The sequence below is a fragment of the Stegostoma tigrinum genome, chromosome 5 (genome assembly GCF_030684315.1).
Source record: "Stegostoma tigrinum isolate sSteTig4 chromosome 5, sSteTig4.hap1, whole genome shotgun sequence".
Classification (NCBI taxonomy): Eukaryota; Metazoa; Chordata; class Chondrichthyes; order Orectolobiformes; family Stegostomatidae; genus Stegostoma; species Stegostoma tigrinum.
The window spans coordinates 99428061-99572239 of record NC_081358.1 but is presented as its reverse complement, the minus strand read 5'-3'; the positions used below and the strand labels follow the sequence as shown (position 1 = coordinate 99572239).

At 41.4% G+C, this 144179-nt stretch overlaps 1 protein-coding gene and 1 long non-coding RNA gene across 3 annotated transcripts; both read left to right on the top strand.

Annotated features, from left to right (window-relative positions):
- The first annotated feature begins 57937 nt into the window (after positions 1 to 57937).
- Positions 57938 to 106372, top strand: LOC125451408 (uncharacterized). Of its 2 annotated transcripts, none has more exons than XR_009445807.1 (3): positions 57938 to 58143; positions 89473 to 89603; positions 105557 to 106372. It is a non-coding gene; the product is annotated as an uncharacterized LOC125451408 (long non-coding RNA). The 2 variants fall into 2 exon arrangements; XR_007247291.2 differs by lacking the exon at positions 89473 to 89603 and adding an exon at positions 73516 to 73730.
- A 16688-nt stretch (positions 106373 to 123060) lies between these two features.
- Positions 123061 to 124302, top strand: LOC132209623 (putative protein CRIPAK). Its single transcript, XM_059646354.1, has one exon. It carries the CDS (start codon positions 123061 to 123063, stop codon positions 124300 to 124302), a length of 1242 nt encoding a protein of 413 aa, XP_059502337.1.
- Positions 124303 to 144179: the final 19877 nt, after the last annotated feature.

Sequence of the window (144179 nt, the reverse complement as noted above, 5' to 3'; positions counted from 1 at the left end):
ACTAGGAGGTCTGAATTCAAGTCACTCTTCCCTAGGAGATGTGTTATGACATATCTGAACAGATTATTCAACACTGAATACAGTTGTTGCATTTACACGGTCACCAATGATGATTAGCTGTCCAGTGTGTGCAAGGTGTTAGATGTGGATTTGAGTCTTACAACGGTGTTTAACTGTGAGAGGGTGGGGTGTATCATGTCATGACTAGACATGAGAACTGATTGATGTATTATTTGCAGTTGAATCAATTTCCGAGCCCAGTGTTGCAGCTTCTAGGATAAGGCATTTAAAGATTTATTCGCTGACTTTAACGCTGTGAGATTGTTAAACTTCTTCTGGCATGATGCCCGGGTCTCTGCCGCTACCCACCTGGCATTGACCTCCATGGCAATCTGTTGCCATTACCTTTTCCAAACCATTCCCCCCTGCATGAGGATACAGATGTCTCTCCTCTAGCGTGACATCCAACAGCTTGGGAGTCCACTATATCCCATGGTCAACTAATGATCTCCCTTTCTCATTTCAGATTCAGTGGCAGAAAGGTCCCCCATACTTCCTCATTCAGGTATGCACGCTCACATTAAGAAGTATAATTACCTGATAACGTTCGGCCTCAAATTGTTGCAACCAAGAAACAGAACAGCAAGCAGTAAATATATGGAAAGATCATCATAATTTGTGGGAGTTAACCAACTTTTAACCATTAGAATCTCACACTATATTCAGTCCGACATGTCTGTAATAGTTTTTTGAATGAGCTGTCCAATTTAGCATCTGATGTGGTTTGCCTATAACAATTCTGTGACAAGTTTCTTAAATTGATACAAAAGCAAAATACTGCAGATCCAGGAACTTATAAATAAAACATGGAAATTCTCAGCATTTCAGGCAGCACTTGTGAAGAGAAACATAATTAACTTCTCAGAAGTGATTTTAATTTATTTCAGTAAATGTTGCTTCTCCAAATAGCCCTTTATAATGGTCTTTGACAGTTTGCCACTTCTGACATTAAAAAATAAACCATGGTGCACCTTGTAAAATTTCGGTCTTCATACTTACCAATAAGTAGAATTTTCAAAAGACCCCTACTGCCTACTTCTTACTTAATGCATAGGAACAGATGTCTGTTCAAGTCTGGAATATCAGATGTACCTCACTTTCATTCTTGTGATTTTTGCTCCATATCCCTTGATACTCTAGCCTAACAAAAACATGCTGCTTCCATTTTTAAAATTTCAATGGATGCATCATTCACAACTGTAGGCCCAAAGCTCACTCAGGTCTCATTAATATGAGACCAACGAACTGCAGCCACCATCTGAGCATTTTAGTCCAAGCTGCCAGTGCAGAAGATTTTATGAGTGCTGGGTAGCCACTTGTAAGCCATGTTATTTAGAATATCAGACTAAGGCTGTCCAATTTACAAAGAGAAACTCTTTATTACTAACACAAGAAAAGGCCCTGACACTTCAGTTAGGAGCCTTGGTTGTCTCATTTTCTGACTGGTCCAATATGATGCTGTTTGCAGAGCAGTCTGTGATAAGCACCAAGTCCCACTTGCATTCAGGTTTCTCGATACGTTTCTTTTGTATCTCCCTTATGACCAGATTCAGTTTTAATATTAAGACTGCCAGCAGTGCAGTAGATTTAGATTGATATGAATCTCAGGGCTTTAGGGTTTTAGAGAGAATGAATGAATATGTGAGCAACAACATGGCTGAGAAATGATGCATAGAGGAATGGATTGTGTGGGTTTGAGTGGCTCACTGAGTGGGTCTAGATGATGTTGTGAAAACCAGAATAGCTAACTGCCTGGGAGTATCAATGGGTAGATATGTTTAACTCCAAATAGCTACAAAAGTGAATGCAGGGGTAATTAAATATCTAAGGCTATTTGTGCAAGTTCCATTGTGTCAATAAACTGATTGAAAAGTTTCTATCTTGATTATTTAACTGCAATTGATAATCTGTTCATTTTAAATATTGAACAGAGGAATTAAAGTAAATGTGTGAACGACTTCATGTATATAGGTGATTACTGGGCTGGTTATCAAACTGACTATATGAGCAACCAGCTGCGTGATTTTCTGATGAAGGGTCTAGACGAAACGTCAGCTTTCCTGCTCCTGAGATGCTGCTTGGCCTGCTGTGTTCATCCAGCTCCTCACTTGTTATCTCAGCTGTGTGATGCTATGGGTAATTTCAAAAATGACAATTTAGATGTATATAGCACCCTTTAACTCAATAAAATGTCTAAAAGCACTTCACCGAAAGAGAATAAAACTGGGTATGATGTCGAACAACTTCACATAATTATTACTGCACAGAGAGAGGCCATTCGGTACATCATGGCTGAAACCGCTCACAATGACCATCTGACCTAGTTCCATTCTTGCCTTCTCTCCATAACCTGCAAATTTTAACCCTGGACATTATTTATTTTCAAATAACCCTTCTGAATTCCTTAATTGAACCTGCCCCACCACATAGAGTCATGCAGCATCGAATCAGACCCTCTGCTCCAAATAGCCCATGCTGACCCTGTTCACAAACTAAACTAGTCTCCATGTGGCCCAAATACCTCCCAACCTTTCCTCTTCATGGGCTTATCCAAATGTATTTTAAATTCCCAGGTAGAGAGGAATAGTTCTTGTTTCTCCAGTAATCACCTTAAATCCGTGCCCTCTAGTTTTCAATCCTTTCAAGTGTTTGAACATTTTCTTCCTGCTTACTTTGTCCATACCTCTCATGAGTTTGTATACTTTCATCAAATCTCCTCTCAGCCTTCACTTCTTGAAGGAAAATAATTCCAGCTTTTGAGCCATTCTTGTAAACCACTTCTCCGTGCTGTCCAATGCATTCACAACCATTGTAAAATGAGACACCCAAAACTAGATGCAATATTCCAGCTGAAGCCAAACTCGTGCCTTATATAAATTGAACATAATCCTTCAACTCTTATACCCTATGCCCTTACAAATAACACCTAGGGTTCTATGTATTGAATTAACTGCTTGTTCCAGATATCCTGTCACCCTTAATGACTTATGAGCATACACATCTAGGTGCCTCTACAATCCCCTTTAGATTTTATATTATCTCTCCATGTTCTTTCTACTAAAGTATGTCAACTCACACTTCAGAAAATAAAATCTTATGCTTAACATGGATATCAGCATGGATAGAAGATTAGTGAGCTGGTATGTAACACAGAGCATGAATAAATGGGTGTTTATCTGACTGACACGAGTGCAGTTCCATGGGAGTTTTGCTGGCCCTGATTTTTTACATTTACCTCTGTGACTCAGCTGAATGGAGTGAAGGCATGCCGGCTAAATTCGCAACGACACCAAGATACCTAGTAAAGTGTGTTATGACGAAACCTTAAAGAAGTTGCAGGTGGATATGGATAGTTCATGTGAGTGGGCAAAAAAATCTGGCAGATGGGTGATAATGTGGGAAAATGCAAAGCTGTTCACTTTGATGAGGAGCAAACAAAAAGCAATGTTTTAATTAAATGGAGAATGACTGTAAAATTTCATGGTACAGTGGGATTTGGCTGTTCTGGTGCTTGTGTCACAAAAAGTCGGTGTGTAAACATAGCTCATAATTAAGAAGGCTAATAAGATTCTGTCGTTTATTATATAAGGAATTGAGTGTAAAAGAAAGGTTATTTTACTTCAATTATGCAGGGCATTGGTGAGACTACATTGTGCAAACTCTGAGCAGTTTTGGTGTCCTTATTTTAAGATACAAGTAAATGTATTAGAAGCAAATTAGATGAGGTTTAACAGAAAAATATATGGCATGAGCATGTTGTACTTTGAGGATGGGTTTCCTTGTTGCCACTAAAATTTAGGAAGTGTGTGGTGGCTTTAATGAATTGTATAAGATCCTGAATGGCCTTGACAAGGTGGACATGAAAAATATTTCCTCTTGGGGATAAATACAGAACTAGGGAGCACTGTTTTAACATTAGGGATTGTCCATTCAGGAGGTTGCATGTGTTGTGACAGATAAGGCATGGACAGTATGTGGGGATGAAGGGAAGTTTAGGTGGGGGCTAGTGGGCCTTAGTGCTCGTATTGTAACTAGGGCAAAAGCCTGGAGCACTGACACCAACCTTTTAAGCAGTACGCAGCAGCCCCTGCGGTTGCCTCCATCCTATTTTCAGGTGCAGCAGGCTCATATCCAGTTAGCAGCAACCCTCCCCCAAAACCAACAGTAGCACCAATCCAACATTTTGGGAAAGTTTAGTTTTGATTTAATCTTGGCCGTCTGGAATTTTCCCAATTCTGCATGCTTAGTACCAAGAATTCAGCACTCGGCTTTTAACACAGCATTTAGAGTGTTCAAAGCCATTAAAGTGTTTTCTGGTCAATTTAACAAGATATTGAAGACCTGAAGATATCTATGGGCTATTTTCACTTCAAAAGCCAAAATAAAGCACCTGTCTTTTGGTAGATGGATCACTCAGTCAAATAGAAATGATCCAAAGCAGGAACAATATGATCTGTTAAAATCAAATAGAAAAGCAAAGAAGAAAAATGTCATTAATGCCCTTTCCATTTGCCTATGTTTACTCAAAATAATTTAATGTCTCTGACTAACACAGTCTCAGCTTCAAGCTTTCCAAAGGACCTGGTTTCAACAGCTTTTCGGACAAGAGAGCTCCTGATTTCTACCATTTTCTTTAATTAGGAACACTTCCTTATGAATGCCTGCAAATCAACCTGTTCAAGAATTGTTATTACACACCTCTAAAACAGGTGGGATTTGAACCGAGACCTCTGAAGTAGGGATACTACTACTACACCACAAGATCCCAAACACTTCCTTGTATTATCACTATAGGGCCAAGCTTTAATTCTAAAACTAAACTTTTAAGGGCCTTCTTGATACAGATTCTCCCACCAGCAATTATAGTTTCCTCTATATACCCTATGTAATCCTTTAAGCATTTACCTTCATTGTTAAATACCGTCATTGGATGACCCCTAAATCTTCTATACTCAAGGAAATACAAACGTTATCTACACGATCTGTCCTCATAATTTAACTTTTTACCCCGGCATCATCCTAGTCAACATGTACTGCATTACTTCCAAGGCCAATATGCCCCTTCTGAGATACCGTGCCCCAAGCTAATCACAATATAGTCTGATCAAAGCTTTATACATTTGTTACATGATTTCCACCCCTTTCTGTTCTAGTCCCATTGAGATAAGTTACAGTATGTACATGGATCCCCAAATCTTCCTGACTCTCCACAGACTCTAACTTATCAATTTCTAACCTGTATTATATCTTTCATTGAATGCTTTCAACTTATCTAATATTCCTTTAACAGTTTTCCATGTTATTGAGAATATTTCAGTTCTGGTGGCATCATGATCATTGGATCATGGGACCCTAGATAGAAAATCTTTTGACCTGAAGATAAAACAGAGATTGGGAGAAATGAGGAATATGTTAACAATGACAAGTGAGTAATGACTGCTCTATATTAAGAGTGAAGGACAAATAAGCTACAAACTTTAACTGATTTGACCAACAATATTATAGAATAAATTCCAGTGCCGAATTTTGCCGTAAGAGTAAAATCCTTACTCCCTGTGTTAAAACCAGGGGTTACATCATCTCCATTTAGCTGCTTGATATGCTGATATTTAATAATTATCGACCTATTAGTAGGCTTGAAGCGGATGGGTTGCCAACCTCCAACATCGGGTTTAGAGCTCTACGTAAATGGATAGGAGTGAGAGGAACAGTTGAAGAGGATATAACTTGGGGCATGGTACAAAGTGCCTTAAAAAGAGACAATTGTTTTTTCCTCTGCTACAGAAGCCCAAACATGGGCTGACATTGCTGGTATTGTGCCCAGTTTTACTCTTCCCTGCCGCTTCCTCCAGCCTATCACCCCTGTGGAGACGTTAAATTCCAACCCGACATAATTCTTCTTATGTAAATGTTCCACTGATTTCTTTTTGTGTGAGAGCCAGCTTCAGCTTACGATCTACATAATATGGCAAAGCTCTGGAATGTACTTGATGGTATTCCACATTGTGACTTCAGAAAAGATGGAAATGCAGGTAGTGAAGTGTCCCTTCTAAATGAAGTTAGGTCATAGAGTCATATAACACAGAAACAGACCTTCTGCCCAACTCGTCCATGCTGACCAAGTTTCCCAAACTAAACTACTCCTATTTATGTTAACAAGGTGTAGAGCTGGATGAACACAGCAGGCCAAGCAGCATCAGAGGAACAGGAAAGCTGACGTTTCGGGCCTAGACCCTTCTTCAGAATTTGCCTCCACTTGGCCCATATCCTCCTAAACATTTCCCAATCTTGTGCTTGTCCAAATGTCTTTTAAATAGTGTAACTATATCTGCATCCAACACTACCTCTGGCAGTTTATTCTATATTTAAACCAACTTCTGTTTGAAAACGTTGTCCCCCACATCCCTTTTAAATCATTCACCACTCACCTTAAAATTATGCCTTCTAGTTTTGAACTCCCCCTACCTAGTGAAAAAAATCTTTGTTATTCGCCTTATATATGGCCCTCATAAGCTCTGTAATGTCATCCCTCGACCTCCAACACTCCAGTAAAAATAGTCCCAGCCTATCCAGCCTCTCCTTACAACCCCAACCCTCCAGTCCTAGTATCATCCTGGTGAATATTTCCTGCATTCTTTCCAGCCTAATAATATCCTTCCTATAGTAGGGTGACTAGAAATGTACACAGTGCTCCAAAAGCAGCCTCACCAATATCCTGTGCAACCATAACATGACATCCCAACTCCCGTACTCAAAGCTCTTTTTGAATACTAAAAGCAACATTGGCCAACTGAATGGCATGCTGGGAAGGGAATCGAGATAGTAAGCCAGGAAGCTAAGAATTCACTGTCAAATTGGATCAGCCCAGACAGATAAGCAAGCAATTTAACTTGAGTGACTATACTAAATAAGTGCTGCTGAGACAATGCTGAAAAGTTTCGAACAGATCAATAGATTGGAGCTTCAGTAGAACTAGCCTGACTCCTACGGTTGGCTCAATCAATCGGGAAATTACAATATTCAATACTGCCTTTTGTAACAACATTTCCTGGGACAGAAACTCATTTACATGGGGGAACTGAATTATACTAATTCTATTGTTGTATTAAACTGCTTTAAAAACATAGGATGAAACTGCATGTCACTTTCGCACTGACATTGTGAGTCACACACTTGGAGATGACTGGAGAACTATATTTAAAAAGGCCATTCAAATCAGAGGCTGACACTTCAGAGACAAAGCTAACACAAGGGGCAGGAACTTGGGGAGTGAGAAGAACAACTTTAACCCAGTTTGCCAGGTGTAACCAGGGTAGTACAAACTTCTTTACCATCCTTCGCTTCCAAAGCAAATTTTAAACCAGTGTGGGAATATAGCCATTAAAGAATTGGAAGATTACTCAGAAAATTGGAGAGCAAGATCAGTTTCATAGAAATGCATGTACATATCTTATGTTTCAATGCTAAAAAACTATGTCTTACATCTCATTATTAGTGTAAAACAAGTGCAAGTAAGTAAGATGGGTCTCCTTCAGTGCCACAACGATGCCACCCGAAAGTTGCAGGAATAGCAACTCATATGCCGCTTGAGAACCCTGCAGCCCAATGGTATCAATGTAGATTTCACAAGCTTCAGGATATCCTCTCCTCCCACTGCATCCCAAAACCAGCCTAGCTCACCTCCGCCTCCCTAGCCTGTTCTTCCTCTCACCTATCCCCTCCTCCCACCTCAAGCCACACCCCCATTTCCTTCCTACTAACCTCATCATGCCCCTGGACAGTCTGTCCTCCCTGGACTGACCTATCCCCTCCCTATCTCCCCACCTACACTCACCTCTACAGGCTCCATCCCCGCCTCTTTAACTTGTCAGTCTCCTCGCCACCTATCTTCTCCTCTATCCATCTGTGATCCGCCTCCCCCTCTCTCCCTATTTATTTCAGAACCCTCTTCCCCTCCCCCATTTCTGATGAAGGGTCTAGGCCCGAAACGTCAGCTTTTGTGCTCCTAAGATGCTGCTTGGCCTGCTGTGTTCATCCAGCCCTACACCTTGTTTCTCGGATTCTCCAGCATCTGCAGTTTCTATTATCTCAGATTAGGATGGCTGGTCAGATCGATCGAGTTGGACTAAAGGGGCTGTTTCCACGTTATATGTCTGTATGACTCTAAGTCTGATATAAAAATATGACTATCACTGTCTGTCAAGTAACTAGCCAAATGGAAAAAACTACAGAATATTACAGAACTGAAGGAGGCCATTTGTGGCATCAATTAAAGTTGTTAATACTTGAACTGTAAGCGAAAAGTTCTAACTACTGATCTTTGTTGTAAAGTTTGTGGTTTGTGGTTCTTTGAAGCATATTATCACTGTTCAATTTATCCATTCACTTAGGAAGTCTGTAATCCTTGAATACTATCTCCCCTAAGCCATCTCTCTTCTGAATTAAACAGTCCCAGTCTCTTAAATCTTCTCATAACTAAGAAATCCTTATTGAACTGACCAGAAATGTGCACAGCGCTGCAGGTGTGGTGTGAGGAAAGGACGAATCAGATTCATTTGAGGTCTGCTAATGTTATAAACCTATTGATCTATTGGTATTTTGTCACAGAGATTTTGCCTATTAAATGAAGATGTATAAGCCATATATGTTGCAGTGAACAGTAAGCTATTGAATGAAGCTTAAAACAATCGGCATTTTATCAATTAGAAGATTTTGAGTGCATATATTTCAGAAGGATTTAATTAATTAATACATTAATTAATGCAGGTTCTGCAGAAGGCAATCTTTGCAAGAACATTTTCAGAGGTAGGAGATCAGATGGAATGTCACAGCGCTACACTTTGATCTTTTGTGTGCTAGATTGGTAACAAGAAAAGAATGACCAATCATGCATACATGCATATATGTTGAAACAGGAGCGTACAACTCAGCCTGCTCCACTAAAAGTTAAACTGTGTCCCCTGGGATTGGAACACGTTGGTTTACCATTTGTCCATACATTAGACCGGTACAAATCCATAACCATCCAAAATTATCTCTAATTACCCATGCAATACTAAGGCAGGGTGTCACAGAATCAGAGAGGAGGTACATAGAAGGAGACCATTCAGCCCATCATGTATGCGCAGTCTCTCCAAATGAAAATCACGATTTATTGCCTTTTCTCCATATGCTTGCACATGATTAATAGAATAGAAACAATCTAATGCCTCAGGAGAACCTGCTTTCACCACACTTCCAGACAGTGCATTCCAGACTTGAACTACTTGTTTTGTAAAATCAGTTCCCAAATCACATTTACTACTTTTGTAAATCACTTTAAAACTATGCCCTGCCTTGATTGATCATTGTATAGTGGCAATAGTTTCTCCTTCTCTACCCCATCCGGCTCCCTCATGATTTTGAAAATTTAGATCGGATCTTCTCTTAACTTAGTCTCCAAAGACAACAGTCCCAACCTCTCCAGTCTATCCTCACACCTGTAGTTTCTCATCTCTGGTATCATTCTTGTAAATCCCTTCTGCATTCTCTCCAGTGCACTCACACCCTTCCTATAATGTGGTGTCCAGAAATGTGCTCATTTAACTGCAATTTAACAGGTGTCTTACTCCAGTTCATATTACTTTTTTGCTATTGTACTCTGTTGCCCTGTTACTAAACCTAAATTTTGTGCTTTATTAACGACTCCCTCTACCTGTTCTACCACTTCCAATTACTTGAACCCATACACACCCAGGTCCCTCTGCTCTTGTGCTACTTCCTGAAATGTAAAGCAGAGAAATGATAGCAATCAGCACATAAAGAATTTGTTAGTACTACAGCTATTCATAAAGGTCAAGTGAAAAATTTGATTAAAATCAACACTATATAGAATATGAAATAGCAAACAAAATTTGACACAAGTAAATATAAGAAAGTACTTTTTGATAGGAAGAATGGAGATGAATAAAATATTACTTGGAAGATGTAAGTCTTCTCGGTGGGGCACAGGAATAAAGAGAGCATAAGTGCACAGGTAACAAACAAGATAAAGCAAACTAATTGGTAGGAGTACAATTGAGATGTAGAGGCAGCCTAGCCTAAGAGCTGAACTGAACACATTCACAGAAAATTAATTTGCTGCGCTATAATTCACAAACTAAAATTAATTAATCAGCAAGTGATTCATTTAAACTCTCATACTAGTGTTTTTGACTATGATTTTTGCACTTGGAGCTCATTAGATTTTAGTACTATCCAATTGCAAACAAAAATTACTTACTTTAATGTAACAGCTTCTGTAAGGGTGTTGATTTAGCTCAGCTGGAAGGATAGCTGGTTTAAGAAATAGAGTGACACTAATGGCGTGAGTTTAGTTCCCACACTGGCTGAGTTTACCATGAAGGACTCTTCTTTGCAACTTCTCCCTTTACCTGAGGTGTGCTTACCCTCTGGTTATACCACTAATAGTTGTCTCTCTCTGATGAGAGAGAAATGCTATGGTCTTCCAGCATCTGCAGTCCTTACTATCTCCAAGCCCTTGTGAGATCTATGGTGCCTTTACATTACTAAGGTACTTTGCAGGATAATACTCAGAACAACTTTGATGCTGAGACAAAAAAGGGGCATTAGAAAAGATGATTGAAAATCTCAAAGAGTTAAAGCTGAATTTGGCTAACCAGTTATCTTGACTTATTGTCCTACTCCTATCGAACTGTCTCATAAAAAGGATGCTGTTTTAGACAAGCTTTTCTTTGGAATGCAGTTGGGCCCATCAAACCTGGAACCAGAGCATCAACTGCCACATGGTTGGATGGGTGCTGAGGTGGACTGGCTGGAAGGCTCATTTCGGTTTTGCTGCAATTTCATCCCTGTTATGTTAGAAGATTTTGCTTCTGTATCTGAGGAGTCATGAATGGTGTTGAACACTAGAATCATCAGTGAACATCTTGAATTCTACCCTAATGTTAAAGGGAGATTCATTGTTGAAGCAGATGAAGATGGTTGGGCTTGAGGCACTGTTCTGAGAAACTGCTGAAATTTTATCCTGGGCATGAGATGATTGACTTTCAGCAACTTGCCACCATTTTGCCAGTTTGTGCCAGTTATGATGCCAACCAGTGGAGAGCTTTCTCCTGATTCCCATTGACTCTAGGTTTGCTGGAGTTCCTTGATTTCAATCCTGATCAACTGAAGTCTTGATTTTAAGATATCTTGTAGTTTTATAATCATAATACCAACAGTACAATAAAGTGAAAGCAAATGATGGAAATTTGAAACAAAATGACAACTCTTTTCTGGATGGATGCAGCTGAAAGCTGACAAAGCGGTGGTTGATCCTAATAAGGGAATGGCATGGATAATGTGGAAAATTGGCAAGTGACAGGCGAAAGTAGAAAATCTTTTGGAAGATTTTCAACACTCTGTAGTGCGAGTGAAATTCCTCATTAATAGTGAACTGTATGATAGGAATGAACGTCATTGCAAATGGAAGGAGTTGCTGCCATACCCGTGGGCCAACTAAAGATGAACCAGTCAAACGCATGACAATGATCTTCAGCGTGTTCTCCTCTCCACAGGTCAACACATTTGCTCCAAGACTCAGGGATGGAGGAAGAACTGCCAAGAAAATACTAACCTGAGCAATCCCTACCTTTAGTTCATATCATCTCACATGTACTGAGGGTAGGACAAGCAAATCCTTTGATTCTACTCATTATTGTGCAGCAAGGCATTGCTAAAATGTACAATCAAATTCACTCATGTTTGAGACATCTCTCAGGGAGGGGGATGCATGTGACCAGATTTCACTGATGCTCTCAGATGATCATATGAGTGTCTGGCGACCCTTTAAATATAGTGCCAGGATATTAAACCCCATGAAGTAATGGCATGGGTAAGGTTTGCCAAGCTACCAGTGCATGCTTATGTAATAAGCTCAGAAATGCATTGAAATCGATGACATTACATTTGGGATAAATAAACAGGCGACTGGCTCTATCATACATTTTATACTCTGGTGAAATTAAGACCTACGTAACAAAAGAATAAAAAGAATGCACAGAACTGAGTATAAAGAGGAAACACTGGGAAAAATGATCAGAAAAGAATGAAAATATTCTTGCAAAGTTCCTTTTAATTCAGCTAGTTTCTAACATTTCATGGCTCAACACCACAGGGCTACGATGTCCATCATGTTTAGGTTGGCAGCATGCTTGTGCACGCAACTAGCAAATCTTTGGCACAGCTAATATATTTCAAGAGCTGCAGTAACCATTTAAGGAGCTTCAGTAGGAAGCTTAAGGGTGTGAAAGTGCAAAGCCAATGCATACAAATAGTTTTAATCTTCCAGACATACTGATGCAAGCCACAGTATGGAAACATAGTCATATTGAACACACATTGAGTGTACAGTATGAAAATTGAGAATAGCAAGTGAGGATTTAAAGATGGATTTTGGGATATTTATTGACTTTTTTAATATTAAAGGCTTTACTTTTGATGTATAATATCCTTGCAGTTCTTCTGAGATTGGAATGCGAGCAAATATTTCTGGTAACTTTTCTACTTGCATACATTGAGTATTTCTTTACATGTCTTGTGCATATTTTTATAAATTATATATGTTACAAGCAAATCAAAACATGCAGAGGGAGCAATAATGTATTTCTCATTTCACATTTCTAACTGGCTTCAACCTGCTGCCACCACCAGCACCACTATCTTTCTTATAGCTAAGTGGTGAAATTGTTTTGCTAATAACCTTGAGTAATATTCAAGATTTGCTTAAACTCTTTATGCTAAATCAGAGAAGGCTCACTTTGCATGTAGTTGGATAAATAAGAATGTAGGCCATTCAGCCCCTTAAACTAATCCACTATTTCGGTGTTGGGTGAAACATGTCATCTCTGGCTCCTGGCAGTGCCTGTAAAGGTGCCTAACTAACCAATGTAACCTGTACATATTGCTGTATGAAACAGACTATCTCCTGTTGTTGAGATAAATGCCTCTTTATGTTAAGACTCATGACTTTTGACTAATGACTAAGGACCAAGACTTCTATCCTGTTAAACAGCCAGGCTCTTAGACTCAGTGCAGAAAGCAAAATTCGTGGAAGCACTCATCTCTAACCACAAACCACTAGTGGTTGAATTCATAGACATGTGATAAATGTAGGAATTCAGAACTGGATGATGGGCTCTAGCCTGTCAAGCTTGCTCCACCTTTGAATATCCAAAATAGAACATAGAACATAGAACATAGGACAGTACAGCACAGAACAGGCCCTTCAGCCCACAATGTTGTGCCGACCATTGATCCTCATGTATGCACCCTCAAATTTCTGTGACCATATACATGTCCAGCAGTCTCTTAAATGACCCCAATGACCTTGCTTCCACAACTGCTGCTGGCAACGCATTCCATGCTCTCACAACTCTCTGCGTAAAGAACCTGCCTCTGACATCCCCTCGATACTTTCCACCAACCAGCTTAAAACTATGACCCCTCGTGCTAGCCATTTCTGCCCTGGGAAATAGTCTCTGGCTATCAACTCTATCTATGCCTCTCATTATCTTGTATACCTCAATTAGGTCCCCTCTCCTCCTCCTTTTCTCCAATGAAAAGAGACTGAGCTCAGTCAACCTCTCTTCATAAGATAAGCCCTCCAGTCCAGGCAGCATCCTGGTAAACCTCCTCTGAACCCTCTCCAAAGCATCCACATCTTTCCTATAATAGGGCGCCCAGAACTGGACGCAGTATTCCAAGTGCGGTCTAACCAAAGTTTTATAGAGCTGCAACAAGATCTCACGACTCTTAAACTCAATCCCCCTGTTAATGAAAGCCAAAACACCATATGCTTTCTTAACAACCCTGTCCACTTGGGTGGCCATTTTAAGAGATCTATGTATCTGCACACCAAGATCCCTCTGTTCCTCCACGCTGCCAAGAATCCTATCCTTAATCCTGTACTCAGCTTTCAAATTCGACCTTCCAAAATGCATCACCTCGCATTTATCCAGGTTGAACTCCATCTGCCACCTCTCAGCCCATCTCTGCATCCTGTCAATGTCCCGCTGCAGCCTACAACAGCCCTCTACACTGTCAACGACACCTCCGACCTTTGTGTCGTCTGCAAACTTGCTGACCCATCCTTCAATTCCCTCGTCCAAGTCATTAATAAAAATTACGAACAGTAGAGGCCCAAGGACAGAGCCCTGTGGAACTCCACTCACCACTGACTTCCAGGCAGAATATTTTCCTTCTACTACCACTCGCTGTCTTCTGTTGGCCAGCCAATTCTGTATCCAAGCAGCTAAGTTCCCCTGTATCCCATTCCTCCTGACCTTCTGAATGAGCCTACCATGGGGAACCTTATCAAATGCCTTACTGAAGTCCATATACACCACATCCACAGCTCGACCCTCATCAACTTTTCTAGTCACATCCTCAAAAAACTCGATAAGGTTTGTAAGGCATGACCTACCCCTCACAAAGCCGTGTTGACTGTATTTGATCAAGCCCTGCACTTCCAGATGGTCATAAATCTTATCCCTCAGAATCCTTTCTAACACCTTGCAGACGTGAGACTTACCGGTCTATAATTGCCGGGGATTTCCCTATTTCCTTTCTTGAAGAGAGGAATTACATTTGCCTCTCTCCAGTCCTCAGGTACGACTCCAGTGGAGAGCGAGGATGCAAAGATCTTCGCAAGTGGCGAAGCAATTGCATTTCTCGCTTCCCAAAGCAGCCGAGGACAAATCTGATCCGGGCCTGGCGACTTGTCCTACTTTTCCACATTCTCTCTTTATCCTACCATTCCCTTCAAGCCATAAAGTCCATTAATCGCAGTCTCGAATGTGTATATTATCTGAGCATTCATATAATCCTTGGATAGAGATTACAAAGATCTACAGCTATTTGAGTGAAGAAATTTTGGTCCCAAATAGCTAACCTCTTAACTGGGGATGGTTTAGCCAGGAGAGAATAGTTATGCAGCATGGATTGTGTTGATATTAAATTTTATAAATTTCAACTAACCTTTTTCATGGCTTCAAGTCCTAATTATTATTTAGTTCAGTGTAATGGTCAGTAATATATTAAATTACGAAAGTGGAGGACTATTTTCAGCTCTGTGAAGATTTGACACTTTCAAAAAAATGTGCCAAGAAATCATTGATAATGGGAACTGCAGATGCTGGAGAATCCAAGATAATGAAATGTGAGGCTGGATGAACACAGCAGGCCCAGCAGCATCTCAGGAGCACAAAAGCTGACGTTTCGGGCCTAGACCCTTCATCAGAGCGGGGGATGGGGTGGGGGTTCTGGAATAAATAGGGAGAGAGGGAGAGGCGGACCGAAGATGGAGAGAAAAGAAGATAGGTGGAGAGAGTATAGGTGGGGAGGTAGGGAGGGGATAGGTCAGTCCAGGGAAGACGGACAGGTCAAGGAGGTGGGAGGCCTCACCCCTATCCCAGGCCCCACGATGACTTTCCACATTAAGCAGAGGTTCATCTGCACATCTGCCAATGTGGTATACTGCATCCACTGTACCCGGTGTGGCTTCCTCTACATTGGGGAAACCAAGCGGAGGCTTGGGGACCGTTTTGCAGAACACCTCCGCTCAGTTCGCAATAAACAACTGCACCTCCCAGTCGCAAACCATTTCCACTCCCCCCTCCCATTCTTTAGATGACATTTCCATCATGGGCCTCCTGCAGTGCCACAATGATGCCACCCGAAGGTTGCAGGAACAGCAACTCATATTCCTCTTGGGAACCCTGCAGCCCAATGGTATCAATGTGGACTTCACCAGCTTCAAAATCTCCCCTTCCCCCACCGCATCCCAAAACCAGCCCAGCTCGTCCCCTCCCCCCACTGCACCGCACAACCAGCCCAGCTCTTCCCCTCCACCCACTGCATCCCAAAACCAGTCCAACCTGTCTCTGCCTCCCTAACCTGTTCTTCCTCTCACCCATCCCTTCCTCCCACCTCAAGCCACACCTCCATCTCCTACCTACTAACCTCATCCCACCTCCTTGACCTGTCCGTCTTCCCTGGACTGATCTATCCCCTCCCTACCTCCCCACCTATACTCTCCTCTCCACCTATTTTCTTTTCTCTCCATCTTTGGCCCGCATCCCCCTCTCTCCCTATTTATTCCAGAACCCCCACCCCATCCCCCTCTCTGATGAAGGGTCTAGGCCTGAAACGTCAGCTTTTGTGCTCCTGAGATGCTGATGGGCCTGCTGTGTTCATCCAGCCTCACATTTCATTGCCAAGAAATCATTTTCAGCTTTAAGCTCAAACTGCATTTAAAAAAAATTACATGATTTCAGCTCACTAACCAGGAAACTACCTGGGGAGATAATTGTAAAGGTAAGACTAAATGAAAAAGAAATGCGAATAAGCTATTCAACATCTTGAGCCTGCTCCACCATTCAGTAGGATTATGTGTTTGCTAACTTGGGTTTCGTGACACCCAGAAAAAGAGAGGAAGATGAAAAAACAGGTTGGTGCTAGAGGAGAGGTCCATAATAGCAGAGGTTCTCTATTTTGAGAAGTCTCCAAGCTATCAGATTTGAAGTCTTGATTTACTTAGAAGGCAGTAAGAACAAATTTACAGAGGCAGAGGAAGCAGAGATTTGAGAGACGAAGACATTCCATAAAACGATTGAACATGAGAATTTAAGGAATCCATGGTAAGTAATAAATGAGCTGAGTTAGCAACTTATTTTAAGGGCCCCGGTGAGGAGGCATTAACTGAAGAAAATAACATCAGTCAAATGAGTAGACATTTGTTCAATTAAAACTTGAATACAGCAATGCCAGCTGATCAAGAAGCTTTAGGTTGGACCATGGGTGACTGGTCTCTGAATTTAATGTCTTTAATGGTATTACTTAGTGAAAGAGATGACTCTTTCTGATGTTTGTAATGAGAATGTTCAAATAATTCCTGTATAGTGTTATATAGTTTGCATTTTGTCTTTTGTGTGATAAACTTTTATATTCTTGCATTAAAAGTATCTTGATAGCCTCTTGTTTCTTGGTTAAGTCCGAGTTGCATCAAGAACTTGAGGAATTTCTGCTGAGAAGCCTAGTGAGTTTTCTTGCCATATCTTATCAAACCTGCCTCATAAGTTACCTACGCTTGCACTATGAAGTCTGTCTTGTATGATTTCTGCCCAATCTTACCACGTGCTGCTCCCAGAACAACACAGCCATTCAATGGGTATCCCATGTTTCGCCACATCTCTTGAGTCATCGTTAAAAACCCACGCAGCCAATGAATGTCCACACAGAGCTGCATGGTTCTTTTATGACAGACAGGGGAAATGTGTATGTAGCTTTGAGGGCAGTGCCTGCTTTTGGTCAGAGAAATGAATGGGTTTCATTTACAGAATAGGAACTCTAAAATGAAAAACACATCAATAAAATTCCTCCCAGTGGTTGCTTTGCATGATATTTTGAAGCTGACTTTGTTAAGAAATTGAAGCAACATGATAGGTGGAGGAATTGGCTCTGTATTTGTGATTACTAAGCTTTTTATCCTTTACCATCTCCACCGAGCTCCTTCTCATCAATGATACCATCTGCACCCCATTGTCAAGAATGACATATGTAGCTCAAGAGACTGAATTGAGTTCTCTAAAGTGCTGGATTAAGATCTCTGGGGCTCTTGTGGCAGAGGTAGTGTCTCTGCTTTTGGGTCTAAAGACCCAGGTAAGACCCAGGTTCAAATATATCATAAAGCATTTGAGCATATTGTTCAAAAATATCTACTAGCACTGCCAATTTGTAAAGCTTCTAGTGCTGTTAGGGTGGCATTACTTTGATTTCCTCCACACTCTGAAACCCAGTTGAATTGAATTTATGTCTGAGGATAGGGGAGACTCTGACTGTAGGCTACCCAATCACTGGGAGCACTTTGTAACGGCAGCTTTCATGCAACTGTCAGGCACCCCCATTTCAAAACCCCAAGAGGTCTCTTAACATTTCATGGCCAATTAGGACAAGTTCAGCCATTGTTATCATGTAGGGAGCCAATGTGAACAAAGCAAGGTCCCACAAAAAATGAAAAAAAAATCAGATGAACAGTTTCTACTGAAAATGAGAAGGGGTAAACATTAATTAGCACAGTAAACTCGTATGTTCTTCTATATAGTGGGGTGGAATCTTAAATGGAAAGATATTTTAACATCTTATCAAAAAGACAGCACCTCCAGCAGTGTTGTAATCATTCAGAACTATATTAAATCGTCAGTCCAAATTACATGTTTCATTTCTGGAATGGGGTTTGAGCTCATATATTGCTGATCCAGAACTTAGAGTGCCAGTTCAGATTAAAACCTAAATGGCATAGAATCATATAAACATCAGTTAGACATAACTGATTGTCCTTGGTTGTCTTTGGATCACAATTAGCCATTTCAGATTTAACACAGGCTGACATTCCAGTGTAATTCTTAGTGACAGCTTTGCTGCCAGGCAACATGTCCCCCGAAGAGACGTTGAAATGAGTTGACATCTATTTGTTATAACAGCAAAAATTGATAAAAGATGGCATGAGTGATATCCCAAAAAAAGGAAAGCATTTCGTCAATGTGCTGGCTAAAGCTCCCCCTCAACCTACACATCACCAGAGACAAATTAACTGGTCATTCATTCCATAACCATCTGTGCAATGTTATATCCTGTCAGAGTATTTGTCTGCATGACAGTAATTGATGCATTTGCTGAACTTATTTTACACATCATTGTGACGAACGCAAGTACAGATACATGATCCCAAACTTAACTTTGTTAAAATTTAACCTTAATGCTGCAATAAAATATTAGAAGAAAATTATGAACTTAAGATGTTTTTTTTCTATATCAGAGCTTGGTGGTACTATTGAAATGGGCAGCTACTCGCTGATTGACCTGATTTGAAACAAATAATAATGATATCTGTACCAGCAACGTGTGTGACAATAACTGGCAATAGTGTCAGACAGACATTTGGTCAGGCTAACAAAAAAATACTATATGACCTGTAAATGCACTCTAAAATCATAATAGCCACAATCTGTGACTGAAGTGTCAGGAAAGGTCCTTAACAAGCATTAAAAGGGAACTAGTTTTATCAGGTAACATCTGAATAAATTATATCAGTTGTGAAGAGCTGCCAGTGGTGTATACAGTGGGCTTCTCTTGAAAATATTCTATTATCATTGTCTTACCTCTGCTTATAATGAAGTTCTGCAGGCATTGAAAACATCTGTTTCCACAGAAACACAATAGTAGTTCATTGTTCATGAAAGCAATACAAATTGAATCAATAGTCCAAGGATTTTTGCATTAGAATTGCCATGTATTTACATTAATGACATGAATGTAGTTATGATACAATTTTTTTTGTAAAACTGATTTAAAGGCTTTTGTTTTAGACAAACTCTGGAAAGACCACTGCTTTGAAATGGTTCCAGGTGTAGAGGTAATTGTGGATCTTAGACTGGATACCTATTTCAGAAAACCCGAAAGATCACCCTCAATTTAATCATATTCCATGCTAATCTCATCAGTAGCTAATCAACTTTTATAGATGACTCATTGTAACATATAAGTTAGGCATTGACCAGCACAAAACGAGGTGGAAGAAGGACTGCATGTGAAGTGCCAATGGAATATTGCTTAGCTTTTTGCGTAGGTCATAGGTCATAAGGTAACAGTAACCGTATAAGCTAGCAGCTAAAAATGATACCAAAAAGTTTATCAAGCTGCCCAGATAGGGTGTTTCTATCTCAAATTACCTGGAAGAAACTTCTCTGCAGGGAGAAAGAGATTTGAAAAGAGCGAACAGTCTTCAGAAGAGCAATTGGGTAGCTATAAGTACCAAAAGAGTCAGAACCTAGGAACCTACTCTCTCTCCCAAAACCTGCTGTGTGCTTATTCAACCCTCCAACTATTCAACTACAGAAACCATTGCAGCTGCTGAATTCTGACTTCAGATTTACTACCACTTCACTTCAAAAAGGTTTTTTTAAGCAAGTAATAGACCTCCAAAGCTTTGTATTTTATATCAGATTTATATGGAGTCACCTCCAACAAAAGTTCTACAAATACCAATCTTTCATGTCATTTTAAACGTAATATTTACTCTTGGTTATTTTTAAGTTGGATTATTACACAAAAATCTAAAAGGCGGGCAAACAAACTACATATTAATTCAGGTTCACCAACACATGCTGCAATACATCCAATGGTTAATAACTGAGTTGTTTCCATTCTGTCACCAGCTCAAGAGACAAATTTGATGTGGATTTGGGATATATTCAAAATTACTAGGGATTTAGGATGAGTAACTGACAATAAATTGTTTCCAATGATTAGTAGATAGATAACCAGAGGTCAAGGTTTATGATGAATGACAACAGACACAGAGAAGAAATGGTGGAACATCATTAATGCAGTGAATCACTATGATCTTGGCTGGATAGCCTGAAAGGTTAGTGGAAGTGAATTTGATAGTAATTTTCAAAAAGTATACATGTGTGGAAATACATACAGGCAGCTGTCGGATTGCAAACAGGTTCCATTCAAGCCCGTTCGTAAATTGATTTGAATGCAAGTTGGAACACACACAATACAATGTATAATAGCTATTGTTTAAGAACGAAGAACCATTCATATATCAGATCTTTAAAATTATACCCCTCTATAGGATTGTGTTTGCAAGTGTGAATGTTTGTAATTGGGACCTTTGTACATGTGGACCTTTCCACCTGTATAAAGAACGTCACTTCACAACCTCTGAAACAGTTCACTGGACATGAGTGATGTTTTAGATATACTCATTGCTGTAATGTTGAAATATTGCAGACTATGGCCTGAGAAAAATAGTCATTATGTGTCCCTGTTCTTTAGTTACATTCCAATAGTGCAGCCAGCTTCCTGATTGCTTACAGAATGAGGTGTTAATGAACTAGGACAGTCTGATAAGTGATGCATTCCCAAGGTATCACCAGGACATTGTCAACCAGTGTTGTCACTACAGGGAAGTCTGCATTTTTTTTTCTTTACTCATTCAGAGAATAAAGGCATCACTGGCTAGGCAGCATTTATTGCCCATGCCTAATTACCCAGAGGGCAGTTAGGAGTGAAACACATTGCTGCTGGTCTGGAGTCACATGTAGGCCAGACCAGGTAAGGACAGCAGTTTCCTTTCCTAAAGGACATCAGTGAACCAGATGGGTTTTTCCAACAATCAACAATGAATTCATGGTCATCATTAGACTCTTTTAATTCCAGATATTTATTGAATTCAAATTCCACCATTTGTCAGGGCGGGATTCAAACTGGTTCTCTGGATTAACAGTCCAACAATAATACCACCAGGCCATTGTCTCCCCTCCATCATCATATTATGTTGCTGCTTCATGACTGGGATTGTTCTCACATTGCTAAAATAGCTGCTACTAGTCCTTAAAAGTGCAATTGCTGTCAAAAGGAGGCCTTAATAAATGGGCAACCACCTAGTTACTAATATGTATTGAGGTGCACCTGTGAGGAAGATAGGAACATGGCCTTCAGTTCCTTGTGTCTATGTCTCCACTCAACAACAGTATGGTTAATTTGCATCTCCTAACCACTTATTCATCTTTCTATTACCTTCTGTGAAGAAATGGTCACTAATTTCCCATCTAAATAATTTCACTCTAACTTTTAAGATTATGTCCTCCTGAACTGTAGGGCAAGGCAATATGTCAGTCTTGAGCAATGTTTCCTCTAAGCTGCACAGTTGAACAGCAGCTCAAGGTTCTGTGCATGCCAAACAGAGTGCTGGCATGTTAGCTTCTAGTTTTGGAAGGCAGTGCCACACGTGGACCTTGGAAGTTCTTACACCAAAAAAAAATTAGTGAGAGAGGCCAGTCACTTATCAGTTGAGGCTGTGGGCCATAGTCAGTCATGAACAATGGCTAGATGTTATGCTATGTGAGGTATTAGGGAAAGAGTAGCAATCTCCTTGACAAGGCTTTACCATGAGATGGCCAAGGATAGGAGCTGATGTAGCTTGATTTTTGTAGCTGCATTTACAATGACAGTTGATCAATCAGATGATGATGTAACAATAGAATCCCTACAGTTTGGAAGCAGACTATTCAGCCCATGGAGTCCACACTAACCCTCCAAAAGGCATCCCACCCAGACCTAGCCCCTACCCTATATTTCCCACCTGAGACACCATGGGAAATTTGGCATGGTCAATCCACCTAGCGTGCACATCTTTGAACTGTGGGACAAAACCAGGCCACCCAGAGGAAACCCACACAGACCCGGGGAGAATGTGCAAACTCCACGCAGTCACCCAAAGCTGGAATTCAACCGAGGTCCCTGGTATTGGGAGGCAACAGTGCTAACTACCGAGCCATTTGTGAATGCTCGTACTTCCAATGCAGTGACACTTGTGTGCCTCAGGAGCTTTTCTTTTTAGCTTTGTTGCTTCCCTCCTATTACATGTGGTGTGAAAAGCTACTTGTGGCTGGCAGTGATGGAGCTGGTGCCCTAAAGAGGATACCATTGATGGAAATTCCAAAAAGCCCAGGCACTGAGCAGTATTGTTGATACTGGTGAGTGTACAATGGTGGAGAGCAGTTTACTGCAGATCTGGTGCATACATAATGAGGTGAGCAGCATTTCTCTGTGGATATCCTGGAAGTTGACATTTAGCCAATTTCTGATCAAATTCAGACATCAGTTTCTAATCTATTAACATTTAACATTTTAAGCACCTCAAACAGATTATATGCAAATGCTTATATTTGACTTAATACAAACCAAGTTTCTGCAACCTCCTTTCTTAGGGTAGCCTTGTAGCAACACCCCTCAACTCCCGATCCACCCAATATTGATGGTGGATTGGAAAAAAATGAAGCATTAGGAAGAGAAATTTAAGTAATATAACATTATAACTCTTGGGGCACAAGCTTAAGTAGGGCTACATACTTGCACTGATTGTAAGGTTTCCTTCACCGCAAACTGTAACTGAGCAGTGTAACACCAGCAACAATAACATGCACAGTGCACGGTACCTGGCCTTGGCTAGTATCCCTGCATACCTCCAAAAGAGAGAGACTTACACAGGTTAAGAAAGTGACAAGTGCCTTACTACCCTATTAGACGAGCCAAGAGATCAGTCTGTTTGTAAATGGTACAAAGTATAAATCTTGAGATCACATGACATAAAAGCCAATGGCATTTTTCACCACCACTTTGTTTCTGGGCATGAAAGGATATCTAATAACATAGTAGACGTCTGTTCTCCAGAGAAAATCTGATGTAGCATACACATAAAGAGTAAACAAATTAAAAGAGCTCAATTTTTGTATCATTTTCAAATAAAAACACATTTGCTAGACAATTTTTCCTCTTCATCCATCAAGGGAAATCTTCCAAATAAAACCACTTAACAATCTCGACCACTGTTAATCTGTACAGCAGTTTTAGAAAATACGCTTTATTCTATCTTTCTTCTTCTTCCTGAAAAAAAACATGCAGCCCTTGGGACATTTTTAGACTAAATAGGTTGGAGAGCTTGTGTGGAAATATCTGCTTCAGCCTCAGTTTTTCAATTCCTTTCTCTCTGCCTCTGGTCTCCATTGCCTTTCTCTCCATCCCTGTAGTTTCTGGTTGCCCACTCACTATCCTTCTTATAACCTAGTTCATTTTTCCTCTCCTCCTGTTCATCAACTCATCTCCTTCCATTCACTTATTGTCAAGCTACCATCCTCCAGTTGCTTTCTCTTCAGCCTCAATTTCCTTGTCCCTCTCTTTTGAGATCTGGGATGTTCTCTTAAGTCCCTGCTCTCCACAGCTTCCTTCTGTTCTGCCAATGTTCTGCAGTCATCTCTCTTTGGTCACTGGTCTTCATCCTGCTTTGGTCATGTCTGTGTTCATCAGTTCCACTCTTTCCAGTCCGTGTGTCCTCGCTGTTTTGCTGAGTCTCCAGTTGTCTTTGCTTGAGTTTCTACTCTCCAACTCTGCAGCTCTCTCTTTCCTGTGTGACATCTCCAGTTCACATTTTTAGTTCATTTTCCTACAGATTCTGTCTCTCACTTACTGCTGATGTTTGCTGTCACTGGACATGTGTAGTTGTTGTGAGACTTTGAACAACATACATTAAAGTAAATGATGTTGGTGCCTAGGAGCCATGACAATGCATCCCAATGCTGCAGACATTTCATCTTCAATCCATTCCTTTTTTGACTGTAAAGAATGGAATAACATGACATATGTTGGAAAGGAACTAAGTGAAAAATAAGTTAGAAAAGGCTGTATGTTATGAAAACACTGTCAGTAAATTGAATAATAAAATTCCATGGCATAAAAGGGACACACTCATATATGCCACCTTCCTAAATCTTTCCCTTCAAAGACATTGCTTTTGCTATTTTCATTTTATAATATATTTGGAAAGGTTTGTTTCGATCCTTTTTAAAAAGTATTATGGCTGAAACATTTTCACTTTTTGACAAGTGTTTCCCTCCATCAGGTCCATGGTGAGTACTCTGCTGTGGCCTACATCAACCTTTCTCATACAATTGTTCCCTTTCCAGCTCATTAATTATGCAACTGGCCCCTCCAGTGTTCAGCTGGTGAAACGGTGCATGAAGAGTGGCAGAAATGCTTATCACTGCTAGGATTTTGCAACATTTACACCACTGGAACATCATCAAACTGCAAATACATAGCACTTCAGCTGCAGCAAGCCAGGAATTGCTTTCACAGTGCACTGTTCAACTGTTATTGTTGAGGACACAGCACAGAGAGACAAGTTAGCCCCTCGATTTGTTGATAGCGACCTGCAGATGCTGCTGAAAGAGGGGTGAAAAGAAGGCATCACAGTGCTCCCAATATGCTGCCTGTCATGAAAGACTTCACTGCACAACCCTTACAAATGGCCTAACCTCAGCACCTGCTACTGCCCTGTCTCACTGAATACTGTCTTGTCTCTAACAGTGAGTAATGTGCAGATACTTGAAGCCTGACTGCCTGAGATGACATGCTACTCAATCTGCTTATTTCTACTTAAAAGTCTCTTTTTTTTTGTTTGGCTGCTTTACCACTTAGCTGCTTTGCTATGAATAAATGCAGTGACAGTGTCTTAAATCTCTGCAACTGTTCCTGACTACACTTGTGCTGTCCCTACATGTGATACAAAAGTTCAAGAAGTCAAAATGCTCACTCAGAAATATTCACATTCCATTGCACAACATCACTTAAAACTCCCAACACAGATTCTCAGATAAAACTCCCAGTACATATCCTCAGATAAAACAAAATCTTTTCCTCTTATTTCTAGATTTTGAGGTCTCATCAGAAACCTTTGATTTCTCATGCTGCCCTGATTTTGATTCTGCAAAGGGTGATCTGTGACAACTGGAGGTTGTATGTAAACAGCAATACACACACCTTTTAAAGTTATTCGCTTCATGTTGTCTCCGTCTCCCTTGGAAGTTTCAACTTTTATTTTCTCTCATATTTTTTCAACCTTCAACTTTTGATACATATGAAGGGAATTCTCACATATTCACAGGTAACCAAATGGGAAAAAAAATCTTGGGGCTTTAACTACCCTAAAAAGCAAAACCAGGCTAAGTTTCTTTATTAGCTGAAATTTATCTTGTCTTGTCTTGTCTGAGACATATTAACTGACGCCCCATTTGTCCTTAATTGGAATAAAATATCTCATGGTGCTTCTTCACAGTTCTCTCATTGGCATGGCTAGCACTTATCCTTCAATTAACATCAGAACATTTGGTTATTTCTGTCATTGCCTGTTCATGGGACCCAGCTGGGTACAACTTTCATCTCCTGTTCCCTCCCTTTCAGCAGTGACCACACTTCGATAACATCTCTCAAAAGTTACTTGTTGGCTGTGGCATGCTTCATCTATTGTTAGAAGGTGAATCTAATTATGTCTTTTTTTTATAAGGTCCCTGCTCAGCTTGATTCAGCTTCCTCTGCGAATGTTCTCTTTTCTATTTTTTTGAATTAAGGTGGTATATTAAAATGCTGAATATCTGGTATTACAAATCATTTTCTGAGTGAAATTAACTTTACACAGATCACTGTGCACTATAAAACAGTGCTACAGTCATTTGTAAAATTAATATTAAAAGACTCTGATATTTACTTGGAAAAGTCAGCTTTACCCAAAGTTATTATTAAAGATGAAATTAAATGAATTCTTTTGATAAATTTCTGGCTTTGTGATGGAACATCCAGCACAAGCTTGTTTGGCTTTTGAATAGAAACTAATGGGTGAATGTCAGCAATTAGAAGAAAAAAGATGTGACAGGAATGGTAATAGAGAGTCAGAAGACCCGCCTGGGCTCAGAGGAGTCACAAATAATTAAAAGTAAAAAGAAGACCAGTCATATAAAAAAGACTAGTCAGTCCATCTTATTTCGTACTTCTATAAAGATCTTACAAACATTATTAATCTTCTTTGAAGATTCCAAGATCTCTACACCCTTAGAAAATACCTATTCCCTGTGGTGAATATTGCTTGGGTAAAGTCTTCCTGACATCAATACTAAATCTACCTTTTCATGGCTTTAACATTGTATCTTTTTGTGCCCTATTCCTTCAGTGAGTTTAATTTTCAACAGTGTGGAAGCATACACAGTCCTGGATCTGTACTCTCTTGCCAAGATAAACAACATGTTGCCTGCAATGTTATGTCCCTTGGTGTCATTGACAGCTGTGCTCAATGCTTTGAGACTAGTTTGTCCACACCATCTTTCAATCTTGCGTATCATTTTGAGACTGTTACCTCCTCCATTCGTTTTAAGTCACAGGTCTAATCATAGGGATGAGCCTTGTCATCTGAGGGAAATGAGGAGAAATTTATTCACCCACAGTGTGGTGGTCCTGTGGAATTCTCAGCCACAGGAAACTGCTGAGGCCAAAATATTGAAGATTTTCAAGAAAAAAGTAAACATAGTTCTTAGGACTGAAGGGATCAAAGGAAATTGGGCGAATGCAAGAACAGCGCAATAAATTGGATGACCAGTCATGATTGTATTAAATGGCAAAACTGGCTTGTAGGGCTAAATGGCCTAGTCCTGCTTCCATAGTCTATGTTTCTCTCTTATGCCTTGATCACTGAAAGGCCTGTCTTGCGCCTCAGTGCTCAAGATGCTGTGCTTAAGAAATTGAAGATTGATCTCTTGGGCCAACTCTGGCTGCAGCCAATCAAGGCAGGATGCATGAGCTTTAAAATCACAGAAACAAGGCCCTTTGATCTATTGAGTGTTTATCAAGAAAACTGCACTAAAACTAGATGAGTCCCACCTTCCAGAAATTGACCCATAGCCTTGAGTTTTATGACATTTCAAGTGCTCATCCAAGTACTTGTTAAATGTTGTGAGGTTTCCTGTCTCAGCTAATATCCCAAGCAGTGCAATCCAGATTTGCACCACTGAGGGAGCTTATAGGTTTCCTGCCTTTCACTTTAAAATTAGGCCCCTTCGCTATTGATGCTTCAATTGTGGGAAACATCTAATTTCTATACATCTTGTCCATGATGCTCATTATGTTACACACCCCCAATCAGGTCCTCTTTCAACCTTTTCTGCTCCAACAGAAACAGCTTGAGCTTATCCAGCCCCTTCATAGCTAAAATGCCCCAACTCAGACAACATTGTGATAAATTTACTCTGCACTGTCTCTTATGTAATCAGATCTCACATGTAGTGCAGTGACCAGGGGTGCACACAGTACTCCAGCTGTGGCCAAACCAACATTTTGTACAGCTCCAACATAATCTTCCTTCTCTTATAATCTATGCCAAGCCTGATAAAGTGGCCCATATACCTTCGTAACCACTAAATTAACCTGTTCTGCCATCTTCAGGGATCCATGGACAAGCACCCCAAGGTCCCTCTGTTCCTCCAAGCATCCTAGGTCCCACCTTTCATTGAACTCCCTTGTGTTGTTACTTCTTCCACCTCACACATTCCAAGGTTAACTTCCAGCTGCTACTGTTCAGCCCTCCTGAACCTAAGATTCCTCGCTGTCAACTATCTAGCTAACCTTTGTGTAATCTTTGAACTTACTTATCATTTCCATACATTTTCTTCCATAGCATATATCACAAGCAATTGTATATTTTAATTATTTAGATGTTGCAATTAAATGCAATATCTCTTTGTTGAGAGGGTGAATAGTGAAGAGTGTGCAGAGAATGATTTGGCCAAGTTAAGTGAGTGGATAAATGCAAGGCAGATGAAATATAAGGTGGAAAAAAGTGAGGCTATTCACTTTGGTAGCAAAAACAGGAAGGCAGGTTGCTATTTGAATGGCAATGGATTGGGAAAGGGATAGACGTGCAATAAGACCTGGATGCCTTTGTACACCAAAAACTGAAAGCATGCATTCATTTGATGAAAAAGGCTAATGGTTTGTTGGCTTTCACAGTGACAGGATTCAGCTACAGGAGCAAGGGTGTCTTGTTGCAATTGTAAAGGGTCTTAGTGAGGCCACAGCTGGAGTTTTGAGTGCAGTTTTGGTCTCCTTATCTGAGGAAGGATATCCCGGCAATGGATGGAGTGCAGTGAAGGTTTTCATTTGCTGTGATAGCAGGAGTGATATATGAAGAGACTGGACTTATTAGGACTATAATCACCAAAGCATAGAAAAATGAGAGGCATTTCATAGAAACCTATCAAATTCTAATAGGGCTGCACAGGATGTACACAGGAAGGATATTTCTAGTGACCAGACAGTCCAGAACCAGGGGTCACAGTCGAAGGATACAGGATAATCTGTTTACGATCGTGCTGTGGAAAATTTCTTCACCCAGAGGGTGGTGAACCATGGAAAGCAGCTGAATATTTTGAAATATTGAATGCTTCCAAGAAAGAATTAAATATTGTTCTGCAGCCTAAAGGGGTCAAAGGGTATGGGGAAAAAGCATAAACAGGGTTCTCAATTGGATGATCAGCTTTGATTATATTGAATGGTGTAGCAGGCTTGTGGACCAAATGGCCTAGTCGTGCTTCTATTTTCAACACCTCTATGTTTTGTCAAAGCCATATGCTGGCCATTGCAAATTTGTACATTCCTCAGGATTAGCATGTAATAAAATTGCTGTTTCCTTCACTCAGACATCTTGAAATTGGTTCCTCATTGTTTCTACTGAGAAAACAAATTTAACTGGGGTGAGACACAGATGCATGATAACAAGAACTTAAATTCCTGTTGCAATCAACTGTGGAGGTTAAAAAGAGGGCAGCCGATTCACTCTTCATCTAGTCATACTAATAAACAGAGAATAAAATAGCTTTAAATGCATGAAATAAGTTGTCTTTATTCCTACAAGTTGTGTTTCCATAGTGAAATAGTTGAGCCAGTTGTGCGACAATGGGGAGATGAGACAAGATACACAAAACCATTACATATTCAGACGATAGATGCAACAGATCTATTAGTGTAAAAAGATTGTGTTGGGAACTATTGTGGCAAATAGATGAAAGGGCTATTTAAATATATTTATTTATATTCTCTGAGTATTACAAATGTTTTATAAATGAATGATTTGGCTACACAATATGACAGTACAAAGGTGCTAAATTGTCAAATTTTCTACTATGAATAAAAGCAGCTTGAACCAAATGATGGGGTAGAAGCTGAAGCTTCTTGTGCAACCATGAAGTGTGCACAGAAAGACAGTTTCAGGGGAAATGCTGCTCTTCAAAAACCAAAGCTAAATAGCTCCTTCCAAATAAGTTTCATTGAAGGATCGTTGATACTGCCCATCTCATTCCTCGGGAACACAACTATCCCTCTACTCTCTGCTCAAGTCCAGTGTGGGCTCCCTGCTTTAGAACTGTAATGCTGAACTTTTACCTTTCGTTTTTTAACTTTATTTTCTCATGTTTCTAATCTATACCTAAGACTTTGTACCTAAGCATCTTTTTACATAAGATGGTGCTGGAAATGTCGACATTGTACACTTTGCTGAACTCATGTATCTAAATCCTTGAGTATATATGACAATAAATCTAATGCTATTTCCAATTCAGACCTTGTTTTTCCCTGGCCTTAACATTTCTAAGCAACTCAGATCAGACCACTGTTGAGGTAATGATTCCCTGTGAGCTATCAGAGCACTAACAGTGACCTGAACTTTGAGCAGTTCGAAAGAATAGTGTGACTCTTGCTAATTTTTTTTATTGAATGGACTTTTTCTAATCAGCTTCGTCTGACATATTATAACACATCTCTGGAGCAGATGTGACTTGAACCTTGGCTCCCTGGCCCAGAGGCAAGGGCACTTTGAGTGTGCCAAAGGAGCCTTTGAGCTGAGCTTTCAGTACTCAGCTGTATGCAGTCTATTTGCATTGCTTTCTATCTGTAAATACAGTCAGAATTATAACTGCCTTGATTTCTCATCTTTCACAGTTTGTGGGGGCTGAGAGTCCCAAAATTGGATGCTCTCAAGCCTCTAGCACTGTGTCATCAAGCTCCACATAAATCTGAAAAGGCTGACAAATCAGTTCTGCTCTCTGAAATGTTCAGGTAGTTCAGTTTGTCTATGATTAGGCTCAATAATTAACCATGGCAAAGGCTGTAGCACTAAGCTAAAGAATCTGTGCACTTGCAAGTGGTGCCATGTCTATTTTTTGTCCTTTGTCATTCTCTCAGATGCAGAAGCGGTCATCGCACTAGCAGCCTATTGTTTTTGAAATAAATTAGCACGACAATTTAGTATGAGATTGGATTCGAGAATAATGAGCCCCCTACTGCCACCAAAATACTCCCACTAGCATTTCTCTGGTACTCTCATTTGAAGCTTTAGCATTGTGCACATTACTGCACTGGAGGTACATTTAAATCGAATATAAAATTCTAACAAACCATCTGCTTATTCACAACGAAGGTGCAAACTCTGAAATCTATGATTAAGATTTCCATTGAAATTTGAATTTAGAAAAATATATAAAGTGTGCAATCTTTCCAGCCCTAAATAATATGGGCACTGGTGAGTCAGTTGGGAAAATAGGCTGTGATTGTCAAAACTTAGATTCTCAATGTTGAGAAAAAAAAATCTCCAATTCTCCAGCCAGGCTTTGAAGAGCAAGATGAGAATCTCACTAGTCAATGGCAAGAAGTCTGTTTGCATGAATTAGCATATTATTATAATAGGTAGAATGTCAAAATTTATTGCTACTTGTATTTGTGAAAATACAGTAAAGTGGGTATAAGCCACCACAAAAACAGTACCATTTAATTCCACAAATTATATACACATAAAAAAAATGGTATAAGCTACTGTTGCCTCATTAATATCCAATCCTCTGGATAGAAACTAGACAGCAATCTCCAAAATGAAAGACAGAATGGTTACCTAGCAACTCCAGCTCATTGCTTGCTCCTAAGGGGCTCCATCTTGGACAGCAGTCTCTGACATCTCAGGGTGCACTCTATGCGCAGCCTGCACCCACCATCTATCAGCATTGGCATTAGACACATACCAGCTTTATCATATCCTCATGGCATATCTCCGAAGCAGTTACAGTACAAATTCATTCTTTAATGCTGGAATTTGGAGCGCACAGTGACCTTACATTGTGGTGCTGCTGCTAGGACACTTTGCTCACAGGGACGAGCTCCCATCTCATGTGCTCACCAAAAGTGTATCTCAGGGCTGTTCACTTATTATCAAGGCCCTCACTCATTTTGCTCACTTGGATGCTCACAGCCGTTCTTTGCATGTTTGTGCTTCACCCCTCAGTCAGAGCACAAAGTATTTTTGTCTCGCCTTGCAAAGCCAGGAAGCTTACCAGGGTTGTTAGCAGTAATTAGTCAAGAGGATGGACAGAGTTGGCACAGAGTTACGTCAATGTCACACCTGTACTGTGTGTCAGCATCTTACTTAGCAAACACAATGGATGAGCTTCAACCAAATGGCCATGTCTCAAAGTCTAAGCAGAATAGATCTCAGTCAGGCTGAAGGCAAACCACATTCAGCCTTGGGGTACAGGCACAGCAAAGCAAAAGCAATGTCCAATATCAGCCCAGGGGCTTGGATATGGTTACTCAGCCATTTGGAACAATATGTATTGGAGGCTCCAGGTCAGTCCTGAAGACCTTGTGCAACCAGTTTTGGGATGTGTGGTAGATAAGTCAGAAATCAGTCAGGAGTCTGGGCAATCATCAGCCAGGGGTATCTATTCAAGTCAGCTAGAGGGTAGGCCACAATCAGCATTGGGTTTCTTCTCCACAGAAATTCAAATTGGAGCGGTGTTATTAGGGGTCACTGCTGTGGGACGGAAGTTGGCAAAGTCAACTGCGGGGTTGAAGACAGCATTCTGGGATGCAGTTGGGATAGTGAAAGGGGTGGCAATTCAACAAGTAAGAGGAGAGGAAGAAAAGGGGGTAATACAAGACAACACGGTATCGACAGCCAACACCACTTCAAAGGTGGCGGTGCAGCACTTTGGCTGACATGCTGAGGAGGTTACGCCTGAGATTCAGGGGTCAAGTGAGGAGATGGATAGTTGAAAAAATGGGCTAGGTGAGAGGAGAAAGTTTTACAAAAGGCCTGAGGGGCAACTTTTTTTTTACACAGAGTGTTTCGTATGTGGAACGATCTGCCAGAAGAACATAGAACATAGAACATAGAACAGAGAACATAGAACATAGAACATAGAACAGTACAGCACAGAACAGGCCCTTCAGCCCACGATGTTGTGCCGACCATTGATTCTCGTGTATGCACCCTCAAATTTCTGTGACCATATGCATGTCCAGCAGTCTCTTAAATGACCCCAATGACCTTGCTTCCACAACTGCTGCTGGCAACGCATTCCATGCTCTCACAACTCTCTGTGTAAAGAACCCGCCTCTGACATCCCCTCTATACTTTCCTCCAACCAGCTTAAAACTATGACCCCTCATGTGGTAGATGTACGGGGTTGAGGAGATGAATGTTGGATGCCCTGCTCATCTTGGCTTATTCTGATCTATTGTGGACAGGTTTCTCCTGGAAGGAGACAAAGGGAGCTCTTGAAGAGATGAAACACCATATGGAATGTAGCGAGAGGTTGTGAACAAATACAGGGAGGCATATGGCCTAGTGGTATATCGCTGGACTGTTAATCCAGAGACCCAGATAATGTCCTGGGGACCAGAAATGTGCCCAGACCATTTAAAACCATTATAGACCCTTCCAGTGGTGGTACCACCAGTTTGCTATCTGGCTTAACGGATAATGTAAATCACTTTTTTGGACCAGTAATGTTGGGGAGGCAATGGCCTAGTGGTATTATCACTGGGCTGTTAATCCAGAGACCCAGATAACATTCTTGGTTTGAATCTCACCATGGCAGATGATGGAATTGGAATTCAATAAATACCATAATCTAATGATGACCATGATTCCATTGTCGATTATTGGAAAAACCTATCTGGCTCATTAATGCCCTTTAAGGAAGGAAACTGCCATCCTTACCTGGCCTGGCCTACATGTGACTCCAGACCCGCAGCAATGTGGTTGACTCTTAACTGCCCTCTAGGCAATTAGGGATGGGCAATAAATGCTGCCCAGCCAGTGATGCCCTTATCCTGTGAATGAATTTTAAAAAGTAAGCAACACAATAGGCATGGAGTGTTAATTATTTGGGAGTCAGGGGTGAGTGAGGGAAGATGCTGTATGCAAGGTAGACCATGAGTCTTGGTGGAAGGTGGATGCAGTAGCAAAGATAAAGTGAGTGAGTTATCAGAGAGAAGGTAATGGCAGTTACCCTCAAAGAGTGCAAAAGATCATTGACTTTCTTGCAGTATTGCTGAATGCTTCCCTGCATCGTGGACACCACACAGACCTTTGTGGCACCGTGACAGCAACTTCAGACCAGGCATGCAGACTCTGTGGGTGTGGTCACCTCTGGCAGCCTTGTATAAAGTGGATGGCCCTCCTCTCCAATTCCCTTTTGACCAAGGGTGGAGTTAGCTTGCCCCTGTCCACCATCAATGTAGCAATTCTTGAGAAACAGAAACTACAGATGGTGTTTTAAATATGTCACCTTTGCTAAAATTCCTGAAGGGAATTCCTGACTATCTCTTCCTCTGGCAGAGATGAACAATTGGATGAGTGGGGCATGGTGCAGAGAACAACATGATAAAACCTGTCAGTGTTTACAGAGAGAAATCCTGAATGAAACTTATCAAAACTAACATTTAGCTGACATTTGGTAAACTCAATCCTAAGTGACTTTGAATGACAAGTCACAAGAAAACATGATGCTAAGCAACACACTCAGCATTCTTCACAAAATATTAAAATGTCAAGTTGGTTTCAGATCTGGTTTGGCAAAGCAGTATACCTGCTCTGGACTGTCATCTTGGGAGATAGTAATAAAAATGTGCTCTATTATCTTCATGAAAAGGTAACCTTTGTACATAATTACTTGCTGATGCATCTTCATTATTTGCTCTTGAAAAATTTGGAACAAATTGTACTTATCATTCTAATGAGTTATATTCCCTCGCTGCATCATTCTTTGTCAGTCAGCCTAATGTTTGATGACACTCACCCATCAGGTGACTACTTGCATTCCATCCTTTTCTCCCTCTGATTTTCAGCCATTCTTTCTTGGTGAGGTCAAGATAAGGACAGGCACCAATTTGTCCCAATACCTTACTCATGGTTCAATGCATATACCGAGAAAAAACTGGTTGATACTACCAAATTAATCAGGGACACTGAAACTGTTTACAGGGCTCCACCACTACCAAGCTAATGATTTTAAAAAATCTGCACAATTGGTTTAATTTTCTAACAACGAGGTATAGAAGACAAAAGTAAATTAGCCTCAGCCTACTTCCACAAATGACAATCCTGACTAAGTGATGCTCATCTGTTAAGAGAAAACTGGAAACTATTCGGTTCCAAACATTAAGGCAAGAGAACTTGAGGAAAACCTGCAAGCTGATTGGTCGAAATAAGATTGTTGATCAACCAACTGAACCAACCAGTAATTTCCGTTTACAATGGAAAATATTCCCCAAAAGTTTGCCAGAAATTCTATTAGTCACTAGTAAATGAAAGGAAAGAGATTAGGAATAAAAATTATTGGTCAAGATGTGGATTTTAAGCCGGGGCTGAAAATACAATTGAAGGAGATCCAGAAGATACAGATAAGAAATACATAGTTAAAAATTCAAAAACAGGCAATTCTGTTCAACTTCTTCTATTGGCTTAGCAAGGGCTTAAATGTTACTGAGCTACCTTAGATCATTTTGTTACCTATTCTGTATCCCATATGATACCACTGTTATTCTCAGTGCTTTTACTTACTTTACAATGGCAAAGTAAGATGACATCTCTTAACTCCATAATGACTATTCTGAGTCTAAGGCAGAATATCATATTAGAATCATAGAATCACTACAGTGTGGAAACAGGCCCTTTGGCCCAACAAGTCCACATTTATCCTCAGAGTATCCCACCCAGACCCATCCCTATAACCCATCTAATCTACACATCGTTCAACACTATGGGCAATTTAGCATGGCCAATCCATGCACCCTGCACATCTTTGGACTTGTTCTTAACAAAGAGCCACATGACTGATTGGAAAGCATTGGAAACTCTGCTATTGCTCTTTTTCAAGAAGCCCACTCTATATTATGGCAATCAAGCAATCAACTTGCCCCAAACAAGGTGAAGGTTTCCCCTTTGAGAGTTGTCAACTAACCAGAAACTTTCCTCAACCATTAGAGCATGCTGTTATTCCTTGAGCAATCTTCACCCAAGTTTTTCTTGTTCTCTCCCAAATAGGGATCACCTCTTGTAGCATCTTCTTTCTATGCCTTGCCCAGTCTAATTCCTTTCTTTCTTAATACCTCACCTCTGACTGTCAACTGTGCCTTTTCTAAAATACAGTCATAAATACACTTTTAGCTATTTGGTTGAGTGGGTAATGTGGAACACAACTTTTTCAAGGGTCCAACTTCTATCTTCTATTATTCCCGGAGACTGAGGATGATGGAAGATATTTGTGTTCGCATTATAAAATCATAAAATATCTACACCATTGTAAAGCTGCCTTAGTGGGAGGTGGAGATGAGAGGACGAGTTCTCATTTTTCCTGCCACAGTTACTATCTCCTAAAGAATGCCAAGTAGTTTGAATGAGAAGTGAACTTCTTGAGAATGTGATGGATGCAGGTACAGCTACAACATTTAACAGGTATTTGATAATTGCATGAGCAAGAAATGTTTGGAGGGATATGAGCCAAGCACAGACAGATAGGATTAGTTTAGTTTGGGGTTATAGTCAGCGTAGACTGGTTGGACTGAAGATTCTGTTTCCGTGCAGTATGACTCTCTGACTCTATGATTCCAGGCATAAACATACATTGTGTTCACTAGTTCTTCATTTTAGATTTTACTTTGCCACTCAAAGTAATCTATTAAAATGCGCCAGAATTCATTTTCATTTCAATGTTAATCCAAATTTAAATTGCAGTGCTTAGTGACTGACTTTCTTAGTCTTCAATATAAAACAAATTTCCTTTACTTGTTGACTTGACAGTACCTAGATATTTTTAGTTTAGAATTTTACAGAAAAAAATCCGTTTATTACCTTAAGATGCAAGCAAATTTACATTTGAGTGCTTGGAACAGTAGCTCATATTAATTTATTTCATCAATTCAATTTTCAGAATTATGTGAAAGCTTGCTGATTTTAAATGGTAGTTTTGCATCAGACACAAGGACTTTGGTACATCATATTGAAGTTAACCGTAAATTAATTAAGAAATTTGTCTCAAAATGTAAGAATCAGCCTGAATATATTAAGGCCAAATCTTTCCAAGCCTTAGTTCACATAATGACTATGTGTTGAGATTTACGATGTGCAAATAAGTTAATCAAATTCTTAAGACTACTAGATCTCTTGCTATAGTATTAGCATTCATTTGTGTTTGGAATTAATGTTACCTCTCTCAAAAGAAACGTTAAACAATGATCCATTGTTACTCTGGTTAGGGGCATGGCATTAATTTGTTCAATTATATCTCTCAATGTTAGAAATTTAACATCTAGTGATAGTCAATATATGCAAATTCAGTGATCTCAAAATTTTGTGGCATATTTTAAAAGTCAGCAAAAAGGTTAATTTGACGTCTTGACTTTGGAAGGAGAAGCAGGTATGTACAATCGCATCATTGAACATTTTAAAATTCATTCATAAATGAGGGCATCGCTGGCAAGGCCAGCATTTATTGCCCATCCCAAAAGGCAGATAGCAGCAAACACAGTGCTCTGGATCTGGAGACAAAGTCCAGACATAGTCCAGACCAGGTTAGATGGCAATTTCCTTCCTCAAAATCCATTAATGAAAGAGATGGGTTTTTCCCAGTAATTGACAATGGAGTCATGGTCATTGTGAGACTCTTCATTTCAGATTTTTATTGAATCCAAATTCCACCATCTGCCATGGCAAGATTCAGACCTGGGTCTCCAGAACATTAACGGGGTTGGCACTTTAACAGGACAGCAATAATACCACTAGGCCATCATATCCCCAAATAATCTTTCACAAAAATGTTTTCACTCAGAAAAGAAGCAAATCCCATTTTAAATTTTTTTTTCAATTCTTTGTGATCTTTCTTCAAATTTCCCACAAGTGTCATTCTTAAGGATAGAAAATAATATAAATCATTTAGCAATGTTATCAACTTTGAAAGAAAAGATTTAATGGCAGTAGCCATTTAAGCATTTTGTAAGAGATTTTTCAATAAGATTCCTATCTCTGGTACAACTAAGATAATTAAGTAATGAGTATCTTTTCCCAAAATTAGTTATCAAACATTTATAATTCAAAACTGTCAAGCTTTAGATGTAAAATCCTTAGTATTCAAAATTAAAGATTACCATATACATTTTGATTTAATAGCTACAATTTGCAATGATGAAATCTTAATTTTGAGTCAACTGCTGAACTTCTTCAAGACTTCAAAGTTGAAGCTTATTTCTCACAATTGCTTCTGCAAAAAAAAATGCCTTAAACGGTTGTATTTTACATCAAAATTACACTCATGTAATTTAGCTCTGAGACATTAAGCAACTCACCCATCAAATTCATATGATTTTCCACAAAGATATGAGCCCATGTAGATACAAAGACAATACCACTGACAAATTTATGCTTTCAGTATTAAAGATGATTGACTTTAATGACGTTAGCTTTTGCAGCCCAGAACACAAGCGTTCTTGTATTTGGACAGATTCTCTCACAGGAATGTAAAAATTTTACCATCGAGCGAATAAATTATTTCTTTTCTTCATCATTACTTTTCCTTCTACTCTTACTTCATATATACCTAACATCTCAGCAATTCACACAATCAAGATAAATAAATTTGATGAAGATGCAGAGAATCATGTCACCTTTGTCATCACTAAACAAAACAAATTCGAGGAAACCTTCAAGACCATCAATAATACCCTTTACTGGCATAACATTCACAAAAGAGGAGGAAAACAACAACAAACTGCCATTCCTAGATGTCACAGTAGAGCGAACAGTCAATGGGGAACTTCAAACCAGCGTCTACAGGAAAACACCACATACGGACCAAATACTGAACTACAGGAGCAACCATCCCAACACCCACAAACGAAGCTGCATTAGAACATTATTCCAATGAGCCACCACACACTGCAGCACAGAGGAACTACGCAGAGCAGAGGAAAATCACCTATACAGCGTATTCAAAAAGAACGGGTACCCAATGAACACAGTCCGCCGATTCCTCAGCAATAAACCCAAACAAACAGACAAAACGGGCTCAGAAACCATAACCACTCTCCCCTACAGCAAAGACATTTCCGAAATGACTACCAGGCTACTCGGACCTCTTGGCATCAGGGCAGCGCACAAACCCACCAACACACTAAAACAGCAGCTAATGAACTTAAAAGACTCTATACAGACAACAAGCAAAATGAACGTCATCTACAAAATATCTTGCAAGAACTGTGACAAACACTACATTGGACGAACAGGCAGAAAGCTAGCCACCAGGATACATGAACATCAACGAGCCACAAAACAACATGACCCACTATCACTCGTATCCTTACATACAGATGAGGAAGGACACCACTTTGATTGGGACAACACATCCATCCTAGGATAAGCCAAACAGAGACACACATGAGAATTCCTAGAAGCATGGCATTCCAGCCGGAACTCCATCAACAAACACATTGATTTGGAGCCAATCCACCATCCTCTGAGAAAAAAGAACAGGAAATGGCATGACCAACCCAAGGAAACCTAAACAGATAAATAGAAAGCGGGACATAACACCAGCGCTTCATCGGAGACTCACTGATGATGTTACCTAGAATGGTGACGAAATGTCTGAAAACTAACCTTCCAGCTCAGTGAGCAAACTCACATCGAGAAACTCAACCTGAGCTACAAATCTTCTCAAAACTCGCTGGAGAATCATGCATCTATATTTGCTATGATACAGCATTAGGTGGTGGTAAGCCAGGGGAATGAGACAAAGAATCTACAAAGAGATGGCAGATGGACTGTAACATGGGGACATAAGAAGTTATTCAGTTCAGTTTTAAGACTTGAAAAGAAAAATATATTTTAAGCTTATAAATGTTGATAGTCAGATGAATTTTAATGAACTCATTCAGGAAATACAAAAAGTTAGTGTGAGGCATAGAAAGTAATTAGAAGGCAAATGGCAAGATGGTCTTTAATTGTAAAGGGATAACAGAACAGGGATAAAGAAACTTTGAAACAACTGTACAGTGAATTGTTAAAACTATATCTAGAATGCTGTGTATAGTTTTCATCTCTGTTAGTGAATTCAGGAGTGGATGACTGAGTGAGTGGGTAGTGTGGTAATCACAGGACTATGACAGTGGAGAAGAATGCCATTTGGCCCATATTATCTGCATTGGCCCGTTATGTCTGCGTTGGCCCATCACGTCTGCATTGGGCCTCCAAATGAGCAGTTCACTTTCTGCCACTCTCCAGGCTTTTTCCCATAAATGTGCTCAATTTTTCTTTTCAGATAAACATTTAATTTACTTTTGAATGCTCCAATCAAGACTGTTGCATCATACTTTCAGCCAGTGCATTCCAGACTTAAACACTGGAAAGGATTTTCCCACACTGCAAAACACAGAAATGTGGATGCTAGAAATCTGAAAGAAAAACAGAAATTGTTGGAGAAACTCAGCATGTTAGGAAACATCTGTGAGAAGAAAGCAAACATAACATTTAGAGTCCTGTAACCCTTTTCACAGATACTACCAGACCTGCTGAGTTTCTCCAGCAATTTCTGTTTTTATTTTCTCCTATTGCTTTTACTTCTTTTGCCAATTATTCCAGATCTGAAGCCGCTCATGAATGGGAATAATTTCTGCCTATCTAAACTCTCCAAATTGATCATAACTTTAAATGCCTCTATCAAATCTCCCAATCTTCTTTTCTCCAAGGAAATGGCATCAACTTTTCCAATCTATCTTCATAGCAAAAGTTCTTCATCCTTGGAATCATCCTTGCGAAACATTTCTACATATATTGCACTATTAGAAAGGGGAAAGGAGTGGAGGCAGAAGAAAAGAAGAAGGCAAACATAGCTTGAGAGAATAAATGACAAAGACATCATGGAATGAAAGACAAAGGGATGGATAAACCTTGGAGCATAAACAAAGCATTTGGCCAGAGTGCGTGCAAATGGCAAAGTAATGAATAACTCTGTCCACAAGTGCAAACATGAAAAACAATTCCGGAACTGGGCAGAAAACAGAATCAACATGGGGGCAGAGTTCATGGGCTGAAGTTGTCAAACTCATGGTTGTGTTTAGAAGATTGTAAAGTACCTAAATGAAAAATGAAGTACAGTTCCTCGAGCTTGCTTTGAGCTTGTCTGTAAAGCTGCAGTGTGTCAAGAACAGAATGTGCATGTGAGAACACGAGCTGGCAATGTACAGGCTTGCTTGCAACCGATAGAGGTATTTGGCAATGTAGTCACTCAGTCTACTCCCCAGAGAGTTGTCAGCAGCAAGTACAAAATTGGAAGAAATACAAGTAGACTGCTGCTTCAAGTGGATAGAAAGCTTGGAACTTTGAATGATGAGAGAGAGGAGGGAGCGTCACACTGCTAAATCAGTTTACAAGTCTGATCACAAGCTTCGAATTACTTATTTGTCACAGGCTTGATGGACACATTGATACACTGCGGAGGTCCCAACATGCTACTAAACATCCAGTTCTGCATTATTTACCGGGATACCTTGAAATATTAGAGAGTAAAACTTAGTTTAACTCCAGGGTAACTCCAGCACAGACCACTCATTTACTCATAAAGACCCCTGACTCCCTCAAATACCCAACTACTTCTCCAACCCCAAACTGATCCAGTTTAGGTGGGGGTATGGGGCGATGGCTCTGGGTGGGATGCTCTGAGGGTCGATGTGGGCTTGTTGGGCTATAGGGTCTGTTTCTACACTGTAGGGATTCTATGATGATGATGATGATTCAATGAAAAGATTTACAAGGATGGTGCCAGAGTTGGTGGGTTTGAGTGAGAGGAGGAGGCTTAATAGGCTGGGGCTATTTTCCATGGACCATCAGATGCTGAAAGATGCTGATCCTTAAAGAGGCTTAAAAAATTCTTGAGAATCATGGATGGGGTGAATAGCCAAGGTTTTGTCCCCAGGGTGGGGGGCATCCAAAACTAGAGGGCATAGGTTTAAGCTGAGAAGGGCAAGATACAAAACGGACCTAGGGGGCAATGATTTCACACAGAGTGTGACGCATGTAAAAAAGAGCTGCCAGAGGAAATGGTAGAGGAGAGTAAAATTACAACATTTTAAAAGTATCGGGATCGGTATATGAATAGGAGGGGTTTAGAGATATATAGACCAAATGCCGGCAAATGGGACTAGATTTATATAGGAGTCTGGTCAGCATGGACGAGTTGGATCAAAGGGCTTATTTCAGTGCTCTATATCTCTATGACTCTACAACTCTACAAATACACTCAATTACTTGGTCTCCACAGTCCTCCGTGGCAGTGAATTCCACAGATTGACCACCATCTGGTTGAAGAAATTCCTCCTTATTTGAGGCTGTACCCTTGGCTGCACTCTCCTCCTAGTGTAAACATCTTCTCCACATCCACTCTATGCAGGCCTCTCATTGTTCGATAAACATTAATCAAACCCCCTCCTCACCCTTTGAAGCCACATTGAAAACAGACTCAGAATCATCAGCTGCTTCTCATATGACAAGTCCTTCAATTGTAGCAGTTTCCCTGTATACACTTTAAATGTTTGCCATTGCCCATCCACCACCATCCTTTCAATAATGTTCCCTAATTTACCATAGCCAGTTCATGTCTCAAATTGCTGTAGTTTCCTTTACTTAGATTCAGACTCTTGTCTCAGAATCAGCTAGATCACTGTCTATCCTGACGAAGAATTTTGTTGTACTGCAGTTACAATTCTCAAAGGTGTCTCGCACAGATAGAATGTTGATTATTCCTTTCTCATTATGCAATAGTCAGTCTTGGATGACCTTGTCTATGGTTGGTTCCTTAATATCTTGTTCCAGAAAGCCATCTCATATATACTTCCGGAATTCATCCTCTACAGTGTTGTTACTAATTTGATATACCCAATTGATATGTGGATGAAAGTTGCCCATAGTAAAGCTGTAGCTTTTCTTGCATACATTAATTAATTTTCTATTGAATCCCTTCCTCAGTATTGCCATTAGAGTTTGGGCCTCTATATACAACCTCCACTACTGTTTTGTGCCTCTTGGTGCGTCCATACAGATTTCATTTCACTGGAGCTAATATCCTTCTTCACTGTCGCATTAATTTCTTTTCATTCAGCTGCTCTACCCCAGCTCTGTTTCCTTTTAGTCTGTCGTTCCTAAGAACTGAATACCCATGGATATTCACTTCCCATCCATGGTCACCTCAAGTTTTTAAATTATTAGTCCAGAGACAATACCACTACTGCACCATTTCTCTCTATACTGGGATCATACTGTCCGTTTGCAGGAGTCACTTTTGGCGAATGTGAATGCATCTAGACAGTGCATGCATGACTGCTGTGATGCTAACTGCTTATACAACAGGAAACTAAGTGTCTCCTGAACTCTGCATTCTGACTTTAAACCCTTGCAAACTTATTTCCCTGGCTGTGAACAACTCGCCAAGGGCAAGCAGGTACAGGCAGACGTGCTCCGGTCATGTCCCGATGACAGGCTGGTACTGACTGCATGCCGGAGAGGCCACCTGTCCTGTATTTTGCTCACCATCAACTGCATTTCCTCACTGTCAGGTTTCACCACCTCTAGGAAACAGCTTCTGCAGCTCTTACTTTGCTGTGATGAGGAACAATAGAAGGAACACCACCAAAGCCAAAAGCACCAGGTAGCTCTGGCTGCCTTCTGCTCAGCTTCATGCCCTCCACAATGTTGGGATTGGAGGTTTGCCCATCAAAATCCAACTTGAAGTAGGTGGGACACCCAACACAAGGTCTGTGACAAAGGGTTGACCGTCTGGACATGTCTGAGCATCAATGCCTCAGGAAGCTTAGGATTCCATGGAAGGATGCTGCTAATGCCTGCAGCCTCCAAGAACAAAATCTCTTTCTCAGTGAGCCAGATAGCCATGCCTCATCTGTGGTCATCACTCACATCCCACCATCAGCAGCGGTGTCAGCCTTGCCACCTGCCCCAACAAAGCCACTTGCCCTCACCCTGAGGTTGTGTGACTCCTATTTCTTCCACCCAGAGAGTGTTAAAAATGACATTTGGTTAGGAGGGAAGGGCAACATAGTGAAGAGTGAGTGGGAAGGGGGAAGTGACAGTGAGTGTTGACTGTTCTGATCAGGATACACAGACAGAGAGGAACAAAAATTTATGCTGTGTGGAGAAGTGTTGGTACACGAGAATGCAGAGAAAGTCAGAATGCGAGGGCTTGGTATTTAAAAGTGTTCTGCCAGTCACCTTTCCCACTCTCCTGAGGCTGATTGGACAAAATACTTTGGAGATGCTGACAAACAACTGCCACGGCCATCCACATTAGCTCAATTTGAGCGGCTGGCCATTTTCCCACAACCCATAGGAAGATCACCTCACTATAATCTCTCAGATGTTGCAGCCAGATTTATCAAGGAGAGTTCTGGATCTGGATGAAGCGTCCTCTCTGTTCCTATGGTTCTTGCAGCTTCAAAAATCCATCTGCAGTGGAAACTTTTTGAACTTTGCTGGGGAGGGGTCTATTGAATAGACATTCGACAGCTGCTTGCATTTGAATAAAGTATGCATGGAAACGTCTCAAGCACTTCACCCGGAGCACTAGAAAAACATTAGACCACTCAGGTATTTCAGCACCTGACCCCAACCCTCATCCAAACCACCCAGGAGTATGTCTGCATTAACTGGTAGTTAAATGGGTACAGGGAAGCCAGTGCTCCCTCACCAGTAACCTTTACAGCACGGTGGCTCAGTGGTTAGCACTGCAGCCTCACAGCACCAGGGACCTGGGTTCAATGCCAGTCTCAGGTGACTGTCTGTGTGGAGTTTGCACAATCTCCGTGTGCCTGCGTGGGTTTCCTCCCACAGTCCAAGGATGTGGAGGCTAGGTTGATTGGCCAGGCTAAAAAGCCTGTAGTGTTCAGGGGTGTGTGGGTTATAGGGGTCTGGGTGGGATATATCAAGGGGCAGTGTGGACTTGTTGGGCTGAAGGGCCTGTTTCCACACTGTAGGGAATCCAATCTAATCTTTACCTGAGAGACAGGAAATTTGGTGCTTTGTATAATTCAGCTGTTTGAGAAAAGCAGGGGTATTTTCTCCAGTGTCCTAGACAATATTTATTCCTCAGCTAGCCTCAATCAAAAACAGTTTATCCAGGTTGCTGCTCGTATACGTCCGAATTTACGACAGTCTCTGTATTGCCGGAAACACATCATTGGCTACCAAGTGCTATGGGACATGCAGTCATGAAAAGGACGAGAGTAATACCAATCTTTCTTTGCTTTAATGTCAGAAGATTACATCATTGGCCAAATGCCAGTTGATGAGACTGCTCATCCATACGTTTGGAAAATACTACCCTCCACCAGGCCTTCAACCAGATGTTAATTTTACTGAATTTAATTTCCCATGTCTTATTTTGTAAGGAAGCAAATCTTCAAACTGACACAGTTTCACAGGTCAAAGTTTTTTAAGTTATAACAGATTCACTTATATATTTGAGCACTAGTTGTTACATGTTTCACTGTGCTATTTCTTTAGCTCCTACTGGACAATGTCCAGTTTCTAAAGATTCACAATAGTTTTTGCTTTGGAATGACACAAAAATCATAGAGTAACTCAAGTAGAAACATCTCCCGAAACAAATTTGCACAAAGTTGAGAAACACTTTCAGAAGGTATTTGAATATTAGTTGTAGGAACTCATTGGTATGGGATATCTAAGCATTGTTTTACAACTCTTGAAAATAAGTGAAAGTGAGTACGGATCAATAAATAGCAGGTTTGTTTTTAGATTAATTAGGGCATCATGGTTAGCACAGGCTTGAAGGGCCAAAGGGCCAGTTCCTGTACTGTACTTTTTCATTTGTTCAATATTATCAGTTTGAGTTCTGTGCTGGTTTTGACCTTTGGTTGATATTCGGATCATGATCATAGGCAGTAGATTAAATTTTACCATGATTCTGAGCAAGTGAAAATCTTCAGTTAATAGCTGTTCTATAACTTTAATAATACATTGGTTTCAGACTGAATATTTTGAAATGTTTCCTCAATTATGTTACAATTGATTAAAGTTCATCTGGAAGAGAAAATGTAGAATCCAGTGGAGACCTGTTCGTACAACTTTTATTAAAATTATTAAAAATTTCAAAAGGTAATTCTAATCTTAATCACTTTACAAACTTGCAGAAGATTCCAGAATATTAGGACAATCTGTGTCCTTTAATTTGCAGGCTAACCTTCTAATTACACCGCATTTAAAAAAAGCTGTTTCTAAGTACTGGACAGCAAAAGTATTTTGGAAGAAGATAGTGTACATAAAGTTGAATTACAGATCAGTTTTGAACCAGTTGAATGGGGGAACAGATATGAAATTCTTACATTAAAACATTCCCACTTAAATTTGTAACAGAGTGACGAGGAGACTTTGAGATGCCGAACTGAAACTGATTTGATTTAACAATGCTAATAGGAGCATTAATTTACATTGATCAACTGCCTACTGCAGGCAATTACCTATTAACCTATTTTACGCTTATTCAGTGCAAAGAATTACCTTTCTAAACTTTATAAAGGCACTAGACTTATTACATATGAGTCTTCGATGCTTCAATTAGTCTGAAAATAGAGAGGACATTTAAACAGTCAGTGAAGAGCTTTCTGATGCATGAGCCTGTCAGTTCTATATAAATGCACAAGTGGCAGTTGAAAAAATGCATGGTTATGTTCCTATTTGATTAATTTGAACTAAAAGAAAACATTTGGAAAGGTGATTGGGGATATAACTTTGTAATCTCCCCATGTAGATTGTGGGGATAATAAAACCAAATTAATAAGGTGAACATTGTTGTTCATTGAAGTATTGGTTCTGAAAGAGTTAATGCTGAAGTTGCATTATGCTCCACTCAATCTGATAATGTCACAAAGACTTAGGGTAGAGAGTCAGGTAGTCTTACCTAAGATCCTGATTGGGTCAGAAGTGTCATTTTGGTTCTTGATTGTCTTAAGTAATAACATCTGATTGGTCAATGAAGCTTTTACTTTAAGTAATCATACAATAAACTACTTGTTATGATGTAAGACAAATGCCTCTTCTTGTTCAAACTAACCAGTGGTCTATTCTCCAACACTGATCATTAGATAAGCACTCAGACTTAGCATAGAACTGAGAATTTATGGTTCAATGGCAGTGTCCCTACCTTTGAGTCAGAAGATCTAGGTTCAAGTTTCTACCTGCTCCTCAGGTATGTAATAACATTTCTGAACATCCTTAATTTGGAAATATCTGGAGAGGAGAACTGGCCCAATCAGAACCTCCTGAACCTGTTAAAATTAGTTTCAGGAAAAATTGGCAGATTGGTGGTAGCACTGTAGCTCAATACCCAGAGGCCAATATGACAGACAGCTTGCACAATTCCTGTGATAACAAAGCTATATCTGCCAACACCTTTTCAAATGTTTACTTTTAGTTCACATTAATCAAACAGGAGCTTAATCAGACATAACTGCAATTTATCGAGCTATAGAGCTATATAGGACAGAACAGACACTTTGGTCCAAATCATCGACGCCATCCAAGTTTTCCAAATTAGTCCTGCTTGCCTGCATTTAGTCCATATCTCTTTAAGCCTTTCCTATTCAAGTACCTATCCAAATATTGTAACTGTACTCACATTTGCCACTTCCTCTGACAGTTGATTTCATGCAAGAACGACCCTCATGTCGCCCCTCATGCCCCTTTTAAATCACCTCAAAATTATGTCCTCCAGTTTTAAAATCCCCTACCCTAGAGAAAAGACCTTTACCTCTTATGATTCTATAATGGTCACTCCTCAACCTCCTATGTTCCGGGGGAAAAAAATCCTAGCCTATTCAGCCTTTTCTTATAACTCAGACTCTTCAATCCTGGTAATAGCCTTGTAAATCTTTTCTGAACACTCTCCAATTTAATAATAACCTTCCTACAGCAGTGTGATCAGAACTGTGTCCAACAACTCATTAAGGCTTCATAGACAGCAATTTGAAAACCCGTGACTTCTACCATCTAGAAGGACAAAGGCAGCAGATATACAGGGGACCACAAACAAATGCAAATTCCTCTCCAAGCCATTCACCATCCTGACTTGGAAATACATCACCATTTCTGCACTGCCACTCAGTCAAAATCCTAGAACTCCCTCCCTAACAGCATTGTTGGTGTATCTAGACCGCATGTACTGTAGTGATTCATGAAGAAAACTCACCACCACATTTTCCAAGGAAATTAGGAACAGGCAACAATCAAAGGCAAAGCCAGCAATGCTCACATCCAGAACATGAGCATGAAAAAGTGCCACTATGATCACTTCAATGCACACTCGTGGCATTGGAAGATCTAACACATTGTGGAAATGACTAACTTGCCTCTACAAAAAAAATGAAATCTATAGTAGCATCTCTTTCATGTGGTGAAGTATTTTTCCACCATTTATTGTTTGCAAGATTATTCCAGGAACTAAAGCCAAAAATATTCCCAAAGATCCACCCTCACTTTCACAGTTCTGTTAAAGAATTGGAGAATTAGGGCCCATCTGGATGAACTATGGTCATTTCCGGGCACCACGCCTCAGCAAGGATAGAATGAAGTACATTGCAGATTCACTTGAACAGACTCGAAAGGTAATTATCATAAGCAGCAATTTGAATTAGGTCTCATTAAATGGATGACATCCCTTAAATCCCACATAACTAATTAATATAAACAAAAATGCACACTGAAAACGGATAGTAGAAATATTAATTCTAAACTTGGAATACTGTGTTCAGTTCTCGACTTGAAATATTCTGTTCAGTTCCGGTCACCTCATTATAGAAATGATGTGGAAGCTTTAGAGAGGGTGCAGAGGAAATTTACCAGGATGCTGCCTGGAATAGAGGGCAGATCTTATGAGAAAAGGTTGAGGGAGCTAGGGCTTTTCTCATTGGAGTGAAAAAGGATGAACGGTGACTTGATAGAGGTGTACAAGATGATGAGAGGCACAGATAGAGTGGATAGCCAGAGACTTTCCCAGGGCGAAAATAACTATCACAAGGGGGCATAATTTTAAGGTGATTAGAGGGAGGTATAGGGGAGATGCCAGAGGTGGGTTCTTTACACAGAGAGTGGTGGGTGCGTGGAATGTGCTGCTGGCAATGGTAGTGGAGTCAGATGCATTGGGACATTTAAGCGACTCATGAATAGGCACATGGATGATAGTAAAATGTAGGGTATGCAGAGTAGTTTGATCTTAGAGTAGGATAATAGGCCAGCACAACATTGTGGGCTGAAGGGCCTGTACTGTGCTGTATTGTTCTGTGTTCTAAACTATCCTATCACGCACAGTTCAGAGCACACTGCTAATATATTTCAGCGTGTAGAATCTTCTAGTAGCCCTGAATATGGAATATCCTGATTTGAAATATTGGGGAGTATCTTGTAGACGTTCGACTGACATGCTCTATGGGAGATTTGTGGCAGAATAAGTCCAGCAAGGCCTGTCCCAATATTGGGAGCATCTCACTGCATCTTTGATACATTTACCGAGCAGTGAGTTGAGCTTCTCACGAGGCAGTGGCTAATTGCCCAGTGTGCAAAGTGTCCTTGCAGTAGCCTTTTAATGTGATGTGATAATGGGAACTGCAGATGCTGGAGAATCCAAGATAACAAAGTGTGGAGCTGGATGAACACAGCAGGCCAAGCAGCATCTCAGGAGCACAAAAGCTGACATTTCAGACCTAGACCTGGGGGGATTATAGTTTATTAAACATCTTATTTATGGTCTCAGGGCATGATCTACAGGCACCAGTTGCAGACACCCCTCATCCATGGCATCTGACATTTGCCAACCTGTCATGACAATGATGGCACCTCTTGATCCACTTGCAGCTGTTTAGGATCTGCATTACAAGGCACAGGGCCAACTCACATTAAAAGGCAAGATAACAAAGTGTGGAGCTGGATGAACACAGCAGGCCAAGCAGCATCTCAGGAGCACAAAAGCTGACGTTTCAGGTCTAGACCCTTCACCCTCTCTGATGCAGGGTCTAGGCCCGAAACGTCAGCTTTTGTGCTCCTGAGATGCTGCTTGGCCTGCTGTGTTCATCCAGCTTCACATTTTGTTATCTCGGATTCTCCAGCATCTGCAGTTCCCATTATCACATCACATTAAAAGGCTACTGCAAGGACACTTTGCACACAGGGCCAGGCAGCCAGCACACAGAATGGACCAAGCCTACATCCTGGGGCTGTTCACTGGCTCTCTAGTCACTTGTTCAGCCGGATGCTCAGAGTATCCGCTGCTTACCTTACCTTGCCTTACCTTGCCAGCCAACAAAGCCACACACCGGGAGCTAACCTTGCCCGGCTGCATTCTGATTCCTTGGTCAAAGGGGTTGCACGGCAGTGTGCTGTTTCTATATCACACCTGCAGTTTATGTGGCAAATGCGCTGCATGGCAGCAAACAAGCGACCACTCTCAATGACTTAGGCGAATAGTTCTCACTGAAGACCATGGAGGCACCCATCTGTTGGTGGTCCCAGCACAATGCCTCAAGTGTAACTTTTCAAACATAGGGATTGGCTGCAGTCTGTTCCCAGTCAGGGAATCCTTGCTTTTGAGGTGTGGAGAGTGGATCATGACCAGTACTGTGGCTTCATAGTGGCCAGTCCTGGGGGTACAGCGCTAACCCCATAGGGGAAATGTTCAGTCATCAGTCAGGGTCTGGTCACTTCCCTTCCATGTTGCCCATTTAGGTCACTCAAGAGGGCGGGTCACAGTCAGTCTGTCAGGTCCATCCACAGAAACTATAGGGAAAGGGGGATTTCAGGGGGAGAATGAAGGAGAAGGGTCTACTGCCATGAGAAGGAAACTCGAGGAAACTTTGCTTCAAGATTAAAAGGTGTAGATTTGTGGGAAGGGGGATGACAGGCGTGAAGTGAGGCAACAATAAAATATGGGAAGGATGTAGGTGTTTGTCAAGGTTGGGAAAACCTGGTTTCAAAGGAGAGAATTGTTTCAACAATGTGTATAACCACAGTAGCATTGTCACTTCACACGCTAAAGCGGTAAAGGTAGTCAGCTACAGGATCATGTGGATCGGCTGAGAGGAGACCTGTTGGGGAGCGGAACCTATGTGGTTCACAGGAGGAAAGAGTGGGGTGCATTAAGGACCATGTAGTAATTTGCCCATGGAGCCAGGGAATGCTGCTCAGTTTGCAAATGAACATCTAGTGTTCTCTAATGAATGAGGTGATATAGGTATAGAAATCCGAGAGAAGGACTGTGACAAAATTAAACAAATGAGCAAAAAGAGACAAAATTCTGAGTAGTCTGGCCGGCTTAAAAGTAGATAAATCTGCAAGCCTGGATGAAATGCATTCCAGGCTGTTGAGTGAAGCAAGGGACGAAATAATGAGCACTGGCAATAATTTTCAATTTCTCCCTGGCTACAGGAGAGTTGCCAAAGGACTGGAGGACAGCCAATGTGGTACCGTTATTCAAGAAGGGCGCAAGGGGTAAACTACAGGTCAGTCAGTATAACTTCAGTGATGGAGAAACTATTAGAAGCAATTCTGAGAGGCAGAACCACCTGGCATCAACCTAGGCATTGAAAAAGGTAATGGCGGAAACAGTCCTGATAAACCTGCAAAGACGTCTTTACTAATATGTGGGGGTTAGTGCCCATAATTGGGAGAGCTGTCTCACAGACTAGCCAAGCAACAGCCTGAACATAGTCATAATCACAGAATCATACCTTACAGACAGCCTCCCAGAGACCACCATCCCTGGGTGTGTCCCGTCCCACCAACAGGACAGACCCAGCAGAGGGGGCAGCACAGTGGTACACAGGCGGGAGGGAATTGCTCTAGAATTCCTCACCATTGACTCTGGGTCCCATGAAGTCTCATGGCTTCAAGTCAAACATTGAAACTTCCTGCTGATTACCACACACTGTCCTCCCTCAGCCGATGAATCAGTATTCCTCAATGTTGAACAGCACTTGGAGGAAACACCAAGGATGACAAGGGCACAAATGTACTCTGGGTGGGGGATTTCAATGTCCACCACCAAGAGTGGCTCAGCAGCCGTACTACTGATTGAGCTGGTTGGGTCTTAAAGGACATAGCTACTAGACTGGGTCTGCGGCAGGTGGTGAGGGAACCAACAAGAGCGAAAAACATACTTGACTTCATCCTTACCAACCTCCCAGATGCAGATACATCTGTCCATGACAGGATCAGTAAGAGTGACCATTGCACAGTCCTTGTGGAGACATAGTCCCACCTTCACATTGAAAACAATCCCTCTCGTGCTGTGTGGCACTATCACCATGCAAAATGGGACAGACTTCACACAGACCGAGCAACTCAAGACTGGGCATCCATGAGGTACTGTTGGCCATCAACAACATCAAAATCATACTCCAGTACAATCTCTAGCCTCATGGCCTGCATATCCCCTACTCAAGCATTACCATCAAGCCAGGGGATCAAACCTGGTTCAATGGAGAGTGCAGGAGGGCATGCCAGGAGCAGCACCAGGCATACCAGAAGATGAGGTATCAACCTGGTGAAGTCACCAAACAGGACTACTGGCACGCCAAACAGCAAAAGCAGCAAGTGATAGACAGAGCTGAGCGATTCCACAACCAACTGATCAGATCTAAGCTCTGCAGTCCTACCACATCCAGTAGTGAATGGTGGTGGACAATTAAACAACTCACTGGAGGAGGAGGCTCCGTAAACATTTCCATCCTCGATGATGGAAGAGACCAGCAGATCAGTACAAAAGGTAAGGCTGAAGCAGTCACAGCAGTCTTTAGCTAGAAGTGCCGAGTTGATGATCCATCTTGGCCTGCTCCAGTGGTTCCCAGCGTTACAGATACCAGTCTTCAGCCAATTCAATTCACTCCACGTGATATTAAGAAACTATTGGAGACACTGAATACTGCAAAGGCTGTGGGAACTAGCAACATCCTGGCAACAGTACTGAAGACTTGTGCTCCAGAACTTGCTGCTCTCCCAGCCAAGCTGTTCCAGTACAGTTACAGCACTAGCTTCTACCCGACAATGTGGAAAATTGTCCAAATATGTCCGGTACACAAAGAGCAGGACAAATCTAACCCGGCCAATTACTGTCCCATCAGTCTCCTCTCAATCATAGTAAAGCGACAGAAGGTGTCATCAGCAGTGCTATCAAGCAGCACCTGCTCAGCAATAACCTGCACATTGATGCCCAGTTTGGGTTCCGCCAGGGCCATTCAACTCCTGATCTCATTACAGCCTTGGGTCAAACATGGACAAAAGAGCTGAATTCCAGAGGTGAGGTGAGAATGACAGCCCTTGACATTAAGGATGCATTCGACCAAATGAGGCGTCAAGGAGCCCCAGCAAAACTGGAACCAATGGGTATCAGGGTGCAAACTGTCCAGTGGCTGGAATCATACCTGACACATAGGAAAATGGTCATGGTTGTTGGCGGTCAATCATCTCAGTTCCAGGGCTTCTCTGCAAAAGTTCCTCAGGGTAACGTCCTAGGCCCAAACATCTTCAGTTGCTTCATCAATGACCTTCCCTCCATCATGAGGTCAGAAGTGGGGATGTTCGCTGTTGATTGCACAATATTCAGCACCATCGTCAGACACTAATGCAGTCCATGTTCATATGCAACAAGATCTGGACATTATCCAGACTTGAGCTGACAAGTGGCAAGTGACGTTCATGCCATACAAATGCCAGACTATGATCATCACCAATAAGAGACAATCTAAACACCACCCCTTGACATTCAATGGCGTTACCATCTCTGAATCACCCACTATCAACACCTTGGAGTTACCATTGACTAGAAACTAAACTGGACTCACCACATTTGGCTAAAAGAACAGGCTGGGAATACTTCAGCAAGTAACTCACCTCCTGACTCCCCAAAGCCTGTCCACCATCTACGATGCACAAGTCAGGAGTGTGATGGAATACTCCCCACTTGCTTGGATGAGTGTAGCTCCAAAAACACTCAAGAAGCTTGACACCATCCAGGACAAAGCAGCTGCTTTAACTGGCACTTCATCTACAAGCATGCACTCCCTCTATCACTGATGCTCAGTAGCAGCAGTGTGTACTATCTACAAGATGCATTTACCAAAGGTCTTCGGGTAGCACTTTCCAAGCCCACAGCCACTACCATCAAGAAGGACAGGAGCATCAACACAGGGAACACCACCATTTCCAATCTCCCCTCCAAGTCACTCGCCATCCTTACATTTTGAAATATATCACTGTTCCTTCTCTGTTGCTGAGTCAAAATCCTGGAATTCCCTCCCTCATGGCATTGTGAGTCAACCCACAGCAGGAGGACTGCCACAGTTCAAAAGGCAGCTCACCATCACCTTCTCAAGGGCAACTCAGGATGGGCAATAAATGCTGGCCTAGCCAGTGACATCCATACCCCACAAATGAATAGAGAAAAATAAATTAATCTGCACGTGGAGAGACAAGGATTAATCAAGAACAGTCAGCATTGTTTTGTTAAGTGGAGACCCATGTCTGATCAACATGGTTAAACTGATCAAAGAAGTGGCCAACTCTGAAAATGAGGGCAATATATTTGATGTAGTCTACTTGGGCTTCAACAAGGCTTTTATTAAGGTCCCTCACGGGAATCTGACATTAAAGGTAAGAGTCCATGCAGTCCAAGGAAATTTGAATAATTAGATCCAGAATTGGTCAAGTGACACGTTGGAGAGGGTGATGTAAGAGTCCAGTGGGGAATCACAGTGATCAGTGTTGGGGCCCTTGCTGCTCGTGGTACATATAAACGATTTAGACTTGAGCGTAGAGGTTGATCAGTAGGTTCACAGATGATACAAGAATTGTTGGGTGAGTACCATTGGTGAGCCCAGCTGGCCAGAACATTTTCTTTGTCCTCTTCACTATTGTGTTGGTCAGATGGACTGATCAGTGGTACATAGAGTTCAATCCGTACAAGTGTGAGCTGAAACATGTTGGATAAGACTGAAGATAACAGGAACTGATAAAAAAAAACTTAACAGTGGACAGCGAGATAGCAAGAACTGCAGATGCTGGAGTCAGAGATGACACAGTGTGGAGCTGGAGGAACCACAGCTGGCCACACCTTGCTCATCCACACTAGCACTTTTCAGGGAGGTCAGGGAGAGAATAAGGATATTTTAGAATGAGGAACAAAGGTGGTAGCAGGACCCACTGCCACTCATTCATCTTAATCCCACATGATACAGCAGGCATGTGAACAAACTCATTGATGCATGGTGAAGACTGGCTTTCTGCCAGAAAACAGAGCATATGCATAAATGGGTCTTTTCTAATTGCAAGATGCGGAGTGGAGTTCCTCGGGGCTCTGTGTTGGATCTTCACTCTTTAAATTACAATGTTATATCAATAACATGGACATGGGTAGCAAAGTCAAAGTACCCAAGTTTGCAGATTTCACCAAGATCAGTAGGAAAGTATGTGGTGAAGAAGAATACTGAGGTTCCAGATTAATATAGGTGGAATGTGTAGAAATCTGGCAGATTGTGTTTAACGTGGGAAAATATGAAGTAGTTTGCTGTGCAGGAACAATGAAAAGATGGGGTATTATTTACATGGAGGACTGCTGCAGAATTCTGAGAAGCAGAGGGATCAACGCCTTCTGGTGCATGTGTCATAAAGTGTTAATATCCAAGTACAGTAAGTAATTAAGAAGGATAACAGAGTACTATCATTTATTGCAGTAGAATTGAACATAAAAGTATAGAAGGTATACTTCAGTTATACAGTTATATCTCTTCAGAGATCATGTCTGGAGTACTGTGTGCGGTTTTGGTCTCCTTTTTTCAGAAATGTAAATGAGGGGGAGGTGGTTCAAAGAATGATTACTAGATACCTGAAATAAGTGTATTGTTTTATGAGGAAAGTTGAATAAACTGTGCTTGTTTCCACTGGAATCTACAAGAGTGGGAAATGGCTTGATTAAAGTGCATAGGGCCCTGGGCAGTTTTAACATAGATTTAGATTTTATTGTCACATGTACTCAAATACAGGAGTGCAGGAGTACAGTGAAAGGTGTATTATTGCCACACGCGGTGCCATCTCTGGTAAAAAGGTACCTAGGTACAAAAAATTTATGTACAAAGTAGTAAGAAGAATAGAGTTAAAACATTGAGCATTACCTTCAGAGAAAAAGTGTTTAAATAAAGAAATAAGGTAATAGTTAACATTAAAGCTCTTATTAATTTAAACTAGAAAAATAGAGAACTATATTAAGTGTTCAGAGCTTATCCTCTGCTTATCTCATTCTCCAGAAGACCTCACCTACCTGTTCGCAATGCTGAGGGACATCCGTTACCGCCCACTCTTCCTGTATTGGGCCATGATGGCATCCACACTGCTGAAACTACAATCTCCCTGATTTTCCTCTAGAACACGCTGGACAGGACCCAATCGCATGCCAAGATATTGCCACAAACCATTGAGAGATTGGGCTGGGAGAGCATCACAATATGCAGAGAGACTGGGCCAAGACCTAACATGAGCTGCTGAGAGACCGAATTGAGACACTGCCACGAGCACCTCATCAGGTTTGGGAGGTCGTGGGGTTGTGTCATGGAATAGATATTGGAAGGGGAATATGCAACAATTCTAGTTAGGTGAGTGATTTAAAACATATGGGGTGTGATTGTGGAGTTCAATACACAAATAGATCAGCCATAATCTTATTAATTCACTGGGAAGGGTCAAGGTTGAATGACATACTTCTGCCCCTAATTCTTACATGTGAAAAGAGAAAGAAGGTACTGAAGATATGAACTAGGAGAAAGCATGAGGCAAAGACTAACGGAAGAGTGTGATGGCCTTTCCAGCAGAAATTTCAGCCATGAGGCTGCCTCACTGATTTGTTTGTCTTGTGAGACATTCAGCAAGCCAACTCCAATCTAAAAACCTATAAGATGAGTTTTGATATTCCTTTGCTCCAACTCAGTAAAGGGTTTCTCTAATTTTAAGACAGGGATTAGCATTTCCTTTTCTGACTTGCAATGGAATGATTACACTTTCCTGGTCCTGGAACAGATGGGAAATGAAAGCCCCACTCAGGGACAAGAAGCTAGTCTACTATACAACATTAATAACATATGATGCAAGACCCTAAATAAGAGAATTCTAAAGTAGTGAGCTAAACTAACATTGACTAATAATGCTGGCTGCCTAAATCCTCCCTCAAACAATCGCAAGCAGTGAAGCTTTGGCTTTGTGAGACTCATGGTCTGAGGAACTTGGCAAATGCGGAACAGTGAGCCTTGACTGTGAATTCTGGGTTGCTAATGAATAAGGGATTCTCTTTCATTCCAGTGAAAACAGGAGCACATTAAAGCACATATGAGGACAAGTAAAGGAAGTAGATAAATCCCTATTCCTCCACAGTTGTGCTCACAGTTTCTCTGTAGGTTGTGATCAAAGAAAACCTTCATGAAAATATATAGCCCAACATTCCAACGTTAAGAAATTTATACCTCCATGTTGAGGAGTTTTACAATTTACATTGTAGGATTTAAATTTGATCAAAGAAGTAATTGTTTAGGAGACATAAAGTTGAAGGTGGAGGTTGGTGGTGAGAAGTACAGAAATTTGTTTCCTTCCAATTATCTCAAAACTGAAAGCACTCATTTTTGAAAGAGATTTGGAACTTATGCTTATGCTTGCTATGTTGCCGATAGAAACTGTTTGAAAGCTTCAACAATTGATATCTCTGTGGAAATCAATGGTTTCATAGAATCCTCGAGTGCAAGAGGAGGTCTATTGGCCCACTGTGCCTTTGTGGAATCTTTGAAAGAGCTATTCCATTAGTCCCATTACTACTCTGCTTCCCTGCGGTTTAGAAAAATTTCCTTTTCAAATAGATATTCAACTTTGTCTTACAAAGTGCTGCTATTTTGTTGTCCCCATGTTTGTAAGCAGTGTGTCCCAGGTCGTAAGACAAAAAGGAGTTTAAATGGTTTAAATTTGAGATTTCTGGTAGGCAGATTGCAGCTTGGAAATTTCAGAACAACTACTTAAAAAGTACAGGGTTGTGCAGTTCAAAACTCTATGGAAAGCAGGTCTCAGAGAGTAGTAACAGCTGGCTTATCTGCAAAGTGCAGGCTTTCAGTCCATATTGTAACAGAAGACATTAGGATAATCCTGTTAAACAAAAGCTTCTCATTTTTCTCCAAATGCAGCATGATGTTTGACAGAGCAGAGATTTTCAATGTTGCATCAAGAGGCTGTTGGTAAGATTATATTGATTATATATGTTTAGCACAGTTAAGATGTCAGTTCTCTAAAATACTGCAGTCGTGGCTTATGCATTGTAGTGAGTCAACAGTTTATGTCATTCTTGAGCAGCTGTGTTATAATAATGCTTGCAGTGCCCTATCGTAGCAAAATGTATCAGACTTCCTAATGCATTGAATTACCTTATGTAGGCAAATGGCAGATACTTTAATCCCAATAACAACCGAGCGGAATGGTGCGTAAATCAGCTTTCTGCGCTAACAGATGAATAAGGAACGTTGGTTTAGAGTAACTCTATTTCTCTTTGAACATTGATGTGAGACTTTAAACAAACAACTTCAAGCCAGATGGAATATTGGCTACTTCAAGAGGACAAGCAACCCTAAAACCCAACAGCCTCTTCCCACCAGTGCTGAGAGTGTACCTGCAGTGATAAACTGCAGTGATTCACAAAGTTAGCTCACCAGCCCAGCTCAAGTGTGATTAGGGAAGGCAACCAATGCAAACCATACTCACATCTTGTCAACAAAAGTAAATAGAAAATGCCAATCAAAATGAAAACCTTATACTTGTAAGTGTCAACCCTAAGACATCCCTTTCTGGCTGCAAATATCTCAAAGCAGAAAAGCAATGAAGTCCTGTTAGTCTGCTAGTTAACCAACATCACTAAAAAGAATTGTGTAATTATTATTTCAGACATGTTTATTAAATGTTGCTGAGTGCAAATTTGCTGTTTATTCTTCCCAACACGGAATATATTTCAAAAGTATTTTGCTAGTTTTGCAATACTGGGGATGTTCTGAACTCATGAAAGACACTATAAAAACATTGGACTTTTTATTCATGTCTTCCTTTCATGTCACGTGGCTTCCCATTACCTTGGTTTTGTTTTGCCATGAGCTATTCCTAATATTAACTTTTCTTCTGTATGCCAGTTGTTGCCAAGGTAACGCATTTAGCAAAATATAGCGTTATGAGCTTGGGGCATTACTTTTCTATTGGTGTAATGTGATTGACAACCTCAGAGGAAAACTGTGTTGGTACATGAAAAGCTTAGATTTTATCCTCTGCCAGGCTATCAATCCTGCCCTTTAAATCTCCACATTCTCTGTCACTGCTGTCACAGACTATGAAGGTTTTTAAACTGAGATTCTACTTCACATAGGAGGATGTGTACATATATCAACTTTACCAGTCTGTTGTTTCAGTAATGTGTCTTGTCAAAATAAAAGATCGGTACCACATACAAAATTGAGGTATTTATTTGATTCAAGTTACCACTGTTAATATTTGAACGTGAAGGTCTCTCCAAGTCCGAAGCAATTATAAAAACTTGTTACTTGGGATAAGAGCGTGGTTTCTCATCCCTAATTGCCCTTGAGTATGATAAAACAGTATTTCTCATAATGAACAAATTATAATGTAAAATTGATTTTCATTCAAAGCAATACTCAATACCCCGGTTTTTCTAAACTGTTGAATCTCCCTCAGCCTTTGTTTCCTATGAAAACACACATACACTTTACCATCATTATACAGACAATCTTGAAATAAGATGATCTTTTCTCATACCTTTTTCAAGCTTTCATTTGTACTACAATTTTGATGCATGTTTTCTCAATTTTAAAATATGGCTTGTGAAGCCACTGGCCAGATGGACTGGGATCTAGGTCGGCTGAACATGTTTCAAAGTTTGCAAATGAAACAATATTTAGAAAAACAGCAATGTGAGGAGGATTGTAGCAGCCTTCAGGAGGACATATACTGCTGAAATGGGAAGGAGATTGCAGACAAAAGTTTACATACACAAACGTAAATTGATTAATTTTTGAGTTAAAGAATGGGAGAAGTAATAGAGCTAAATTATACAACTTTAAAAACAGGCAGAAACAGAGAGACCTGGAGGCTTATAATGCACAACTCTTTGTGGTAGAGGACAAGGTAATAAAGCCTTTGGGAGCTTTGGCTTTACAAATAAAGAATGAAAAGGGTGGAGCACTCAGAAAAGGAAGCTCTGCTGAATCGATATAAATAACCGTTTACATTTCAGCAGAACTTTTGTACTAAGTTCTGGTCACAAAGTTTAGGAAGGATGTTGAGACCTTGGAGAGGTAGCAAAGCAGATTTACTACAATGATATGCGGGGAAGAACCTTCAGTTATATAGTGAGACATGGGGATTTGTGACCAAAGTAGAAAAGATTACGGACAGATTTAGCAGAGGTGTCCAAAACCATGAGGAGTTTTTGTAAAGTGAATAAGCATTAATTGTTTCCACTATCAGGACCAGTGGACACACATTTAGAAAGAGCCAAAGGAAACATCAGGAGATTTCTTTTTTGCACACACTGCCACTGCCCAAAAGGAAACTACAAAATTATTTTGTTCCAAAAGAGAACCAAAGATAGATTAAGGGCCAAACATTTCCAGAACAGTGGGGAAAGAATGAAAACTGGGACTAATGAAATAGCTCTCACAATGTACCACCTAATGTACTATAGCCTTCTTTTGGTCATATAAGATTCTATGATTATATTGAGAGAATTGTCAACACTTAGTCCTACTAAAGTGGCAGAACCATTACTGATGTGATTTTGCCTCCAGCAGGGCATTTTACACGTTGCAATAATGTATATGGTATCTACAAAATATAGGAAACAAGGCACCGAAATCATGATATTGGAGTTTAGAAGAAAGAGAGTGGGTCTCATAGATACCTATAAAGTTTGAACAGGACTAGGCAGCATAATCAGAGGAAGGATGTTCCCAATGACCAAGGAGTCTAGAACTAGGGGTCACAGTCTTAGGATGCGGGATAGGCCATTTACGACAGCAGTGAGGAGAAATTTCTTCATCCAGAGAGTTGTGAGGCTGTGGAATTCTCTGGCACTGAAAGCAGTTAAGGCTAAAATATTGGGGGGAGGGGACGAGCTGGGCTGGCTTTGGGATGCAGTGGGGGAAGGGGAGATTTTGAAGCTTGTGAAGTCCTCATTGATACCATTGGGCTGCGGGGTTCCCAAGCGGAATATGAGTTGCTGTTCCTGCAACCTTCGGGTGGCATCATTGTGGCACTGCAGGAGGCCCCTGATGGACAAGTTGTCTAAGGAATGGGAGGGGGAGTTAAAATGGTTGGCAACTGGGAGGTGCAGTTGTTTGTTGTGAACCGAGCGGAGGTGTTCTGCAAAGCGGTCCAAACCAGCCCAGCTCATCCCCTCCCCCCACTGCATCCCAAAACCAGCCCAGCTTGTCCCCACCACCCTAACCTGTTCTTCCTCTCACCCATCCCCTCCTCCCACCTCAAGCCGCACCTCCATTCCCTCCCTACAAACCTCATTCCGCCTCCTTGACCTGTCCGTCCTCCCTGGACTGACCTATCCCCTCCCTACCTCCCCACCTATACTCTCCTCTCCACCTATCTTCTTTTCTCTCCATCTTCAGTCCGCCTCCCCCTCTCTCCCTATTTATTCCAGAACCCTCACCCCATCCCCCTCTCTGATGAAGGGTCTAGGCCCGAAACGTCAGCTTTTGTGCTCCTGAGATGCTGCTTGGCCTGTTGTGTTCATCCAGCATCACACTTTGTTACCTTGGATTCTCCAGCATCTGTAGTTCCCATTATCTCTAAGCTAAAATATTGAATGTTTCTGAGAAGGAATTAGATACAGTTCTTAGGGCTATGGGGAGAAAGCAAAGCATCAGGGTATTGAGTTGGATAATCAGTTCTGATCATACAGTATGAAGGAGCAGGCTCAAAGGGTTAATAGCCTACTCCTCTTCCTACTTTCTCGTGGGTTTTTGTTTAATCCAACAGACTTTTTATTTCTGCTAATTATTATAAGCCAACATTTGAATACACAGAAAGCATTGAGCAGCTTGCTTCTCATAGCATGTCACGCTTCTTGTGATCCCTGGAGTAAGATGGGGAATGGAAACCTTTAAACTCACAGCGCATGACATTGTGACTCTTAAAGGTATACTGACATACTGACTGTGAGGCATGACATGATAATTAGAATGTCCGGAACCCCATAAAATCTCCACTGGGCATCGCTATAACTTTTTTTTAATTGAGCAACAGTTTCAATGCCCTGCTTCACATGATACCTGACCAATCAGAGATGTCACCCAGAATCATCTTAGAATCATAGAATCATGTAGTATGGAAAAGACACTTTGGTCCATTGAACCTGTACCGCTAAAAATATACTACTACCTACACTCGTCGCACTTTCCCGCACTTGACTCATCACATGGAATGCTATAATGCTTTAAGTGCTTATCCAAATACTTTTTAAATACTTTCCTTCCCTTCGGACAAGGGAAAGATTACTAACTAAAGAATGTGTGGAATAGATTCATGAGAATGGTTGTAGCAATGAGGAACATTACTATTTAGATAGATTGGAGAGATTGAGGCTAAAAGACAGGGTTGAGAGGGAGTTTAATATAATACTCTATAAAATAGATCGGGAAAAGAACTGTTCCTACTGTGGAAGGATTGACAGCAAGATGACACAGGTTTAAAATAAGTGGCTGGTGAAATGCAATAAAAATATGTTTAAGGGTATAGGAAGAAGGTAGGGGAACAGGCAAGTCACTAGTGAATTCCTTTTTTCAGGCAGCCAACACAAATACAATTGGTCAAATAATCTCGCTCTGTGTTGTAACGCTTCAGTGATTCAGCAATTAATGGGATCTCCGCATGGATCAGTGAGGACCAACTGGGCAAGGATTCTGAGGATGGAACAACTGTATGAATGACAGAGACTTGGAAACACTGCTCCACATATATCTCATGCTTACCTGGAGATCCTGCCACACAATCTGAGGGGGCTGCAGTGATTTGATCTTTCCCAGGGAGGGGAAAGAGAGGGCATTCTCTCTAAACAAAGCTGGTGGAGTTTGATTCTGGACATGGTTAAGGAGGTAGAGGTGAGACTCTTCCAACCTGGAGACAGTGCACCAATAGAAAACAGGATCCCAGGACTCCCTGCCAACTGGCTAACAGGACACTGTTAAGTAATAATCCTTACATTTTGATTTACTTTGTATTGTCCTGCACGCACTGCTCACACCAAGTCTAGTCATTCCCTCTCTCCATGTACCTTTCAGTGTCTCCATTCAAACAATTCCTTTCCTACTGTCCTCTCACAGTCAATCTCCACTAATAAAAACCGAAAGAACTGTGGATGCTGTAAATCAGGAACAAAAACAAGGTTGCTGGAAAAGATCAGCAGGTCTGGCAGCATCTGTAGAGGAGAAAACAAAGTTAATGTTTCCTCTGAGGAAGGGTCACTGGACCCGAAACGTTAACTCTGTTTTCTCCTTCACGGATGCTGCCAGACCTGCTGAGCTTTCCCAGCAACTTTGTTTTTGCAACCTCCACTAATGTTGTTCTTCCCATTAACATCCATAACTTTCTCATTTTGTAGAAAAGAGTATACAACTTCAGCCAATAAAAGAGACCTTGTGCTTCTGGGCTGCACCCCTCAAATGATAGACACCTTGGTGGCCACTCACAATACACGCTTACCTGGTCCAGTGGGAAAGAGGTCTTGCTCCAGGAGGCTGCAGATGTTAGCAATGACTTTGCTGTGGGATCCTGATGTATTGGCACTCAGACATGTCTATACATTCTAATTTGGGGCCTTGCCTCCTTGGAGCTCGATCTGCATCTGTTCCTTCAGTCCTGTGGAGCACCTTGTAGCTGAAGGGAATTCTGCTGCCACTGGTGTTATTCCTGTTGTTGCTGTTGGTCTTGCTGTTTCATTTGTTCCTCTTCAATCCGGAAGGTACAGCTGCATGTGCTGTTCCCATGCCACTGTGAATTTCTAGTTCCATCCTCTTCAGAGCTGCTGCCAAACTGTGGGATTAAAAGGTTTAGTTCTATATCTTGTTTCCTGCTAAATGCCTAAATTAATACTGAACCCCAAAGGCCAAAGACTGCTAATGCTTTCAATCCATATAAGACTGCAGTTCGTTCTGGACTTTATTTTCACCCCTTTACTGATGTCTCTCATAACCATTTGATTATAGGAAGACATGATTGATTTGGATGAAAAAGACAATTCAGTTCACCCCCTTTAACGCCTTTCTCCCGGTATAAAAACCTGGTTGTTTCAATGTTGGGCTTTTCCTTAAGGCACCCTGCTTCTCAGATTGCAACCAGTATACCAGGCAGCTCATTCCAGATCTTCATAACTCCTAGTGTAGATCATTTTACATAGGCATCTATCCTTCTCAACCCTGACTCACTTGTCCTGTTGTCGCACAGTATAAATATTCTGAATATATTGCACAATGTTCACATTTTCTCCCTGTGAAAGTGGGACTAACGCTGGGGAGGTGATGGCCTAGTGGTATTATCACTAGATCACCCAGGTAATGCTCAAAACCCACTGTGGCAGATGGTGGGATTTGAATGTAATAAAAATGTGGAATTAGGAATTCAATAATAACCATGAAAACATTGTTGATTGTTGGGGTAAAACCTTATCTGGATCACTAATGTCCTTTAGGCAAGGAAGCTGCCATCCTTTCCTTGTCTGATCTACACGTGACTGAGGTAATCAGGATGACTTCCAATGGCCTCTGGGCAACTGGGTTGGGTTTGGGCCATTGGAGTTTAGAAAAATGAGGAACAGTTTTGTTGAAACTTAAGAAGCTGAGGAGGATTGACAGGACTAAAAACTGGAAGGATGTCTTCCCCACGAGGGATTCAAAATAAAGAAGGGCAGTTTAGACAAGGGTGCTTTGTTTAAGATGAAGTGAGAAGAATTATTTTTTCTGTCAGGGATTCTTAACAGAATTTTCTTTGCCAGAGAGCTGCTAATGGGCCTAGCTCATGAAATATATTTTTTAAGGTTGTGTTAAACTGATTTTAAATCACCAAGGGAAGTGTAAAAGTCAGGCAGGTGAAGTTGCCATCATCATGAAATCAGCCATGACCTTATTGGATGGCACATCAGGCTTGAGGAGCTGAATCACCTACTCCTAATACTATTCCTTACGGCATTCCTTTTCTCACACAAAGTCTTCAAATCATTATCATCTGACCACTGTGAGGACATAAATTCTCAAGAATTTTACTTCACACGGGTTGTTCAATTTCTAAAATGTTGATTGCCTTAAAAAACAGACTGTAAGTTCTCCCTTTTCCCCTTGATGTGATGGTGATGATCAATTGTCCTATTTGTATAGGGTACTGAGACTTTTCTGCCAAATAACCATCCTGAAATGACATTGAAAATATTCACTACTTGCATCATTGCATATAATTCACTTTGTCAGCATTAGCATTTACACATTGGCACTGGTCAAGGATTATCACTCCTATTGCACATATTTATTTATTGCACATTTGGCTCTGATTATATTGAAGTGTCTCACTTCTGGCGAAGCATTTGTTGATATCCCTCCCATTTAAATGGCTTCATTATCAGGTTCTTCAATTTAGCCTTCCATCTGAAGGAGAAACGTATAAGTCACAATTGTTCCTTCAAAGAATTTGCTGAAATTTCTGCCTCTCCAGGTAGATCATCAGTGTCTCCACCCTTTCATGATCATCATTCTCATATAAATGCAGTCCATTTCACAAGACACATGTCTCAACTGACTCTGTGATGATTTTCAGTTTGAAATATTTCCTTCTTATTTCTCATCCTCCAGCATTAACCATTTGTATTTAAGGTACTTGTGAAAATTCCTTCTTTTTGAGCTGTAACTTTCGTCATCTGTGTAACATGGTACTTGAGCAGAAAATATAGATCATTACCAGATAAAGTAGTTGTGAATGAAACTTAAACCTAAACCTGGGTAATGCTGCTTGGCCTGCTGTGTTCATCCAGCTTCACACTTTGTTATCTTAAATGGATAGTTTGCTGAGAGATATAACATGGGAACATGAAGTGTCACCTCATTTGGAATATAGTGGCCAAGGTATTGACAGGAGTTCACACAGTATTAAATTCAGTTGCTTTGAAAAGCCTTTCCATACTTTTAATTTCTTTCTATGTGGGTGCCCCTGGCAGGGATTCTAGCAGAGAAGCTGTAATTGGTTTTGGGTCATCGGGAACAGCATGTTGGGTGTTGGTTTTGATGTACGCATGAGGCTTATTGAAATATTATAATGAAGTTTTCCACCTTTCCAAGATGGGGCCCACACATGCCATGCAGGCTGTTTTATTGAATTGATTTTTAATTTGTAATCATATTTTAATTTCATGTCTCAGGGAGGATATTAATATTGACCCCTATGATTCTATGACCTGCTCTACAGAAATGCATGCTAGGTTTAGATTTATTTTCAATAATTAATCTGTAAGTTTAAGTAAATATGGTATTAATATTGTATATCACACAATTCTGGTCAATGAAACACACTGGTGTCATGTGGCCCTTTGTCTTTGAAAAGCCTTTCTATGCTTTTAATTTCTTTCTTTGTCTGCATGTTGAGTTTCATATTGCTTCTGGTCAAAATACCTGAAAGCAGGAATTTGTTCTTATTGTAGACTATAGCTAACAGATATAGAGATGCTTCAAATTTAAAAAAAGCTTTAGTTAAAAGACACAGCTTCATGTTTTAGGTTGGCTTAATTTTGTCACTATATCCCATTGGACTTAATTTCTGTAAACAGTTTTGTAGTTATTGTTATCGTGAACATTTTTGTTGTATTAAGGGTGTATATTTTGCTATGACTTGCAATGGTACTCATTTCAGACCAGTAATAAGTTTTGATCTGGCACAATTTCACAAGAATAATTGTAAACCATATGATCCCTATATCTCTGGTGAATAAAGATCTCACAAAGACAGGCCTGATGCTTCCAAGTGATTGATATTTTACAGAAACAGCCAGTATATCAGTAGTGATAGTCGGAAGATGATCATCACTCTTAAGGATTCAAAATTGGTCATACACTGCCAAAGCAATCTACATGCTAGTTATTCATTGGCAAGTCAAATATAATTCAGGATGCCGCTGAGCATGATTAGGAGAATTGTTTAAAACTAATGGCTAATAATCAGCCGATCTTAGCAGCTAGGTATGGAGAAACAAAGAAAACAGGCAGAAAAAGAACTTTAAATCAAGTCGCAAGAGAAATGTGTCCAAAAAAACAAATTGTGAATTACTGCTATGATGTGAACTAACTGAAAACCACTTCCTTACAATTAAGTATCACTTTTCTCTCATCAAGCAAAGAACAGTAGAATCAGTTTGAAGTGTCACTGGACTCAAAATATGAACAGTGTTTTCTTTCCACAGGTGCTACCGAGTTTTCCCAGTGATTTCTGTTCTTATCACTTTTGTTATACTTATTGTGAGAAATGTACCTAAGAAATTCTGGTAAACTTGTGAAAACACAATTGTGTTTGAATGGTCATGTAACAAGTCAGGACTGAAGGAACTTTTAGATTGGCTGTTCTAAAACTAACATTTTATAACATTAAATTGAACACTTCATACATTATAGATTCTCTCGATCTGCTCAAACGTTTCAAGTGAGCTTCCATTCTATGTCTGACGATAAATTCTAATAAGTTCCCTTGCAACTAATATTAAATGATTAACTGCTAGTTATTTGGCTCTTGTCTGCCTTTCTTTATAATGAACGGACATTTGCAGTTTTCTAATCCAAAGTTATAATTTATGAATCTAGAGAGATTTTGAAAAGAGTACTGAAGCATCTAGAGATAGTAGGAACTACAGATGTTGGAGAATCTGAGATAACAAGGTGTAGAGCTGGATGAACACAGCAGGCCAAGCAGCATCAGAGCAGCAGGAAGGCTGACCTTTTGGGCAGAAGGGTCTAGGCTTGAAACATCAGCCTTCCTGCTCCTCTGATGTTGCTTGGCCTGCTGTGTTCATCCAGCTCTACACCTTTTTATCTCTGAAGTATCTAGAGTTTTCTTTGACAATATTGTCAGGGTATCCATTAAATTCCACAGACTTCAATGTCTTAAGTCCTGTTATGTCTCCATACCTCTTTCTTTCCTTAAATTAAATCATTATGTTCCTCCCTGGGTCCTGCTTCCCTTACCCCCTTTTTAGCAATTTCAAGAAAAGATACAAAACACTAATTCAGAAGTATTCCATTTATTTATTGTCCATTTCTGTCTCACCCACGGCAATCTTTGATTGGCCACGTTCCCCTTTACTATTTTCACTTAATAATATGTTAAAAACCTTTCTCTGTAAGCTTTGACATCCCTGAAAAAATTTTCATTGTTCATTTTACCACACATTGAGTTGAACCTGAAGTTTTTTTTTGGCTAAGTACCAGCTTTTTGGAGGATTTTTCAACACAAAATATTCTCACCAAATCTTATGAAATAAGTCATTAACTATCTACCCCACCCCCGTGGGATCCCTCTAATCCAAATCTATTCCTGACTTACCACCATTTCCAGAACAACATACCACTCAAGGGATATTCACCAGAACACTGGCATCCTTAGAGCTTGTACCATGTTTAAAAGGTCGTTATACACTTAGACAAGTGTTTGACTCTGCACATGTTGCAAATGGTGAAGAAATAATTACAATTGACATGTAGCTGGAATTTGCACATTCATGCTTCATCTATTTACCTCTTCAGTGCCACATTGAACAGTTAATGTGGATCCAATTCATTTGCCCATCAAAGTGACATTGAGTCCTCCCATCCTGGGCATCCTCCCAGTCATTTTCCATTTGCAATTTTTTTTTAAAATGATTAAATAACGGTGTCACTGGCTAGGCAGCCGTTATTGCCCATCCCTAACTACCCAGAGGCTGAACATTTCTATTAGTCCAGACCAAGTAAGGATGGCAGTTTCCTTCCCTAAAGGACATTAGTGTGCCAGATGGGTTTTTGACAATGGATTCATGGTCATCATTAGATTCATAACTCCAGATATTTTATTGAATTCAAATTCAACTATCTACCATGGCAGGATTCAAACCCAGGTCTCCAGAACATTTTCTAGGTCCCTGGGTTGACAGTCCAGTGATAATACCATGAGGCCATCGCCTTTCCCTTGCTGCTAGAGAGTGGCAAGTGATGGCAAAGAATGTAGATCACGGTGGACATTGTCAGCATGAAGTTCTCCTGGCTACCAGGTTCCACCCCCAATGGCCTTCCAAGCTTCCGTGTTTCCTTTCACATTACACTACCCTGGCAACCATCTTCACACATTTCCCTCTTATGGAGACTCATCATATTGTACTTTGGTCCAACTGTCCTCCCTGTTGTTGCAGCTTTCTGGTATCATGATGCTCCTCTATGGCGTCTTTGTGGAGGCCAAGGTAATGGTCACTTCCAGGGCCCCACTCCGATAGTTTACCATGCCCCCCAATGCTATTCTGCCCACCTCTCATACAGTCTCTGTTACCATGCTGTATGTCTCAGTGATTCTATAAACTACTTTGGCATCTTTCAACTTGCCAACTATTGCCTTCACAAAATCAAATGATCCCTTATAAATTAAGATTAGTGATGGTGCAGTCGTATTATTGTGAGATTATTAATCCAGAGACCCAGGTAATGGTGGAGAGGAAGCAGAGTTAATGTTTCGATTCCAATGTCCTTCCTTCAGTATCCTCTCCTTCAAGAGTGGGCAGAGTTCTGAAGAAGGCTCATCGGCCTTGGAAAGTTAACTTTGCTTTCTTTCAAAAGGATGCTGCCAGACCTGAGTTTCTCCAGCAATTTCTGTTCTTGCGCCAGATTTCCAACATCCACAGCTCATTGATTTATTTTAATATTCAGGGGACTTGGGTTTGAAACCTGCCACAACAGATGATGGAATTTGAATTCAATTTTAAAATCTGGAACTAAGAATCTAATCACTAGCATGAAAAGATTGTTCAGCAGGCAGGCAGCATCTGTGAAGGATAAAACAGAGTTAACTGTCCCCACCCACCAGCATCCTCCTCCACTTGGCCGAGCTCAGCCTCACCCTCAGCTACTTCTCTTTGAACTCCTCATTTTCTTCAAGTAAGAGGGGTGGCCATGGACACCCGCAAGGGCCCTAATTATGCCTGCACTTCCCAGAATCCAGTCCTACTGCACTTGCAGCTCACAATCTGGTCACCTCTACATTGGGGGAATGAAGCATAGACTGGGTGACCACTTCGCAGAACATCTACATTCTGCTCACAACAATGACCCTGAACTACTTGTTGCCTTTCACTTTAATGCACCATCCTGTTCCCTGGCCAACTGACTTGTTACAGTGTTCCAGTGAAACTCCATGCAACCTGGAGGAACAACACCTCACTTTCCACTTGGGGACCTTACAGTCCTCCGGGCTCAATGTCAAGTTCAATAATTTTAGGGCCTAAACTCTTCCATGTCCCAGCCCCCTATCCAACACATTAGGCTTTGTTATCACATAGTCTGCCATTACACAGCCCTGTTGTTAGTCACTAACAGTCCCCATTAACAACTATTCAATCTCCCAACCTGATCGTTAGCAACTCCTTTGTCTGTCCAACTGTCTTTCTCTTTCTCTTTAGGCTCTATCTTATTGTTTACTCCCTACCCCACCCACCTCCCTATTTTCTGCATATAATCTGATGTTTTCCCAGCCACCAGCAGTTCTAAGGAAGGGTCACCAAACAAGAAACATTAACTGTTTTTTCCTTCACAGATGCTGCCAGACCCACTGAGGTTTTCCAGCAACTTTGTTTTTGTTCCTGATTTACAGCATCTGCAGTTCTTTCGTTTTTTTTAATGAAAACATTGTTTATTGTCATGAAAAGTAATCTGACTCACTCATGTTCTTAAGGGAAGGAAACTGCTGTGCTTACTTGCTCTGGCCAACATGTAACTCCAGACCCACAGTAATGTGGTTAACATTTAACTGCCCTAAGGGCAATAGTGCTGGCTGTAAATGCTGCAGTAACCAGCAACATTCCAGGAATGAATTAAAAAGAACATTTGGAGATGCAGTGTAGTCGGAAACCGTGCGGAATCCGCGTTGCATTTATTTTACTTTTCAACTTGAGGTGCTCTATTTCTCTCATTATGTGTGGAAATTAAAACCTCATATTATACCCATATTTTTCCTTTCACATTTCAATAATTACTGCATTTAGCTATTGATCCCTGCACCTGGCCCACTGTTATAGTATTTTATTACTATCAGGATCATTTCATTTAGAGACTTGTAGAATTTGTTCTTCCATAACATTATAAATAGACTTGAATTTTACCATACAAAATTGAGCAGTGATGGAAGTGAAAGGATAAGGTTGAGGGGAATGTCATAAAATTGTAGGAGACAGTGTTGTTTTGGCCTCCTGTTGTCATGATGCTGAAACATGATGAACCCAGGATGAATGGCTATTGGAGTGAAGACTCAGCTCACAATCTATTAACGTGCAATTAGAAACCAATTAAGATAATTGAGAAATCAAATTATAGTGATTTTTTTGAGCTCTTCAGAACCCTGTGAGCAATACTTGGGCAATACAAAAGAGTCAAGATCTCTGCAACTTTCATAGGGCAGCTTGGGGGTGCTGAGCTGTTTGATGTCACTGCATTCAGCAACCATTCACTGAAACCTTTTCAATTAATTGAAGGGAAGGGGGTGGGCAATGATTGTTTTGGCTCATGTCAGCCTTGGCCATCCATGGCCAGTGGAAACATTGGAGAGGGATCCAACAGATGATTTGGAACAGTGACATTTTTCCAACCAAAGGAAAAGTGTCCCAATCTAGCAGCGGTGGCCATGTGGATAAAGGTTTTGTACATCCTGAAGAAGCTTCCTCCAGTGAGGAAGATAACCTGCCAGTGGCAGAGCAGAGGACAGATAGAAATGGAGACGTGTTACTTCCTGGTCACCTTCAGGGTACAAAAACCAAAAGAACTGCGGATGCTGTAAATCAGGAACAAAAACAAAGTGGCTGGAAAAGCTCAGTAGGTCTGGCAGCATCTGTGGAGGAGGAAACAGAGTTACTGTTTAGGGTCCGGTGACCAGTCCTGGGGAAGAGTCGCAGGACCCGAAACATTAACGTTATTTTCACCTCCACAGATGCTGCCAGACCTATTGAGCTTTTCCACCAACTTTGTTTTAGTTCCACATTCAGGGTATGGTCATAATGTCCAAATGTCACTCAAAGGAGCAAACACAGAGAATGGCATGGTGACAAGGCTGTATACAGGTAATGGATGAGTTATCTCAAGATGAAAGGACAACACGGTGGATCAGAGGTTGTCACTGCTCCCTTACAACACCAGGTTTAATTCCACCCTTGAGCCTGTGTAGAGTTTGTACATTCTCCTTATGTCAGCGTGGGTTTCCTCCAGGCGCTCTGGATTCATCCCAGAGCCCAAAGATGAGCAGGCTAGGCGGATTGGCTGTGCTAAATTGCCCATAATGTTGAGGAATGTGAGGGTTAGGTGGTTTATAAGGGGATGGGTCTGGGCGGTGTGCTCTGAGGATCAGTGAGGACTTGTTGGGCCAAAGGGACACTTTCCACACTGTAGGGATTCTAAGATGATCTCAGATTGACAGTACTACTGAAGATTGCTGGATGGATGTAATGGTCTGTGAGCCGTGAAGGATGTAAACTCATTTGTATTGGCATCAGATGCCAATGATTCACGTGGATGATTGTAGCCCTCATGCACGTGCAGTTTCTAGGAGCAGTCAGCGACATGTGTGCCATCTCACCATTACTTCAAGAGAGTGTCAAATGGCTTCTTCAAAAGGACTTGCCAGCCTATCATGTTCAGAGTCAAAGTAGAAGGTCCAGCTAGAGGCTTCAGTGCTGGTTTGGTTATTCCAGATACAAGCTCTTTTTGATTGCATGTATTGTGGTCACCAAGGCTCATGTGGACATCAGTGATCTTCATTATCCTCAAGGAATTTAATTCCTTCACTATCCAATTGGCTTGCAGTCACCACCAGTGGATCCTACAGGTCTCTGCTCATTACCAAATGAGCAGCAATGACAGACACATCTGCAGGCACTTCTAGAGTGTCACTTGGATATGGACACAGAACAGTCAGGAGTTAAGTAACAACCCAGTAGATTTTGTCTTTGCGACTCTTACCACTTTTGCCATCCAGATAAATTAGGATCCACATTCAAAGTACTCAGAAGTCGAAGTCACAAACCCCTTGCCCACAGGCATCTGGTGCTTCTGAAATATGTAACTCCTGATCGGCAAGCGCACACACACACACACACACACACACACACACACACACACACACACACACACACACACACACACACACACACGCAGACAAACGTGGTTCACCCCAATCAACTTCCTGTTTGATATGTACTTGCAGTGCTGATGACAACCAAAACTGTATCACACCAATTCTGAGGAAGGGTCTCCAGGCCTGAAACATTATCTCTGTTTTCTCCTTCACAGATGCTGCCAGACCCTTTGGCCCAAATGCATCCATATTCAAATTTATGAGATGTGCCCTTGTGTGGTGTTCCCTCTTTGCTGCTAACAGATGGAGAAGGAAGCTGCTGACCTCATCGCTCCATGGTCAGGGATGACTTTGGCGGATTCTCCTTTATCATCACAACAACTTGAGGAGCTATAGAGTCTCTGTCCACATTGGAAGCTTCCAAATGCAGGTGATAGGTACACCTCCTCCCCTATAGGGTACATTGGTAGCCTCCTGCTAGCCCAAGGAGCAAGAGGACCTGTTAGAGGTGCCAGGGGATTTGTACACATCTTGACGTGTCACTGTTTCCTGGTTCTCAGAGACAAAATGTTAGCAGACAGAGCAGCTCACATCTGAGGCAGCTACTGACTAGTTTGCTGGCCATGGCTCTTCATGAGATTTGCAATCCAGCCATTGGAAAGTTCAGGCACATAGAGGGTGATGGAAGTGCTCATGGTCTGGATGGACCCCCCCCCCCCCCCCCCCCCCAATGTCTGAGCCAGGGCGTGGATACCTTCTGGAAGATCCACCTGCCATATCTTCATGCACCTCACACTGAGCTCTTCAGCCTGTGACTCAGTTGGGTCTGGCCTCACATAATTCTCTCAGCATCTTCAGGCCGAACAGTCACAGACTCTAACAGCAGGTCAGGTACCTATTGATGTTTGAACCAGGATGCAGTTTTGAGTGTGTTTGAGTATAAATATTAGTTTTAAGAATTAAAGGTTAACTGAAGAAATTGAAATAAATACAACTGAAGCACATGGATGCGCACAGCATTTAAAAAGGTTGAGGTCATGGTGCTTTTAAGAGTTTAACAGCTCGAAAGGTAGGATTAGAAGCAGCAGGTGGACATGTTGAGCTAGAGATATGGCTCCTACACTGAAAATCTGGTCAGATTGTTCATTTTGGAAGTTAAAGTTAGTTAAAAGCATTCAGTGAATTCTGAAAGGCTCGTAAACTCCCCGGTAGCAAATTGTAAATGAAGGGTACTTAATAAAAGAAGTAGATTATGGATAGTTTGGATCAGGCTTTGTTTCATGGAGATGGGTGGAGTTTCAAAAGGTTCTCTAGTTTCATTGTATATATGTTGGAAGAGGAGTTAGTTGCAGCTTGAAGTTGGGCAACTGCTGAATTTGAAGAAGTGACTAGACAGCACAATGCTGCTCTTCGGCAGTTAGAGCTTGGGAGAAGGCCCAGGGAGTGGTGGCTCTCTGTTATGTGAAAAGGTTCGGGCTAAAACAATGCTCAAAGGGTTATAGGTAATTCAGTGCAGCTGAGGGTGGAGTGACAAAATCACACAAGTGTATTTACTTGATGTAGTTGAAGAAGACTGAAGATTAAGAGATTCAACAGCAGCTCAGTGAAGCTAAATGGTTGATAAAAGCTGAAATTATGGCAATAATTACTCAGATGGGAGCAGTTCTGGGGAATTTGGTCTTGGAAGAAATTAAAGACTGTCAGCCTGACAGTCCAAGTTAGGAAGGCTTTGAGCAGATTTCCAAGGCTGGATCATCAATAGTGAAGAATTGGAATATCTCACAAAGGAGACAGTGTTAATGAGATTTGGTAACCTACAATGTCATGCAGATCTGTATGGAATCTGGCCTGATTGCATTAACGATTTAAAGTGCAGTTTATAGAATATTAAACCATAGTTGTTTCTTAATTCATGGATCCCAAGCCAATTTTGAGTCTTAGCATCTTGGCTGCATAAATAATGTAACAGTTTAGAATATTTATCTTGCCTGTTCACAATACCTATTTGGTCATCACAATTCTTGTTTTGTTCAATTTATACAATTTTTTTTTGCTATTTTAATTCAATCATGGACTGTGCTGTTTATTTTCTTGCCCTTGGTTCTTCCATTCTTCTAGATCTAGCAAGACAGATTATAACAAAAATTTGGATAATCCTGTATTCTCATAACTGGAATCATAACAATTTGCCAATATACAACATATTGTAAAATATTTGGACCCTATGCTTCTAAAACTTTGAATCCTGTTTTTCACTAGAGCCATTACGAATCGTCAAATTAATCTTGAGAAAGAGTTGAGAAGCTGAAAAGTAAAGTAGGATAAAGACAAATGTAGGGATTGAGGCCAGACTGGGAATAACACAGGAAGGCAAATGGATGATTACTAGATAATTAATAGATTGTAATACAATAGACTGGAACAGTTTCATATGCAATATATCCTCCAAGGAAGTTCAGAGAGAAAAATTCCTTAGCTAGTTGTACAATTCAATGAAATCCTGACCTTTTCTACATTTATTCTCTGCTCGAGTGAGCTGCAATTTCCTCCATTTAAACATCAGAAGGATCAAAGCTATTGTCTTGGTCTCTGTAAAAAAAATCTGTGCTTTTATTAATTTCACCTTCCTTCCTGATTATTGAGCCACATCAGGCCACTGTTTCTGAATTTTAATTCTGAACTGACTGTCTGATTTCATATCCTTGGAGGCCCTAAATCCACCTGTACAACTTTACTCTGCTGTGCTATCCCTCCAGGCCTCATTATTTCAATCATTTCCCGATTGGTCTCTTGACTCTATACTTCATAAACTTTTTGGCCTATATTCTACCACAGACCTCATGCCCAGTTACCAAGTATCTTTGATGAAAATTGGCTGCTTCTTCCTAACCCTTCAGATTCATATTTCTCATCCTAATTCCCAAGTTTATACATGCCTCTTCCTACATCTTTAACTCTCTTTATGTTGGAGCTATCCATAACCCCGCAAAACTGGTCACTTTACCATACAATTGGTAACCTCAACTATCTACTCATCCTCTGGAGCTTGGAGCAGTTTGGCTGCTTGTTTGCATTCTAAAACAATGTCTTTGAGTAAAACAAATTATGGGTAGAAGGAATCTTATTAGCAAAAGCATATATCCACTTCCATTCTAATTATACAGAACAAAACCTACCATACAAGTTGTGACATAATCCGCGGAATTATTTATACATTGGTTCACTGATTTATGAATGTCTGGCTTACAAGCAGTTGTATTTACAAACAGTATACCATGCAAGGGTGTAATTGTAAGGACCTGAAATATGAACATTTCCTGTACTTATGAATGAGTTTTTTTCTCTGAAGAAGGGCCTAGGCCCGAAACATTAGCTTTCCTGCTCCTCTGATGCTGCTTGACCTGCTGTGTTCATCCAGCTCAACACATTGTTATCTTTGTACTTATGAATAGCTGCTTTACATTATCTTGTATTGTGTTCCAACTTGGATAGCAATCAACTTGCTCTGTACTGCTGACACTTGGCCTGGTGCAAAACACCATCTTAAATATGGTGTAAGCCTACCCTGGGATGTCTGGTCAGTGGAAATTAGTTCCGGCTATGACAATTGGGCTAGGACAGTTGGGGAATTGGGCTAGCATCAAATGGGAAGGACAACAGAGGGGCAATGTGGGTGATTAATGATGTGAGCTTGGGATGCTTGCATGAAAAGACTCACTCAGCCTCGCAGAGAGAAACCGTTCATGAAACGCGAACAAGGTGACACTTAAACAGAAACATATAAGATCCAGCTATTTATTGAGCAATTTTTTTTTCAAAGTAAACCATTAAAGCAGCACCAGGTTTGTCTAACATGGGCTTTGACAGAGTAAATAAAGAAAAAGTGTTTCCAGTGGCACAAGGGTTGATAATCAAAAGGCACTAAAATAAGGCAATTAAAAACATAAGAACCAGAGGTGATATGAAGAAAACAACATTATGCAGTGAGTTGTTACAATTTGAAATGCATTAACTGACAGGGTGACGTAAGGAAAATTAAATTATAATCTTCAAAATGAAGTTGGTGAAGTATTCGATGGGAGAAAATGTTCATTGGACAGGGAATGTGGGGATTGCTTCTTCAAAGAGATGGCACAGACATGATGGACCAAGTGGTTTTCTTTACTTTATTATTTTACAGTTCTCTGGTTCTCTAAATCATTTTACCAAAATATGTAGAGGCTATAGCTCATGAATTATATAACTATGATTAATAGGGTTTATTCATTTAAAATAGCGGAACAATAAATACTCAAAGTGTGCCTTACACACCATTGCTTATCATAAGCAGAAAGATCAATATGCATTTCAGCCCTTGTGAAATATAAAATTAAAGCTATTCTTCAATGTTTCAGATAAAACCCACATTGTGCTGTGATTTATGCAGACAAGAGGGCAAGAAACGTGCTAATGCATTAAACGCACTTGAGTGGTTTAATCAGCATAAAATGTTTAACGTCATTATGACTCACTTTGGCCTGATTTCCTGTAATAGTTATGGTTGGGCTGTATGCACTCCCTGTTTTTGCTCCACGAAATCAGACAGGCAGGTTTTGTAGACCTGTAAAAGAGACAGAAATTGTTGTATAACTCTAACCTGAGAGAAGATAGTGGCAGCAAATCCACCAGCTGAGTCTAATACAATGATGAGCTATGGTGAGGATTCATCTTACAACATGTACCAACAACGAGATGTTCTCTATCACTAAGGCTTCTTCAGTTCACAACTTCTAAAGTACAGAAAGCCATATGGACAGTACTGCTACAAATTCCCCTTGATGTCACAAACCACCCTGACTTAGAACTATTTAATCACTGCAAAGTCAAAATGCTGGGCTTATCTATGTAACAGTAATGTGGAAGAAATATTTGCACATGCACTTCAACAATTCCAGGAAACAGTTCCTTGTCACCTTCTGAAGAGCAATTAGAGGTGGGTAATAGATGCTGACCATGCCTGTGGGATCCATATGTTCAGAATTAAGAATTTAAAAACCAAACAGAACCAAGCAGAGCTGCCATAGAAAGTGTTACCTAGAAGGGGCAGCATGGTGGCTCAGTGGTTAGCACGGCTGCCTCACAGCACCAGGGACCTGAGTTCAATTCCACCCTCGGGTGACTGTTTGTGTGGGGTTTGCACATTCTCCCCGTGTCTGCATGGGTTTCCTTCAGGTGTTCCGGTTTCCTCCACAGCCCAAAGATGTGCAGATTAGGAGGATTGGCCATGCTAAATTGCTTGCAGTGTTCAGGGGTGTATAGCTTAGGTGGGCTATAGGAGGATGGGTCTGGGTAGGATGCTCCAGGATCAGGGTGGATTAGTTGGGCCAAAGGCCCTGTCCCCACACTGTAGGGATTCTAAGATTGTGATGAAGGTGGGTTCTGTGACTTCACTGAATTGCTCACATAACCCACATGAAGTAATTCTTGAACCAGAAAACTTAAGGACATTACCACATGACAGCTAATGCATATAAACATCTGAAAATGATTTGCTATTCCCCAAGAAAGATGCTCACTTGGAAACTACTTAAGGTCATTCTGAATGATAATTTATGTTCATCAAATAGCAAATGAAGCTACGTGGCAGAGATTGGATACTTGGCAGGTGAGGCAACTAAATGAGTGACCAAGTTAATAAGATTTGAATCTATCCCTCTGTTCCTCCAACACTTCAGTTTGATGAATTCTTCTGAATTTAGAATGATTTAGCGTAGAGGTGAAGCCCTTTTTCCCATTTTGCCCCTGCTAGTACATTGAATGAGCTCTTTAATAAGTTCCACTCCCCCTCCTTTATCTTCATACTGCTATAATATTCAAGTATGCATCTGATTCCCTTTTGAAATTTACCATCAAATCATGAGTCAGAGACTCATACAATAAAGAGGAGGTCCTTCAGCTCATCGAGCCTGTACCGCCATTGGCCTCCATTACTCTTTAATTAGTCAATTCCAAATCATAACAAATCACTTCATTAATTAAAACATCTAAAACAGCCTCATGTTCTAATGTTCTTGAGTAGATCTGTAGCTCAGTTTGTGGATGCTGTGCTTGGTTCATTTGTCAAGCTGGTTTGTTAGTTCGAAGGCTTTCTTTTAATTTTAGGGGCAGCACAGTGGCTCAGTGGGTAGCACTGTTGCCTCACAGCGGCAGGGACCCGGGTTCGATTCCACCCTGTCTGTGTGAGATTCACACATTCTCCCCATGTCTGTGTGGGTTTCCTCCAGGTGCTCTGGTTTCCTCCCACAGTCCAAAGATGTGCAGGCCAGGTGGATTAGCCGTGCTAAATTGTCCATTGTGTTCAGGGATGCATAGATTAGGTGGGTTATGGGGGATGGGTCTGGTTCTGGGTGGGATGCTATGAAGGTCAGTGCGGACTAGTTGGGCCAAAAGGCCTGTCCCCATACTGTAGGGATTCTGTGATTACCCTGCTGGGTAACATCATCAGTGTAACGTCAGCTGAAGTGCTGTTGTGTTTTCCTGCCTGGTATCTAAACCCTGGGGTCCATCAGTGTTGATTGCCTCATTTCCGGTTTTTCCTAATTCTACACGTCTATCGATGGCCTTCTTGGTGAAGAACCAAGCCTCTAGAAATTCCTGTGCTTGTCTCTGTTTGGCCTGTCCTAGGGTCTTGAAGTTACCTCAATCAAACTGGTGGTTCTCCTTATTCGTGTGAATAGAGACAAGTGAGTACTGGTGTGGAGCTGGAGGAACACAGCAGACCAGGAAGCACCAGAGGAGCTGGAAAGCTGACATTCCAGGTCAGGAATAATGGGAACTGCAGACGCTGGAGAATCCAAGATAACAAAGTGTGAAGCTGGATGAACACAGCAGGCCAAGCAGCATCTCAGGAGCACAAAAGCTGACATTTCGGGCCTAGACCGCTCTCTGATGAAGGGTCTAGACCCGAAACATCAGCTTTTGTGCTCCTGAGATGCTGCTTGACCTGCTGTGTTCATCCAGCTTCACACTTTGTTATTCCAGGTCAGGACCGTTCTTCAGAAATGGGGGAGGGGAAGGGGAGCAACAAAAAGACATGACAGTGGGGTGGGGGTGTCTGCTTTAAAGCAAAGTTCACTCAACTCATTTTTAGTTTTTAAAAGTGTTAAGATTTAAAAATTACCCAGCAGCTAAGTTTTGTTTCTAAATTATATCAAATGTTAGTTTAATTCAGAAATATTGCTGGAAATTACCAAATACAAAGCAATATGGCTATTAGATGAAACAGAGATACAAAGATTAAAAGTACACACGGATAGAAGATACTTATAAAGATGAATGTAGAATCAGTCCATTATTGTTGCACACCTGTTACTGGTGTGTAGATTTTCTTTGCAAAAATTCTAAAATTTGAAGTCAGAAAACAACAGCTATGATGGCTTCTGCATTTGAAAAGTTGGTTGTGATATGGAGATGCCAGCGTTGGACTGGGGTGGACAAAGTCAGAGTTCACATAACATCAGGTTATAGTCCAAGAGTTTTATTTGAAATCACAGGCTTTTAGAGCACTGCTCCTTGGTCAGGTACAGAGAGATTTCAGAGAGTGGGAGAGAGAGGTTTCTTCTTCCTTAATAGTTTTGCGGCCGCAGCACAGCACTGTGGACTGTTTTGGCAGAATTATGTTTCATTTCTTGAAAGACTTTCTCTTTAAGCTAAGAACTCTCTCCCTGATGTTGCCCTCCTGGAAGTACTGTTTAAAATAGTGTCTCACAGCCTTATATGGATCAAATGTGAGATGGTTGCTATGGTAACTTTCAATTAATCATTATCCCACAAAGCAAAGTCAATTATGTTGAATTTCCTCGCTTGAATCCTTCCAGTCTCAAAAGTTTGTCTCAAAAGCTTTGAATTCCCAAACATTTAAGGGCCCATTGTGCTGTCCAGGGGTTAATTAAATTCTAAATGGCACTCACTGTGATTTATATTGAGAAAAGTCATCAATTTTGACCTCTGATGAAGGGTCTAGGCCCGAAACGTCAGCTTTCGTGAGCTCTGATGAAGGGTCTAGGCCCGAAACGTCAGCTTTTGTGCTCCTGAGATGCTGCTTGGCCTGCTGTGTTCATCCAGCCTCACATTTTATTATCTTGGAATTCTCCAGCATCTGCAATTCCCATTATCTCAGCTTCTGGAAACATCTGTGGTGAGAAAGAAACCAGTTCTGAAGAAGTGTCGCTGGACCTAAAACATTTAACTCTGCTTTCTCTTCAGAGATGTTGCTAGGCCTGCTGAGTTTCTCTGGCAATTTCTGTTTCTGTTTCAGATTTCCAAGTCATTGTTCTGTGTTTTACTTATGTCATCAGCCTGTCTGTTTTTTTGTCTGGCTGAGGTGAATCAACAAGAATTGGCTATGTAACTTCTTGCAGCCATTTTTTGGATGCAGTGTCTATCTTTGAAAGGTCAAGCCAGACTTCTTTTTTTTAAAATATATAATATTAAAATTATCTATTCTTGACAATACTACTTACTGTTTGAATTCTTTACTATTTTATATGCCTATGGACACCTGTTAATAATCTGAATATTTCCTCTAGTCCCTTATAATTAAATCCTGATTGTAAATATATTATATACGCTGATCCCAGTTTGACTGTTTCTTAGTGTATCTCAGTGATCAATACTGGACACGCCACTCATCATATTCAGTATTATTCTCAAATAGTGTCGCCCCTCATCTCTGGCACAGACTACAATACTGAAGATTTTAAGTACCAGCTTATTACAGTTCTCGGTAAGCAAAGAGAATTAATAGGAAAAATGATTAATGTGGGATAATAGCAGAATTTGCATTGAAAATTATAATAGCATAAAACATGCAATCTACTAAAATAATTTTTAATTCCAGGTCCTCATGAGTCATTTCTGCCTTTGTTGGTGTAATTGGATGTGTTGCCTACACATAATATTCACAGCTTTCCCCCTTAACTGGCCTTTCCATGTTGCATGAACATGAGCCATTCTTTGAACTCTGATATGTAGAGTATTTCAATTAAATACCCTTTTATTTTCCTGTTAACTATTTTTAGCATGGCTGTAATACAGACAGATGATCTGTCCAAATAATAAAGGAATGACATTTCTATTTGCAAAAAGAACTATCGATCTACAGTTCAATAAAACACCAGAAACTGCAATAAGTGGTAGTGTAATTGAATAGACTTTTCAGTAAGCCACAGCAGGAAAAATGGGCTGTCTCCTCTGTGTGCTACTGTCCACAATTCCACATCCCCCAAACATCAAGATACACCTCTGAGTTATAGTGCTATAAATTGTTCACCGTTCCCCAAATAAATGCCATTGACTGTATTTCACAATCTAGCAACTTGAATCAACACTGGCCCGAGAATCTAATGATGGAGAGTCACAATTCCAAGTATGGCTCACTTCCTGCATAAAATGCACCTCAAGGAATCATATAAGTTGTGCTGGAAGAGGGCTCAATTAATTTCATTGTCCCAGTGTGGGTTCCTTGCCAGGCCTGCCTATTCTAATTCCATTTACCCCAGAGTTTTCCTTCTATGTTTATTTAGTTACACATTTATCTTTGTTGATTCATGAAATGAAAACACTTATCACTGATGAGATAGATATTCAGTGCCCATCACTACCTGACATGAAAATGTTGTGGTATGTCCTTATTAAAGTCAGTGGGGCCTTGCCATTCTTTGCAGAATTCTGAAGAGGCTGAATAGTCACACTTGAGACAGTTAAAAATCAATGAGATTACTGTGTGACTGTAATCATATAGGTCAGAAGAAAGAGCGGTATATGATCTCCTGCCCTCTGGAACATAAATGAAAAATAAATCGTAAAGAAAATATTGCATTTGTATAAAGTGTTTTCCAACTCCCAGACATCCCAAAAGTTTACAGCCAAGAATTTTGAAATGCTGGTTATGAGACAATCTGGCATTTTCACACACAGTTTTTATAATATCTGAAACAAAAACAGAAATTACTGGAAAAGCTCAGCAGGTCTGGCAGCATCTGTGGGGAGAAATCAGAGTTAATGTTTCAGGTTGAATGATCCTTCCTCAGTGACTCTCCTTATCAATATCTGCTCTTTATTTTTCAATTTTTTAGAAAAAGAAATACCAAACTCCAAGATTACCAAGGCAGGATTTAATGATTTCTGGATCTTTACTTTAGCAACTGAAAACGTTGCATAACTGTATCTCTGCTTGACATGGAATGTTTGAGGTAGGATTATTGGGGTGCAATGGGGGAGAGTTGACAGTGGGCAGCACACAAATGATATAAGTTCATTAGAATCACCTCATCCTGAGAACATCTTCTTGAAGGTAAAATTGAGGAGGCAGCTGTGTTACTCACCAGCTCATGGCAGGTAATGAATTAGGAACAAAGAATATGTAAAAGCCACCAATATCTCCTCTCATATGTATACTGTGAACTTTACAGTTGGCCTAATGGGCATCTCCATCCCTCTATCATCCTGTGTCCCCAACCACAGGAGGCCAGACCACTTCCCAGGAGCATACCAGAGGGTCAGAAACACAGACAAACTTTCTACAGCTATGATCACCTTGGGACTTGCCTCCACAATGGTGAGCTCGCTCTAGATTCCATATTCTAATTCAAATGTTCAGAAAGTAGGGGATAGGGCACCTCAAAATAGAGTCTTCTTTATTTGTTTTCTCTCTCTCACTTTTTACCTTCTGCTGGTCCTGCCCACCTTCTTCAATTGGAGAGCAAGTCTCCAGGCAGTAATTTTCATTTTTTTTCTGTAAAACCCTGTTCTGTGACTGTTCCCTTAGCCTCTGGGATGACAAGCTCCACATGACTCTTATGCTGGGGTCACAATCTGAAACCAAAATTCCACCAATACTTTCAGTCATAATCTCTGGAAGGGATTTCTGAGAGAAATATTGACATTGAGGTTTTAGCTCCCTTGTTGAAAAGGAGTGATAAAATCAGTTTTTCTTCACTACAAAAGCTTTCAACTAGAATATTTTATGATACTTCCCCCCTCCCCCACCCAGTGTTTACCCTCTTTGGTAAAAACAGTAATTGAACAATGAGTCAGTCATCCATAAAACTGGAATATAAACACATTTAAACCTGAGACAAGCAAATACTTCCCATCTTGCTATTGTTAGTAACTCATTGATTTTATATTGATTTAGTGTGTGTTATTCATGAGGAAGGAGGGGCTGTCATTATTAAACTCACTTGCACTTCTATCCTGTAAACTGCACATATAAAGCCATTGCACTAAATTAATAAACGATTACTACCATCAGCAAGTACGGCCAATAATTCATTTATTAATGACTCACATAATAAGCAACTACAAGCAATGGGGAAGGATTGAAGACAGCGATTCTTATACTCAGTGTTTGCAGCCCTTTGGCTTGAACTTTGACTAAGCGGTATTGGTAACGGTTGCTATGAAATTATCCTTCACCATAGTACTCCGATAGGGCAATTTCATTTAAAATCAACAACTGACCCAATCTTGAAAGGCAAAGAGACTAAATTACATTGGGGTGTTTTTCCAAACAGCTCAAACTGATATCAGCTGATGTTTGGGGAGACTGGTTGGTACAGGAATAAACCTAGCCAGAAAAGGACTGAAATATGAAAGAACTGTTAATCCATTATAGCAAAAACTTATACGTGGACAGTGCCTTTAATATGAGAATCTGTCCAAAGGTGTTTTACAAGAGCATTTTAAATCAAAATGTGACACTGAAGCACGTAGCAGATTTTAAGTTACATGACAAAAAGCTTGGCTAAAGTGATATTTTAAGAGCTGTCTTATGGAGGAAGGTGAGCCAGACAGTCAGAGAACTTTAGGGATGCTATTCCAGAGCTTAAGGCCTAGGCAACTCAAGGTGTGGCAGAAAATAGTGGAGTGATCAAAATTAAGAAGCTAAAATTAGAGGTGCACAGATATCTCAGAGGGCGGTGAGGCTGGAGAAGATTTCAGAGCAAGGAGGGGATGAGGCCATGGGAAGGATTTGAAAGTAAGGATGAGAAAACTTAGCAAACTATGGAAAACTTTCAGGTAAACAGGAAAGCAGGAATATTTTAAAGCTTTTGAAAGAGAGCCGATATTGTAATATAGTCTATACTATACTATAATCACTGTATATACAACATGAAACTGCACACAGCAATGAAGTAAATGAGAACTATTGGTCAGACCACTGGAAAAATCCTTCTAGATCCAGGGGATCACTTATGTCCACGTGAAAGAGGAAGTACAGCCTGGATTTAATATCCCCTCTAAAAGAAAGTGTAGCCCTTCCTGAGAGTTGCATGACAGCATATGTTACATGCTCAAGACTCTGAAATAGATTCTGACTTAGAGAGGAATGTGTAGCCACATTCTGATTCACGGCTGACACATTATATGTTAACTTTTGTTTGTGTGTGAATTAGAATTTTAAACATTTGATTTTAAAATCCATGACAAAAGGGCCAGAAATAGCAGCTGTTTGGCTCTGGTGTGCATTGTTTAAACGCATAGTCTTGTTTCTGCCTTTGTACCTTAATTTGGGAATGACACTGTGGATCATTGAGATGGAATGGATCAGAAAAAATGTGTTATCAAGCCTACATCAATGGGTAACCCAGGATATGCTGTAAATTCTAGCCAAGAGATTATTCAGTGTGGGATGGATAAAAGGATTGAAATATTTTTACAGAGCGTGTGATTATATTCCTAGACTAGAAATCCTGAGGTCTGCATCAATGTTCTGTAGAATATGAAACCCAATTCCACATTTGATGGTTTTATTTTTAATTCAATAAATATTCTGGAAATATTTAACAGACATCTAAGGAAGTAAACCTGCCTTCCCCCAAATGGGCAAAGTGACTGCAATTACATTCCAAAATGGTTAATTCTTAATGGCTTATCAAGCTACTTATGATTAAATGAATATGACTAGCCTTTTCAGAGTAACCACGGACTGTCAATTAATGCTGGCTCTGGACAGAAAATACAGAACGGTTTCTGAGTAGAACAGATATGTGCGCATGGTAGTTCCTCAGAGTGAGGATGACAATATGCCAGTATGATTTATTTGCTGAATTTGTTTATTGATTTAATGCCGTCACATATTTCGAGACACAGTCTGCCCTACAGGCAGATCGTACCATACAAAATGCATCAAAGCAGCAGAACAGAGTGCAGAATTTAGTGTTACAGTTACAGAGAAGGTGACAGAGAGAGAGATCAGAATTAACATTTGAGAGCAAAGTGTGGAGCCGGAGGAACACAGCAGGCCAAGTAGCATCTTAGGAGCACAAAAGCTGACGTTTCAGGCCTAGACCCTTCATCAGATGATGAAGGTGCTAGGCCTGAAATGTCAGCTTTTGTGCTCCTAAAATGTTGCTTGGCCTGCTGTGCTCATCCGGCTCCACACTTTGTTATCTAGGATTCTCCAGCCTCTGCAGTTCCCATTATCTCTAACATTTGAGAGAACTTTCTATTTGTTCCTTATTTACAGCATCCGCAGTTCTTTCGTTTTTTTTATTTAACATTTGAGAGTCCGTTCAGAAGTCAGATAACAGCTAGGAAGAAACTGCTCTTGAATCTATTCATACGTGTATTCAAACTTTTATATCTTCTGCCCAACGGAAGAGGGTATGACTGGGGTAGGAAGGCTCTTTGACTACGTTGGCTCCTTTCCTGAGGCAGCGGAAAGTATAGATGAACTGTATGATTCCCATATGTTGGTCCTTGAAACATAAGACTCTTAGGAGGCTTAACAAGGTACATGCTTACTCAAATGCTGTAAATTCTGGACAAAAGGTTGTTTTCACTTCTGGGAAAGTCTCGGATAAAGAAGCATAATCTCAGAATAAAGAGAATCTCATATAATAAGATGAAGAGGATTTTATTCTGTCAGAGGTTGGTGAATCTGCGGAATTTTTTACTGCAGAGTACTATCAAAGGTGATTGAGTATATGCAAGGCTGAGATAGATAGATTGTTAATTAGTAAGGGAATTGAGAGCTCTGGGGTAGAAACAGGAAAGTTGTGGATTATCAGATTAGTCATGATTTCATTCAATGGCAGAGCAGGCTTGATGGGCCAAATGGCCTTCTTCTGCTCCCAAAGGTTTTGGTCTTATGATAATAAATAGTGTCCTTGTTGAGACAGATATCTTGAAGTTTTGAACCAGTCTATCTATTTACATTGCTAGAAGACCTCAGACTTGCACATAGCTTGGATTCTGCACACAGACTACATAGAGTAAGCATTTGAAAGAAGACACCTCTGAGACAAAGATTACCAATTAATAGCATGAGAGAGGGAGTGGATACCAAATAAAACTGTGAGGAGAAGAGAAAATATCTATGAGTGATATAACAACAAAGTTATGTGTTGATTACTTATTGAGCAGCTACTGTTAGGAACTGAATCAACTCCAGTTTTTTTTTGCCAATCATAATTTCTAATCTCTCATAGGAAGGAAAGAATTTATAAGTATAGGAGAAGGAGCTAATGTTTTGAGTGATGGTGAGAAATTTTGATCTTCTCCAGTTGAATTTCTCATTTTAGTTAATAGTATGCATGTAAGATTAAAATAACTTAAAGTAATTAATGTGACATACAGTAAAATAACTAAAAACGTGAGTAAAAGCTAAGGTGTGGCAGAGCAGCTTGACCAAATGGAATTCCATTCCTATGGCATATGGAGAGGAGTGGAAACTTCTCATGATCTTAATGAACTCAAATGCAGGAAGTATCGCCAGCTTCATGAGCTTGAGCTCCAGCTTTCAAAACTCAACCAACTGCTAGACTCACTGAGTTTTATCTATAACACAGAGAACCACATGGAAAACATTTAGTTTGTTTCAGGAGCTCATCATCAATTTTTCAAATCACCCAAATAACCAAATTACAAATACTTCCCACCAGGGGCAGTATAACAATAAGAAAAATGTCAAGGAGTTGAGAAACAAAGGAAGGAACAAAATCAAAACATTCTTAATGGGGCAGATAATGCTTATGGTTCCCACCTCTCTCTAAAAGCTTTGAAGCTACTGGTGGATGTCATTTGCCCCCTCTCCAAGGACAACCAGGTGTGAATATAGCCAAATAAGAGAAGCAGAAGAACTCAGCTCTTTTTTTAATGCATCATAAACCTACCACCTCATCATTCAATCACCCAAATAAACAAGTAACCAACTCTGAAAAACCACCAAATCACTTGAGCAATCAACCAAACAAACAAATTATAACTTCTGCCAACTATCAGCAGTGCAACAACACAAAAATAAAGAAAGAATAGGAAGAGAGGAAGGGATTAAATCAAAATTAAATTGGAGAGAGTGATTTTGCACACTACCCCCTGTGGTGCTCATCTCTCCAAGATCTGAGCTTTTTTTTAAAATCCATTGTACATAAGCTAATGATGTACTATCGCAGTGAAAGCCTCTGTACAGTTTAGAGTTCTCCCTTTAACTCTTACTTCATTTGATTAATGCCAGCTTCCTCTTCATCTCTCAAAATATTAAATTGCCCTTTACCATTTCAGATACAAGATGGCTTGCTGTGAAATTTTCTTCATTTCAACATTTCCATTAATCATCCATTTCCACTTTTGCAGTGTAGAAAGGAACAATGTTGAGCTGCGTGCAAAACATTACTCACCCTGAGGGGAACAGAATTAATTTCTTAGAAGTGCTTTTACTGCTAGTTTAATTCAGAAGTTAAGCATATGGAATGCACACAAGTTCCAGCAGTGATCCTTTATTCTACAGGTATTAAACCTGAAAGCATATTCATGAGAGAATTTAGCCTAAGTAAATTAACTTTTTACAATTGATAACCATGACCTGATATACCCGACGCACAAGAAAAATAGTGAGATCTCAACTGATGATCTCAAATTTGATAAGTTGATTGTGGAAATATGGAAGCAGGCATGCCTTATGTTTAACTAGATGATGGTGATCACAGCAAAGAAACAAGACTGGAATCTCCTGTGCTTGTGGAACTGTCATTGCTAATTCCCCTTGACTGTGTGAAGCAGATTACTTTGCCATCCAAGGTACCCAAGATGGCAACCAAGAAGGAGGCTTCAGGCAGAGCTTGTCTGCTCCATCCATTTTCCTTTCTTTTCTCTCTCTTTTGTGTTTCTATGTCTTGTTTCTTCTGCAGGCCACAGACTCCCAGCCTCGGACTAAGCGCAGACCTGGTGAGGTGACTTCCCTGCCCAGTATGGCAGCCTCCCAACATGGCAGCCTCTCGCCCTGGCGTGGTGGTCCTTTTCTCAAAAGCCTGCTGTCTTGGTAAATGTGCTGCTTTGCCTACTCACAGTACAGTCTTTTGATACAAATGCTCTGTGCACCTGCAAACCCACAGACATCCATTTTTAACATCAAAGCATAGAAAAAAAGCACATTATCTTCTAAAGGGACCACACACTGCTTCATGGCATTTTACAAACACCAACATTTCACAAATACCAATAGTTTACAAACACCAAATTCTAATGTCTTGCCTCCTAATCCACAAATAGAATAGCCACCTTCGCAACAACTGCCATGTGTGCATGATGAAAAGAAATTGAAAGCATCTGAACCTTCTAATTGGCCAGGGTAGATGGAGAGTTGGAACCCGGGTTAGTATAGGGAAATGTTAATTATCATAAAATTTTCTCACTGAAGCATTGGCTCTTTTCAAACAAGTGATACTTCAACTCTGGTCTTATAGGTTAGAGGTTTTCAGCCAGACTCACCTCCCAAGAGCTGGCCAATCACATGAAAATTAGAAAATTTCAGAAGGTGAGCTCTTGATGAGTTGAAAATCAGCTAAATGGACTGAATTTATGATAGGGGAGATTTCAGTTTGGTAATGTCTGCCAAAACCACCCCCCTACCCTTGTGAAAATTGTCAGGTTTGGGAATGAAGGCAGGAAATCCTGACACATGTTGTTACCATTTCCTTGGGTCAGTCACCTCTGCCAATCCAATTTGAACCATATGTGTTGCTGAACAGAGGACTGTAGAATGTAAGAAATACTCCCATTATCTGGACTACACTGTAGGAGCCCCAAAATATTCTTCTGAGCTCGATGGTTTGTTGCATCCTACATAATCTCATGATCATGAGATCATGAAGGAACATCCCTTGCTTGGCTTATAATAAGTAACTGAGGACGAAGAAGATAAGACCCCCTCTCCCCAGAGTGTCTGCAGTAAGCCTTTTTGACAGTAAACCCAATCTTAACATCCCATTTAATACCAGTCTAGCATCTTAATTTAATCTTTTTAAACACAATCCTAAAACATTCTGATGAAAGACATTTTGAAAAAAGCCATCCAATATTTTACACAAAAGTCAAACTATTCACCTCACTTAAACCTACATTGCCTCCCTGCTCCTATGCATTGGCTGCAGAATGATTAATGGGGAAGAGTGAAGATGGTTTGATTGGACACCCTTGAGCAGGCCCAGCTTCAGGGAAGGTGAAGGTATAGTGCTAATTTCACTGGGTTAGTAATCTGGAACCTCAGGCTGATAATGTGGAGACAGAGTTTTAAAACCAGCCATGGGCAACGTGAAATTTAAGTTTATAAAAAGTCTGGCTGATGGCAGCTATGTAACTATTGTCGATTGCTGTATGAAATAAAGCTGCTTTGCTAATGTCCTCTAGGGAAGGAAATCTACCGCCATTACTTGGTCTGCTCTACAGATGAGTCCTGATGTACATCAATGTGGCTTACTCAGAACTGCCCCCATGGGCAATTTGGGTTTTGCAATAAATGTTGGCCTACCAGCTCTGTCCATACTCCATAAGAAATATGTTAAAAAAACTCTCTCATATTATTCTGTTGCAGTCGGGCAGCAGCAGGGCCAGCTGCCTGGCAGATGGGTGTAGGGGTGGGTAGCAGTTGGAGGATGAGTATTTTCACCTTGAGAAAGTACTTAACTTTTGGGTCCCGTGTTCTCTTGAAACAGCACCTCAACCATTATGGAGATCTGTTGGAGCCCAAATTTCTGGACTGCTGCTATAGCCATCTAGCACCTTCACTTTTTTCAACCTGCAACTGGTCATGGCCTCAGCCAATGATGGTGAGCACTGCCAGTGAATGCAGTGCAATTGTTTTGAGTAATTAGCTCATTTTGACAGAATAACTGGCACTATGTACAAGTGGTGATGGATGTGTGAGCTTTACAACAGTGTGTAAGGGTGAGATTTAGCTTTGATTGTGAGCTGTAAGTTGTTGTTGCTGGAGATTGTTGATAACGAAGCAATGTGGACATGAGGCACATAGTGCTGGGGGTGTGTCGGAAGGTCATCACCATTGGGGCCTCCATTGAATCACACATAATCCTGACTTTGAGCTATTTTACTATGTATTCATCATCATTCAGTCAAATTCCTCATGTGCCCTACTTTACAATATTGCGAGAGCACCTTCATGTCATGCACTGCAGCAGCTTAAGACAAATGCCCATCACTTTATCAGAGTAACCAGAATGGACAGTACATTCTCAGCTTGTCAATGATATATACAACAAGAGAATGAATAACAAAAATGATCTAGGAAGATGCTGCAGTTTTCCAGTTATTCTACATAACTGGCTCTTATATGACACGGCATTTTCACACTTCAAATTATTTTCATTATCTGTGTGAAGCCAAATGTCCCGATATCCACCTTTTAACAATTAATTACCTCGTGTCCTATTCCCACAGTTAACTGCTTTGTTGCTAAAATCCTCCAAATTCCAATACCCTCCTGGCCAATTGCTCTTGTCAACTAGTTCATTCAAAATTCTGCTTCTTGTATCCTGCATATGATATTCTATTATAAGATAACGAAATGTGAGGCTGGATGAACACAGCAGGCCCAGCAGCATCTTAGGAGCACAAAAGCCAATGTTTTGGGCCTAGACCCTTCATCAGAGAGGGGGATGGGGTGAGGGTTCTGGAATAGATAGGGAGAGAGGGGGAGGCGGACCAAAGATGGAGAGAAAAGAAGATAGGTGGAGAGGAGAGTATAGGTGGGGAGGTGGGGAGGGGATAGGTCAGTCCAGGGAAAACGGACAGGTCAAGGAGGTGGGATGAGGTTAGTAGGTAGGAGATGGAGGTGCGGCTTGGGGTGGGAGGAAGGGATGGGTGAGAGGAAGAACAGGTTAGGGAGGCAGAGACAGGTTGGACTGATTTTGGGATGCAGTGGGTGGAGGGGATGAGCTGGGCTGGTTGTGTGGTGCAGTGGGGGGAGGGGACGAACTGGGCTGGTTTTGGGATGCGGTGGGGGAAGGGGAGATTTTGAAGCTGGTGAAGTCCACATTGATACCATTGGGCTGCAGAGAATCCCAAGCGGAATATGAGTAGCTGTTACTGCAACCTTCGGGTGGCATCATTGTGGCACTGCAGGAGGCCCATAGTGGACATGTCATCTGAAGAATGGGAGTGGAAATGGTTTGCGATTGGAAGGTGCAGTTGTTTATTGCGAATTGAGCGGAGGTGTTCTGCAAAGCGGTCCCCAAGCCTCCGCTGGGTTTCCCCAATGTAGAGGAAGCCACACCGGGTACAGTGGATGCAGTATACCAAATTGGCAGATGTGCAGGTGAACCTCTGTGGAGCAGTGCTACAATGATGCCACCCGACGGTTGCAGGAACAGCAACTCATATTCTGCTTGGGATCCCTGCAACCCAATGGTATCAATGTGGACTTCACCAGCTTCAAAATCTCCCCTTCCCCCAGCGCATCCCAAAACCAGCCCAGTTCATCGCCTCCCCCCACTGCACCACAAAACCAGCCCAGCTCTTCCCCTCCACCCACTGCATCCCAAAACCAGTCCAACCTGTCTCTGCCTCCCTAACCTGTTCTTCCTCTCACCCATCCCTTCCTCCCACCCCAAGCCGCACCCCCATCTACCTACTAACCTCATCCCACCTCCTTGACCTGTCCGTCTTCCCTGGACTGACCTATCCCCTCCCTACCTCCCCACCTATACTCTCTCCACCTATCTTCTTTTCTCTCCATCTTCGGTCCACCTCACCCTCTCTCCCTATTTATTCCAGAACCCTCACCCCATCCCCCGCTCTGATGAAGGGTCTAGGCCCGAAACGTCGGCTTTTGTGCTCCTGAGATGCTGCTTGGCCTGCTGTGTTCATCCAGCCTCACATTTCGTTATCTTGGATTCTCCAGCATCTGCAGTTCCCATTATCACATCTATGATATTCTATTCATCAGTCACCCTGTGCTCACTGAACAACTTCAACTCCCAATACAGCAATGCTTCTCAGCATGGCATTCTAATTTCTCCAAAACTTTGCCCCTCTCTTTTCTGTGATCCTAAGAGCTCATCCCTAAAACATTCTGTGATCTCTATAGTCTTTTAATTCTATGATTTTCCAATTTCCATTATTTCCATTGGTGGCTGTGTCTTTAACAACAAGGATCCTAGGCTGGAATTCACTCTCAAAACCTCTCAGTCTTTCTACATTCCCCTCTGCTTCTTTGATGGTCTTTTAAACCCTGTATTTTTGACCAGACGTTTGGTTGCATATACCATTATGTGACAAATTTTGTTCCTTAAGGCTCCTATGAGTTGACTTTGAACATTTTGTGACATCAATGTTGTTATTAAAAAGCAAGGTGTTGCTGTTGTTCAATAGTATTGTAGATTAATCATGGTTACTTGCCCAGCTTAAACATTCTGTATTTGAGCAATTACAAATAAAGAAATAGACCATTCAGCACACCAGGACAATGTCAATGTTTATGCTTTTCAAGAACATCCCCTGACCTTAATGTTCTCACCCTATCAATGTATCAGATGTCTTCCTGTTGAGGTTACATATCCAACTTACCCTTTGTGTTCCTTACCTCAAACACTCATTATGACAGCAGATTTCTTATTCTCTGAATTTTATGAATAACACACTTAGTGCTTAACACACTGCTGGTGCCAAATGATAACTGAACATTGCAACGGGCCTGGGTTATACAATAGGATTGTTCCAAATTCATGTTGATAGCTGGTGGAAGCGAGAACATTTCCATTTCCACCAGCATGTTTGGAGTCAGGCCCTTTCCAGACATCAATGGGCAGAATGCAAAGTTATCGATCCTCACATTCTCTACAAAGTACAGATCCTTTCAAAAACAAATTGAGGGATTGTTTGTACATTTATAGGAAAGTATAGGACAGAGCATATGGCTTGGTTTTCTCCTTTGAAGACAGCTTATATAAATGTCTATGATTTGCCACATGAGAAGCAAATGCCAGAAAGTTAGAAAGCATTTTTTAATTAAATTTGGAAAGCTGACATATTGAAAAGTGAAAAAAAGAACTCTTTGATATGGATTATATTAATTCTCACTTTTTTCTTCTTATAATTATTTAGTTTTCCTAAGCAAGCATCTCATCAAAGCCTAGAACCCAAGACAAATTAAATCACTTTGCTTCTACCATGAGATTTCACTTAAATCAAATTTAGATCCTTCGTGAAGTTCATTTTTTTATGGCAAGCTTTTTCAGCATCCAATCTTGCACTGATTTGTAGCTTTGGAAGAAAAATATGCGACTGACTTTTTTTTTACACATTCACGCAATAATTTTGTTAAATATTCAATGGATTTCATCACAACCAGAGTGCTTTTGCAATGGCTTCTCTACATATCACTGAGAACAAATAACACTAGAACATTTTGAGAATCGATATCTGATGTTAAAAAAATATCTTGACCAGTTTTTGAAGGCTTTCAGATACATGAGGACTGTGTAAACTATTGAATATTTGTTTACACTATTTACAGAGGCATGGTTCAAAATGATGCCATTTGAACCTACATTCCTCAGATCTCTATTCCATGTGAACTGACATCACGGTAACTCTCGCTATTGGCATAACAGCTATTAATTCCCTATGCTACACCTTCATCCAAAGCTTTCATCCTACCCATAAACTATTTATCTTGATATTCCATTCCTACTACCACCTTCATCTGCTGAAGTCACTGTCAGGCCCTTTGAGTCAGACAGTAAGATGTCATGGTGGTTCAACTAATCTGCCTTTGTCCTCATCCCTTTAGAACGTGAATAGGAACACAAACATTGGGTGAGGAGAATGTAAACAGTCCACTGAGGTGGTTAGCATATTTCCATGGTTATGAGCACTCAAATGAGGTCTGCAAAGGTGACACCAACACCAATCTCTTGCAGTTGAAGATTCCATGGTCAATATTGACAAAGTAAGAATGTCGGTGAACCAATAGACTCAGAACTAGGCCAGATCATTCCTGGACCAGAATCTAGAGAGATTTCCTTGGGCCAGTTACTGGCAATTTCTGTACCTTACAGCACTTGTCGAAAGCAACAGCTTGGCTTGTGTAATTCTGCTTCTGTTTGGCCCTATCCAAGTCAGCCTCTGTCACCTGGCCAAAGGGTATGCCAGAGACACGGAACTTGAGAGTGCAATGTTCTATCAATTCAGAACTCTGGAGGAATCATAACCTTGTGTAAAGGTACAGTCCAGTAAATAAAAACATTGGGTCAGATTGGTGTCTTCATTTAGCTTTAACATGACCTTGACCATACGGCCCTCCCCCTCTCCTCCATTAGGCCTTACCGGGATCGAGGTGAACCTATAACATGCGCAAAACCATACCATCAATTGACTATTGGTGAACTGTAGGCTGTTGTATGAGATGACTATCTCAGGGATACATATGTGATGAAAGTCACTTTGAACAAAGAGCTAACCACTATAGAAGTGGGGGAACTGTAACATCACTAGACCACTATTAGTAATAACTCGGAAAATTACATGACAAGAAAAAATTCAAGGAAAGTCAAAAGTTGAAAAAAACTTAAGCAAGGTGTCAGGACAGCTATAAGAAGTCATTAAAAGCCACTGGCCAACAGGATTAGGGAAAATCCCAAGGCTTTTTATACATATATAAAGAGTAAGAGGGTAGCCAGGCAGAGGGTTGGCCTGCTCAAAGACAAAGTGAAGGGAATTTACGTTTGGAGCCAGAGAAAATGGACAAGATATTAAATGAGTACTTTGCATCAGTATTCACCATAGAGAAGGACTTGGTGATAATGAGTTTGGGGAAGGGTGTGTAGATGGTTGGGGTCATATTGAGATCAAAAGGGAGGAGGTATTAGGGTCTTCAAGACCATTAAGGGAGACAAATCCCCAGGGCCTGGCGGGATATACCCCAGAAAACTGAGAGAGGTAAGGGAGGAAATTGTTAGGGTCTTGAGAGTATCTTTGCATCCTCACTGGCTAGAGGGGCAGTCCCAGAGGATTGGAGAATAGCCAATGTTGTTCCTTTGTTTAAGAAAGGTGGCAAGGATAATCCAGCTAATTACAGACCATTGAGCCTTACATCAGTGATAGGGAAATTATTGGAGAGGATTTTTTGAGACAGGATGTACTGCTACCTGGAAATCAATGGGTGTGTTAGCAAGATGTAACATGGTTTTGTGAAGGGGAGGACCTGTCTCACTAACTAGGTTGGGTTTTTTGAGGAAGGGATGAAGATGAGCAATGAGGGTAGGGCAGTGGATGTTGTCTACATTGACTTCAGTGAGGCCTTTGACAAGGTCCTTCATGGCAGGCTGAGGTAGAAGGTAAAGTCGCACAGGATCAGAGGTGAGCTTGCAAAATTGATTTTAAAAAACTGGCTCGGCCATTGAAGATAGAGGCTAGCAATGGAAGGGTGTGCTTATGAATGGAGGGCTGTGATTTGTGACGCTCCTCAGGGATCAGTGTTGGGACCTTTGCTATTTGTAATATATATAAATGATTTGGAGGAGAATGTAACTGGTATAATTAATAAGTTTGCCGATGACACAAAGGCTAGTGGAATTGCGAATAGTTTTGGGGACCATCAAAGGATACAGCAGGATATGGATCGGTTGATGACTTGGGCAGAGAGATGGCAGATGGAGTTTAATCCAGAAAAATGTGAGGTAATGCATTTTGGAAGATCTAATCCAGTTGGAAAATATACAGTAAATGGCAGAACCCTTAAGAATACTGACGGGCAGAGTGATCTGGGTATATAGGTACACAGGCCACGAAGTGCCAACACAGGTGAAAAAGGTAGTCAACAAGGCATATGGCATGCTTGTCTTCATCGGCCGAGGCATTGAGTTTTAAACATCGGCAGGTAATGTTGCAGCTTTCTAGAACCTTAGTTAGGCCGCATTTGGAATATTGTGTTCAATTCTGGTTGCCACACTACCAGAACAATGTAGTGACTTTGGAGAAGGTACAGAAAAGATTTACGAGGATGTTGCCTGGTATGGAGGGCATTAGCTATGAGGAGTAATTGGAGAAACTTGAATTGCTCTCACTAGAATGACAAAGGTTGCAAAGGGACCTGATAGAGGTCTGCAAGATTATGAAGGGCATGGACAATCTGGACAGTCAGAAACTTTCTCGTAATGTGGAAGAGTCAGTTACTAGGGGCCATAGGTTTAAGGTGTGAGGGTCAAGCTTTAAAGGTGATGTACGGGGCAAGCCTTTTACACAGAGGGAGGTGGGTGTCTAGAATTCACTGCCGGGGGAGGTAGTGGAAGCAGAAATGATAGTGACTTTTAAAGGGTGTCTTGACAAATACATGAATAGAATGGGAACAGAGGAATATGGTCCTCGGAAGGGTAAGGGGTTTTAGTCTGTGACGGACAGGATTTCAGTGCATGCTTGGAGGGCCGAAGGGCCTGTTCCTGTACTGAAATTTTCTTTGTCCTAATAATCAAAGACAATGAGAAGGTTTTACAGACAAGATAAATAAATTCAACCTGAGGCATTTCCATAGTGATGTCTCGTTGTGGAAAAAGTATTCAGAACCATGGTATTTGGGGTGGTATATTTGCCAGCTGGTTGGTTTTAAGGAAGGTTGCCAATGGTTTGTGATATGTCTGGATTGAGATTTTGAGGCCCAGGGTGTAGTCTGAGAACCTTTTTCTAGGTTAAATGCACGTTTAGGGCATCTTTTTTAATGACCGTATATTTCTGCTGTGGAGCTCCAACTGCCCAGGAGATATTAGGCCAGTCATTGGGAGCTATTACTTTGGATCTGGAACAAATAGCTCCTAAGATATTGAAGGATGTGTTGACTGCAACAATAGTAGGCAAATTTGAGTAGGCAAACTAGGGCTTTGGTGGATGTGAGCATTTTCTTTATTCTTTAAGAAATATTTTCTTATAAAAGCCATGTTGTTGGTGCCTGGCCCGATACCAAGCTTGGTCCTGCCAGTAATAGCTCACAGATGTGTTCCTGGCTGAGTAGAAACTTGCTAAAGTGTTGAATGATACTCATAAAGAACTAGAGTTCATTGATTGTCCAGGGCAGGGGAAAATTCTTGATTACCAGTCTTTTGTTTGGCATTCTCCTCGACGCCAAATACAATGTTGTCCAGGGAATTGACGTTTTCGGAAGAAGGGTCCCGAACTGAAACATCAGCTTTCCTGCTCCTCTGATGCTGCCTGGCCTGTTGTGTTCATCCAGCTCCACATTGTGATATCACTGACTCTAGCATCAGCAGTTCTTACTATCGCTCAAGGAATTGATAGCTGTTTTGGGGAACTTGTGGTTAATTATGAGATCCACAAATTGCAAATATCTAAATAACTTCCATCATGGTAGAGACATGATTAAGAATATCATCCATGTGACATATCATTCCATTGGGGCCCTTTAGGATTCCATTCTTGGTGCATTGCAAGACTTTGGCTGCTGAGATGATCCCAAACAATAGACAATTAGGGACATAACTCATAGAACGTAGAACATAGAACATAGAATAATACAGCACAGTAAATGCCCTTTGGCTCACGATCTTGTGGCGACCTATTATCCTACTAAGATCAAACTACCCTCCATACCCTACATTTTACTATCCTCCATGTGATTATCCAAGAGGTGCTGAAAAGTCTCTAAAGTATCTAACTCCACTGCCGGCAGCACATTCCACACGCCCACCACTCTCTGTGTAAAGAACCTGCCTCTGGCTCCCCCTCTATACCTTCCTCCCATCACCTAAAAGTTATGCCTGCCCGTAATAGTTATTTCCGCTCTGGGAAAATGTCTGTCACCATCCACTCTATGTATGCATCTCATCATCTTGTACACCTCTATCAACTCACCTCTCATCCTTCTTTGCACAAATGAGAAAGCTCCCTCAACCTTTCCTCATAAGATCTCCGCTCCATTCCAGGCAGCATCCTGGTAAATCTCCTCTAGAACCTCTCTAAAGCTTCCACATCTTTCCTACAATGAGGCAACCGGAACTGAACACAATATTCCAAGTGTAGTCTAAACAGAGTTTTATAGAGCTGCAGCATAACTTGCTACTCTTAAAAGCAGAAAAGCAGATTAAAGCAGAATATTCTGAAAGAAGTAATAATGATCATTGATAGCTTATATTTTTCATCTCAGAGGTGCTACCAAAAACCATTGTTTACATTAAATTTTGTAAAGACTGAATTATCTGTGAGCTTTGCTGAGTTTCACTGGGTGAGTTTTAAATTCAGTGGGCTTGTTGAATAGCCTGAAGTCTAGCTAAAAGCATAAAGAAGGTAAGTTAGGGTACTGAAAATGTGCTGGAGCACAAAGAAGGGTTGAGTTACAGTGGGTTATCATCACTCTCCTGATGCAACTGGTATCAATCTCCTTTCCGACCTTATTTAAGAGAGAGTGTGGAACCTTGCTTGAGATGAATAGCTCACTGACTTGGCAGTAGGTTTCAGGGTGATATGGTAAGTTGATTGAAGCTTCCCAAGTCATGTGAATAGTTTCCAAACCTTCCTCTTGAACTTGTTTGTTTATCTTGATTGCTCAGTTCATCCATCTTACAAATAAGGAATAAATCGGTGCAGGTTCTGCAGCTTAGGCAGGATGACATCTGATTGTGGATGACAGGAAGGGTTTCAATCATTTCTCATCCTGAATAATGAACTGTGGCAATCATCTGGTTTTGTACCTTCGGAGAACCTTCTGTGTCTTAAAGAGATGACAGCTGAAGAAACTAGGCTTCAAGCAAAGTGGGATGTCTGCAAGAATGGAGATCACCTCCCCTGTGTCCAATTTGAAATGCCTATGACCAAAATTGGAAGCTGGATTCCAAGCTTCATATAAAAATAAGGAAGAATTTCTGAAGAAGGGTCCTCACCCGAAACATCAACTTTCTTGCTCCTCTGATGCTGCCTGGCCGGCTGCATTCCTCCAGCTCTGCACTGTATTGTCTCAGACTCCAGCATCAGCAGTTCTTACTATCTCTAATAAAAAATAATAATTGGGACTCAAGTGTTCAGTAGCACATCAGCAACTGTGGTTGGCAGCTGCATGTTTAAGTTTCTGAATTGGAGCTGAAAACTACCTCACGCAGCAGACTATTTGAAAGTGGTCTATCCTGGGACAGAAGCGTCATTGTACATCAATGACTAAACAGACTTGATGGCGATTTGCTGATTCCTTGCCTTTTGTCTTACAGCTCTGCTTCATTCAGGCATTCAGGGGCCTTCTCATGTCTGCTCTGAAGTGGTGAACATTGAAAAATTACCAAAGTAATAAGAACAGAGCTCTGAGTGACAATGTTGAAATTCCTAGGGCGCATGTGAGATTCCTGTTGAAGTAAGAATTAAAGGCTTTGATGACCATTCCATATTTAGCACGTCTTCATCAAACCCATAATGGGTGCAGCTGCTGAGTGTGTGCAGGAATACACTGACCCTATCCTTTCGTGGCTTTTGTGCGAATCCAGATGTGGTCTGAATTGGCGACATCATTTTTTCTAGTGCACAGTTTAGTTGAAGCCTCCTACAAAGTCAAGGGGCATGATAGAGCTAAGATACTCTCCACAGCTTTGTTTGTGAGTCAATGATTATCTGTTCTGAATATCATTGTGAATATTTTCTTGAGGGTTCTCTGCCAACCACTGGCTCATCACTTTCCACCCTTATCAGCTAGAATTGTTGGTAAAGGGCAATCATGAATCACAACTGGGTTCTGGATGTTTTTTGACAAATAAGGACAGGAAACCAAACGTGTAAATTAAGGAGCATTCACACTTACACTATTTATAGAGATATGTTTCAGCTCGGGGTCCACTGAAATCTTCGGGGCCACATTTTCTGGTTTCCCCACTGACCTTTTTGCAGGCAGGAAGGGAGCATTAAAATCCGCAGGAGATCTTCCAGCCTCGCTTTCACCCACCCCAACCCCTCCTCAACTTTGTACCACTGGTACATGCCCCACCTGAGGTCCTTAAGTAGACAGCTGATCATTTAAACAACGCTTCCAAGCCTGCCTCAAGTAGAAGGCTGGCAGGAAGAGTTCAGGAGAAGGGCAGGGGCAAGTGTGGCCGCTCAGTCAGTTTACATTCCAGGCTGAAAGGAGAAAGGAGCATCTCCCTCAAAGGCATCCTTTCCACAGCAGTCTCCACTCCCTGCTCCACCAAGATCTACACCTCGTAATCCCTCCCATCTCAGCTTCTCGTTTGAGATCCCCAGCCCCTAGCTTCACCTTCCCGCCTCACCATGAGCCCCCACTTCCCACCCACCATGTGCTGGTGTCCTGAATATTGCTGCTGCTGGGGTCGACAGTGCTGTCAGCCAATTAGACTACCTGGCTTTCCAAGGAAGGTTTCTTAATCAATAGTTGCAGATTTGAGTAACTGATATTAAAAAAAATGACATAACATCCACTAAACTGATAGTACATGTAACCGCAAGCCAATGGCATGCTTAAGGCATCACATTATCGCAAAGCTGTATAGAACTCATCAATACCAAACATTGACATCATTCATCATTACTTCTTGAGGAAATAAGGAAAGACAAGATTCAGAGGTGATATTTGTTGCAACAGCACAATAACATGCAAAAATTGCCTTATCAGCAGCCAGTCATACTGAAATCAATAGCTGTTAATACTCATGAACTTCTATTAAACATTCGTTAACATCAAGTACACAATAACTGCAGCTTGTTGATAGAGGTCATACATGTCAGCCAGCACTGGCACAAAGCTTTGTTTGATAATGTTGATTTCGATAGTTGCCTAGCACAGCTGGGCTATCAGAAATTGATTCAACAAAAACACAATAAAACTGTTTTGCCCGTAATACTTACTTACTGAAAGGATAGGCACGCATGCCTTCAAATCTCTTCAGTATTTATGACCAGAAAATGAATTTGATGCCTAATCAGCATCTCAGGAGCACAAAAGCTGACGTTTTGGGCCTAAGGTTCTAGGCCCGAAACATCAGCTTTTGTAATCCTGAGATGCTGCTTGGCCTGCTGTCTTCATCCAGCTTCACATTTTGTTATCTTGGATTCTCCAGCATCTGCAGTTCCCATTATCTTTGATGTCTAATCACTAGCTCATAGACTTCCCTCATTTAGCCTTTGTGTTGTTACTTTCCCCATTTTCTTACATTGAAGACAAAAATTGCTCCTGGCGATTCTCGATTCACTATATTCCCAGAATATGAATATCCGACGTTTATGACGCATGAAGACAAACTTAGCCACTTTAAGATGAGTTGACCAGGTGCATGGGTTTGGAATCACTTGTCAACCAGACCAGAAAAGATGGTAGTTTTCTGTAGCACCATACTGACTCAGTTGGGCTTTTAGACAAATGCCACAGGGTCAAGATTGCTATTCTGGGATGAGTAAGAAAACCTTGGGTCTTCCTCTCTCTTATCCTGCTGGCATTCAACTCTGGACCCTTCCTTCTCCTCATCCTTTACTTGATTTCTTGCAACATTCCTCCCTGATCCCAGGATTCCTCTCTCCAGGGCCCGAGAGAGTGATTTCTACTCTGTTGGGACAGGAGTTCAATGTTAAATATGGAAATAAGTCCCAGGAGTTAAAATTGCTGTACGCCTAAACATATGAGTTTGTCATTGTTCCTGTTCTGTCCCTTGTAAAGATAAAATTGAAGCCTATGTGTGATTGGTACTTTACTGCCCAAGCTGTGTATCCCATTGTGTTATCTCCAAAAGAAATGACTGCTATCACAATATTAATTATTCAAGGAAGATAAAGCCCAATTGAATGGAAAGCTGTCCTCTTGAATTGAAATAAATTACAGTACATAGGCCTCCGCTAAGTGTTTGAAAGGCTCACTTGTGGAATTAGAATGATCGGGGACAGACTTTTAACATTTTTATACATCATCTGATTAATTACTACAATTATGCTAAAGAGTAATAAGGAAATTACTCTGGGGGAGGAAAGCCCAGGGTGTATGGTTTTCGAAGTTTGTGCTATAGATGTTAATAGAGTTATATTCAGAATCAGTTTAGCTGTGACTAACATTGGGGAGCAAGAATACAGGCAAGATGCTTATTGTTTAATAGGTGTAATAAAGCTCTATGGTACAAATAGCATCATGTCTCATTAAAACAGATTGTGATGTTTGCACAAATTCGCTGCAGTCATTTTCATAGAATTGGCAACTTGACCTCAGCCTGTCTCCAACCTGACATTTCCAGTTTTAACAAAGGGGATGTGAGATATTAGGATTGTGGGGGTGGGGTTTGTGGACTGATGGTTTGGGAGGGCTAATTGACTAGTACTTGGGAAGTAGGTGTGCTGCTAATTTAGTTTAGCTTTTAATTTTAACAGTAAAGGCCTGGTTTCCTCAGACCTATGGAAACATGGCAGCCACTGTAATGTGAGAATGGCTCTTAACTTATGAACCAGGAGGTCCATAAAGTACTTCCCCAGCCCTCCAAGCTTACCATTACGCCACCCCTGGCCTCTGTGATCACAGCCATACATTATACAGGTAACAGCTCTCTAATTTGACAGCCACTGGAAGAGGTCTTTGCTAGCAAGAGAACTTTCTGAACCATGGGAAGTCAAATCCCAGGGTTAGCACAGGAGTTTTTAAAGCATTCATTTCATCCCCATATGACTTCATGGTAGGCTGCTATTTATATGCATGTGTATCTATATTTTTGACAACAAAAGGAATAACCAAGAGTAGAAAAGTTAAATATATTTGATGAAGATCGATGCAACGCACTTGGAATTTCTACAAATCCTCTAAACTACACCTTCCTCATCTCACTTCCTTTCTACTATTCTGAAGACACTGGCTCGTACAAAGGTGGTTTCCTTGGTTAAACTACTGATGGGGGCACTCGATGGGCTGTTCACCAATGGGGTTATTACACTTGTCCAGGCGCTTTCATAGGGATGGTGACCACTTTTCTTGCCTATCTTCTGAAACTAATCTTGTTGGTTTGTCCAATAAAGTTAGGTCATAATTTGACAAGATTTTCTTGTCTCATGTAGACAGACAAGAACAGGTGCTCTGAATGAAACTTCTTTGCTCTAATCCAGCAATCAAATCCATGACAAACTGATTTATCGATGGAAACTTTTTTCCACGACTACAATCTCAACCTCCATTTCATCACTGGTGGCTTCATTCACTGCTGAGAAACACTTTTGCAATCTCTTCGATCTGAGCAGTGATTAATGGAACACTGTGAGCTCAGTACTTGGACCCCAGATATTCATGTTATATATTCATGATTTAGTCGAGGAAATGAAATGTAATATCTCCAAGCTGCACAGGACACATAGTTAGGTGGGAGAGTGAGCTATGAGGAGGATGCAGAGATACTTCAGCGTGATTTGGACAAGTTTAGTGAGTGAGCAAATGCATGACAGATGTAGTATTATGTGGACAAATGTGAGCTTATCTAGTTTCATAGAAAAACGGGTAAGCAGATTGTTAAAAAAAAAAATCAGAATTTCCTGGAGAAACTCAGCAGATCTGGAAGCATCTGTGGGAAGAAAGCAGAGTCAATGTTTAAAGCCCGCTGACTTTTCATCAGAACTGTTAGCAGCTGGGAAAAATTGATATTTATGTTGAAACCATAGTGGAGGGAGTTGGGGTGGGAGTGGTAGTGGGTGGTGAAACAGCAATGTGAGCAGATGGGTGGACATAGAGCCCAGAGGCAGAGAGATATTAAAGGGATAGGTAAATAACAAGTGCATAGATAGCAGGTGAAGACAGAAGAAAAGCTTAATAAGTGACAATAAGAGCTAAGAGTAGGAGAAAACGGGTTAGCTATACTGAATGCAATCCATATCATGTGATAATGAGCCTAAGTGAGAAAGGGTGACTGTACTAAAAGCAGCCCATGTCGTAAGAGGCAACACAGTGTGGAGCTGGATGAACACAGCAGGCCAAACGTTTCGGGCCTAGAATCTTATTCCATTTTACCATTTATTTTACAGACATCACACCCGGTCCTCTTATGATATGGAGATAGCCAGACCTGCTGATGCTGGAGTCAGCGACAACACTGTATGGAGCTGGAGGAACACAGGACTCAGCATTATTATTGCAAATAACCTTCCTACCCATCCCTCGATTCCCTTCCAGCCCCGCCTCCTCCCTTCCACTCCACCTTCTGACCCTCCCTTCCAGCCACCAACTGCATTCAACTCTCCCATTGACCAACCAGGCTGTACCTACCACCAGTGCCCACCTATCCCCACCATTCCACCCCCACCCCTTTTCCCCACACCCTCTTTATCTGCAGCTCCCCCTATTCCCACATCCAGTCCTGAAGAAGGGTAATACCGAAAGGTTGACTTCTCCTTTCCTCCAGATGCTGCCTGACCTACTGTGTTATTCCAGCCTCCGGTCTATCTATCTTTCATTATTCTACCTATTCTACTTCCATTCTTCTAAACAACATTCATATCTGTTCCCATTCTTAAACAGCTAAGTATTACTTGTGTAAAATTGTTTTCAGATACTAGTTTCATAATTGACAGCAGAAAGTTACATAATATGACCAATCTCTGAATACGGCAAAATTTTCTAAGGCATCCTTTTAATATTCTTAATGATTACTTTAAATTTTAAAGATAAATCTCACTGATGGTAGCAATTGGAAATCATTTATTACACTTGCAGTTATCATAACACATCAAATTCTTTACCTCAATTCTAACTACACTTCTCATGTTTTTGAGACGCTGCTTGTACTCGGTTTTCAACTGATAACAATAATTATTTCTGGCGTGTAAAGAATCCTTTTGATTAAACCTTGCAGCTGCTAAGTTGGTCTGTTCTTTTAGTATAACAGTTAATTACAGTTTAACCTCAAGCAGTGACACTTCCTAATGGAGGAAATGATCAGCTTCAATAATTATATTCTTCACAATACTACACGTCCTCAAGCTGTCACTACTCCATTTTAATCAAATAGAAATGCCAATACAACTCAAATGTCCCCAGATGACCAGAATTTAAATTTGATTTGTGTTATGTGGGCTGCAAATTCAAGAAAGGTCAGTCCAAATTTGCTTTTCAAGCTCTATGCAGCTTAGAATGGCACAGAGGCAAGTATCAATTTAGTATGTCTATGGATTCTAAAATACATGTACATAAAGACATGGGAAACCATGATGAAACTTATGAATGTAAAACTTTCAGGATGCTGTGGTTCACCAGATCCATGTGACTAATCAATAGTGTTAGATTGCAAATACAAGACATTGCAGATATTCTGTATCGTGAATACTACTGACAAGCAATTCCATGTATACCAGCACGTTAGTGGCCACACTACCCACAATCCATTGGATTAGTCAGATATCAGAGGCACATTAGAAATTCCAACAGTCTGTTCAAAAACCACTTGCAGAAGTGGCTATGAAAGAAGAATGGAACACTTCACTTTCTTCTGAATTAGTGGAGCTAAAATCTCAAACCTTTGATCCAATGAAGAAAGCTCAATTGAGAAAAGCTGAATAAATAGGGTAAATCGGGGTAAATCCAAACTTGCAAATACTGTCTCTCAGATGCAGAAATTTTTAGAGCATATCTCTGCCCAGCTGAAAAGGATGACTGCAGTGGAGTTAGGGCTGGATAATGGGACTAGTTGGGTAGCCTTTTTTGGAATCAGTGCAGGCATGATTGATTGAATGGCCTCATTCTGTACTGTAAAACTCTACGATTCTAAGGTTCAAAGAGTTGGAGGGGAAATAATTCGATAAAGGAATCTACAGACTCTCTATCAATAATTGAATGCAAAGATCTTTGGTTTTCAAGAAAAACAAAGTACTCCAAAATGGTGGATGGGAGATCGTGGCTCTTGACTTCGAGGTTTCATTCGTGCTCAGCTGGATTTTCTCACTTCCCTGGGGCAATAATTGCAGCCTTTTTTTTAGCAAATTGTTACATTGTTTTTGGAATGTTTTATAAAATATGTTTTATAAAACAAAGATATCTGAAGAGGGAGGAAAGAGCAAGAGTTTTGGGAGACCGACCATGTAGCTAAGTCGGAGTCTGAGGGATAGCATAAGGCTGGCAGGCAGTTTTTTTATGAAGGAGCTAACAAATGTCATTTCATAACTGTCAGACTGAGAAATAGCACAAGGTTTTCACTAAAACAATAAGCATGAAGTGAAGTTTCATTGTTGATGTGTGAGGTCTCAGATGCTGCAGAGCTTTCATTGATTTAAAAAAATTCACTGCTTGAAAGTACAGAAAAACTATTGGTTTTTGGGCCAGATCATCTAAGTCGTTGATTTTCAACATTTATAAAGCTTTGAAATCTTAGTCTTTTTTTAATAAATCTATAATAGGGAATAAGGTGAGGCACTTTTATTTTCTTGTGCATATACTGTGATCTATATTAAGGATTGTACGAAGGTATCCCAGAGCCATATGTTTGAGCAGTAAGACTGAACTAAAACTGCTTTTTTGAGCAATGTGTATTATGTTTATGTAACTTCTGGATTTTGAATGTTCCGAGAGACTATGTCTGCAGGAAGTGTGTTTGATTGCAAATCCTGTTGAGCCATGTGTCAGTTGGTGTGCAAGTTAGAGGCAAGGAGGAGTTTGCAAGAGCAAGGATGTGTGATGGATGGCAGTTTCAAGAAGTTACTGTTTGTCAATTAGTGCCACATTCCGAATGAGTGCACAAGATTGGGTCCTCTTAAACTTAGACATGAGGTGAGTAATCACTTCAACTAATTAAAGAAAAGTTGATTGACCAAATCTTAGGAGCTAGGTTCCCAACCAAGTTTCAACTTTCAGAGAAAATTTCACCAATGCTTGTGAGTTGTCTATGATCCATTTGAAGGATGCTTGAAAGACAATGAAAACTAGGGCAGAAAAAAAGGCTAAAGTTCAAAATGTCGTTGTTGAAGACAAGATGTTAGTGTTGTTCTGGGGATAGACTGGCCACTAATATCCAGTACAAACCCATTGACTCTCACAGCTACCTGGACTATCCATTCTCACACCCAACTTCCCATAACGACTCCATTCCATTCTCTCAGTTCCTCTGTATCCAACACGTATGTTCAGATGACGCCATCTTTGACAAGGGAGCCTCCGAAATGTCCACCTTCTTCCTCAACCGAGGATTCCCCATCTCCGTGGTCGACAGGGGTCTCAACCGGGTCCGATCCATCTCCCGCACTTCCACCCTCACCCCTTCTCTTCCCTCCCGCAATAGTGATAGGTTTTCCCCTATCCTCACCTACCATCCCACCAGCATCGATATCCAGAAGATCATCGGGTGCCATTTCCACCACCTCCAGCATGATGCCACCACCAGAAACATATTTATAGACCAGTGAGTCTTACCTCAGTTGTTGGTAAAGTGTTGGAAAAGGTTATAAGGGATAGGATTTATAATCATATAGAAAAGAATAAATTGATTAGGGATAGTCAGCACGGTTTTGTGAAGGGAAGGTCGTGCCTCACAAACCTTATTGAGTTCTTTGAGAAGGTGACCAAACAGGTAGATGAGAGTAAACCAGTTGATGTGGTGGATATGGATTTTAGCAAGGTGTTCGATAAGGTTCCCCACAATAGGCTATTGTACAAAATGCGGAAGAATGGAATTGTGGAAGATATAGCAGTTTGGATCGGAAATTGGCTTGCTGAAAGAAGACAGAGGGTGGTAGTTGATGGGAAATGTTCATCCTGGAGACCAGTTACTAGTGGTGTACCGCGAGGGTCAGTGTTGGGTCCACCGCTGTTTGTCATTTTTATAAATGACCTGGATGAGGGCGTAGAAGGGTGGGTTAGTAAATTTGCAGACGACACTAAGGTCGGTGGAGTTGCGGATAGTGACGAAGGATGCTGTAGGTTGCAGAGAGACATAGATAAGCTGCAGAGCTGGGCTGAGAGGTGGCAAATGGAGTTTAATGCAGACAAGTGTGAGGTGATGCACTTTGGTAGGAGTAACCAGAAGGCAAAGTACAGGGCTAATGGTAAGATTCTTAGCAGTGTAGATGAGCAGAGAGATCTCGGTGTCCATGTACACAGATCCTTGAAAGTTGCCACCCAGGTTGACAGGGCTGTTAAGGAGGCATACAGTGTTTTAGCTTTTATTAATAGAGCAATTGAGTTCCAGAACCAAGAGGTTATGGTGAAGCTGTACAAAACTCTGGTGCGGCCGCACTTGGAGTATTGTGTACAGTTCTGGTCACCGCATTATAAGAAGGATGTGGAAGCTTTGGAAAGGGTGCAGAGGAGATTTGCTTGGATGTTGCCTGGTATGGAGGGAAGGTCTTATGAGGAAAGGCTGAGGGACTTGAGGCTGTTTTCATTAGAGAGAAGAAGGTTGAGAGGTGACTTAATTGAAACATATAAAATAATCAGAGGGTTAGATAGGGTGGATAGGGAGAGCCTTTTTCCTAGGATGGTGACGGCGAGCACGAGGGGGCATAGCTTTAAATTGAGGGGTGAAAGATATAGGACAGATGTCAGAGGTAGTTTCTTTACTCAGAGAGTAGTAAGGGAATGGAACGCTTTGCCTGCAACGGTAGTAGATTCGCCAACTTTAGGTACATTTAAGTTGTCATTGGACAAGCATATGGACAGACATGGAATAGTGTAGGTTAGATGGGCTTGAGATCAGTATGACAGGTTGGCACAACATCGAGGGCCGAAGGGCCTGTACTGTGCTGTAATGTTCTATATTCCCCTCCCCTCTCTTGTCCACCTTCCTCAAGTGCAGTTCCTTCCGGGATACCCTGGTCCATACTTCCTTGACCCCCTACACACCTCCACAGCCCTGCGGCACCTTCCCCTGTAACCAGCAAAGGTGCAACTCCTGCCCATTTACCTTCTCCCTCCCCAGTATCCAAGGGTCCAAACATACCTTCGAGGTAAAGCAATACTTTACCTGCATTTCCCAGAATCTAGTTCTACTGCATTTGCTGCTCACAATTTGGTCTCCCCTACATTGGGGAAAAGAAGCATAGACTGGGTGAGTGCTTCACAGAACATCTACATTCTGCTTACAAAAAAGACCCTGAACTACCCATTGCCTGCCACTTTAATGCAGCACCCTGTTCCCTGACCAATATGGCTGTCTCTGGCTTGCTGCAGTGTTCTAGCAAAGCTGAAAGCAAGCTGGAAGAACAACACCTCATTTTCCATCCGGGGACCCTACTGCCCTCCGGACTCGATATCAAGTTCAATAATTTTAGGGTCTAAACTCTTTCATGTCCCAGCCACCTACCACATCCTCCAGGCCTTGTTACCACATAGCCTGCCATTACATACCCCTGTTGTTAATCATTAACAGTCCCCATTAACAATATTCACTCTCCCAGCCTGATCATTATCAACTCTTTGTTTGTCCAACTTCTATTCTCTCTCCTTAGGCTCTATCCTATCGTTTACTCCCTACCCCACCCGCCTCCCTATTTTCTGCATATAAACTGATGTTTTCCCAGCGACCGTCAGTTCTGAGGTAGGGTCACTGGACCCAAAATGTTAACTCTGTTTTTCCTTCACAGATGCTGCCAGACCTGCTGAGGTTTTCCAGCAACTTTGTTTTTGTTCCTGATTTATAGCATCCGCAGTTCTCTCAGTTTTTATGTTAGTGTTGTTACGTGTCTCTGGGGAAGTTTTGGCTAGCAGCAAGTAGGTGATTTGTCTGTTAACTAGTAGAAACTTATGATGACAAAGGCCCTCTGCCTGTAAAATCTATGAATGATTCTCAAGTAAACAATTAGACCTCTGGAGGAGAAGGAGTTGTTTTGCTTTGCAGTGGAAACATTCCAAACCTGAAGATAGCCAGTTCATTTCCCCATCCTAGCTGCTGTAATCTGTAACTTTTAATAGATAAGCCAAAGGTATTACAAGCAGGAACCAGCCCTATAAATCCTTGAATTGCACGCGCGCGTGTGCGTATGTGTGTGTTGTGTGCTGTGTGAGTGTGTCAGTGTGTGTGTCCACTCGCGTGTGTACGCATGTGTGAGTACGCATGTGTGTCTGTTTGTGTATGTGCGTGTACTCTGTCTGTGTGTGTGTGTTGTGTGACTGTGTCTGTGTGTGTACGTGTGTGTCTGTATGTATGTAAGTGTGTTTGTGTATGTGTGTTGTGTGTGTGTGAGGGAATGTATATGTGTGTGTGTGCTGTATGTGTATGCGTGTGCATGTGCGTGTTTGTGTATGTGTGTGCTGTGTGGGTGTCAGTGTGTGTGTCCACTCATGTGTGTACGCATGTGTGAGTGCATATGTGTGTCTGTTTGTGTATGTGCGTGTACTCTGTCTGTGTGTGTGCGTGCGTGTGTGTGCATGTGTCTGTGTGTGTGTTGTACGTGTGTGCGCGTGCGGGTGCATTTTTGTGTATGTGTGTGTTGTGTGTGTGTCTGTGTGTGTGCTTATGTGTGTGTGCTTATGTGTGTCCGTTTGTGTATGTGTGTGTACCATATTGTGTGTGTGTGTGTGTGTGTGTGTGTGTTTGTGTGTGTCTGTGTGTGCGTGTGTGTGTTGTGTGACTGTGTCTGTGTGTGTGTGTGCGTGTGCATCTGTATGTACGTGAGTGTGTTCGTGTATGTGTGTTGTGTGTGTGTGTGCTGTATGTGTATGCGAGTGCATGTGTGTGTTTGTGTATGTGTGTGCTGTGTGGGTGTCAGTGTGTGTGTCCACTCGTGTGTGTATGCATGTGTGAGTGCGTATGTTTGTCTGTTTGTGTATGTGTGTGTACTCTGTCTGTGTGTGTGTGTGCATGTTTGTGTGTGTGTCTGTGTGTGTGCATGTGTTTGTGTGTGTCTGTGTGTGCATGTATGTGTGTGTGTGTGTGTGTGTGTGTGTGCACGCGCGCGTGTGCGGATGCATTTTTGTGTATGTGTGTGTTGTGTGAGCGTGTCTGTGTGTGTGCGCATGTGTGTGTGCTTATGTGTGTCTGTGTATGTGTGTGTACCATGTTGTGTGTATGTCTGTGTGTGTGTGTGTGTGTGTGTGTGTGTGTTGTGTGACTGTGTGTGTGTGTCTGTGTGTGTGCGCATGTGTGTGTGTGCTTATGTGTGTCTGTGTATGTGTGTGTACCATGTTGTGTGTGTGTGTGTGTTTGTGTGTGTCTGTGTGTGCATGTATGTGTGTGTGTGTGTGTGTGTGTGCGCGCACGCGCGCGCGTGCGGGTGCATTTTTGTGTATGTGTGTGTTGTGTGAGCGTGTCTGTGTGTGTGCGCATGTGTGTGTGCTTATGTGTGTCTGTTTGTGTATGTGTGTGTACCATGTTGTGTGTATGTCTGTGTGTGTGTGTGTGTGTGTGTGTGTTGTGTGACTGTGTGTGTGTGTGTCTGTGTGTGTGCTCATGTGTGTGTGTGCTTATGTGTGTCTGTTTGTGTATGTGTGTGTACCATGTTGTGTGTGTGTGTGTGTGTGTGTGTGTGTGTGTTGTGTGACTGTGTGTGTGTGTGTCTGTGTGTATGTATGTTTGTGTGCGTGTCTGTGTGCATGTGTTTGTGTGTGTGTGTGCATGACTGCATGTGTGCATTATGTGTACATGAGTATGTGTGGCGTGTATGTGTACATGAGTGTGCATTTGTGTGTCTGTGTGCATGAGTGTGTGTGTATGTGTGTCTGTGTGTGCATGCGCACGCATACACTGGGGCTACACTTTGAACTAGTACAGTAATCTAGGTGCACATATGTTTACATTCAGTGAGACTCTCTACTGTAATAAATAGTAATCCTTGTAAAGTATAGAAACCTGGCCTGTACTTTTAACTAAGGACTGAAACCCAATGAACCAAGGAATTATGACAGCCTTTTTCAAATGTTCAATTTTGTGACAATTCTGGGAATAGCAGTGATTGATTTCCAGAGCACGACACCAGTGAGGTGTAACAGTTTCACACTTTTCTTACTTTTCCCCCTCACCTTGAAAGCGTGACCCCTCGTAATTGAGCCCCCCACTCTGAGGAAAAACCTCTTGCTATCATGATTTGTAGACTTCAATCAGGCTCCCCCCTCAAACTCCGTCTTTCTAATGTAAATAATTCTAACCTACTGAACCTCTCTTCATAGCTAGTACCCTCCATACCAGGCAACATCCTGGTGAACCTCCTCTGCACCTTCTCCAAAGCATCCACATCCTTTTGGTAATGTGGTAACCAGAACTGTACACAGTACTCCAAATGTGGCCGAACCAAAGTCCTATACAACCATAACATGGCCTGGCAACTCTTGTACTCAATACCCCACCCAATGAATGAAAGCATGCTGTATGCCTTCTTGACCACGCTATAGATCTGAGCTGCCAGCTTCAGTGTACAATGGACCTGAACACACAGATCTTTCTGTGCATCAATCTTCCCCAGGACTTTTCCATTTACCGTATAGTTCACTCTTGAATTGTATAGATTTAGATTTTATTGCCACTTGTACTCAAGTACAAATGTGTAGGAATGCAGTGAAAAGTTTACAATGATGCCACACAAGGTTCCATCTGAGGTACCTCGGTGCACAAATAAAGTTAAAAAGCTAATGCTTACTTCATAGAATAAGTATAAAAATAAATAAATAAGATAATAGTTAACATTCAAGTCTTTCTTAATTTAAACTACTAAAATAAATGAATAAGTTACAAGTTCAATGGTCTTTAGTGAGCTGTCCACTTATCTGGTCGTGCTTTTTGTTCTCGACAATGCTGCTGCAGATGCTGTCACTGAAGCTGCCCCCTCTACGATCTCTTGCAATGCCTCAAGAACATCCTACTCACACACTGAGCCAGGACACTACCACCAGCTGCTGAGAAACCAGGCGGAGACCTGCCTAGAGAGCAGGCTGAGATAGCATCATGAACTTCTGAGAGACTGTGCTGACATACAGCAGAAAAGACCAGACCGAAACTCACTATGAGCCGTTCAGAGACCAGGCCGTGAGCTACCGAGACCTGCCACAAGCAGCCAAGACAGCAGGTACCAAGATCTGCCACTGGGGAGGTAAAGAATTACCAAGAGAAAAATAAGGAAAAAGGGGGGAGAAAAAGAAAGAAACAAGAAATAAACAGACTGAGGGGTGCACCTCTGGTTGAAATGTTCCACTCTGCAGCAATCTTCAGTCATGCTAACTGTCATTAACAATTCAGGGATGCTCTGTTTTGTTCCTGATGTCTGCCCCATGCATGGCAGGCAGGCATAATTTGGTACCCTGCTTTGTGGGAAGAATCTTGAAGTTTCTGGTGGACAGAGTGGGACTGGCAAGGAATTTCTTCCTCGCCCAAGACTGGCGGTGGATGCCACAACACCAGGCCATGCCAGTCTGGTTGCCACTTGGGTTAAAGCAATTTCAATGTCTGGAGGTAAGTCCAACAATGGACGAAGAAAGTCAATGCCCTGCTCCACTCTGCCAGCACAAGTGCTACAATCTTCTCTCCATTAGCCACGCTCAATATCTCTGCTGCTGTACCCATCTCCCACCCAGGCTCACACTCTGTCACTCTCATTGCTGCCTGCATCACCTTCCCTCACTTGGTCTCTCCTGCCACAACTCCAGAGATTACCCACCATGCTTGCCATCTGAGCTGCCCGCTCGCTTCCTCACTTGGGACATCATCCCATCCAAACCAACAGTAACCGCTGTGCCACTCAATTTCATCGTCTTTAATACCTGCCTCTCTATCATTCCAGGAGGAAAGCAGCCCACAATAAGGCAGAAGCAGTCAAGATAGGTGACGTGCTGGATGGACATTCAGCTCCCACCTCTAATGCGGAAATAACTCTTAGTCTGACTGCCCCAACTAGCTGACTTAAAGCTGTATCTAAGCTCTGAATGGGTATTGGAGGTTACCCTTGACTTACTATGTTACTCCCTGAGAGGGGCCTCTCCAGCTTGACTTGACTGACACCTGTTGACAACTGCAATAAGCGTCCCAGTTTTGAGTCTACTCTAAATGGCTCAAAAAGACACCAGTAATTATAAGCCTGAGATAACAAGGTGTAGGGCTGGATAAACACAGCAGGCCAAGCAGCATCAGAGGAGCAGGGATGCTGACGTTTCAGATCTAGACCATTCTTCAGCTTTTTTGAAGAAGGGTCTCGACCTGAAACATCAGCTTTCCTGCTCCTCTGATGCTGCTTGGCCTGCTGTGTTCATCCAGCCCTACACCTTGTTATCTCAGATTCTCCAGCATCAGCAGTTCCTACTATCTCAATACTTATGAGCCTGATGTCTCTGGCCGAGGAGACAATGCTCAAAAAGGCAAAGCAAGAAAATTGAAGGCAGTGATGCTCTAAGTATTAAGGTAGGCAGAAAGTTAGTGAGCACTATGAGAGCAAGCGAAAAACCTGGAGATGAAGCCTGGTCCGGTCCTTGAGCGAGGAGCTTGTCCCTGACTGCCCAGTGTCCTTGCTGCAGCATTACATGACAGATGCCAGGGCAGCCTGAGGTGCAGCGTTGAAGTGCAGAGTGAATTGGAGGTATGAAGAATTCTTATAAGCAGGCACATATCAAATGCCAATGTCTGTAGATACAGAGAGCATGTGTCCAGTGCCAATAGGGAATGCCCTGAGATGTTAAAGTCTGGTTTCCAACATGGAGGTTGTTCAACCAAGCAGAAGCTGAATCCACCAGGGGCTCACTTTGGTTTCCTGTTGAGTTTTTTTTTATGTTTAGCTTGTTTGATGAGCTTGATAAAACAGAAGGCTGAATATTTATGAGATGAGTTTTGGCACTAACAGGGCATTTAACAATCAATGACTGTCAATTGACATCTCACTGCTGCCTACCAAGAGTCACTCACTCCATCCTGCTTGTGAAAAATATAAAAGAAGATGGGACGAGATCATCTCAACATCCAGATGGGATGGGCCCAACTTGTCACCATATTCTGCCACATATCTCACCAGAGGCCATGTCACACAATCATTTCCTATGTTGGTTCAACCACAATGAAACATTTTGAATTTTTGCATTACCATGGCAAACCTACTCACAAAGTAATTCAAAGTATAGGAAGGGTGGCGGATAAAACCCTCCAGCCTTTCCAAACCTTTCATTAGGCTGTGCCTAGCCTTCGTGTGCACACTGCACATTCCTTATTTAACAATCAAGAGTGCTGTAGAGAATCAATTTGTTTGTTTAGCATTTTCTCATATGTTCTTTTCTTATTGAGGCATTGATTCTCACCAGGAAGCCTGGCCATCCCTTGGAACTATTAACTCTAATGGCTAATCATAGCTAAACTTTAATATAATCATTTTTGCTCTGAGCTGTCCTCAATTGTTTCTGCTGAGCCTCAGTTATAATATTCATTAATCAATCCAAGTTATTTCCTAATTTCCTCACTGTTTTCCAAGTTGTAAAGACAGTGGACCTTTTTACCTTTGTAGATCATCTACTGTATATCCATTGTTAAAACTGAAGTTTGGGGCCACCTCACCTTGGCTTTCCAATTTATGTTAACTTCTCCAACCAGCCTTTTTATATGGATGCGTTGGACCATTGCCAAAGTTTTGAAAGCCCAGCTAACTACAAAAGCACCAGGAAGATTACAGGAAAAAAGATACCAAGAATATGCTGTGTCGGTTTAATTTTTAGCAACCCTGTGTAAACTTCAATTTGTTTCAATCATGACAAAGTAAAAGGCCACAGGAATTAAAATTCCACTAAATGCCTCACATTGCACTTTACCCAACAATATGAAGGGACTTTACACTATCAAAATAGCTCAGCCTTCCTCTTATCTATTTTTGAGCATTGGGCTATGTGGTGCACTATAAGTTAATCCTCTAAAAATTAACAAAAAGTCACTTTAATATAATGTTATGCAAATCTTCCTTGCATCCTGAGAGTTCATTATAAATTTAGACCCTGGTGAACCATCATTCTGCATCAAGAGAGACCAAGGTTGAGTACACTTCAAGAAGCATGATAATTAATCCGCCTCAATCATTGACAATGAAAGCATTTCAAGACAATAGTAGAATTATCAAATACTTTATGACTGCCATTTTGTTCCTTTGATATTGTTTGATAAATAGATCCCCATAAACATACTAGCATGTCAAACTATTTCCTGGAGATGGTGGTAGATTATTTGCACAAGAAGCAACAAGGAACGTCAACTTGATTAAACACACATCTTCCCCACTTTATCAGAGGAGCCATGCCTCAACTGAACCTGTCTGATGTGATTCACTCCTTGTATGGCCTGCAACCTTAGCTTGTGCTGGCTTCTTAAATAAAATTGTCAAATGCTAACGTTGACATATATTAAAAGAAAACCCTTGTTTGTGGTGGGGGCAGAGTTGAGACAAGCAAAATTCATTTCTTTCGAAATTCTTTCCATCTGTCAAATTTGAGAGACTTTCACCTTGGCTGCCAGACTGGCTTTCACCTGCTGCACTGCAAAAGAGAGAGAGAGAGATAGAGAGAGATAAGCCTAACCAGATTGACAAAGATATAACAGTGTTTTTTCCTTTTGCCAATTCTTGTGGCTGTTTATCCATTTCTGCTTCTCCACTTAGATACTTCAACACAGTCCTAACCTCCCAGCCAAAATCCTTCAGTTGCTATTTTCCAAGGTCCTATGGGTGAGAATCTTCAGAGAAATCTTATATATTCTTGATTCATTGCAATCTCATCATGGTGGAACTCTTCATCTGCTATTTAGATTCCTTATCTTGCAATTTCTTCTGTACTATAACGTGTTAGATATCTGGCTGACAGTTTAAATAAAAATAAAAGGGATAATGAATAGTATGAACAACAAGACTCTGGGTTCAAACAAAATACTAAATCATTTTTATGAGCTGCTGAGGAGGAACTGATTGCCTTGCCTTTCTCTGACAGGATGGTATTAATCTTTTGCAATTAAGATTGATTATCTCTAACTAGATGTTACCCTTTTCCCTTTTTTCTCTGCTCCTCGGTAAATTTATCTTTCTTGCTGGTGGTTGAAGCATAGATTCAAGGAATGGCCAGGCTTCCTCGTGAGAATCAATGCCTGAACTTGCCAATTTTAATACTGGCCTCGGGAAACTGATTGGCACGTGTATGTGCCTTCTTCCTGTTCTGAAGACTTGATTGAAGCTTATAACATCTGGAGCTGTTTTGATGGGATGGGTATGAAAGCATGTTTCCTCTTGTGAGAGAATGATATTGGAAAATTAAAAGACTGGAAAGAGGAGGAGATTCCACAAATATTTGTATCCTTATGGGGGTGCCTGACAGATCAGTACAAAAAGCAAGGCATTTGTAACCTCATCAGCCAGAAGTGTTGAGTAAATAATCCATATCATCATCCTCCTAAAATCCCAGTATCACAGATCCAGTCTTCAGCCGGCTTCATTTACTCACACAAAACTATAAGCATTAGTTGATACTAGTCAATACTGTTTTCCATTTCATTGTGTAGACTTGACACTGTCTCGTGTCACTGTATGTTTGTCACAAGTGATATATTTGCATATTCACTGAAAAGATGAAGCATACAACATAGGCAACAATTACATGCAAGACCGCATCGCTGTATTTAATTCTAGAGTTGTGATTGTTTAATGCGGCATTAGCATAGATCTTTTTTCTTTATTCTTTCACAAGGTGGAGGCATTACTGGCAAGGCTAGTATTAATTGTTCATGTCTACATGTGTTTAGACTGTCTGACTATGCTAGGCTGTTGTAGAGAGCATGGTGACAGCCAATCACACTACATCTGAGTTACATTTAGACCAGGATTCCCTAAAGGACATTACAATGAGCTAGACGGATTTCAGGTTCGAATCCCGCCGTGGCTGATGGTGGAAATTGGGGTCAATATTTTTTAAAAATCTACTGATGATCATGAAACCATTGCCAATTGTCAGGAAAAACACATCTGGCTCACCAATGTCCTTCAGGGACCACATGTTACTCCAGAACCAGAGAAATGTTGTTGACTCTCCACTGTCCTCTGAAATAGACTCGCAAGACACTCAGTTCAAGGGCAGCTAGGGATGGGCAATAAATGCTGGCCAGGCAGCAATGCCCATGTCCCATAAATGAACAAAAAATATTTATAGGACAGCGGGCCATTTCTGGAGTGCTGTACACAATATTTGTCTCATTATTTAAGGAAGGGTGTCAACGAGTTGGAAGCAGTTCGAAGATTTACCAGACTATTATGTGAATGGCTGTGTTGCTTTCTGAAGAAAGATTGGACAAACTAGGCTTGTATCTGCTGGAGTTCTGAAGACTTGATTGAAGCTTATAACATCTGGAGCTGTTTTGATGGGATGGATATGAAAGCATGTTTCCTCTTGTGAGAGAATCAACAACTAGCAACTACTCTTTTAAAAAAAGAGGCTGCCCATTTCAGATAGAGACAAAAAACATTTTTATTTCTGAAGAAGGTCGCAAATCTTTGAAGCTTTCTTCCTCAAAAGGTGGTGAAAAGAGAGTTTTTGAGTATTTTTAAGGCAGAGGTACATAGATTTTTGATAAGCATGGGAGTGAAAGGATATCGGGGTAATCAGAACAGCCATGATCTTATTCAATGGTGGAACCGGCTTGAGGGTTACAGTGGCCTAAACCTACTCCTAATTCAGATGCTCACATGTTTGTATTGCTGTTTTAAGAATCAATTTCTGCAAATAGTTTTGTAGATATGCATCCTTTTCTCTTTGCTTTTATTGTTCATATAATTAAGTGGTTTTCACTGTATCTTGCAAGTGTGTTTCGCTGCCTAGAAAGAATACTGGTATATTTTTGCACAGATCTCAGAAAGACATTAGCTGGTATCATCATGTGTCGTACTTTTGTGTAAGAAGGTGGTCCCATCTAACATTAGGTTAGCCAATCTAATGAGGTCAGCCTGCTAATTTTTCAGCCAGACAACTATGTATGTTATATATTAATCTAACTAAGCATGAGCTAAACTCTATATGAAAGTCCAAGATGTCAAATTAATGCTTATTGTTAATTGTTAATAAACTCTCAGATATCTGATTCAATAAGAACCTGATTTTCTATGTTATATATTGTCTAAGCTAAAATATAGAAGACCATAAAACATATCACTTGTGAATCATATGATCTCTGGAGTCCAAAGAGAGACCCTCTAAAAGACATCTAATAGGGCAACCATTTCAAGAAACCAATCAGAGATGACTCGCATGGTGTCTGAATGAACCAGGATCTCTAATGGTCTCTAATCACCACTCTAGGTACTGAACCAGTAAACATTAAAAAAGAGAACAGCTACCTGTAACACTTCACTCAGAATTGGAAAATGAAGACCCAAAGGGCTACATAAAGAGAGAGAATCCACACATGCTGCTGTGGGCCATGGGAACAAATACAGAGAGTGCTTGAGAAACTCAGCGTGTCTGGAGAGAGAAAAACTGAATCAACATCTCAACCTGACGTGACTCTTCTTCAGAATTATTTTTGTGTGCAGCAGGACATGTGCTAAACCAGAAGTGGGAGTGAGAGGAAATCGAGGCGTCTGTCTCACCCAAGGATTAATCAGAACTCACAATGAGGCAGTAAAGCCTCTGTCCGATGTTGTTAAGTTTTATTTTGCTTACCCAATAAAGGTTTCCTGACAATACTGATGCATATGGGTGGTAACTGGGATTAAACATTCCTGAGCACTATGGGCAATTTAGCATGCCCCATCCACCTAGCTCGTGAATCTTTGGTCTGAGGGATGAAACCGGAGCAAACGGAAGAAATCCACGCAGACACGGGGAGAATGTGCAAACTTCACACAGACAGTCGTTGGAGGGTGGAATTGAACCCAGGCCTGGGGTGTTGTGAGGCCTGTTTCCACACTGTCGAGATTCTATAATGTCTGTAATATCTTTGTAACCTATAATTCTTTTCTGAACCCTTTCAAGTTTTACAACATTCTTCATAGAGCAAGAGACCAGATTTGAACGCAGCATTCCAATAGTGGGAGTGGCCGAACCAATACCTTGTCCAGACGCAGAATGACCTCCCAACCCAACTCTTAAGGTCAATGCACTGACCAATAAAGGCAAGCATACCAAACGTCTTCTTCACTATCCTATCTACCTCCTTTCAAGGTACTATGAACCTACACTCCAAGGTCTCTTTGTTCAGCAACACACCCCAGGACCTTACCATTAAATGTACAAATCCTGCCCTGATTTGTCTTTCGAAAATGCAGCACCTTACATTTATCTAAATTAAACTCCACATGCCAATCTTTGGCCCAGTGGACCATCTGATCAAGATCCCATTGTACTCTAAGGTAACCTTCTTTGCTGTCCACGACACCTACAATTTTAGTGTCATCTGCAAACTTACTAATTTAAGACAGAGATAGGTTCTTGATTGGTAAGGGGATCAAGGGTTATGGGGAGAAGCCAGTAGAATGGAGCTGTGAAACATATCAGCCACAATGGAGCCAACTAAATCGGCCAAATGGCCAAATTAGAGTCATAACGTCATGGAGCTGCACAACATGGAAACAGACACTTCAATTCAAATTGTCCATGCTGACCAGATATTCTAAAATTAATCTAGTCCCATTTACCAGCATTTACCCCGAATTCCTCTAAACCTTTCCTCTTCATGTACCCATCCAGATGCCTTTTAGATGTAGTATTTGTACCAGCCTCCCCCACTTCTTCTGGCAGCTCATTTCATACATGTACCACCGTCTGCATGAAAACATTACCTCTTAGTACACTTTTAGAGAACATAGGGAGGCAATGGCCTAGTGGTGTTATCACTGGACTGTTAATCCAGAGACCCAGATAACATTCTGAAGAGTTAGGTTCAAATCCCACCATGGCAGATGGTGGAACTCGAATTCAGTAAAATATCTGAAATTAAGAATCTAGTGAGAACCATGATCGATTGTTGGGAAAAACCCATCTGGTTCACTAATGTTCTTCAGGGAAGGAAACTGTCATCCTTACCTGGTCTGGACTCCATATGACTCCAGACCCCTGCAATGTGGATGACTCAGAAATGCCCTGTGGGCAATTAGGGGTGGGAAATAAATGCTGTCTAAAAGCAATACCCTTATCCGGCTAATGAATAAAGGGCTTTTATTTTTCTTAGAACAAACTCCCATTTCAAGACATACTTGAAACTAAACAACAGAGGCAATCAGTTGGCAGGCTCACCGCCCCCTCACACAGCCGTGCACGTTCACTGTCCCCTCATACAGCCGTGCACGCTCATTGCCCGCACACACAGCCGTGCACGCTCATTGCCCGCACACACGGCCGTGCACGTCCACCGCCCGCTCACACAGCTGTGCACGTCCACCGCCCGCTCACACAGCTGTGCACGTCCACCGCCCGCTCACACAGCTGTGAACGTCCACCGCCCGCTCACACAGCTGTGAACGTCCACCGCCCGCTCACACAGCTGTGAACGTCCACCGCCCGCTCACACAGCTGTGAACGTCCACCGCCCGCTCACACAGCTGTGAACGTCCACCGCCCGCTCACACAGCTGTGAACGTCCACCGCCCGCTCACACAGCTGTGAACGTCCACCGCTCGCTCACATGGCCGTGCGCGTTCACCGCCTCCTCACATGGCCATGCATGTTCACAGCCCGCTCACACAGCTGTGCATGTTCACCGCCCCCTCACACAGCTGTGCATGTTCACCGCCCGCTCACACAGTGTGCACGGCCACGCACTTTCACCGCCCGCTCACACGGCCACGCACGTTCACTGCCAATTCACACAGCCGTGCACGTTCACAGCCCGCTCACACAGTGTGCACATTCACAGCCCGCTCACACGGCCGTGCACGTTCACAGCCCGCTCACACAGTGTGCACATTCACAGCCCGCTCACACGGCCGTCAACGTTCACAGCCCGCTCACACAGTGTGCACATTCACAGCCCGCTCACACGGCCGTGCACATTCACAGCTCGCTCACACAGTGTGCACATTCACAGCCCGCTCACACGGCCGTGCACATTCACAGCTCGCTCACACAGTGTGCACATTCACAGCCCGCTCACACGGCCGTGCACATTCACAGCCCGCTCACACGGCCGTGCACATTCACCGCCCGCTCACACAGTGTGCACATTCACCGCCCGCTCACACGGCCACGCACGTTCACCGCCCGCTCACACGGCTGCACACGTTCACCGCCCACTCACACGGCCCCGCACGTTCACAGCCCATTCACACGGCCGTGCGTATTCACCGCCCACTCACACGGCCGTGCACGTTCACAGCCCGCTCACACGGCCGTGCACGTTCACAGCCCATTCACACGGCCGTGCACGTTCACAGCCCACTCACACGGCCGTGCACGTTCACAGCCCGCTCACACGGCCGTGCACGTTCACAGCCCGCTCACACGGCCGTGCACGTTCACAGCCCGCTCACACGGCCGTGCACGTTCACAGCCCGCTCACACGGCCGTGCACGTTCACAGCCCGCTCACACAGTGTGCACATTCACAGCCCGCTCACACGGCCATGCACGTTCACCGCCCGCACACACCGCTGTGCACGTTCACAGCTCGCTCACACGGCCGTGCACATTCACCGCCCGCTTACACGGCCATGCACGCTCACAGCTCGCTCACACAGTGTGCACATTCACCGCCCGTTCACACGGCCGTGCACGTTCATAGCCCACTCTCACGGCCGTGCACGTTCACAGCCTGCTTACACAGTGTGCACATTCACCGCCCGCTCACACGGCCGTGCACGTTCACCGCCCGCTCACACAGCCGTGCGGGTTCATTTCTCCATTTGCTGCACCTCGCAAGTGGTCCCTGAACTCCCTCTTCCTCCTTTTTAAATAGCTGTTGGTTTGATCTAATTTTTACCAAAACTCCAAAACAAGGCTAAAGCTTATTAAACAGTAATTGCTGCTCGTAGAATTCAAGGAAATCAGCTCCAACACTGAAAACACCTCAAAAAGTGAGCAGGTCTTACAGCCACAATTTTTTCCTGTCCTCCACCTTGGATTACCCAGAATTCTCATCTGCTCCTATCTTATGTTCTAATTGTTATTCCTGCCCGACATAAAAATAAAATGGGAAAGGTAGCCCAGCCATGACTAAAACTGAAAATTAGGGATATTTGATTTGATTTGATTTGATTTATTGTCATGTGTATTTTGTTACAAAATACAGTGATAAATGCTGTTTTGTGTTGCTATTCTCTACCTCCATCTACAGCCAAAGATAGGGAATACAATCTGGTAAAAAAACGGTGTGGGAACAGTTTCGATTTGAGCGAAGGAAGACAAAGGTATTGATTATGAAGGAGGGTGGGAGGAATTAGAGTCTGGTGTAAACTTGCAGGGATTAGTGATGGAAAAATAGATCCTCACTGTCAGAATCAGGGACAGTTATAATGGGGAACAAAGAGATAGCAGACTGTACACTTGAGATAACACGGTGTGAAGCTGGATGAACACAGCAGGCCCAGCGGCATCAGAGGAGCAGGAAAGCTTGATGTTTCATGTCGGGACCCTTCTCTGAAATGTGGGTCAAAAATGTGGGTCAATGCAGGATCTGGAGAGATGGAGGAATTGAAGGAAGTTGGTATTAGTAAAGAAATGGTTCAGGGGAAACTGTTGAGATTAAAGGGAAATAAGTCCCCAGGGTCCATAATCCACATCACAGAGTATTTAAGGAAATGGCCCTAGAAATAGTGGAAACACTGATGGTCATCTTTCAACGTTCTATATATTCTGAAATAAATGCTATGGATTGGAGAGTTTCTAATTTAAGCCCACAATTTAATAAGGAGATAGAGAGAAAGGTGGTGATTAAAGACCATTTAGCTTGACATTGGTAGTGGACAAAGTTTTAGTGCACATCATAAAAATTTAATTGCAGAGCACTTAGGATACAGTCACAGAATCGGACAGATTAGCATGGATTTATGGAAGATAAATCTTACTTGGCAAACCGGCTAGAATTTTTTGAGAATGTACCTAGTAGAGTTGATGAGGGCAGGCTGTGGATGTCATTTGCTTGGACTTTCAGAAGGCTTTTGATAAGTTTCCACAACAGAGATTATCATATAAAATTAAAGCTCTCAGGATTGGGTATAGTATAATGACATGGATAGATAATTGATTTGCAGGCAGGGAACAGAGTAGGAATAACATGTCTTTTTCCATGTGGCAGTCTATGACCACAGGGATCTGCCCTTGGATCCCAATTAATGGTGTTCTCATGCATCTGCTGCCCTTAGCATTTTATGTGGATCTTGCAGGGCAGTTGAATCACTGCATATATGGAAACTCATCTCCTTTGTCTAGAAAACACCTCCCTCACCAAGTAGATTGTACTCAAATATGATTTCAGTAAGGGAAAGGCTATTATTTGAGCAACATGATTGATATCTCTGCATCTGTAAGTTAGTCCAAGCAAGTCCTAATAGGCAACAGGACATTTGTAGCTTTCTCAGTCACCGTGATGGTAGGGAGATTGTTTTGGTGGCAGATCACAGCAGCAACATTAAAAGTGAAGAATAACTCCAGTCTCTCACACTAATGCTCACCCACACTGGCCAACTACTGTGCAGTCAGCCCCAACGATGAGAGGTCTACTTGCCTAGACTTCATCATTTATCCAATGACAACAGCAATGCCAGTAGCGTCTGGTCATCACTGATAACTGACCAACAGTTCACCTCTTTGCAGCCCATCAGCTCTTTACAGTGAGACTCAAGGTGAAATTATGGACAAATGATTATGCTAGTGAGCTAAGGAATGGGTGCACTCCTGAACTTCTACTCCACGTATTCCTAAAAGATGCTGTCGATAACATATGAGTTGTATAGAAAAAAGTTTAGAACAAATCCAAACAATGTTTGAGCTTAAGAGTTCGCGGAAAAAGAGAAATGTCTTAGCCAACTGCACAACCTAGCTTTCGAGCAGAAACCTAAATTACACAAATGTGTGTTGACTAACATCCCTAAATCATGCCTTACAATGCTGCAGAAAGAAAGTGGAACAGAGGAAACCTCTTCCTAAAAGCAGGAATCCATACAAACTTGTGGCAGCAGGGAAATTTGGAATTTAAGAGTGGGAGTCTTGGATTTATTCTGCTCAAGTTGTTTCGCTGACAACTGCAATGATTCAGGTTTAGAAAGATTATTCATCTTCTGCCTATTCCCCTTTTTCATGAGGCTATGTCTAAAACATTTCCAATAAGGATTCTATCCAGTGTCAGGCCGCTTCCTTCACATTTGATGGCAGTGTGAGGATATAAATCAAGGTAACTCATCTTCGAGGGATAAATCACCTTCAAACTGCTGAGATCTCAAGTCTTCAAACTATTTGAAGCGAGTGGGCTGCAAAAATGAAAATTGAACCTTGCTATTTATTGAAACAGGTTAGAATGAAGAGAGGTTAAATTACCTTTTCCTTCCAATAGAACCTTCTTTGAAGCCCAGCATCAGTTTTGGAGACTGTACCTCATAAGTGACATTGGATAAATTGGAAGAAGTGCAGCATAAACTTCACCAGGACGATACTCAGGATGGAAGACTTAGGGTATAAGGGCAGATTGCACAAGTGTAACTTGTATTCCTTGTGTTTAATAAGATTGAATAGAGGATCTGATTGAGATATTTAAAATGTTAAAAGAATTTGATAGGGTAGGTTGATGGGAATAAAGAATAGAAAAGAATAGTACAGCACAGGAACAGGCCCTTTGGCCCTCCAAGTTTGCCCGTCCAAATTAAAACTGTCTTCACTTACAAGATTCCCTATATTCCCTTCCTATTCATGTATTCATCCAGATGCTTCTTACAGCAAGTCAGTGATTCAAGAACAAAGGGGCATTATCTCAAAAGTAGAGCTAGAAAACTTAGAATGAGCATCAAAAAGAACATTAAAGTATAGAAATTTAGACCTGTCTTCCCAAAAAAGCTGTAGCTATTTAGTGAATTGAAGCTTTCAAGTTTGAATTTGAGGTAAGTGTATCAAGGAGTAGAGGGCAAAGGAAGGAAAATGAAATTGAGTTGCAATTGGTTATGTGAGAGTAAGGTGTGTGATTTATTTGTGTCATGTAGCTTTTGGTCTGAATGTATGAGAGAGTTTAATGATTAACCTCAGTATTTCTGGACCACTGTTTTAAAACGAGAATGACAGAGAAAGTTCCTGGGGAAATATGACAATTTATTTGCATTGGGAATGTTTTAAAGGCAGACAGCATGGGCATTGTACAACATTAGCTTGATTCCATTTAGAAAAATCGGCAATTGATTTTTTTTTTGCTTAGTGGAAAACTCCCGAGCTACGACAGTTTTGTTGTTCAATTCACAGAAGTTCTGGTTGACGTTGGATGTGTGAAATTGTTTCTTCCAAAGAAGGAAGCAATTCAGAAAGCTTGGAAATGGGTTACATCAGAGTAAGAGTTTTAGTTAGAAACTCCAGACAGAAGCATCAGATTAGCACCCAGAAGGGGTTATTTGAAGCTGAGAATATCTAAGCTCAGTTGTGTGATAAATGAAGGAAGAGGCTACCAAAATTTAAAAACTGAGAATTGAAACTATGAACTAAATTAAATCTATAGATGTAATAGAGGAGGGAAATAATTATCATTGCTGCTTGAGTACTGCAAATGATGGTGTTGGGATAGATGTAATTATTCTTTTACTGTGCCTCTCAAATGAAGCTTGGTTTATTCTATTTTATTGTTTATTTTTCATAATAAACTTTGGTATTATTGTTAAAGCAAGACCTGCAGCTTTCTCTGCTTGTGGTTCAGTGAAAGGCCACCTTATTAAATAGCAAAATAAAAAAAAATCATTTCTATTATAGTACCTATATCTCTGGTCTAAGCAATATTTCATTCAGGGATAAAACTTGTCCAGATATAACACCAGCCAGGGTCATAATATATAAGCTGACTGAATTATGGAAGAGGCTCAATGAGTTGAATAGCCTATTCCTGTATCTATGCTACAATACTGATCAAAGATTTATGCAAGGACTAAAGTCATTTTTACCCCTTCAACTTTAGTCCAATAAGGGACAAAATCTTCAGTTGAAAGCAGCTAAGGGTCATGTTGTATTTTTGAAAGAAAAGACTTCTATTTCAATCTTTACAAGGCAGATCTGTTTTTATCCATTGTTCAACTAAGCCCTAAAATAAAACAAAGAACTGCAGATTCTGGAAACCTGAAGACGAAAACAGAAATTGCTGGCAAAACTCAGCTGATCTGGCAGTATCTGTGGTGAGATAGCAGAGTTGACATTTCAAGTACAGTAACACTTCCACTGGCCAAAGTCAGTAATGGCCCCAAAGACTGGGATAAATTCAGAATTCAGCAAAAAGAGATAATAAAGATGGGAAAATAAAGTACAAGTACAGCTAGCAAGGAAGATAAAAACCTGCAATATTGAGATTTTGTAAATAAATAAAAAGGAAGAGACAGAGACCAAAGTGGATAAAGGCCTTTAGAAAATAAATTTGGAGAGATGATTTTGGGGAACAAGGAAAAGACACAATTTGCTTCAATCTTTAACTTCAAAAATTCCATTAATACTTAAGAGTGTGGGGGAAGAATTAAGTACAATCGCTGTCACCAAAGAAGTGGTAACAGACAAATTAATGGAGCTAAAGCCAGATAAGTCCCCTGACCCTGACTGCTTGAATCCTGTGATCCTAAAAGAGGTACCCGCAGAGATAGTGGAAACATTAGTTGTAATTTTCCAATAATGGTTGGATTCTGGAGAAGTACCAGAGGACTGGAAAAGTATTAATATGAAATGCCTATTCAAAAAGGGAGGGAGGCAATATGCAGGTAACTATAAGCCAATTAGCTCAACATTTCTGGTTGAAAAAGTACTGGAATCAATTATTAAGGAAGTAATAGCAAAACAGTTGGAAAATCTTGATCTAATCAAACAGAATCAACATGGCTTCATAAAAGGGGAATCATGCCTGACTAATTTATTAGAACATTTCAAAGAAGTCCCAACAAGAGTGGTTTGAATGGAACCAGCAGATCTGTTGCATTTAGACGCTCAGATGTTCAACAAAGTACTTCAGAAAAGATTAAATCATAAAGATGAGAGACCCATGGTGTTAGAGATAGTATGTTGGCACAGGTAGAGATTTGACTAATGGGCAGGAAACAGTGAGTGGGGATAAGGGGTTCTTTTTCAGATTGGCAACCTGTGACCAATGAAGTTTCACAAGGATCAGTGCTGGGACTGTAACCGTTTACAATATATATGAATGACTTGGAGACAGTGAGTGAATGTACTATAGCTAAATTTGCAGACAATACCAAAATATGTATAAAGGCAGTTTGTGAGAGGGGAATGATAACGATATTGATAGGTTTAGTAAGTGGGCAAAAAGTTGGCAAGTAGAGTATAACGTGGGAAAATGCAAAGTTGTTCATTTTAGAAGGGAGAACAAATAAAAAGAATATTATTTAAATAGAGACAACTGCAATACAAAGGGACCTGGGGACACTTCCTAGAATCCCTACAGTGCAGAAAAATGCATTTGGCTGATTGATTCCACACCAACCTTCCAAACAGCGTCTCACCCCTCCCCGCTTATCCCTGCAATCCACATTTATTATGGCTAACCCACCTAGCCTGCTCATCCCTGGACACCATTGGCAATTTAGCCTAACCACTCCACCTATCGTGCTTATCTTTGGACTCCGGAAGGAAACCAGAGTCCTCATAAGAAAGCCACACAGACACGGGAAAAATGTGTAAACTCCACACAGTGACCCTAAACTGGAATCAAACCCCAGTCCCTAGTAATGTGAGGCAGCAGGGCTGGCCACTGTGCCAACATGCCACCCAATGGTGTATGAAGCGCAGAAAGCTTGCTGACAGGTGCAGTCAATAACCAGGAAGGCTAATGGAATGTTGGCCCTAATTTCAAGGGGATTGGAGTAGAAGAGTAGGGAAGTCTTATTGCAACTGTGCAAGATGTTGGTGAGACCACACCAAGAGTACTCAAAGCAGCTTTGATCCTCTTGTTTAAGGAAAAATATCATTTTGTCGGAGGCAGTTCAAAGAACAATCAGTAGAATGATCCCTGGTATGGAGGGATTGTTTTATGAGTAGAGATGAACACATTAGGACTCTATTCACTAGAGTTTAGAGGTATAAAAGGTATTTTATCCAACAATGTGGAAAATTGCCAAGGAATATCCTGCATACAAAAAGCAGGACAAATCTAACCCAGTCACTTGCCATCCCATCAGTCTACTGGCAATCATCAGTAAATGGATGGAAGCTGTCATCAACAGTTGCTATCAAGCAGCACCTGCTCAGCAATAACCTGCGCATTGATGCCCAGTTTGGGTTCTGCCAGGTCCACTCAGCTTCTGATCTCATTATAGCCTTGGTTCAAACATGGACAAAAGAGCTGAATCCCGGAGGTGAGGTGTGAGTGAAGGCCACATTTGACCAGTTTTGCCATCAAGGACCCCCTGTAAAATTAGAATCAATGTGTACAAGGGGGAAAACTGTCTGCTAGCTGGAATCATATCTGGAACATAGGATGATGGTTGTGGTTATTGGAGGTCAGTCATCCCTACTCTAGGACATCTCTGCAAGAGTTCCTCAGGGTAGTGTCCTGTACAACTATCTTCAGCTCCTTCCTCAAAAACCTTCCCTCCATCATAAAATCAGAAGTGTGAATGTTCACCAATGATTTCACAATGTTCAGCATTATTCATGACTCCTCAGATACTGAAGGAGTCCATTTTCAAATTGTTCATGCACAATATCCAGGCTTGGGTTGACAAGTAGCAAGTAACTTTTGCACCACATAAATGCCAGACAATGACTATGTCCAATAAAAGACAATCTAACCAACAACTCCTTCATCTCTGAAGTTCCCACTATCAACAGCTAGGGGGTTACCAATGGTCACGCTGAACACAATCCTGAAGCTCTGGTTTGTGTTACAAAGCTTTTTGAAAATGTGTCATGGAATATTTTATATATCTTCCAGACAGAGACAGAGCTGGAAGTGAAAGAATTTCAGTCTTTGCAAGTGTCCAACAACTTAAATATTCTTGCAAACTATATGAACATCTGAGACTTCAGGATGTGTGGACAAAATAAACAGTGCCAACGTACTGGGAGCGATTCGAACTGAAGACATTAACAGAAATATAGTGGAAACATGGGATAATGTATTCACAGGGTTAGAGGCAGCTCTCTGCAGCTGACAGTGGGAGTCCAGATGGCACAGTTACCTTTCAATTGCCTCAGTTTGGGTATTTGCTTTGGGCGGGAGCAAAGTGGGTAGAATAGTTGTCATCTTCCTCATCATCAACCAACAATACAGTTAGGGCTAGGAATGGTTTCTGTTCAGGGAGAATGATCAGGTGTGCAATCAATTATAAAGCAGAACCACAAAAGTAATAATTTCTGAACTGTTTCCTGAACCAGGAGCTAATTGGTGTAGGGTATAAAAGAAGGATGATAGGGGTTGCAGTTCATTTTTAACTTAAATCAATCCTGGAGGAAATAAGAAATATACTGAAGGGATAATCTTCACCAATCAACCAACATTCTGGGAGATTGTACAATTGGGCAGCAGCAAGGGCTTTAAACAAAAAATGGTGGAATGAGAGATAACAAGGTGTAGAGCTGGATGAACACAGCAGGCCAAGCAGCATCAGAGGAGCAGGAAGGCTGATGTTTTGGGTCTAGACCCTTCTTCAGAAATGGCGGAGGGGAAGGCGATTCTGAAATAAATAGATAGAGGGAGGGAGGCAGATAGAAGATGAATAAAGGAAAAGATAGGTGGAGAGGAGACCAACAAGTCAAAGAGACAAGCATGGAGCCAGTAGAGGTGAGTGTAGATGGGGAGTTAGGGAGGGGATAGGTCAGTCCAGGGAGAACAGACAGGTCAAGGAAGCGGGATGAGGCTAGTAGGTAGGAGATGGGGGTAGGGCTTGAGGTGGGAGGAGGGGATAGGTGGGAGGAAGGACAGGTTAGGGAGGCAGGGATGAACTTGGCTGGTTTTGGGATGCGGCCAGGTGAGGGGAGATTTTGAAGCTTGTGAAGTTCACGTTGATATCATTGGGCTGCAGGGCTCCCAAGCGGAATATGAGTTGCTGTTCCTGCAACCTTCACATAGCAGCATTGTGGCACTGCAGGAGGCCTAGGATGGGCATGTCATTGAAGGAATGGGAGGAGGGGTTTGAAATGGTTCACGACTGGGAGGTGCAGTCTTTTGCCGCGATCTGAGCGTAGGTGTTCCGCAAAGCGGTCTCCAAGCCTCCGCTTGGTTTCCCCAATGTAGAGGAGGCCACATCAGGAACAGCAGATACAGGATGGTCATGTGAGAGACCTGATAATATGGAAAACCAGTTCATAACATGTAAAGGAGCAAATTGACTGAGAGTTGAATGCAGGAGAGATTAAATAATAAATGGTATGATAGTTCACACAAAGAAGGATGGTAATGGGACAAGTAAAGAAATAAAAGATGGGCCTAGAAGTGGCACCAATAGAATTAGTTCTAACACCTTAAGCAATGAGATCGATGACTATGATCTGAAATTATTGAGTCTGGAGATAGTAAACGCCTGTCATTAGAATAGTATCGGTAGTAGAGAAAAAAGAATCAAACTAGGATTAGGATGGAAAATTAAAATGATATAAGTTTAAAAATGCCAATTCAGTCCTTTGAATTCTCTTTCACAAAGATAATACTCTATCATATTTCCATAGTTACTTACCAGAGTGATGAGTGGAGGACCTTTCTTAATGTCTCATTATTTTTCATTGCTTCTCTCATTTTTAAAAAAATTCTGTGTAATATGTGAAGGGGAAGTCTCTAAAAATTGTATAACCATATAACCAGTGGAGTGTCAAACTAAGAAACAGAAAGATAAACCTGAAAATTGGTCTTCAAATAGTATAATGCTGCAACATTTCATGTGTAAATCAACCATTAAATCATGTTGTTATAGTAATGCTGTGTTGATGTTGTTTAGCTGCTTCTGTTTCTAAAATTGTCATCCAGAATTGAGAGAGGAGAACATTTTCCCAATCACTTTGTGCCAGCAACATTACAAACACAGTGAGACGTCCTTTCATTCTCGTGAGAAGCATTGAATGAAGTCATTTGAAACAATTTTAACATATTGCTAAAATTGTAGGCTAACACATAGCAACTGGGAAACCTACCTCCTGGAGAGTTTGGTTTTATGGGCTGCTGTCAAATGGAAGACTGTGGAAGCACTGAACAGTCATAATGCATTTTGCCTTCTTGCTGCAATTGTGATCTGTACCAGTCCACAGACTGAATCAGGATTTAAGTTCCATTTTATCTATTAGCTATTACAATTGGGCTGTAATGAAACTAGAATGTGAGTAAATGTCATTTACAGTTAATCTTCTCTCATACTGAAGCAAGAGCATAATTTTTCATATTATAACATGGTCGGAATAACATGTCTCCGATATTCTAACCATTTTGTTGTTTCTACATTAATGGCTATGAATCAAGTCTAAGTGTAAATAGTAGCAACCTATCCTCATATAGCAATGATAGCATAATTAAACACCCCACTGTTTAATTGGGGTGAAGGCTTCAGAGCAGCATTATACATTAAATATGGCAGCAAGCCGACGTGGCTATGTGTGAAGACATTAGGTCACAATGACAAAAGCTTAGTTAGGTTTTAAAAAGTTTGTAAAGGAGGAAAGTGAAGTAAAGAGGTGAAGAGGGAAGGCATACAATTCCAGAACTTGGAGCTTGGCAACAGAAGGCAAAGGCCCAGTGGTTGAACAATGACAATTGAGCATACACAGAATTAGAGAAGTGCAGATATCTCAGTGGATTAAAAGATAGGCAGTGGCAAGGCCATGGAGGGATTTGAAAAAAGAAGCAATGACATCACTTGATGGTGAGCCATCATAAGTCAGTGAATCAAAGAATCCCTACAGTGTGGAAAAAGGCCATCAGCCTACTGAACCGTCTGAAGAGCATCCTACCCAGACCCGTCCCACTATATCCCTGCATTGGCCTTGGCTAACCCATCGAGCCCGCACATCCCTGAACACAATGAGCAACTTAGCATGGCCAATCCATCCAACTTGCACATCTTTGTACCTTGGAATGAAATAGGAGCAGCCGGTGGAAACACACACAGACACGGGAGAATGTGCAAACTTGACACAGATGGTCACCCTAGGATGGGGCCGAACCCAGGCTCCTGGTGCTGTGAGGCAACAGTGCTAACCACTGAGCCACCATGTTGCCCAGTGAGTCAAGGGGTGATCATTAAACAGTACTTGCTACAAGTGAAGACATAAGCACAGAGTTTTGAATGACTTCACGTTTATGGGAAATGAGATGTAGGAGGCCGGCCTGGAGCACATTGTCAAATGTACAGGTAATAAAGACAAAGCCAGGAATAAGAATTTCAGCAGCAGATTAGGTGAGACAGAAACAATGTTGAGAGACGCTGTGGGAATTGAGTAAGTGGTGATCTCAGGTTGAAAGCTCATCTCAGGACCAAATGTGACACCTAGCTTGTAAAAAGACTTGTTTTACGTCAGAATGTTGCCGCGGAAATGAATGACAACGCTAGCTCGTGAACAGAGTTTAGATCAGAGACAAAAAAATAATGGTTTCATTCTTTAATTGAAGGAAATTTCTGCTTATTCGGGACTGAGAATAGCAGACTTTTCTCTGGTTAGGGTATCAAAGAAATGGAGAAAACGTCAGTAAATGGAACCGAGTCGGACACCAGTTGTGACTTTGTTGAGTGGCAGAGAAATCTCCAGGGAATGAATGAATGACTACTTGCTCATGTAGAAGGATATTTATTATCTTCACCCAAATAATCTGAACATTTGAGATATAAATTCCTTGGAACATTTACTTCCTGAAGGTGCTATTCAAATGCAATAATACACTGGTATAAAGCACATTAAATTGAACAAATTATTTTGCATTTTCAGTTTCAGGACAACGAATAATAGGTGGGATAATTTACAGGTTCCTAACCCACAGGGAGCCAGTCAAATGTTGGCATTTTGATCAAACATCTCCATTCATTGATATGATTAGATTCCCTACAGTGTGGAAACAGGCCCTTCGGCCCAACAAGTCCACACCGCCCCTTGAAGCATCCCACCCAGACCCATCCCCCTAAACATGACAGGCAATTTAGCAAGGCCGATCCACCTAACCTGCACATCTTTGGATTGTGGGAGGAAACCGGAGCACCCGGAGAAAACCCACGCAGACACGGGGAGAATGCGCAAACTCCACACAGACAGTTACCTGAGGCTGGAATCGAACCCAGGTCCCTGGCGCTGTGAGGCTGCAGTGCTAACCACTGAGCCACCGTGCCGCAGGTCTCTCTCCTCTCTCCAATAAAGGATGGCTATTGGGATCTTGAAGCTTGACTAATTCAAGAACTTGCAGCCTCAGGGCAGAATCCTGCTGCAGTCAAAATGTCAGTGAGGAGTCATTCCAATTTAAAGTTACATTTTCAGCATCTTTTTAAAAATTTAACTTTAAAATAGAGAAAGCAGACAAGCCACCATTGTGTGAGGAGGAAGACAGGGACTCCGCTTCAGTGTGACTTTTGACTACAGTCACAAGCAACCAGGGCACAGGGGCCTATAGGGCTGCCTGGAACTCTGGCACTGCAGCCTGCTGCTGGTTACCTGCCTCCAAGCAACTGCTTCTGTTACCCTCCCACCCCACTTTATTAGGAAGCCAAACAGAGTGGTCTCTAAAAGTTCTCAGTGATATATGCCAGGTAGGGAAGTTCAATAGCCATTTGTTGCACATGAAAATCCCACAACCATCAACAAATGAATTCCACTGAACAAGAAATCTTCACTGGCACACTGCGGTAACTTTCAACGCTGGGTTCAATGGTATTGTGGAACCTTTACCATCCCCTTGATCTGTCAGAAGGGCCGTCAGTTTCAAGTTTAATCGGAACATTGATGCTGAAGTCTGCACAGTCTAATTTATACACTCAAACCTGGTACATGATGTGAAACCACAAACCTTTGACACGGTTTGCTACTAACGAGCTACATGAGCATCACACAATGGAGAACTGAACTTCAGCTCCTCTCTGTTTTTTCTTGACCCTGTTTTTCTTTTTCTTTTCCCTGTTCAATTTTCTTCTGCTTAAATATTTTCATTTCGTGAAGGAACTGACTCTTTAATATCAGCCACTTTAATAAGACCACCAAAATGCCACTCACTGTCCTCTTGTGAGCCCTTTCAGTAACTACTGGCAGGACACCTACAGAACATAGACTAAGTCAATCCTAATCTAATCTAATCATGTGCTCAGAAAACATCCACACATATGCACTTCCAGTAGAGGTCAATAATATCAAGTAGTCCCAAAAGACCTGGTAATATATATTTCTTCTTCACTAATTCAGATGCCAAGGCTATTTGCAATGACTCTACAGCAGGCCCACCTGAAACCCAGTGCCTCCCAACATGTTCAATATTATTTTAAACATTTTGACTGTTACCTCAGTTTTGCCTACAGAAAATGTTCTTGCGTTACCTGCATAATTAAGCTTCTGCTCCTTTATCCGGTATTCCAATCATGCAGTTCGTAAAACCAACCAGATTCATAATTGGCATTTTGTAAATGTTAATTGCATTCACCTATCATGCTGAGTTCATAAATATTTATTAAAAATAGAAGTAAAATGTTCAAAAGGAAGTGGAAATATCAGAATAATATAGAGGCGCTTGTTGGATTTTAAGTAGAATCTGAATCCCTCAGTCTGTCTCAGCAAATTCTTTTCGTTCTCTCATGCCCCAGTATGTGAAGGAGAAAACATATATCAACAAAGGCTGTTGTTGTCTTATCTCAAGCATATACAAATAGCTGATTAAATATTATAAGGATTATTTGTTCCTATTCAATAGAATCTGATAATAAACAAATTAGTTAGTGACTTTCTAACCAATTTGCAAACTCACTGATGAGCATTGTGTATCTCAGCCAGTCATTCAGTGCACTTAAAATACATACTTTTAAAAAGTAGTGACTCCTTACTCATCCTGATTCCAAAAAAGGGGTCCCAAACATTGTGAATCTAATGGGATCCAATGGTGAGAAAATACATGTTATGCTTTTGCTTCTCATGGCAGGGCCTTGTCAGTAGATCAGCTTTCAGAGGACTCTTCGCTTTCCTTCCATTCATATCTCTGATGGTGCCCAGATCGATGCAATCGGATCAGTCTTGTTAGCCCTGGTTACTTCACCTGGAAACCAGTTGGGCGGGCAAATACTCAGGAAGGTGGAAAGCTGAGGACTTTAAGACCTCAATGGATGTTTTTCAGAAAATCTCCAGTGAATATTGTCACTCAGAATTTCATTGGTGAGGTGGTGAGAAGGGGTGAATTTCTCTCCAGTTTCCTCTCTGGCAAATCAGAGAATGGAAAAATGTATATCAGTGAGTGAGATTATGTACCCAGAACATCCAAATGGCAGACCTATCACTGCTGACTGGTATGATTCTTATCTCATCACTCAAAGCCTGGTCGCAGAAGCTGACTTCGTTCTCTCCAAATCAAGAAACTATTCTTTCCAATCTCGCCATGTTGTCCTAACTGGCTCATCACTGCCCACATAATTGAACTGCTGGAAAATTCAGCCTGGCAATTCTCAGGCCTGTTTCATGTCTGTTCCGTGCACCTCAAAATTTTACTTCTGGCAAACTGGCAGAAGTTTGCTCAGGCCAGAACACGAGAAGCTGGCAGGGAAATTTGTGTTGTCAGATCATTATCAAAAATCAGGGGAGTGTACATTCCTGTTTGGGACAGATGAATTAGCCTTAATTCACAGGGAGTTGTACTTTTGCTAAAGACAGCAGGGCTCAACTGTAAAGTTTAAAATGATGGGCTTCTGTCAAACTTTTTATTTACTTGCCAACTCTGGTTTGTCACATTTGGCTTCACATATTACTGAAGGAAAATATAAATTATGAGGGATGATGAACCTTAGAGTTAATCCTCAGTCATTAAAACTTTGTCACGCCTCACGCCGAAAACCAGAGTCATCAGAAGATTTTTAAAAGTTTATAGAAGTTTGCAAAAATTCACCAATTCCCTGATTTACAGACCTGAGTTAATGGAAAACATGGACCAGTTTCTGTACGTAGCCAGATTTACTATTTATCACAAGTAAATGGAATCTAGCTACAGGTAAACAATTATGAATCATTGGAGTATAACTATACAAGCTAAAATTCTAATCCCTTATAATGTCCACATTACACAGATATATTACAGACAGAGGTAGGAACAAAACATGGGTATGATGGGCAGAAAGACTAACTGGCAAGCAAGTTCCATGATCCCTGCTCACAGGACTTCCTGAAATATTTCTTGTGCGAATCAGAATGAGGCTCCTTGATCTTCCATCACTGGATGCTTTCATTGGTTTTCCAGATGCACAGGATGGCTGGTTCTCACTTATGGAATTCTCTGGCCTATTACTTCAAAGTCACAGCTTACAACAACTGCTATGGGAAAAATAAATTCCTCTTCTCTTTCGGCTTAAAGTAACTTTTACTGCAGAGAGCAGAAAGCAACTGCTGAGCTAATAGAACTCTGAAGGCCTCTCTCCCTGTCTTGATCATGGCCCAAAGCTGTTCAGCTGCCAAACCAATCATGTAATTGTGAGCAGGCAGAAGGCATTTGTCAGCAATAACTGGTCACTCACCCACAAACCAATCAACTACTAGGTGCCAGTCAATAAACTCTCCATTATCCAGGACAAATCAACTTGGTTTGTTTGATATTCTGAACCAAAACTTTCCCTCAAACGCAAGCATAAAGTGGCAAGTATCTACAAAAAGTAACATAGCAACTTACCATAGATCCTGAAATGCACCTTCTGAACCCACAACATCTACAATCTCAAAAGATACAGACAAAGAGTTGGAAATGCCTCTACCTGCACTACCAAGGTCCACTCTAAGCCACACTTCATCCTGACTAGGAACTAAAGCAAAGTTCCTTCACTGTTGTTGGGTTAAAATCCTAAAAGTCTCTCTGTAACAGCACTGTTGGTGTACATACACCACATGAAATGGTTCAAGAAGGCAATTTATCACTACTTTTGCAAAGGCAATTGGGACAGACAATAAATGCCGGCCTTGACAGCAACGCTAAAATCTAGTGAATAAATAAAGAAAAAATGAAAAGCTTTCTGAGAAACATCACATTCACCCAGAAAATTTGCAATGTGGATTGCTGAAAATATTGGAAGGCTCAGTGAATGAAGAGGCAGAAGTATTCAGTGCTGAATGAGATGCTTCAAGGTCACAGGTAAAAATCACACATTGTGCAAAGAGCATTAGTCAACATTCCTTTCTGGTAAATTGTTACACTGCATTGTCTTTCCCTACACCAAGGGTAAAAATGAAATCTTTTATTTTCTTTGAAAGCTTTAATCCATTGATATTCCCTCTCCACCCCCAGCTCCAATAACTGAATGCATTTAATTTGAAAGTTTTCTTTGGTGGATTTCATAAAAAATGAACAAATGGTTGCAAGAGGAAGAAATTGGCAGGAAGAAGTTATTTTCATGGAAGATAAATAACTTCTAGTGCTCGCCAATGCTGACAATGTGTGAATCACTGTAAAGGAAAAGGATTCCAAATTAACTATTTCAATGCTTGCTTAATTTGACAACATTTGCAAACATGACCCATAATCAGCAATGTAGTGGAAAGCTTTTTGGAAAATATGTTGCTTTTATTGAGTAATGAAGGTGACAAGCAAATCTTGAAATCAATCACAGGACGATGATGAACAGACCGAACCAGGAGGAGTGTTTCCTCCAGCTTTATAGCTAATGAAATTGCAAATACATTCTTTCTAAAGACATCAATCGAATGATATTCAGCATAGTGGGGATCACGTGCTCAAGCAAATGCAACTGTATAATTATAATAGCATATAATTTGTAATGACAGCTTCCGAATGTTTTAAAATGAAAGCACAGTCTCACGACATGGCTGCCAAAAGCCAAATGACTGCTCTTGTTGATTGACAGCAGCCAAAAAGCAAGCAGACTGATGTGTTACCTAAACATCAATCATAGCAGGAGACATTTAAAGTTCAAGTAAGCCTTGGGCAACCTGGTCATTCTAAAGTAAGAACTCAAAGCTTCTGAGCAAACAGGAGACTGGAAGGATGGCACAGGGAATTCCAACTTGCTTTGTAAAACAATTATTCATCAAGGCCAGTAATGAGATGATACCAGGTTATAGTCCCACAGATTTATTTGAATTCACAAGCTTTCAGAACATTAACACTTTGCCAGGTGAAGTGAGAGAGAAGCGCACAGGCACAGAATCTATTGGCAGTGAGATCAATGGGCAGAAAGATCAAAAGATCATATAAAAGGGTGGAGAAGATGTGTTTTTTTGTCTTCATTCATTACATTTGTTGTCATGTTTGGTGCGACATTGTGTGTGTAACGGCCTGTTCCTACACTGTACAGTTCTATTTACTATGCTCTTATGTTCTTGAAAGAAACCTCTCAAATGGGGAATACAAAATATTTGGAGATTTTAATGTCACAACACTCTTCATGAAAACTGTAAAATTTTCTCTAAATTTTCTTGTTTCTCTGAAGGTATAAATATGCAGTTCTGTCCTTCTTCTTCCTCAGTACAAAGACAGAAAATCACATCTTCTTCACTCTTTTGTGTGATCTTTTGATCTCTCTGCCCATTGATCTTGCTGCCTATAAATTCTGTGCCTGTGTGCTTCACTCTCACTTCACCTGGCAAAGGGTTAACATTCCTCGGTTAGGCCCAACAGCATGGACTTATGGCGTAAGTGGTAGAGACAAGTTTGAGATCATGGCGGCTTCTACATCGATGATGCAGTCTTAGTGCCAACACATTGCTGCAGCAGTGGAGGCGAGTTTGGGTACCCAGTGGTAGTGGAGATGTGCCATAATGGTTCTTACAGGCTACCACTTGTCAGATGTCAACCTGCATAGATTGCAAGTGGCCATGCATTGTGCCCTCGGATGTTGGTGCCTAGTTGCCAATGTGGGTCTCATTTAAAACCAATGACAAGCTGAATCACCAGTTCCAGTTTCCTTGGTGAGTTTTTCTGACATTGAGCTAAATTGACGAGTTTGATAAGATCTCAGACTGATTAACAATGAGTCAAGCTGAGCTGTTAACAAGGCATTTGATAAGCAATGAACTCTGTCAGTTGGCAACTCACCATTGCCTCACGTGAATCTCACTCCACCAGTTAGAAAAAATGTAAAAGATGGTGTAAGCTGCTCTATCCACTTGAAACGTCAACTTTCCTGCTCCTCTGATGCGGCCTAGCCTGCTGTGTTCCTTCAGTTCCACACTGTGTCAAAGCCCATGTTGTTCAGATCCCTATAAGATTTGCCTCAAAGCTAAAGTAATTAATTGCGAGTGCCTGACGATGTGAAAGGTGCTGAAAACACAATTTGTGTTTTTGTGCCTCAAGGCCCTCCGCTTCTTCCTGTCCCGCAGGCCCGACCAGTCCCCCTCCACCGACACTCTCATCCGCCTAGCTGAACTCGTCCTCACACTCAACAACTTCTCTTTTGACTCCTCCCACTTCCTACAGACTAACGGGGTGGCCATGGGCACCCGCATGGGCCCCAGCTATGCCTGCCTCTTTGTAGGTTACGTGGAACAGTCCCTCTTCCGCACCTACACAGGCCCCAAACCCCACCTCTTCCTACGGTACATTGATGACTGTATCGGCGCCGCCTCTTGCTCCCCAGAGGAGCTCGAACAGTTCATCCACTTCACCAACACCTTCCACCCCAACCTTCAGTTCACCTGGGCCATCTCCAGCACATCCCTCACCTTCCTGGACCTCTCAGTCTGCATCTCAGGCAACCAGCTTGTAACTGATGTCCATTTCAAGCCCACCGACTCCCACAGCTACCTAGAATACACCTCCTCCCACCCACCCTCCTGCAAAAATTCCATCCCCTATTCCCAATTCCTCCGCCTCCGCCGCATCTGCTCCCACGATAAGACATTCCACTCCCGCACATCCCAGATGTCCAAGTTCTTTAAGGACCGCAACTTTCCCCCCACAGTGATCGAGAACGCCCTTGACCGCGTCTCCCGTATTTCCCGCAACACATCCCTCACACCCCGCCCCCGCCACAACCGCCCTAAGAGGATCCCCCTCGTTCTCACACACCACCCTACCAACCTCCGGATACAACGCATCATCCTCCGACACTTCCGCCATTTACAATCCGACCCCACCACCCAAGACATTTTTCCATCCCCTCCCCTGTCTGCTTTCCAGAGAGACCACTCTCTCCGTGACTCCCTTGTTCGCTCCACACTGCCCTCCAACCCCACCACACCCGGCACCTTCCCCTGCAACCGCAGGAAATGCTACACTTGTCCCCACACCTCCTCCCTCACCCCTATCCCAGGCCCCAAGATGACATTCCATATTAAGCAGAGGTTCACCTGCACATCTGCCAATGTGGTATACTGCATCCATTGTACCTGGTGCGGCTTCCTCTACATTGGGGAAACCAAGCGGAGGCTTGGAGACCGCTTTGCAGAACACCTCCGCTCAGTTCGCAACAAACAACTGCACCTCCCAGTCGCAAACCATTTCCACTCCCCCTCCCATTCTCTAGATGACATGTCCATCATGGGCCTCCTGCACTGCCACAATGATGCCACCCGAAGGTTGCAGGAACAGCAACTCATATTCCGCCTGGGAACCCTGCAGCCATATGGTATCAATGTGGACTTCACCAGTTTCAAAATCTCCCCTTCCCCTACTGCATCCCTAAACCAGCCCAGTTCGTCCCCTCCCCCCACTGCACCACACAACCAGCCCAGCTCTTCCCCCCCACCCACTGCATCCCAAAACCAGTCCAACCTGTCTCTGCCTCCCTAACCGGTTCTTCCTCTCACCCATCCCTTCCTCCCACCCCAAGCCGCACCCCCAGCTACCTACTAACCTCATCCCACCTCCTTGACCTGTCCGTCTTTCCTGGACTGACCTATCCCCTCCCTACCTCCCCACCTATACTCTCTCCACCTATCTTCTTTACTCTCCATCTTCGGTCTGCCTCCCCCTCTCTCCCTATTTATTCCAGTTCCCTCTCTGATGAAGGATCTAGGCCCGAAACGTCAGCTTTTGTGCTCCTGAGATGCTGCTTGGCCTGCTGTGTTCATCCAGCCTCACATTTTATTATCTTGAAAACACAATTTGTTACTTTTCATGTGGGCACTCTAACATAAAGTGTTTCTCCTTCTGCTTCACACGGGAATTAAATAAATCCTGAATAAATCTGGAAACCAGTAGTTCTTTTGAATAGCAGTTTACAAGCAAAACAAACATTGAGATAGCGAACAATGCATGAACATATGTTGGTTATTTACTCCAGGGACCAAGTTAAGCAGGAAAAGTACGTATAACTTCAAGTCACATTTTTAACTTGCAATTAATAGTGTTGTTCAGTGCTGAGGAAATGAAGGTCTGTAGTGTGCAAACAAAGGCAATTGCTTTCATCATCAACAGTGTCTTTGAATCCTGATACTAAATATTCAAGTTAGTGTTAGATTCACCATGTGGTTTGTCTCCCTATCTAAGCAGCATTATAGATATTTCACTTTAAATATCCTCATATTTAAG

Excerpts from the sequence above, each read along its gene's own strand:
- LOC132209623 (XM_059646354.1), top strand. The coding sequence starts at position 123,061 with ATGGCCGTGCGCGTTCACCGCCTCCTCACATGGCCATGCATGTTCACA.